The sequence below is a fragment of the Lutjanus erythropterus genome, chromosome 15, assembly GCF_056507025.1.
Source record: "Lutjanus erythropterus isolate fLutEry1 chromosome 15, fLutEry1.hap2, whole genome shotgun sequence".
NCBI lineage: Eukaryota > Metazoa > Chordata > Actinopteri > Lutjaniformes > Lutjanidae > Lutjanus > Lutjanus erythropterus.
The window spans coordinates 22019968-22163910 of NC_139331.1; the positions used below are offsets into that span (position 1 = coordinate 22019968).

The 143943-nt window shown below is 39.3% G+C and overlaps 6 protein-coding genes across 7 annotated transcripts; 3 read left to right on the forward strand and 3 right to left on the reverse strand.

Annotated features, from left to right (window-relative positions):
* Positions 1-5303: 5303 nt before the first annotated feature.
* LOC146314391 (cytosolic 5'-nucleotidase 1A-like) lies at positions 5304-15468 on the reverse strand. The gene is made up of 6 exons (XM_084737832.1): positions 15247-15468; positions 14946-15113; positions 11988-12117; positions 11701-11823; positions 9101-9285; positions 5304-7328 (listed from the first exon to the last, which is right to left on the reverse strand). The coding sequence occupies exons 1-6, from the start codon at positions 15352-15354 to the stop codon at positions 6963-6965; spliced, it is 1080 nt and encodes a 359-aa protein (XP_084593958.1). The 5' UTR covers positions 15355-15468; the 3' UTR covers positions 5304-6962.
* Positions 15469-29109: 13641 nt separating this feature from the next.
* Positions 29110-40932, forward strand: LOC146314392 (synaptotagmin-14-like). Of its 2 annotated transcripts, none has more exons than XM_084737390.1 (7): positions 29110-30257; positions 30496-30633; positions 33779-34041; positions 34839-35276; positions 36595-36775; positions 37214-37270; positions 39768-40932. In XM_084737390.1, the coding sequence occupies exons 1-7, from the start codon at positions 29372-29374 to the stop codon at positions 40082-40084; spliced, it is 2280 nt and encodes a 759-aa protein (XP_084593516.1). In that variant the 5' UTR covers positions 29110-29371; the 3' UTR covers positions 40085-40932. The 2 variants fall into 2 exon arrangements, with proteins under 2 accessions (XP_084593516.1, XP_084593517.1); XM_084737391.1 differs by having other exon boundaries at positions 33782-34041.
* A 7891-nt stretch (positions 40933-48823) lies between these two features.
* extl3 (exostosin-like glycosyltransferase 3) lies at positions 48824-94559 on the reverse strand. Its single transcript, XM_084737284.1, has 6 exons — positions 94332-94559; positions 60021-62641; positions 57341-57468; positions 53230-53374; positions 53003-53131; positions 48824-50318 (listed from the first exon to the last, which is right to left on the reverse strand). Exons 2-6 carry the CDS (start codon positions 62157-62159, stop codon positions 50109-50111), a joined length of 2751 nt encoding a protein of 916 aa, XP_084593410.1. The 5' UTR covers positions 62160-62641; positions 94332-94559; the 3' UTR covers positions 48824-50108.
* A 1312-nt stretch (positions 94560-95871) lies between these two features.
* Positions 95872-104557, forward strand: riox1 (ribosomal oxygenase 1). The gene is made up of 15 exons (XM_084737003.1): positions 95872-96004; positions 96198-96344; positions 97549-97700; positions 97929-98028; positions 98911-99024; positions 99813-99919; positions 100005-100112; positions 100361-100395; positions 100618-100796; positions 102052-102156; positions 102260-102401; positions 102547-102667; positions 102882-102981; positions 103069-103155; positions 104298-104557. The coding sequence occupies exons 1-15, from the start codon at positions 95918-95920 to the stop codon at positions 104355-104357; spliced, it is 1644 nt and encodes a 547-aa protein (XP_084593129.1). The 5' UTR covers positions 95872-95917; the 3' UTR covers positions 104358-104557.
* Positions 104558-104601: 44 nt separating this feature from the next.
* ndufb1 (NADH:ubiquinone oxidoreductase subunit B1) lies at positions 104602-106717 on the reverse strand. Its single transcript, XM_084737005.1, has 3 exons — positions 106649-106717; positions 105201-105345; positions 104602-104816 (listed from the first exon to the last, which is right to left on the reverse strand). The coding sequence occupies exons 2-3, from the start codon at positions 105338-105340 to the stop codon at positions 104780-104782; spliced, it is 177 nt and encodes a 58-aa protein (XP_084593131.1). The 5' UTR covers positions 105341-105345; positions 106649-106717; the 3' UTR covers positions 104602-104779.
* A 203-nt stretch (positions 106718-106920) lies between these two features.
* Positions 106921-119314, forward strand: cpsf2 (cleavage and polyadenylation specific factor 2). The gene is made up of 15 exons (XM_084737002.1): positions 106921-107078; positions 107481-107647; positions 107739-107898; positions 108467-108572; positions 108668-108797; positions 108888-109003; positions 109530-109717; positions 109903-110193; positions 110366-110466; positions 111291-111494; positions 111595-111747; positions 113201-113423; positions 113721-114035; positions 117067-117201; positions 118819-119314. Exons 2-15 carry the CDS (start codon positions 107499-107501, stop codon positions 118909-118911), a joined length of 2364 nt encoding a protein of 787 aa, XP_084593128.1. The 5' UTR covers positions 106921-107078; positions 107481-107498; the 3' UTR covers positions 118912-119314.
* The last annotated feature ends 24629 nt before the right edge of the window (positions 119315-143943 follow it).

Consider the following 143943-nt stretch of genomic DNA (forward strand, 5'->3'; position numbering starts at 1 on the left):
GTGTGCTCGACCAACTCAGTAACACAGCAAATGGTGACTGTAGCGTCGTGCAGCAAATTAACTGAGTTGTTATCTCGAGTGCTGACAGACTTCATGGTTGAACAGATGAAGAATTGAGTGCCACCTGCAGAGACTCCAACTTCCTCAACACAAACTCAACTGAAGAAGACATCATGGTACAGAAGAATCAAGAAGTGTAGTCAAAAAACAGCAAACAATATAACAAACAGGCAGAGTAACACTAGGGCTGCACGACATGGTAGTAAAGTCATATTGTGCTAATTTTGACGTGCAATACAATTAGAGGGAATGGTCATTTTTGCATCAGAATTTTCATTTTTACTGACAAAAAAACTAAATCCTGATGATGTTACTTTGTTACATCCGGAGAACATGATTTATAGGTCAGGACATCTCTGCAGCACTACAGTACATCATTATAATGCTGTTTCTTCTCACATTTTTTATTTATCAAATAATTGCGATTTGGCTCTGCAATTCAGATAACGCGCTTGGCCAAACTGAAAACGGCAAGTTAGCACCTGGTCATAAACAGCACAAACATAAACAAGCCAGCAACCATTACCTTTTCTTTTGAACGGATTTTAGCCATCTTAATGGCCGGGCTCACATCCCCATGTGCGACTGTTCCACCAAAGCATGTCCCCTCCCTCAACATTAATACTAACAAATGCTAACAACAGCATTTAGCTTACATTGCTTACATGTTGATGTTAGGTATGTTCATCATCTAAATTCAGGTTACCATGCTATCTAAACACAAGTACAGCCGAGGCTGATGGGCATGTCATTTGTTTTGGTTGTATTTCATAAACTCATAAAGTACAAAAATTACAGCTTTGGCCAGATGGAAAATTAAGGGATCACCGCAGTTGTTAAAATTCAGCCTGAGGGGAAATGTATGTCTGCAAAACATTTTGTGGAAATTCATCATAAAATTACCAACATATTTCACTCAAAGTCATGATATCACCCTCAGGACACCATGAGATTCAGCTGTTAAAACATTTCTCAAAAACAAAATTGCGAACTTAATGGTGGTGCTAGAGGAAAAGTCAGAGGATTATCAGAGTCATAATCCTCTGAGGACCACGAGTGTCTGTACAATATGTGTCCGTCCAGTTATTGAGATATAGTATTTCAGTCTGCATAAAAGTGGTGGACTGACAGATATATAGATCCTGTACAGTATTCCACGTTAAAAAAAAAGAAACAGACCAAGTTTCTGTACATCCATGTGTAAAGCTAGAGTTTATTAATGAGATATCAATTATATCATTATGTTTAATAAATGTTCCCAAGATAACCAGTATGTAGGCATCAAGGCACCCACTGAAGTAATGTTGGTCCAAATAAATTACTTTTGGAAAACATCTACCTACAAGTTTCTGGCGACCAACCAAGAAAACATATTTAGAGCAAATTGCTTGTCAAGAAGATAAATGCAGCAGCTGTGTATGAGAGTACTGTTTCCACGGTTATTTTTCAGTAACTTTTCTAGTGGCGTTCGTACACATGCACACACACACACACACACACACACACACACACACACACACACACACACACACACACGGAAAGGTTGCCAATTATAGTAACTGTGTGATGAGGTTTCTCATACTGAGCCCCATGCTACCTTTGCCTCTAATCCTTTGTTATTAATTATATCTTCAACAAGCCTACACAGTTCTTGTGGTGTCAGCACAGAGTATCCATGGCAACAGCCGGTTGGTCCCAGCTCTCAGGGATGCACACACACTCTGCTGCCTGACAAAACCGTGGCTCACCGCAAAGATGCTCCACTGACAAGATGAATAACTCAACTGTAGCAAAATATACTGTGAAATTAAAATAAACGCTGACCCCCAAGCTTTGAGTTTTGAGCCTCACATGCTTCTCCTCCTCATCGTCCCTAGGCAGGAAACAATACTCACTGCTATCTCCATAGTGACCAAATTGGTAAAGATGCCTGTTGCTACATGCAAACATTGCACCAAGTCAAACAGACTAAAAAAAAACAAGACTATCACTAAAAATCTCTCCCTTCCTGTTCAATATGCTGTGGGGATGTGAATATACTCGAGCACTGTATTTAATAAATCTGAGGTATTTAACATTACCATAATCAGAAATACTTAACTGATCCCCGGGGGTATACTGGTTGCATAATAGCTGCTCCCATTCAAGATTAGAAATCAAAACACATGTAAAAATATAAGACATACAACATATACAACAATATATACATCAGTGTAAACAATACTGTTGAAGATAATTTAATTTAATTAGGAATTTCAATTTTAGAAATTTATACTTCCACTCTACATGTCCGAATAATTTTATTTAATTTATTTTAATTTGATATCACTACAAGTAGAATTATGGATGCATGATAAACATCAAGTCAGATAAATTATCAATCTATCATTATCGGTCATTATTTTGTCAGATATGCACCACCCACCATTTGTTGGCATTACTGATTATTTTAGGAATCATTGTGTTTTGCATATTCTAGGGATGCATGATAAATATCATTGGAAAATTTATATAATTTATTTCTTATTCTGAAAATGAAATTATAGCAGATATATTATATCAGCAATAATAATATCTGATACATTATGTCACAGCATTTAATTTGAGTTACTCAGCAAAATGCTCTATGAAAGCTAAAGTATATTTGTGAAGAGTCTATTTCTTACAATAGTCATGTCAGATTTGTTTAGGTCAGAGCTGTGTAATATTATCATCCATCTTTGCTCGCAATATTTCATTACTTACTTTCTAACCCTTTTTAGCATTACTATTGGTATTAATACTTTTATAGCACACATCAACACATCAAATCTGTTTACAGGTGTTGGAGAGTGCTAGCTAACCTAGCTTATTGAAAATGACAAAGTTGAATACGATCATTTGGGAACAGGCTTGAAAAATTACGTTATCATTTGAGTCAGCGTTGGCCGGGGCTTAAGACTACAAGTTAAAAAAAATAATAAGAATAATAATAATTAAAACATGGACGTGTTGAGTTCCAAAGAAATTTGCTTACCAAACTTTTGTTGCCCACTCCGCATCTCGCAGGTAGCTTGAGGCTACATTAGCCGCTAACACACCTGCAAAGTGTCCAAGACGGCGTGTCTGGCGGGTGAGTTGCATTGTGGGAACCGTAGGCGCCAGATTTTGACGCTAAACAAGAATGCGTGGAGGAAAAAAAGGGCAAAGACAACTCAGTACTTGTCTTATGATGCTTGATTGTTGTCCGGAAAATAAGTGTTCAAAATTGCTCCATGTCATTTATGACAGTTTTGTACTTTTGACAAACTTCAATAAAGCTGCTATAAAGCTCTTTTATGGAGTCATAGGAGTGCCACGTTAAAGAATAAATCCGTAACAGAATATGAAAAGAAATATGGAAATATGAAGAGAAATACTAATAAATAGAAAAGAATAATTAGAACTACTGTCATTCATTTTCACATTTATTTTTTCATTTTTTCTGTATACATTTATCTATATTTTTTAAAATATTTATTTATTGCATATAAATTTCTTTTCTTTTCTTTCTTTTTTTTTTCTTAGCCTATTTTGAAGTTTTAGAATCCTCAGTCCTGGCAGGATTTATGTGTTTATAAAAGCATTTAAAAAATAGTGGGGAAATAAAGAAAAATAAAAGGATAGAAAGAAATGAATACTATTACTGTATATAAAGATTGATAATTAAAATAAAAATATGCTTATAATTATTATTTTATAATATATAATATATTTTGATGTGTGTGTATATTTCTGCATTTTATTTATTTATTCATTTGTTTATTGTTCCTCTTCATTTCCACATTTATTTTATTAATATTTAAAAAAAAAATTCATGGCACACATTGACTTTTACTGTAATGGAGTACAGTGTGGTATCCTTACTTAATAATAATAATAATAATAATAATAATAATAATAATAATAATAATAATAATAATAATAATAATATTAATAATAATAATTTTAAAGGATCTCAGTACTTCCTCCACCACTGCATGTTAAACTATAGAAATATCTGAAAACCTTTGAACTTTTCCTTTAAAAACAATGCTAACAGCTTCTCTCTACACCTTGTATATGGTGTTATTTCAGACCAAGAAGGATAAACCTCAGATCATTTTAATGCATGTGTAACCTGAGGATAGCTCATTAACTTCCAATTAGGCCTAATGTTAATTCACTGATAACAGAGTGATTTGCATTTTGTTGTCCGTGCTGTGCTTTGCAGTTATATTTTAGTACCTGGAAAAAATGGGCCAAATGAAAGCTCAGTTATAACATAAAAAAAAATCTTTGTACTTTATTTTGATTGCACTTTTAAGTCTAGATGATGTTGTCTCATTTCCCATTATTCTGTCTGCTGTATACAAATGAAAATGTAAACAGGAAAAGTGGGGTTTCTGCCTGTAAAATCCCAGTCTAGTTAAGCAGGAGCTCCCCCTTGTGTCTTCTTTCATCACGTACATGTAAGATGAGAGTGGACATCCATCAGGTGAGGCTGGACAGACAGACACTGCGGGACACTGAGCTCAATGACAGGACAGATCTGTCCAAAGATAGGCTGCTTGAAGTTTCACCTCAACTGGTTTAATTTATCAAGGAAGTGACTCCCTGGCAAACACAAGACTGTGGGGCAAACAAGCGGTGTTTTAATCGTCAAGGTGCTCAATTTCAGCTGAACAGCACCATCTACTGCTGAGAGGGACAGAGACCAGAGGTGGGAAAGTATTCTGATCATTTACTGAAGTAAAAACATCAAATCCACAATATAAATATTATTTATTTATTTAATTATTGATTAATCCGATGATCATTTTCTAGATTAATTGATTAAACATTCCAGAAATTGTTATTCTTCATATTTGAGAAGCTGAAAGCAGCATTTTCTGCCAAATTACCAAAAATTAAAAAATTCTTTAACAGCTGATTATCAAAATAGTTGCCAGTTACCTAAGTATTAATAATTAATTAATTAATTAATTAATTGATTAGTAAATTGCCAACTATTCTGATAATCTGTTTATCAATTCAAGCATTTTTCAAGCAAAAAATGTCAAATATTTGCTGGTTCCAGCTTCTTAAATGCAACAATTTGCTGCTTTTCTTTGTCATTTATGAAAGTAAGTGAAGTGATTCTCTTTGGATGGTTAGTTGGACAAGAGACACGATTTCAAAGATGTCACTTTTTTGTACATTGGACTAAAGGCAGAAAAGGTAGAAATCAGAGTAGAGAAAAGAGAAATGGTGCAAAAATAATTTTATTCTGTTACCAAACATGAGTTTGATCGATGTAAAACATCACTTGATCCGGCACATCAAGTTTTACCAGATATGATTTGGACATTCATAAATGTGTGTAACTGTGTAACACCTTAATGTTTAGTTATGCACACATTTACATTTTTTTGCAATTTCAATATTCATACACTGCAATCTGCAAACATATACAATATATGTAGTCAGTGCTATATAAAAAAACACAACAGAGAAGTGTAGTTACAGTGTGTTGCCTGATAACCAGGTTCGATGTAAAAACATTAACAGCTTACAGAACACAAAAAGTACAAAAGTTTGAGGAATGTAAGTTTTATATACTCGTGCACACCAACACAGAAAAACAGCACCAGTGTTCCCTGTAAGCCACAGACATTCTACCCTGTTTCTAATCTTGATGTCCCTTTAAAAGTGATAATATGTATTAATATCTCCCATTAAACGTGCAAAATTAACACCAGACACCAAAAATGATGGAAGGTTTTGGGTGGAATTTGCATTTTTTCCCAGCTGGTGACTTGAAAGATCGAATGCAGAAATAAAACTACGACTACAGCAGATACATTCTTGCGCCCCGGTCCGACTGAACATGAACCAATAACCAAAAACCAAGATAAATAGAATAAACATGGAATTGTTGTATAAAAGCGTTAATAAAATTGCATTAACTCCAAAAGGCACTGACAGGCAATGAATCTTGTGTTCCCCTGCCAAAACAATAATTGAAATAGTGTATGATACCGATTCTAACTATTGCTTTGAAAATACATTCCCCTACTTATCAAAGAAGAAAACAGTAGAAAATATTTTATAAAACACCCAAAATGAAGGAGGGTTTGTAGACTACATTACAAATTAATTACCTAAATTCTCTAAAAGTTTTTTTTTTAAATAGGTTTTTCCTACACAGCTTTGTTAAATACTCGGTTCTGACTGGTCAAATAAGGTATTCTACGTTTGGTGATTTCCGACTTGACCCGTCCTAAGTCCTGCCCCTTTTTGCCAGAACCCAATTTCTTGTTTCCCATTTCCTGTACTTAAATACGCCATGTGCTGGGCTCGTCTACGTTGAAAAGAAAACCAAATCTTGATGATTAAAAGATGCCGCTGAGGGACCTGTAAATAAGACATGTGGTCACATCTTAAGTTAGCAAATCGCTAGCTAACTAGCTAGCTATTGTACATAAATCCTTAGCTCGCTAGTTACATCTAATACTTTAATGATATAACATATTATCTAAGTACAGGAAACGGGAAAGGAGAAAGTTGACTGAGGTTCTGTCAGGTGCCAAGCCTGTTCAACTGTTATTGGAGTAGACAGCGAAAAGAGGTGGGACTTAAGAAAGGTAAGTAGTAGACAGCTGCTATGGAAGCAGTTCTGATCATAGACTCTGGTGAAGCAATAAAATCATTTTTAAATTAATATTTTGTGTCAAATTATCGATTTTTTGTAACCTCAGTAGCTGTGTAATAAGTGGAATGATGTAGAGTGAGTTGGTCATCATTGTAAAATGAACCCCTTCGAGGTGATCCTGCACCACCTTGTCAGGGTTTATTTTGTAATAAATACTCGCTCCTGGAGGAAATCACTGTAGTGCATATTTAACATTTTAACCATTTTTAGGTTATTTTTCTTTCGCAGGCTGCTCAATAAGTTTCCCCCTGTTGTACTTCTGTCCGATCCCATAGGGGACGTGTGCAGAAATGGTTCCCAGTTCCTTGGCCCCCTCGATGTGGAACATCTGGTCATCAAAGAAGATGTGGGGTTTTATCTTCTGGAGCAGGGGCCCTTTAGGAGCCCCAGCTAGGAAAAGAGCCTCGTCGATCTCCAGGCCCCAGCTGCGGAGAGTCTTCAGGACGCGAGCCCCTGAGCTGGCAGCGCTGCGGGCCGTGACCAGGAAGGTCCGAATGGGACAGTTCATACGCTCGTTCTTGGCGTAGAATTTTCTCTGGAGTTTCCCAAGAGCCTCCAGGAAACACTTTAAGGGCCCCTGAAAGAGCCAAAGAATCAAGTTAATTTGAAAAGTTTTCAAACACAGACTCTGATGTAATTTAAACTATTATTATTACAATTTCTTAGTTTTTTTTATGGTTTCTTTCCACCTGATGGTACATGCTGGGTGGGGCATCTTTAACACTGAAACACTACTCTATGATTATGCAACTGGTTTGCACTGTGGATATAGATCATGCAAATCAACCATATAAACACACACACACACACACACACACACACACACAGTGATGCCTCAGTTGACTTGAATAATATGCAGAGCTGGCAGAGCAGGTTCCTACAGTTAACCCTGCAGATATTCCCCAGAATCTTGTCCTTTCCATACAGGTGTTGATATTTTAGCTGACAGATTTGGTGAACTCTTCTGTTCAGCTTGTATCTTTCTAATAGTCGTTTTTTTCTTTTGTATTTTTCTTTTTTTATATAATTTATAAACACACAACATATTTAGATGTATGTTTATACAATGTGGTTTTTTTTACTAAGTTGACTGACAGATATGAACAATAATTCCAACCTACCCAAATTACTGTATTACCTGTACCTGTGCAAATAGCAATAAATCTTGATTTTTTTTTTTTTTTATTAAAAATAGCTTTGTATTCTTTTTCTTAAGTTGAAGAGAGATCCATCGTATAAGCCAGTCAGTCTGCTATCTGGTTATATGTTACTGTATACATGTGCAAATAAGCAAAATCCTAAACTAAAACCTAAACTAAACTAATACCTGTTAACAGAGAAGACTTCAAAAGGTACTCTACTGTAATACTGTTGCACTCAGGATGAACAGTTTAAATAAAGTATCAAACTCGATTCTGTAGAAACATAGATATTTAAAAAAAAAATTCCATGTCAAAACACACCACCTACATTACCCTCAACAAATTCTGTCAGAGATTTACTGAAATGAAGACCGATGAACTTGTTTAAGAGGGTGAATGATGAGTAAAACTCTCAGTCTACAATAAAACTCTCAGCACTCCAAAACAATCTATACAGTTTGATGAGGAAAGATCATTATTGAATAACACAACTGGCTTATAAGATCAATTTTGACTGGTTCACCCCTTGTATTGTTATCAAAATATATCTGGATGTACATACTACACACAGTGACTATGTCCACTATTAATCCATATATGAAAAAATCATGAATTTGATACAGGTCATGTTAACAGCATGTTCAGTCAGGATATTCCCAATTATTCCAAATGCAGCATCTTCTGATTAAGACGTGGGATATGCAGCTATGATTCAGGTTTTAGGAGCATTGCTTTGAGTGTCCTAGTTAGGTTTTTTACCCACAGTTTGAGACGCCCAGTCTCTTGTCTGTTTACAATCAGCTCTGTGTGTGTAAACAAACCAACTGGCCAACAGTTTACAAAGATGGGATAGAGATGCATGCACAAAAGAAAAGTCTACATTTCTACTTGGAATTGCAAACACACCTACTTTTAAATATCATGGAAAACTTGTATATCAACAGGTTTTAGAATACGTGCAAAGATCACAACCTTTTCTAGAAGGTGGGTGAACGAGAAGAAAGAGGAGCGCCGTGTTTGTTGCATGCACAACTGCATATAACTGGGAATATTCATTTTCATTAGCCCTGTTAACAGCTTAGAAAGAATACTGTCTTTTTCAGAATAAGGGCAAAAACCTGAATATTTGGTGCATGTAAACATAGTTAATGTCTCTCTCCATGATGTGCCAGTGATGTTTAAGTACATGGAAACAGCCATCAGTTACCTGAGCCAGAGGTTTGTTCTCAAACTGCTTCTCATGCTCAAAGAAGGTGTCCAGGCCATGTTGCTTCACGATGATCTCTGACTCGTCCGAGAAGAGCACGGCATCGCCATCAAACGCCACTCTCAGCTGCGTATCGCTCAGCTCACATTCTGTTTTCGGCATAAACATCGTGGCTGCAGCGATGCCTGAAAGAAAAGAGGGAAAGGTTGATTAAAGACATGCTTTGAGATGTTCCTCCATGATGTTTTCAGGACAGTTTGACACCTCACAGCTGCAGGCAACTTCAAATTCCTATTTTATTAATCATGTCTTTAGTGCCACTGCACATCAGGTTTGTGCAGTCACAACAGAAATGTCTTCTCTGATACCAGGAACAGATTAAAATATAGAGTGAACAGCTGTTACCTATATGTTCCTTTTTGTTTAAAGGAAGATTTTAGGACTGTAAATCTGTTGCCTGTTGTGTTCATCCACTTTCATATAAATAAATAAATCTAGAGCCTTTAGGGGCCGGTATATATATCAGAAAACTGGCTGTTTTTCATTTGTATTTCATATCTGTCCATATACAGGTTAGATGAGCCTGATTTGAAAACCTGGCATGACTGAGACATTTTTAGCATGCAGCACATCCATGGGTACAAGTCTGGACTTGGACATGGATATCTGTTATTTTCATAAGATTATGGAAGCAATGTAAAGACTTACCACTAAAATAAAATGAAGAGTGTGGAAAGCAAGAGAGTAACGGTTGGGCACTTTGCAAAAATACTGGTGTAATTTATTTCTCCTTTCCTACAAATACTGATTTACGTACAGGGTAAACAGGTACTTGCATGTTTGGGATAAATGGACAGGGTCAGCAGCAATTTGAGTGTACGCTATATTTGGAATATTTTCACCACTTTACCTTCCCATCAGACAGCCTTTTCCATCAGGAAACCTCCATTATTTAGGCTAAATATTGCTCTCTCTCCAAACCAGTCAAATTTCATTGCCAGAAAGTGTTATTTTACCTTGCAGAGCACAGGTCTACAGCTGCCTCAATCTGTTTGTTTGTTTGTTTGTGTTATTGTGTGACTTCTGTGTTTTAAAGGGTTAGTGTGGATTCAACAAACTCACACAACAACACAAACAAACTATCTGATCAAGACAGTAATAGACAACCAACTCCAGTATTCTGCAAGGTAAAATTTCTGATTTAGCCTATGGAGTCTGGTGGTTTTAGAGAGAACTATACTTGGCTTATATTACAGTGGTTTCCCATCAGAAAAGGCAACCTGACAGTAAGGTAAAGTGGTGAAAATACTCTAAATATAGTATACACCTAAACTAGTATTGATTTTTTTTTTAAAGATGGGCCTTTCTGTAGGTGGTTATTGATGCTGACCCTGTCCACAGCAGTACATTGCTCAGCTTCCTACACCGCCACTGCGGCAGCTTCCTCAAACTGGGCGTGTGCCAACTGCCATCTACTGTAGGTAATACACTGATTATGGATAGGTGTCTCATAAAATCCTTCTTCACATAGTCCAAACTATCCCTTTAACAACACTGACGTTCTGCAGAATCTCTTAAGCCTAAGTTTGCAAACTGTGGTTCAAGTATCACTGGTGGTACTTAATTTAATTAATTTAGCACGTCATCAAAATACTAAAAAATTCAAATGAAAATACTTTAAATATGAGATCACTGAAATGTAATTAAAATAAGAATACTATTAGAATATAACAGTAATTGGTCTTTCTTGCAGTGCAAACATCATTATGAGACTCAACACTGGTCATAATGGTGGTTCTTCGAAGCCTTATGTTCTCTGAGGTGGTACGTGGTGTGAAACGTTTGAGAAACACTGCACTAAGGTAACGGTTTTGTTCCCCAGTACTGTACCACAAAGGTACCCAGTATTTACAAAAACAAATTATAAACAGAGTAGGCTCTAATTTACTTCTCCTTTCCTGTAAAATGGCCAATTGTTACTCCCTTCTTCTCTAAAGTCTTGCTTTCCTCCTCTGTGCCTGCTATTTAAGTAGCAGTAGGAACCATCAAGTATCTTATTGACACTCAAATCATACAACACAATTACATTGTAAATTGTGGACTGGATTATGAAGTGCTACCCATCACAATAATGATTTCCCAGATCCCAAAGGGATGTCTTCACATGTCTGACCAACAGTCAAAAACCCGAGAGATATTCAATTTGCAGCGAGAGAAACACATCAAAGCAGCAAATCGTGAGAACCTGTTCAGCATTTTTGCTTGATAACTGACTTTAACCAATTATCAAAACTCCTAATTAATATTCTGCTAATATTAAACTAATCAGTTAATTCCCGCACTGCATTTGAATGTTTCATATCTGTTTGTTATGAGTGCATTTGGACGACAGGGAGCCACAAATCACATGCAGTCTTCAACCAGCTCCTTCTTGCTGCACAGCGTGGGGGTCGAGAATGAGTCATACACACAAAGTCGACATGAAAGTGTGTAAATATCAGTGTAGTACAAACACACCTCAAGGCTGCTGATGTACAGATCTGTTTATAATACAAAAACAGGCTGTGTGAGATAGAAGTCTGGATTATAATGCGACTCACCTTCCTCTATGGCCTCTGTGACTTTTTCTGAGTCCTTGGACAGATACAGGTTGGTCATGTAGGCCTTCAGGTAGCCTATAGGACTCTGCCCTCCGGTCATACAGAATCTCTCTATGGTCAAATCTGAAAGTATAAAGAAAAAAATCCCACTCTGATTACACTATAACAACTCTTCATCACTTCTAGTGTGTAATTACTAGACTCAGCTCTGTTCTTGATTATGCCTGTTGCTGCCGCTGCCACCATGCTAAGACAATCAACAATGTTTGGTTTATGATGCAGCGTACCATAGTGATTAATGCTGTTTATGAGCCGCACTCCAACTTGGGCATGGTTGTTAGTCATTAAGACGATGTCAAACAGCTCCTCGCTGTCTGGGTAGAGCTCCCTCAGTCGAGCGTTCACAGTCATCAGTGCCTGCATGAGAAAGACAGGATATTGTATCAAAGCGTTCAAAATGAGGTTACAACACAAACATTACAACATCACATGGGTCTTAAAAGAGGACACAGAGGCATTAAAACACCACTGATGCACAAAAAGTGCTTTATATACCACAAATGTCTTCATCAGAGTATCACAGACATGTTGTTATCAGTGTATACGTAACATTAAGGGGTGTAACGATACATCCATTTTGATCGATATATAGATTCAATGTTAAATGATTCAATATTATCCATGCAAAGTGAAAATACCAATCCTTATCATCATCTTTAAGGTTTGCCTTTATTTTGAAATTCCCATGGCATCTCTGTGTCACAAATATCTGCAAGAGTTCAGTCATCAAATTATTGAATCAGAATTTGGTTGCTTTTTGTGAGTTGACATGAATGTTGATGAATGTCTTAAACAGACATATGATATCATCTGATACTGACCGCAGGGCCCCTGAATTGAATCAAATAGAAATCATATCATTGCAGACTCTGTGACATCCGGAAATACTGCATTGTTGTCCAAAGACTTTATTTGAAATTGTACTGTGATGAAAGTTGCAACTGTCACTCCAAATAACATACAGTATGTCTCTTGCGTGTTACTTTAAATACACAATTTAAGCTTTAAATGATTACTCTAATTGCATAGTCCTGTGATAAAGAATTTAATTGCCAGTCATTATTTAATAGTTGTAAAGTGTACATGCTTGTGTTTGGTATGTGGAAACAGCAGTATCACAGAGTATACAGAATCTTTGATATATATCTCAGAGCTGCAGTACTTGTGAGCCACAGCTCAGTCAGTTTACTTGTAGGAGTGTACAACCATCACTACCCTTCCACAACAATTGTGCAATGAAAATACTTAACATGCAGCAGTGAGTCATTGATCTCTTCATATCCTTAATCCAGGCAAGTTTACGTTTGTAGAAAGACAACCAAACCGTCATCGAGTAGTTGCATAACAGCCAAGATCATTTAACAGTAACTGGGTGCAGCAGTCACTCCAGAGTGATAATACCCATGAATACGTTGCTGGATACACCGAGGAGTGGTTCATCACCAGCTCTGAACATCAACCAGTATTTAGTTGTACAGAAGATTTCCGCCTCCTTCATACAATGTGAAAATGTTGTATTTTCTTGCTGAAGACTGGTTTGGTTTCGTGACTTGTATATCTGCATTCCAGGAGAGGTGTGTAGTTTTTAAAGGGAAATTCTCTTATTTCGTCTTGTTACAGTATGTATTCAACGATAGAGGAAAGTCTGGGTTATTTTGTCATTAAATGAGGAATTTATAAGTCAACAGGGAACCTCCATCATATCGAAAGATGGATGATTAACTTCCTGATTTCTGACATTTAAAGAATGAATGGACAGACAGTTAAGAGAGAAATTGCGTCTGTGATAAACTGTAGTCACAGGTTGAGATTTCGGACGGGGCGGAGTGTATCAGTCCTAGGGCGCTCCAAACAAACAATACTTTGTTATGATAATTAAGTAGATTTTTCAGGTATCTGCACTTTAGAAGCAAAGGAAACACTTCGCATATCTATTAAAAAAGACAGGTGCGTTGGAGAGAGAAGACCAAAAAATACCTATACCTGATGAAGGTCTAGTTTTATCAATTTTTAGGTATCTGTACTTAAAATATTTATTTTAAATGACAGCTTTTTCCTTTTATTCCCTAAATGTTCACACAGTTATCTGAATTTTCAACTCCTTACATTTTCAAAGCAGGCTCGTTGTTTAGTTTTAACACATTTGAGGGTAATTATTGATTATGTTGATTTTGAATCTTTGCACACTGCCTTCCCAAGAACAAGGCAGATTTCAACCTTAATGGATAATAACGTAGAAAAGAGACTTCTTTGGTGTACCCATCAGTGGATGCATGACAGACGTAACCAGACGAAAACAACGTAAAAGACACAACAAGATGAAAACAATGTAGAGGATGTTACAAAACAAAAATGATGTAAAAGATGTAATGACAAAAATGACCTACAAAAACAGACAGAAAAAAACAAAAGATGTAACAGGGTGAAACAAGACAAAACTAGAGCAAAACTAAAACATGTAATCAGACGAAAATGACGTAAAAGACATAACAATACAAAAACGACGTAACAAAAAACAAACAACGAAAAATACAAAATGAAGAAGACGTAACAAGACAAAAACAGCTCAGTGAGGTAGAAATGTCCTTCAGAGGGCTACATTTTATTTTCACACTCTGAATACATTTCAAAGCCTGAACTTTTTCACTTTTACCCGAGTACAGAAGTTGAATCAGCACTTCTACTTTGACCAAGGTTTTCTGTACAAAAGTATCAGCACTTGACTAAAGAATGTGTGCATTCTTTTGCCATCTCTGGAACACATGCATAATATTTCATTTTACTTTGAAGTGTCACCTGAATTTTGTTGTTCTTTACATAGATAAGAAGACATCACCACTATATACTGAAGCAGAAAAGGCTCAAATTGGTGCATAAAAATCATCAGAAGTGTTTGATATAATATTTTCTGGAGGAGGACCACTGCTTCAAACCAAATACCTGCTTTATATGACTTGCTGAGGTGTGGCCCTAAGTGCTATATGGCTTAAAATCTCAGCATTAGACTGTAGATGTAGGGTCTGAAACAGGGAACATTTTGTAAAGCATGTATCCCTGGTTCTGACTGAGTCATCTACGTGCTTTCTGTAGGTTAATACAAATATTTCAGGGGCCACACCCTGCTAACACTCTGCAGACTTGCTATAGGTTGACAATCCCCTGTCTGAGGCTCAGGCCCACTGTACCTTGACGAAGGGGAAAGCAGCTCCAGGTTTCAGAGGCTCGTTTTCATTCTCTACCTGATGAGCCACATACTTCTCCACTCCTTCCTCCTCATAAATTTTCCTCTCTGCCACCATGTTGAAGAGGGTGCGGGAGGAGACGGCGATGGTGACGGCATAACGGGGTTTGGGCTGTGAGTTGATGCAGAAGTCGTAAAAAAACATTAAATACACAGCAGTAAAATAATACTCGGCCACAAAGTGCGTGCAAGAAAGTACGAGCAGCTAACGGACAAGCTCTTAAACTCCTCAGGAAAATACTCACAGGTCTCGGTCTGTTTGACTTGAGGTTGTCAAAAAAAGCTTTGGCCGCAGCCCAGTCTTTCTCCTCACCGTTATCTTGGGTTGGATCGTTTGGCTTGATTTCACTCATTTTATAAACTTGTTTTAGTCCTAAGACGTCCGCAAAACCCGAGAAAATGTGAGGTAGCGGCGGCGAGTAAACTTTCAGGAAATGTAGTAAAAGAAAGCCTGGTGGGCGTGGTCTCCAGCAGTGACGCAACCAATCAGATGCACTTGGTTGAACAGAATGATTTATGCTAAGCTACTGGTGACTAATGGTATTGATATTAGGAATGCCACAAGATTTTTTCTGGTCAGACTGGCAGAGGGCAAGTTTGTATTACTAATAAGATTAAAGTACACAACATCAAGATTTTGCTTTTGACACATTTATTTATTTATTTATTTAATTTCATAATTCAATCCACTTAACTTTTGGACTCAAGACTTATAATGCAGAAGCGTCATTACAAATTTTGGACATGATGACTGTAGAGTTGAGTTTATTGTAAACTCAATTGTAAACTGGCCTTGAAAGGCAAATTCCACATATACAAGTGCTGAATGGAAAATAATACCCCCAGCTTCACAAGATTCTCATTTGAATTTAAAGACTAAATTGGGACTTTACAAATCAAAGATAATTTGAAAAGCATCACAATTAATTATACAACTGTCTCTTCAATAAAAACTGATGTACCTTTCCCATGTGTTTTTTTTCTCATGGTATCAAGTATCAAAATCATTTTGCTTTTTCTTGTATTTGCAGCAAGGGGTTAATTATAATTTATTTAGATGAGTTTTATACGTTGAAGGGGGATTTATACATTATCATACATTATATCTGACATGTTTATATATAAATATACATATATCAACATTATATGCAGTATATATGTATGCAATTCATCAGTGTAGTAACAGTAATAGTGTAGTAATAGATAATATGATACATGATAAATAGCCTACAGCTGTGCTTATCTAAAGCTCATCTTGTCATGTTGCCAAAACGACCAGAATACACATTTGACACTGTGCTTTTATGGATAGTTTATTTAATTAAATTAATTCTTTAACGAATCCCTGGATGTTTGCTGCTACTAATCACACTGCTGTCGTTTTGCCTTTTTGTCTTTAACTGCTTATGTATAGTATCCATTTACACTTGTATTATTATTTTAGTTTCATATGCCATATCTCTATTCACCTGCTATTTGAGGTTCATCTTATTTTACATTTTTAAATATCGTGTCGTTAATATTAATATTTTACATTATTATTGTAATAGCAGATGCTTTCACAATCTCTCTGTCACACACACTGTCTCTCTCCCTCTCTCTCTCTCACACACACACACACACCGTCCACTGGCACATGAATGACCTCCCTCCTCCGTCACTCCCCCCTCCCCCCCCACCCTTCCTTAGAGTTGGTAGAGTCCGGGACGGAGCATCATGGCGATAGACGGTAAGTACTCGGTCTCAGGTGTACTGCGGGACTCGCGTGAAACTTTACTCGGGACAGAATGACAGCACTATTTAAAAATCATATTTTACATTTACCGGGTCTGTTATTTATTCTTTTTTTTTTTTTTTTTTTTGCTCAGTTTGGTTTTCATCTAAATCAGACTGTGAGTACCGCAGTGCTCCAGAGCTGGGACAGCTACTGTAGCAGACAGCGCGGGGATGTGATGCTGAAGTGCGGACGGACACCCGCACCGATGCAGGAGTGTTGTGGTCCCTTCACGGGATGCAGCGTGCTCTCAAGTGATGCTAAAGTGGATAGTCCCGGTGCTGCTTTGATTGACCATGTGGAGACGTTTGTCAACTGTTTGATTAACACGTCTGTGACAGTGTATCGAATTATTTAAATATATATATTTGGCTGTAAAAGAAAGATCTCAGCAGGCTGCTACTTTAGCATCACACAGCAACTACTTTGTTAAAGAACTAACAGCTACATGACTTGGCGGATGGATATGGCGTAATATTATCAATCAAAAAAGAACGTTTGAGTCCTAGAAGGACTCCGCCGGTTTCAACCGTTATTTTTTGTATACGCACGTGCGGTTGACGCTCTCCCTGGTCTTTATACCTAATGTGTATGACCAGTATAAAACCCTGCAGGACGACGGATAAGCGTCTCCTCAAGGTTTTAGTGAAAGTGACCGGACACATCGCCGAGCAGCGACACAAGGATGGAGTCAGCGAGGAGTACGCGCGTGCCTCGTCCGTTGTCCCGTCACGGGCGCAGTTCAGTGTCACGTGCAGCCAAGCGTGCAGCAGTGTTTGTTGACACCTGAGAGGAGAGGGTGAGGAGGGGTCGGTTTCATAAAGACATGATATCAGTAATGCCACACGATGGACACCAGTGATACGGAGCACGTAGATGAATATATCTGGAAGTCACTGCTGATACACTCAGACATATCTTAAATAAGATTAAAGGGTTCAGAATGTACTATTCGGAATATACTTGTAGATATCGTAGAATTTTGAAAATGTGTTGAGGGACGTCTTGAATTAAGATTGTATAGTTGTAACTGGTTTGTAGGCAGAGATGGGTAGAAATACATCAAAAAGTATTGTTATAAATTACAAATACCTGCTCATGAAATGTATGTATTGGTGCAGAAAATTATCATTATTATTTAAAATACAAGTAATTTTAAAATACAAAAGTACATTCGCTATAAACTGATATTGTCAGTTAAGTAGCCCCAATATGGGTCTGACCCTAACATTGAAAAGCGTCCCTGACTCTGATAACACTGAACTGTTAGTCTTTTTGCAACATTAAAGCAGTAAATTGATCAGTTGTGCTCTTCCCCCCTTTTGTTCCTTCAAGTTTGATGTCCTCAAGCTGAGAAGCACCTGATTTCAGCTACATTTTGCTAAAAGATGCTTGCAGAACCCTGTTTCTAATTGAGAAGATGAGCTCTGCTAACTTCTAACTCAGGAAGAAGTATGAAGGGTGGTCACTGGAGAGAGACAGATCAATTTTTTGATCCCGTTTGAAGTGTGTCACAATTTTAAAAGAAAGAAAGTCAAGAAAATCACTGTTTGTCGTAGGTTTAGTTTTGTATGGAACCGCTCAGCAAACTACATGTCTTGTCTCACACAGTATGCATCATCAACAACAACATCACTGCCCCTTGTGATGTTATCTTACTTGAAGTGTTTTATTCAGTGATTCCTGGTCCTTTATCAACCGGGAAGAGAAAGAGGTTATTAATCCAAGTAACTCTGAATTACTGAGTTACTGTACCTCTGTAGGCTCTTATGATGACATGTACATGCAGAGGGTCAGGGCAGGCCGCATCAGCTACCAGCCAAAAAACTAAACAAAGGATGGAGGATGAGGGAGAGGGAGAGAGGTGTACATTTCACAGGTGGTACTAGTGTCATTGTTTTGAGTTTGTTTGGCTCCTTTGTTTCCACCACAGCCGACATCTGGAGCTAACAGCAAAAGTTTTCTGGGTGTTACAGTTCACTGGATCAGCAGTTCAACTTTGGACCGTAATATGGCCAAAGTAAAGGAGTGATATAGTAATTAGAGCTGCAACTAACAATTGTTATTATAGTTGATTAATCAGTCAGTTATTTTCTCCATTAAGTAAATAATCATTGTTTGTTTTAAGATGTCAGAAAATGGTGAAAACTGTCGATCAGTGTTTCACAGGGCCCAAGATGATGTCCTAAAATGTCTTGTTTTACTCCCAACCTGATGATATTGAATTTACTGTCATAGAGGGGCAAGTTAACCACATTTAAGTTGAAAGTTGAAAATCAGAGAATTTTGACTTTATTTTTTCGAAAATTATTCAAACCGATTAATCGATCATCAAAATAGTTGGCTATTAATTTAATAATCAAGTAATTGTTGCAGCCCTGAAAGTAATAGAATGACTGATGTAACTGATTGTTTTTTATATCAGTTTATAAGTAATATTCTTACTTTTTAAAGGGTTAATAAGTAAAAAGTAACTTATTACACTTCCTGAGTAACTTTCCCAACACTGAAAATTACATATTCAGTAATGTAGTTGAAGTATTTCAAATACACAAATACAAGTTCTCAAACTATTTTGTTGCAAATCACATCTTATTTTTTTTCTGCCCAGCAAAATACAAATTACAAAACACACTCAAGTTAAGAACTAAATTCTTATCTACAGTAGTGGCCTGGCATAATGCAACATCTGTCTTCCCCTATTACAGTAAAAACACTCTTAAGTTCATAAAACGTGGTAGTTTATTACTGACTGCAACATTTTGGCAAGACTTTTGTCTCTGCAAGAAAGATGCCAACAAAGACTTTCTCTACCATTAAGTGAATTGGTCCAACGAGTGTCTGTCTGCTGCATGACAGAAGACGAGTCTGCCTCAGAGCTTTTTTTCTCTGTGCTCTGGCATCAAGTCATCACCTCAGACCACTTTCGGCATCCAATCCTTGATGTGAGGGAAATTCAACAATAAGTCCATGGATAGTTTTTTTTTCCCCTAACACTTTATTAAGTGGAGTTCAGGGAGTACAATATTGTTTCTCAGGATCAAGACAAGTTAACAAAAAAAGATGCGACCCAAATTCCTCCTCTTTGAACTGTGACAGAGCCGAGATCTGCTTCAGTCGCTCTCCAGATACCTGAATCATTAAATGCCAAGATGTCGAGCCAGGAGAGATAATCTGTGTGTCTGTGGGTGCATAAGCCTGTGGGAAGGTGTGTGAGAGAGATGTGTGTCAGTATCCTTCATTAAAATTAAGCCTCAGGGGGATTAAAGTAACTGATATGTATTAACTACCAGGTTAATGTAACAACAACCTGAGTAAAAATGTCCCACGACAGAGAAAACTAAATTTCCAGATGATGTAAAAAAAAAAAATCATATAATTTGTGATAATTAGATGGAACATACCTTTATTACATATTACCTGTATGTTATTCATTAATTCCTCATGTGTATTATATTCTTAGAGAGAGCACTTAGACCTTCATGTTAGAAAACACAGTTTTAAGAAACTTTAATGAATAAAGTTAATAAATAAAAACCAAATAATACAACAATTCAGGACTTTTAGTGACTGGACAGAATTTACCGTTACAGTTTATTTTGCAGGGATTTTGTATTAAACACTTAAGTATTTCAATAATCCTGGTTGCAACAAAGTGAATTATTACTTTAGATTGTATGAAAGATGCATTGAAGGAAGTGATAGGAAACAGGTAATGTGGCTAGTTAAAAAAAGCAACTCATGGCTTTTAAACTTTGGATTTTGTATGCTTGTAGGGTAACTGTTTCAGTTAAAGTAAGCTTAGATAAGATAAACTAAGCTAAGTTAAGATAAAATAGCTGTCTCCTAGCTCCAGGTTTACATTTATAAGACAAATATGCGAGTAGTTTGATTGATTTATTCAGAGGTGATTGATACAACTCTCATATCTGTCCCTTAAATACAGTATTTTGCCTAAATCTGGAGCCCTTTAGCTTAGCATAAAGACTTGAAGTAATTGGAAAAAGCAAGTGTGGCTCTGTCTACTTCGGGTTTTTGTATGCTTGTAGGCATGCTGTTTTTCACCTGTTTCCAGTTTTTGTGCTAAGCTAGGCTAAGCAAAGCTAAACTAAACTAACTAAGATAACTGTCATCTGCCTCGCGTTTTACATTTAATGGACAAACATCAATCTTCTCATCTAACTCTCAACAAGAAAGTGACATATTTGTTTAAGCCAGACCCCTTGAACTTGCCTTGAACTATTCCACACCCACTTCTTTCCCACATATCTTCTTCTCATGGCTCATTCATGTTAGCTTTGATTGTGAGTTTTCTCAGTTCGTTCCAGCTAATCAGTTTTATATTCGTTGGCATAACCATCTGCCAGCCATCCTAACCTGAGGCCTGAACATATGTTTCTTCAGTACATGAAATCATGTTTTGACCTCTGACTCCCAACTTGTCATGCCTTTTTCTACCAGGAGGGGGGAGGAACTGTGGTGTTCATGAGCTCATCTGTGCCAGAAGAGGTAAGGCTGCATTAAACCTGAGCATGAGCCTCCACTTGTGTGTCTGCATTAGCATAAAACTACATTTTTGTGTGTGTGTTTTTGTTTGTTTATTGATATGCATGCTTGGCTGTACTCCACTACATCACTTTAAAAGCACCAAAGATTGCTACGTCCAAATATTTAGCCCAAGCTCTAATTCTCCCTTATTCTTGTAAATTGTAAACTGAAGTTTGGTGTGTAGAAAGTGCCTCTATATAGACTTCAGAAAGCATAATGTGCGTGTGAATTATGCATGGCATATCGAGTTTTGGCTCACTTCAGCAAAAGAAGGCAGCTGTGCATTCATGATTTATTCAGCGTGGAGGTTTTGTTTCGTATCAGAGGTCCATGTGTAAGCAACATTTCCAGATTGCCTACCTACTTTTTAAACAAGCATGCCCTAGAAACTACAGCCAAGTTAAAGGGATAGTTCAGATTATTTAAAGTGGGGTTATATGAGGTAATCATTGATAGTCACTGTATTTCCTACAGTACATGGTGGCCAGCACGACCCCAGTTTAGAGAAGCAGCAGGAGTGCCAGCATGGAAGCTAATGTAGCCTACTGTGCACAGGGTCAGCCGCAAAACCTATTTTAGCCACTTAAAAAAAGGTCCACCTAAAAACATATCAATACCAGTTTGAATGTGCGCCATATTTAGAATATTTTCACCGCATTACCTTGCCATCAGACAGCCCTTTGTGCCAGGAAACTGCAATTATATGAACCAGATGTTGCTCTCTCCAAATAAACCAAATTCCACTGACAAAAACAGACATTTTATCTCACAGAACATGGGAGTTGCTGGTCTACCGCTGGCTCGGTTTGTCAGTTTGTTCGTGCCATTGTGTGACTGTGGTGAATCCGAACTAACTTTTTAAAACACAGAAGTCACGCAATAATGCAGATAAGTAACACAAAGTAATGTACAGCTTAAGCCAGTGGTAGACCAGCAACTTCCTTGTTCTGCAAGGTAAAATGACTGATTTTGTCTGCTGAGTCTGGTGGCTTTGGAGAGAGAGAGATATTTGGTTTATTTAATATGTTTGGCTTATAGTATACGTTTGACAGCAAGGTAAAGCAGTGAAAATATAGCGTGCACTCAAACTGATATAGATTTTTTTTAGGTGGATCTTTTTCAGGTGAAATACATTTTGCTGCTGACCCTGTCCACAGCAGTACATTGTTAAGCTTCTTACACTGTGACTCCTGCTGCTTCTCCAAACTCCTGAAGATCGCCATCTACTGTAGGTAGGGATGTTAATGATTAATCATCAATTGATTAATTGCTGTTAAGAATTTAAGTGATTAAAGCGATTAAGATATTAATTTAAAGTGAATCAATAGTCTAGAAATGGCAGGAATTGTGCCTCATTTGATATTGTTCTGTCTGGCACAGCCATTTTTTTAGCATAAAATGAGAAAAAATGAAAATGAGGAAAGACTGACTGACTGTTTTGTAGCTTACAGGCTTTTAGTGATTAATCAATTAATCAATTGTTAGCATTTTCTACTATCGGAAGTGAGGAAAATGCAGAAAATTTGCAACCCTAACTGTAGGTAATACACTGACTATTGATAAGTACCTCATACAAAACACTTTAAATAATCAGAACTCTCCTTTTAAGTCTGCACTGGTTTAATAGCTTAAAAGTGCGATAAGGAATTACTCGAATAATTAATGAAGGTTAATGTGACATAATTTGTTCCTGTCTTGCGTCTCAAAGATGTAGAAAGATGACAGAATAATTTGTTTGCCTTTGTTTTATTTGAAAACATTTCATCTAAATGAGCTCATGTTTCTCTGAGGTTGTTATTCATTTGCTATTTTCACATTGAATGCTTCAGTGGTTGTGTTTTCATGTTTGTTAGTCAGCTTGCTGGAGTCATTACCTGGGTAAAAAAAGCAGATTGAATCCTGAGGCTCAGTTCGGAGTTCAGCTTCAGTTCACACACTGGAAAAAAAAAAAGAGACAGATTTATTCGGTTATATTTTCTTGTTTATTCTGCTCAGACACAAATAGCACATGCACACACTCAGAGGGGATGAGACGAGGTGAATAGGGCAGTTAAAAGAAAGAGAAAGTGGTTGAGAAAAAAACACTTTAATCTGTTCTGCTGTTAAGAGAAATATCAGACTTTCCTGAGAATGGTATTATCTCAAAAATAACTGATAACAGGGTGATCTGTCACAAAGGCCAGCTTCCTACCGCCCCACTTTCCAGTGTACATCGACAAAGGGATCAGGTTACCTCAGGTGTTTAAATTATTCAGCTGTCGTTGACATTTACAGAGCAGGGCCATGTATGAAGTGTCATCACAGTCAGGGGGCACAGGGCCATAAGCTGTTCATTTCTGCTGCGCCCGTGTCTCCCAGAGGTCATCCCGGCTCGATCAACACAACTGTCAGCAGTGAGAGTTGATACGTAAGCCTGGCAAGTGCTGGACGGGACTAAGTGTAAGGGATTTATTACATGTCGGATTACTTCACAGCAGGACAACTTTGTTTTTTCCCCTCGTCTTAGATCATTTATTGCAGCAGAAGTACTGATAGTGCTTTTTGGGAACAGCTGGCTTTAAAGAGGATATTCATGTGGAGAAGGTAAGCCTCTGCTGCCCGTCACATCGCTCTCTTATCTCTCTCCTACTTCTCGTGCCGTTCTTGGGGAGTTTAGCATTCATCATTTTGGCAGTCTGCGGCAGGCAGCGCTAGTTGTCAGGCTGCAGTGGTCGCTGTCTGTTGCCATGGTGAGACGAGTCTGTCCATAAGTTCAGTGTGTAGTCAGGAGGTTTGAGAAACTCTGCCTCTATTTTTTCTCTCTCTTCCTCTCTCATTTGTGCTCTCAGGGAGACACCAGGTTTCACACTGCTGACTGGTGATGATGGTTGTTTCTGCTGCAAACCACATGCTACAACATTTGGGCTGTGTCCGCTTCACCGGACACGTTTATTGGCCTGAAATGCACCACTATTTTATGTATTTTAAAATATATTTTTGTGTTTTTTTTATAAGACTGCACATGACAAAACTGGTAAACACAGTTCTTAAAATGAATAAAACTGTGACAGGGCTCATCAGTTAGGATTGCCTGCTTGCCATTGGCAAGTAAAATGCCCATTTGGGCTCATAAGTTTAGCAACTCACTTGTCCGACTGACCAGGTGGTAAAAAAAAGAATGAAACTATTAAACCTATTTGGATAATCAATAAATGGTTAAAGTAATTTTTCAAGCAAAAATGGCTGCAAATGCTGATTTCAGCCTCTCAAATAAGGAAATTTCTGCTTGTCTACATTTATCATCATATTAAATTGAATATCTTGAATTTTGGGCTGATAAAGAGGACATTTGAATACATTACCTTGGACTTTGAGAAACTAGGATGGACATTTTCTGACTTTTTAGTCCTACATTAAGCACGACAATTAACTGAAGTCTTTGTCATTTAATAATTGCTTATAAATAGAACAATTTGTCCAGAGTCAAGTAAAAATTGACTTGGAGCATGTAGACTTCTGACCCACTTGCTTAATCACTACAACTACTGATTATTTTCATTGTCTATATAAAAAGGTGATCCTACAGAGATGAGGGAGAATCTAAATATTAGATAGAACTTCCTTAACCCATCCATCATGTGCAGTTGTGAAAGCCAGGGCTCACTGCATTGCACCAGGAGACTAACAAGTAGCGATAAAGAGTTTGGGGCAATTACTACATGGGGCAATTACAATTACTACATCATAATTCCAGTTTATGATGACAGACAGACAGAAGCCCAGCTTATGATGTGGTAACAGACATTTTTCAAACAGTACTGCGAGTATCAGTAGATTACCACTGCAGGTAGTGAGTTAGTTAACCAGACATGCTAACTTTTTCAACTCAGAGCATTCCTTAAAGTTTTGTTCTTAGGTCTTTGGTTTAAAAGACACCACCCTCCAAACTCTTTAAATACAGAGTACTTGATATGACTGGAAAACTGCAAGTGATAGGACTCAAATGTCCGACTCAGAGACAGGCCGTGATTCACAGTCTTTGTCTTTACTTGACAAAAAGAGAGTTTGGTACACAGGTAAGCAGTCAGCAAAGGCAAACAAATCTGGCGGGTGGCAAAGGCAGGGTCCGTAAACGGGTAAAAACACTCCCTCCCCCTCACTGCGTTCTGCAGAAAGAACGACACCAGTTATATCCGTTCTCAGTTGGACGTCGCTTTGGATAAAAGCGTCTGCTAAATTAAATGGAAGATTGTTTTAATTGTAAAATCGTGCATACAAAAACGCACAACACCAGGACTATGACAGGCTCGGAGGCTGAACTGGTACAGAGTGGATGAAAGACAAACTCCAGATCCTCGTGAGAGGGACGATAACGAGACGCAGGTGAAGCCAATCAGGGCAGTGCAGACAATAGACCCTTTTCATGGCAGCCATATTGATATGAAACAGAAGGGTAAACACAGGTGTTACGAATGGTACAAGTCTTGTTGTTGTTTTTTGTGTAGCAGAGCCTTTCTAGTGAGCCAAGATTCACAATAGCAGGACCTCAGCTCTGCTTGACCTGAATGGAAACAAAACCTTAATTAGTATCATTGTTAACACCTGTGTTTACTTTTCTATTTTATGTGAAAATGGCTGCTGCGAAAAAGGTCTATCAAAACTGGAGGGAAACACCCACGGGCAGCAAGTAAAGCAGTCTGAAACCAGAGGAGGTGTGAGCACCAAAGTAAAACTGGACACACGAACATGAGTAAATAATAAATAACAAAAAAAAAAACACGACCAAGGAAACATGACAAGATATGTCAGGATTGCTCTGTACCTTCACATTCACCACCTCAATGTGTAGAGAAATCCAAAGCTTGACAGACCTGCCTGTGGTTGCTAAGCTACGACTGGGTAACAGTATTATGTACCTCAGGTACTTAAACCTGAAATTCATACACCTCATATGACACAGCTTCGCCTGCAGCGAGCTTCATTCTACACGCCGCCCTTTCCACTGAGGCATTTGGTCTTTAGAAATGCCGTTCATGCTTCACCGTCCACCGACTTCCCTTTTTTCTGCAGTTATTATACTGCTGTGTGTCTGCGTTGTAGCCTTATTAAGTGCAGACCCAGCGCGGTTTGGCTGGTTTACTGAGTCTACGTTTCAGTAAGATACAGTCCCTTTGAGGCTCTCGTAAAAATAGCACATCAGCAGCAGCGCGGGGCTGCATGGTTACATGAAGTATGGTTGGCCTACATACGCTGCTGGAGATTGTATCTGGTATGCCTTTGAAGTGGAAAAACCACTGACTGTTTAAAAGTACAATAGCTAACGCTCCCCTGACAAGGCAAGTTTGATTCCAAAATAAGACGCCAGTCATCAAATAGAGCTATTTGTGGCATCAAAGTGGGGTTGTTTACAGCTTTAAAAGAGCTTTGTTCAAATAGTGTTTTTTTTTTTCAACTTGCAGCCATCTGTGTTTCTTTTTATTTGTAGCCACGAGGACGTTTTTTTTCCATAAAATTAAAAGACTTGGGCTTGGAAAGTTACCGCCATTAACATTATTACTTATGTTTGTCTAATTTTGGTTCTCTTTTTTCCTGTCTGTCTCTCCTTTTCCTCCCCCCCGTCTCCCCTCCTCTGTCCCTCTTGTGTTCCTGCTCTTCTTCTTCTCCTCAGTTTCTCCTGAGCTTCTGGGTGTCCTGTCTTCCATTGCGGCCTTCATGGCGTTGATGGCTCTGTTTTTTCTTTACCTCAGCAACAAGCTGTCAGTGGAGAGTCCCGACGATCTGTCACATCTCAGTGGCTATAAGAACAACCAGCCAGGTACTCAGCACACTTACAGTGTACATTTACCACACTGGCTCTACACTCACACACTAGTTAGGATGATCATTGGCTTTGTTCTGGCTTTTTCACTGTTTTGTTTTTCATCCTCTGACTTGTTTCCCATATGAAAACAGACCAAATCTGAGAAAAAGACAGCTTGCAGCACATATGCTGGGCTTGCAGGCTTTAATCGATACATTACTTGATACATCCAAACAAATCTTTGATAATACCCCACTGCTCCACTTCAAAGCATGTATTTATACAGTAACAAAAATCTACATCTTCATTTTTGCTCTACTATAATGACAACAGCTGATGAACTGGGAAGAAAGCACTCCAGAAACCAAACAATATCTCATGGTATGGCCTCAGTTATGGCCTCAATCACCATTTTATTTCTTGTTCTGATACATCTCTGCAATCGAGCCTTCATCAGAGCAACACAAGAGTCGAATCCCCCTCTGTTTATAGAGAATAAGCAATCATCCCCAGCTGTGTCCGGGTGCTACAGGCATTGGTTACCACTATAAGCAATATACAATAGACACTCTTTTGACTCTTTTGTGTTTGTGTAACCCTGAATGGGAGGATGTGAGAATTAGGGGAGGGGGTGATGATATAAGATGATATAATAGTACAAGGATACATATATATCCAAGGTGTATGTTTTACATATTGGAAAATACCAGTAAAAGAAGAAGAAAGAAAGAGGAAATAATGAATTTTAAAAAATACTCATTTTAAAAGCATACAAAAGATAACGTTGCATATGGAATCTTTTCTCTAAGTGGTTTTGAGTGGGTTCTGATGTTATGGTACAATGTATTTGTACCCTCAAATATTCAGCTGCATAGGGCTGTATAGCTGCTTCCTGAATAAACTATTTCATGTTTTCATGGTGCTGTTTAGGGCTGCAACAAACAATTTTTTTCAATAATTCATTAATCTATCAATTTTCTCAATTTTGTCAGTTTTGTTAGTTAGTGATTAGTTGATGTCCTCAAATATCTTGTTTCATCCACAACCCAAAGACATTTAGTTTGCTATTGTAGAGAACTATAGAAACCATAAAATATTTACATTTAAGAAGCTGGAATCAGAGAATTTTGATATTTCTTAGTTTAAAGAATGACTCAAGCAATTAATTGATTCTCAGAATAGTTTAATAGTGGACAACTAATTGATTGATCGACTTATTGTTGTAGCTCCAGTGTTGCTAGTCCTGTTTCCACTGGCAGTTTGCCTAACTTCAGTACAAATCATGCAAGAATGTTATTATTGTAAGTCATTTACACAAAAGGCTGTCACTTCTTTTACTGTCCCATCAGTTCAGCTGACCAATCAATAACCTGTCTGATCAAAGAGGTGTTGTCCAGTAAAAAAGCTTCTGCCCAGGATACACCTTTGGTTCCTCTCCTTGTTCCACCTTAAGAGATTGGAACATCCTTGATTATGGCAGACCTTGATCAGTTTCTGGGTCACAGGCTGGTGGACAGAGGAACGAGGAAGGGAGTAAGCAGAATCATCAGAATGGAAAGAAACCAGGGTCTGAAAAGTGTGGAAGCCTATTTCTGTCGATGTGATGGAAAAAAAAAAGGATCCTGTAAGGCCTTATAATGAGAAAATTAGTATTATTTTTAGAAAGTTTCTTATTATTTTGACATATTATTTATTTTGAGATACTATATTATTATTTTGAAATACAAACTCATTATGTTTAGTTAATAAGTCATTACTTTGAGATACAGACTCATTGTTTTAACAAAGTTTAGCTTTAATGATCTTTTTTCCATCACTTTGGCAGAAACGGGCTTTCACAGGAAATAAAACGAATTATCACTGGAGAAAAAAACATGTAGGATGAGAATGAAATGTGTAAAAACAATCAAAAGTTAAGTGGAGGCTGGAACAGTGACAAAACCGAGGTTTAGTTTGGAGATTTTCTTGTGTTTTGTTTTTTTTTGAGTGCTGCTATCCCAGTTAAGAAATTAATGTACATTTTACTGTGGTTGCTTTATAAAAATATCATAATGTCTGAGCACTGAGACTTTAGAGTGATAGAGCTCTTGTTACAAAACATTTATTTTAATCTTCACAGTCACCATATTGTGAGGTGTGTATACATGTGTTGATCTCAGCACACACTGTGATGCTGCCACCACACCCTGCTAACAACCACATGTCCATGTCAGCGCCACTGATGAGCTAATCTCATGGTCAGCGTGGTGACGAGATCCCCGGCTGAGAGATGGCCTTCTTCAAGAGCTTTCAGACTAACCTCCCATCTGTCAACATTTCCTCCATCTTGGACTCGGTCACCAGTCGGGTGGACGACCTGGCCAATGCCGTCAGTGACGTTACGTACGCCGTCAGTGACCAACTGACTGAGCAGGTCACCACTATCATAAATAAAGTGGACGATGGGGAAAACACTGGTGGCCAGGAGGCTGGACAGACTTCTAGTGCAGACAGTAAAAGCATGTGGCAAATGTCGAGAGACTCAGAAACAGGCAACGCAGCCTCCAACCAGGCCGGTGATACAACAGAGGCAGAGCACACGCAGAGCCAGCTGGAGTGGGAATGGAGGGACGGATGCTGGCGAGTGAAGAAGACAGAGGCCGAGTTAGCGGAGGAAGAGAAGAGGAAGAAAGAGGAGAAGGAGCTGCAGGAGAAGAGAGAGCAGAGGAGAAGAGAGAGGAGGGAGAGGCAGCTGGAAAGAGAGGCCAAGTCACAGAAAAACAAAGAGGAATCCCAAGATGGAGAGCGAAAAGAGGAGGAAATGGACAACACTAGCGAGAGAAAGACAAGTGACCAAAGAGTGGAAGACTGTGATGAGTATCCTCAGTCACCTGCTCCTGAGACTGAAAGCAGCTCATCGAAACAGAAAAAGCAGAAAGAAGAGGTAGAAGAAGAGGAAGCGATGGAGGACAGCCTCGAGAGAGAGGGAGATGATGAGGAGGAGGCTGAGCTTCCCAGATCTCCGTCCACAGTGAAAAAGAAAAAGTCGGACAAGAAGAAGAAAGGGAAGGGAGCAAAACGAGGTTCAAAGAAATCGCAGGAATCCTCAGATGGGGAGAAAAAGCAGGAGAAAGGGAAGAAAAGCAAAAAGAAGAAGAAGAAGAAAGGAAACCAAGGTTAGATGTTGTGCTGCTTCTGTTTCACCGCCTGGGTCTCTTCTTCCTCTTCTTCTTCTCTTGTTTTCAAACTCTTCAACTCATAACCTGAGACTGAACCTCTCCAGAGTGCTGTGTGCCAGTTTTGAAGCATCTGCATCTTTGCTGTTGCATTCTGTGTTTCTGTAAATGCTGCACATATTGCGTTTCATGAGATAATTGTAGTGTTTGAACTTGAGTCTCCGTGTGTTCTGTTCAGAGGGAGTTTTATCAGACAGCGAGGAGGACAAAGGCCCCGAGGCTGTGGCCCAGCTGAACACAACCTCTGTGTGGAGCGACAAACGCAAACAGTCCACTGAGCAGGGAGGCTACAGCAGCGAGGCCTCCAGTGAGCGGGGTGAGACTGTTTACGTGCATCATTTTGTTCATTTCATCAGTTATTTAAACAGAGACCTGCATACAAAATAAACATACACAGTTTAAAGATAGACAGATGCACAGATAATTTACAGACACACATTAAATATTTAAGAAAAGCATTTACAAGTGTGACTTCAAGTACATAAGCACAACCTTTTAAAATGTATTTTCAAATGAAATAAGAGCATATAACTTTTGAAGATTCCATTTGTGTGCAACATACTATTTTAACTCACTTTTGCCAAATCCATTATGAACAAGAGCTAATGTTAAAATGTCCTTTGACCTGAAGTACTGTGTTTAAGCGTAATCAGAGAGCAGAGGTTTCTAGGCAGTTTTTGCAGGACAGCTTGATAAATAATCAAGATGTAATGCTGTTCCATACTGGCCAAAGTCCCAAGTATTTATAACATTCAACAGTTTCGGTTTCAAATCCCTGAAGGGTTGGGATGTGAGCAGTAGGCTGGATACTCTTTGGTGACCAAGAGAATAAAATACATTTAGTTTTGCCAGAATTTAAAACACGCTTTTGCTTGATGAGAGAGATCTGAAATGTATTAAAAGCAGCTTGAAAATTTGCAGTGGAAGAGCCGGTGGAATATAAAATAGTGTCACCTGCATTAAATTGTACATTACATTCTGGGGTGCCACAGATAATATTGTTCACATAAATTATAATTAAGAGAGGACCAAGAATGGCACCTTGTTTTACACAGGTATTAATGCTGACTTAGAACCACTAGAGAATACCGCCCGAGTTCTACCGAGAGATGGTCATAGAACCACTTAATAGACTACAGTACAGTAATATTATAACATAACAGGGAATATAAAAAAATACATAAAATGTGCCTTTATTGAGCTATGTTGCATTGTATGTACGTTTTTTATGAAGCATTAGCTATCATTTGATAATAATAATTAGTACATACTAGTCTGTAAAAAGTACCAGTGTTAGTTAGTGACACATACTTCATACAGAAGTTAGATTGTGTTGCACCAAAAAAGATTAATTTAATCTAAAATTCATTCTAATTAGAGTTGAGCAAATGAGTAAAACATTTAAAAAAAAGAGAACTTCCAGATTTAAAATGCAGCAGAGCTCTGTTGTAAAATTAAAAACTAATCTCTGTTTAGTAAATCCAAAGTTAATGATGCAAACTGAAATTGAATAGTTTAATTAGAATGGAGCTTGCTTAGCCAAATAAAAAATAAATAAATGAAATTACATTTGAAGGGGGCAAAACAGTTCACTTTCAGCTTCTCTGTATGCCTTAAGAAACCATTACATTGTTTGCTAGCTGGCTAAACAGTTATCAGAATTTTAAATTGTTTGCTAGGCTAGCTAAAATGCTGGATAGCCTAGTTAGCCTACTCATGATGTCTTGGCAGTAAAGCTCTAGTTTCTCCTCATTTGATAAAAGTTAATTTACTGTGGCTCAACCCAAATGCAGACATGGAACAGGCAGGTTAGTGAAAATGCATGTGTTTTATTTTAAATACTTGTGAGGCGGGTGAGATGGTGGCTGGCAGGAGTTATGGCTGAGGCGAGGGGATGGTGCCCGAGGCTGAAGGTTTGGCAGAGGGTAGTCTGGGGAAAAAGTGCTGGCTGGTGGGCTTGACAAGCTGGCAAGCAGCGCTGACAGACCGATGATCCTGAAGGCAGGGAGACAGGTGTAAGTTTTGCAGGCAAACAAACTGGCAAACGAGATTCAAGCTGAGCTGGATGCATGGCAAAAACACAAACTGTGTATGACACAGTGATCTGGTGGGGACTGGCTGTTGGTGCAGAGTGTTTGTAGTGAGGAGCTGATGAGCTGTGAGCAGGCAGGTGTGTTCGATTGGAGATGACAGTCAGGTGTGCAGCGACAGTGAGAGAACGAGGAGGAGGGGGAGGGGCAAGAGCACACACACAAAATACACCTCAGTCATAAAAAAGGCTTATAATAACAAAAACAGACTCACACACAGCAAGTAGGAGTCACACTTAGAGAAGAGACCGTCACAGTTAGCTATTTTTACATCATTTCCTGTTACTGTATGTCCATGCCTATAATGTTTATCTGTTTATCTGTTTCTATTGAGTTATTTATCTTTTTTTTTTTTTTAACTTACATGAAGCGTCTTTGAGTGTCTTAAAATTGCTCTATAAATAAAATGTATTATTACTTATTTATTGTTTTTTCTTATGTGGGGCAGTTCAGGGTAGTTTGCTCATATCTCAGCTTCTATAATGAGTTATTTGCCCCCTGCTTTTGCCTCCATGGAGACCTGAGTACATCATTTTCTTCTGTCATATTTAACATGTTCTGGAATGGCAATAAAGCATCCTTGTCTTTATCATTCATCCCAATCTTCAAGACATTACTTGTTTTAATTACATTATGTATTTTAGTAACACCATTCCACACAAAAGCAGTTTGAAGTGCTTTGCATTAAAACAAAAGGAAAGTGTTTGGTTTAGAAAAACCGCAGTGTTGGAGCAAGACTGAGATAAACAGGCAAACTGTTTCATTCCTCAGGTGTATAAATGCTGAATGCCATCTCACCAGACTTTGATTTTCTTTATGGTAAATACCCTTATTTGATTTCTTGCAGAGAGTTAGATGACAGGAACGATACCTCTCTCATGCCCGAAAATAAACATGAATTAAATATGAAGCTACAGCCGGCAGACATTACGTTTGGCTTAGCTTTGCATTAAGAATGGAAGCAGGAGGAAACAGTCTGTGGCTCTTTATAAGGTGACGAGCACCTCTAAAGCTCACTGTGAAACACGTTTAAATCTTGTTTGTTTAATCTGTACAAAGCAAAAGTGTAAAAGCAACAGTTTGTGGTTTTAAAGCGGGTTCTGCTCGATACTGTTTCTTGGCTGTGTTATTACATTAGACAGTTGACCAGAATTTAAAATATAATTTAGTGAGTTTGAACAATTGGAGGCTGTTTTATTTTGAAAGGTGGGCTCGCCTGTGGGTGCAGAACAGTTTAACTCAGTTGCCTCTGTGGTAGACTGTACAGTATGTTTCATACATAATGAGTATCCCTGCAGAGCACAGTATGTCTCCAGTAACACGTCTCACATTACTCCCTCTGTGTCCCTCTCTGTCACTGTCGTGAAAAAGCAGCCAACAGCATCCAGAGAATAAAGAAGGACTCCTCCCTCAGCGAGCACCAGCCTCCTCCGTACCAGGACGAGGGCTCGGCGGCGCGCAGGTCCTCTCGTTCCCGCCCGGAGCGAGGGGTCAGGAGGGGGTCGTCCCCTCAGCGCTGCGACAGCGCCCGCTGCTCCAGTGAGGCCAGCGTGGACCAGGACACTGAGAGCTACCTCAACAAAGGCTGCGAGGAGGACATACCCAGTGACAGCACAGCTGTGCTGGGACAAGAGGTGAGAACAACGTTACTGTGTGTTCTCATCAAGCAGCACATAAAGAATATTTATGTTATATTTAGATCATACCTGCCCTGTAGGTCAACAGTATAAAAAAATAGATTTTTTACCAGTTAATTAGATATTTACTGTATGTTAGATCACTTCTGTCATTAGATGGTTACTGTGTTACTTCAGTTACAGTATCAGTTACAGTTACAGGTCATCTTAACATACAGAGGCAGGGGGTGACTGGGTGTTTGTACTTGTTCACAGTAAGAGGAAAACAAATTTACCAGCACTGTTGTAATTTCCTATAAAATATCCTAATCCAATTCATAATGATCATGATATTTGTTTATTTTTCAACAGTATATCAGGGAATTTATTGGAGATTATTGTAAACCCTTTTGGCCCTTTGATTATTGGTTCAATTTAAGTTTGGTTTGAATTTTGACTTTCTAGTCCTGGAAATATTTTCTGAACTCTTCTCATCATAACAAGTGGTAAGCAAAATATTTTCACGACAGGAAACACAGATTTTAAATGTGCAAGGACATAAAATGTGGGTGAGAATTATTTTAAACTTTTATTTTCCGGGAAAATTCAATAAAAACATACAAACTCTAAACGATCGTTGCCAGAAAGAATTTACAAACAGTCATTTTTATTCCTTTATATGACTTATCACCTCATTCTTGACCCCAGTCTGTTTGGAAATCAGAAACAGGAGGAATTTGATGAAACAACAGCTCAGTTCACTCAGCCTCTCTCTTCCTGCATTATTCATCCGTTTCTCTCTTTGTTCTGTTCAGGATGGCTCTGGTCCTCAGCTCCCCACAGCCTATGAGCCAGAGCCACTCGCCAAATACGGCACTCTGGACGTCGCCTTCGAGTATGACTCCAGTGAGCAGTATTTGGCCGTCACGGTCACCGCAGCGACAGACATCCCTGCTCTCAAACAGACGGGCAACATCGCGTGGCAGGTCCACCTGGTCCTGCTGCCCACCAAGAAGCAACGGGCCAAGACCGGCGTGCAGAAGGGCCCGTGTCCTGTCTTCACGGAAACATTCAAGTTCTCCAGGGTGGAACAGGAGGCCCTGGGGGACTACGCTGTTCGCTTCCGCCTGTACAGCATCAGGCGGATGAAAAAAGAGAAGGTCCTGGGAGAGAAGGTGTTCTACCTGACTAAGCTCAACCTGCAGGGCAAGATCGCTCTACCTGTCACCCTGGAGCCGGGCTCTGAACTCACAGTGAGAACTCTTTGTGAATTTCTATTTTTCACTGTGCAGTTTTCTCTGAGGCAGCGGGGCACTGCTTTGACAATGAATATAGCAGCTATAGAGATGTTTCATTCAAATGCAAATAAGTCCAGGGCTTCATTTTTCTTGATCTGTTAAGCTTTTTCTCATTTTCTCAATTAATCTATTCATTTCTGGTATATAAAACACTGAAATATACCCACATGCTCAAGGTGGTATCTTCTTATTTGTTAAACCAAATCCCAAAAATATTCAGTTTACTAGAATGTAAGATAAAGTAATGCAGAAAATCTTCACATTTGACAAGCTGGAACAATATTTTTTGCATTAAAACTGACGATTAATTGATTTTCACTGCATCATTCAATGCACCACTTCAAGTCCCTCGGCTAAAAAGTCTAGACATCAATCAGGAGATGAAGAACTGATTAGACTATGAAACCACTCTAACCACTGATGGACTCCTCACAAATTACCCCAATATTAATAAAAACACAGCAGCAGTGTGTTCTTGGATGCCCCAGGGGTAGATGAAACAGTATTCACCATATGAGGAACGTCTTCAATGTACAATAGCATTTTTTTCAATGTTGGGGTGAAAATATGACTTAAGAAAGATAAACAGATATTAAAGTGTGCATATTAGCTTGTTTCCTCTGGAAGTTGCCACAGCTGTTTGGCATGTGTTTGCAACACATTGTCTCCCCTGAATATAAAGCAGAATAGAAGCACTTTGGTTTGGTTGAAATAATCCCTTAATTCACAGCGTCAGATGTGAAATTATTCAGGGTCTGCACTCTGTTTCTCCCCCCTGCCTCTCTGATGTCTGACCTCCATCATGCTCCTTTCCCGGTCATATTTTTACATTTACTTCAGCGAATTAAGGATTTATTTCGACCAAATCCAAAAGTCAAGACCTGTTTCTGTCCAGTTTACATTAAGATGACGATGCTAGCCAGATTAAGTTGTCAACAGTTATCTAAGACACTGAGTTGATTATCAAATGCTCAAAAACACTATACACAAATAATTACTATTAACATTAACTACCAAGCTAACTATCAAAAGTGAAGTAACTGAGAGAGTTGAGATATTTCTGTCTCAATAAAAATGGTGTACTCAACCTCCATCCCTAGAGCCATACCTCTAACATGGATAAAAAGTAATTTGGCTCCCTGATTCTCCAAGTTGAAGGCCGAACTACCTTAGAAAGCCTTCTTTTTTTTCTCTTTGTACAAATTGTAAAACTCCCACCAAAGCTTTCCTTCTTCTTTGACAGACTCTCTGTGTGTGCGTTTGATCTCTCCAGGGTTGCGGCTCTCTGGTGAGCGTGTCTCGCAGTGCAGGAGCTCTGTCCTATCGCTCCACTGAAGACTCCTCCTTGCCAGAGATCCTCTTGGGTCTCATTTACAATTCTGCCACGGGTCAGTTATCCGCTGAGGTCATCCAGGGAAGCCACTTCAAAACCACAGCGTCGGATAAACCCGTCAGTACGTACCAAAGCTTCCATGTTCGCTCGTTTTTAATTCTCGGGTTTTGTGCCAGCTTGAATTGAAGTGTTGAGAGACGATGTAAATTTTCCTCTCAGTGACATTCTCCCTTGTAATGTGCTTTCTCCAAAGTCTGCTGATACTCTGGGCAATTGTTTTGGCAAAACAGATGGGCAAGACTCCAGCAGCGTGCAACAAAAACAAATTGTGCACCATTACATTAAATGTTTCCTGGCAACAGCAGCAGCTTTTTAATAACCGAAGTGATTAAAGCCATAATGCTCAGGCAATTGCTGTTTATCAGGGTTCCCCCGAAAGCCGACCTTCTGGTGTGTATCACAATCTTTACCCAGTGAATTCTGATTGTTTCCTCTTTTTCTTCTTTCCAACCTTGTGTGCCGTGGTGTGTGTGTGTGTGTGTGTGTGTGTGTGCCACAGACGGTCTGTTCTGTTGTATAAAACACTTTGTAGGAGGGCAGCTTTATATCATGAGAGGTAAGTCAGCACTGAATTTCTTCTGCTCATTTGGCAGTCAGTCTTGGAAACATTTGATTTATGTATACAGTATATTTTAAAGGGATAATTTAGATTTTTGGAAGTGGGGTTGCATGAGGGACTTACCAGTGGTCAGTGTATTGCCTTCAGTAGATGGTGGTGTATGAAGCTCAAAGAAAGAAATATACTGCTGTTGACGAGGTTGGCAGTAAAATGTATTTTGGCCACGTTAAAGAAGGCCCACCTATAAAAATCGATATCAGTTTAAGCATACATTATATTTAAAATATGTTCCCTGCTTTACCTTGCTGTCAGACAATCTTTTCCAGCTGGAAAACACTGTTAAATAAAAAATATCTCCAATCTCTCTCCAAACCAACCAAACTCCATTGGCAAAATCAGTAATTTTACCTCACAGAACACAGGAGTTGCTGGTCTACTGCTGCTTCAATCAATTACTTTGTTTATGCTCTTGTGTTTTCAATGATAGCTTTTAGCTAGGATTCACCAAGTCACACAATAATACAAACAAACTAACCGCTCGAGGCAGCAGTAGATTAACAACTCTTATGTTCAGTGAGGTAAAATTACTGATTTTGAAAATGGAGTCTGGTGGCTTTGGAGAGAACGATACTTATATTTTTTATATATATAACCTGTTCAATCGATTCTCAGCACACTGCCCATAAAACCTTAGTTTGACATCTTTACATACACTTTTAGGGCTTTTAGGAAATATTAAATAAATTTACTTTTAGTTCTCAGGAATGAAGAAAGAATAATTTGTCTCTCTGGTGTGAACTGAATCTTTGGCATAAACTATTATTCATCAGTTTTCTTTCATTCATGTATTGTTTTGCCCTGCCTCTAAAAGAAAAGCGGCATTGTAGATTTTATAAAATGCATGCAGCTTTCCTTAAGAAATGGAAATTCTTCTTAAGAAGTCTGGCTTGGTGTAGCTGTATGGTTGTCAAACAGCAGACCTTTGGAGTTGTAGGGCTGATACACTCTGTGCAGTGTCAGAAACAGGAGAATTATGATCCTGGGAGGAAACAGGGAGAGGGCAGTGAAAAACAGGAGTCTCCTGGGAAAATCGGGCTGGGTTGGCAAGTATGGCTGGGACTCCCAAGGTGGTCTTGAGAGAATTTCCGGGGGGTGCCAGATGGTTGTGGAGTATAAAGTATCATGGCAAGCAGGACGGAACTAGGAAGCAGCAACCAGCAACGCCAGCCCCTTAATGACATTCAACATCAGGGATAAGCACTCAGAACGCAGCTGGCCTCAATACACAGCCGCCTCACTAATGGTCAAAGCTAAACAAGCACAAAAATGACAAATACCAACACAAACCACCACGTCCTGAACAGACACAATTAACAACAAAAAAGTTATGTATTTTGTGACATAAAAGAACAAACTTAAATTACTTGGTCCAGCAAACATGATCGGACATGAGGGCTGTATTTTAGACTGGGAAATTGGTTTTAACTTTACATCGCCTTTACCAGTGATATAATTTGCCTGAGAAAGTATTTTATTGAGTGTGTTTGTGAGAGTCAGAACAATAGCGGGGGTTGCAGCATGAAAAGGTCAAGAGCCACTGAAAACTGTCCACAGTGATGTCTGTGGATTAGCACACAACTCTGAAAGACAAGTTGCTCTTGAAGGAGTTTTTAAAATGCCTTTTTAAAAGATAAATCTGTAATATATTTACTGTAATAAATCATAAAATGACCATGATATGTCATCACAGATGAAGGAAATATCCTAAATTGAAATACTCTGGAATAACTGTTTTAGTTTTCCAGTTTCACATTAATTAGAGTTCAAATTAATGCTGTGTGTACGTAAGTGTCTGTTTATGAGTTGTAAAAAATCATTAATAATCTTTAAGAGCGAGTAGATGTTTATAACAACTAAATTGAGCAATATGTCAGTGGGGTCTGGAGAGGAGGGGGCAAGGAGAAACAACTTGCTTCAACCGTAGCTTGTATATCAAATTGGATTTCAACCTATTTAATATACCGTCTATGACTCCAACCCGCAATTTGGACTGCAGGACTCAATTTTGCACATGCAGTTATTACATATTGCTCTTTCAGTGCTGTATGCAGCAGGAATGAAACAGAAAAACTCAGATATATCTCACAAAAACCAGGGCAAATAAAACATAAACTCAATTAATTGATAGAGGTAATTGAGAAAATATAGAGAAAATATATAACTGAATATTTTACAGCGAACTGACCCTTTAAAACCACCTTCTAATGTACAGCACCAGTCTTCACTCCTGGTCTTCATCACTGAGACCCAGAGTTCTGGTTTACTCCCATACACTGACTCTGCTTCCAAGGTTTAAATTGTTCTTTGGAGCACAAGAGGAGAGAAATGTGAATCTGTATAAAACCTCTGCTGCACAGTGTGTGATGTGTGTTGCAGCACTGATAACTCACCACTTGATGGCACTCTCTCACCGCTCTCCCACACCTCCCTCCAGACACCTACGTGAAGCTGACCATGCTGGACTCCAAGGGGAAAGAGATGTCCAAGTGTAAGACGGCCGTGTGCCGCGGCCAGCCCAACCCCACCTACAAGGAGACGTTCGTGTTCCAGGTGGCGCTCTTCCAGCTGTCCGAGGTGTCGCTGGTGCTGACCGTGTTCTGTCGCCGGAGCAGCATGAGGCCCAGGGAGAGGCTGGGCTGGGTCTCCCTGGGCCTCAACAGCTCCAGTGAAGAGCAACAGGCCCACTGGACAGAGATGAAGGAGGCGGAGGGTCAGCAGGTCTGCCACTGGCACACACTCACCGACACATAGGAGGAGGAAGACTGATGAGGACTGATCTCACATTAACAGCATTCCCAGGACAGTCAGAGTGTGACGCGTGTGTGTGTGTGTGTGGTGTGTGTGTGCTGCATACAGGTGTGTGAGGACAGGCATGGGTTCCCAGTCTTCACTGCCAGGGACTGCATGACTACCCTTTAATCTGCCTTTTTTCTCTGAGGCAGGCGGACAGCTCCAGCTTTTTTACTGACTGAAAAAGGCAACAGAAGACTGAAACAATCCCTGAACGGTAACACTTTATATTAAGGTACTAGTAATAAGTATTAGTTAATAGGTAATAAGGCCCTTATGAGACACTCATTAATATTAAAATGTGTTATTAAGACCATAATAAACATGTTTGTTGTTAGATCATAAGATAAGCAGTCTTATAAGAAATTTGTGAAGAGCTTATACACTGCTTGAGAATGTTAATAAAATCATTATAAGTATCTTATAGTTGTTTATAATAGATTAAGAACACTAATAACTAAACACAAATAATAAAAAAAAATGATGGTTAACAGCTATAAGAAAGGATTCATTAACATTAATAAACACTAAATGTTACCCCCCAAAATGTATAGTTAACTGTTAAGAAGTGCATAATAAAGGATTAATTAACCTTAATAAGTGTTGATCACACTTCTGATCCGTTGCCCCCAAAAAGAGTAGTTAACTGTTAGTAAGTGCATCGTTAACTGTTAATAAATGTATAATGAAGTATGTAGAAATTGTAGTAAAGCAACAGCAGAAGTTTAGTAAAGGTTTAACATGATAAAATAGATAAGTTAGTTGAACTTAAGAAATGTGTTTGCAGTGCTGTTATAAACAATGAAATCAAGAAATATGGCATATGGCTTTAACAACATTCTTAAGCAGTCTATAAACTGTTAACAAGTGCTTATAATTGCTTATAAACTCAAAATAAACTGTTTATTATCCTATTATTAACACTTCTATAGTCTTATTAACACATATTAATGTTAATAATTATAGTAAATTATGTAAATATAATAGAGGCCTTAATACTTATTAACTAATGCTGATTATAAGCACGTTAATATAAAGTGTTCGCCACTGAACTAACCAACAACAGAAGGAAACAGCCCGTTTTCTGCCTACAGCGAGATCTGCATGTACACTAACTGTTTACAGGACAATTTGAGGACACTTCCAAACGTTTTTCTGTCTCTGAATCTTGGACCAAAGAGCTCGGTCCGGGACTAGCAGACTCCTCCCTGTTTCTTCTGGGCTTCTCTGGACTTCGGCTGCCACCAGCATACCAGACATTTCTCTCTCAGTCATAGCCATTGACACAAGAGAAGGCAAACGAGAAGACTGTTACAAAGGGCCTACAACATGCTGCAACTACGCTTACAAGCTATGCTTTGTACAGTTTGTTTACATGCACATGACATTATGCAAAATTCATTCATCGGTTTCCCCTTCTATGTTTTTGGATTATCAGTGAAATGAAAACCAGTTTTACGTGTGTCTCTCTGGCTCGGTTGCACCAACAAGGATTTATTTTTAAACCTGATTAAATCATGGTTTAACTTTTAATTGCGTTGCACCTAACAGTTCTCCTATCTTAAAATTAAGAGATTAAATTGAAATCTCTCTTTAAACATCAGTTTAAATTTTAATCTAAACCTATATTTAATTTAATTCTATTGCACCAAAACCTTAAACTTTAAAATAATCAAGTTCCTCTAAGAAATTTAAGGGACAGACAAAAACCAGTTCAGTTTTATGACATGTCTTTTCTTTCTTTCACTGTATCTGATCCATCAAAACAGTCTTCCAGTTGCTGTCAGGCAGTCTCTTCTTTCCTTTTTGTGCTGTCGTCCTTTTTAAATCTTCTATCATTGGGTCGTACCGGTCCTTTAATTTGGCCAACAAGGAGAAATTAGAGCTTCTCTGCTGAGCTGCGATGAGTAGGCTCACTAACTTAATAGCTAGCTGGCAAACAATTTAACATTTTGTTACCTTTTTAATTAGCTAACCAACAATGTAATGTCTTCATTTTTAGCAAACTAGAAAACAGTGTTACAGTGTTAGTGGGTTTTCTTCTGTCTTTTATACCTACTGGGTCCTGAGAACACACAAATTTATTATTTATTTATTTTAATTTGGGGAAACAAGATTCTCCATATTGATTAAAATATTTAATTTCTGTTTACATCAATAATCTCGGATGTTCTAAACTGAGATTAATTTTAATTGTGCAACAGAGCTCTGCTTTATTTTCAAACTACTCATTTTAAACCTAGTTTTGCTAAACTTAGAACTGATTAATCTTTTTTGGTGCAACCCAGTCTATGTGTTACATAGACAGATTCTCTTTTTGTATTATTGTGGTCTTACATAACTCGATACACTATGCATCTGACGCCACTTTAAACGTGAGGAATGAAATTCTGTCTTGTGCTTGCTGAGTCTCTTGCAGAATTGGACACAGCTCTGCATGCCTCTGGTATCAAAGAGCGGCTTCCTCTCCTGTGTAATACAGATTGAGCCTCTTTCACCATTCAGCCTTCTGACAACTCAGCCATGTTCATTCATGTAGAAACACGGTGCTTCCTGCTGAGGAGGAATATGCAAAAGCCTGCGCAGTCCAATAAACCTGGCTGCTTTCTGTGAGCCAGTGCCGATGACAGCCTCGGCTGTGTTGGCTGTGAAGTGAGTTGGAGTGGCGAGAAGAAAAAAAAAAAAAAAAAGAAATTACATTAGAAAGGTTAAATCATATTTTCTCATTACAAGTGAATGGAAGATGTATTATTATTAAATAAAGATGCAATAAATGAAAACTGAAAATTTGCTCTGTCCTCATCTGGAACAACGCCAATCTCTAACCTTCATCAGAGGAGAAAATCTGTGAGTCAGAAAATCCCCTAAAACGACAACTAAAGACTACACAGCCACACCCACGTTTCAGTAGAAAGTACGAAACCCTCTCTCCTCTCTCTGCTGGCTGAAGCTGAGGGTGTGGGACACATTTTTGTCTCCCCGCTGATGTCAGAGCTGAACTGAAGCCGTCCTCTGGGTTTGGGTGCTTCAACCACACCTCGTCCCTTCAGCGCTTCTGCGTGGACAAATTCCTACAAAGTCAAATTTTTTATTCATTATAAGATGAATGGAGACCAGATGTGTGGCATTCCTACCAGATAAACAATTGGGTTTGGTTGTGGAAAGGGGAAAAACAGCCACCGGATGTATTTTTCTTTTTTTCTTTTTTTTAATCACAAGTTTGGCTTGTATTTTATTCTTGGCGCAATTTGTGCATAATCAGCATTTATAGTTACAACAGTTGAAGCAACAGGAAATAGGAATAGGCTTAGTCACTGTCTTGCAGAGTTGAAGGTCCAGTGTGTAAGATCTACAGAATATGGCAGAAATGGAATATAATATTCATAAGATTGTTTTCTTTACTGTATAATCACCTGCAAATAAGAATTGTTGTGTTTTTGTTAATGACCCGTTTATATTTGCAGAGGGAGCGGGTCCTTCTGTGTGTTTTTCACAAGTTTCCTACACACTTGGAAGGGGAGGGTGAACAACATGTTTGCAATCTGAAAACTCACCACTAGGTGCCACTAAATGCTACACACTGGTCCTTAAAATAAAAACCCAGATACCTGTCTCATGTATGCATAATAAATACCAAGCTACAGATAGAAACAGGTAGCACGAAGCACTTAGCATGAAGACTAAAAACTATTAATTAATACAAATATGTCTCATCTGTGGTTTTTATATTTCAGTTGTTGTACGGGGGTTACAGGCGTTGCAATGCGGATGGATGTTCAATGCATCATCATTTTCTGTTTTATCTGGGCTCAACATGGCCCAGATGTAACTAGCTAGCTAATGACTGATGCAGATTAGCTAATTAATTAGCTAGTGCTTTGCTACAGAACAAAACAGTCTTTATGCTAAGCTATCTAGTTAGCTGCAGCTTCCTTTTCTGTCATAGAGACATGATAGTGGTATGTATTATTTAGTTAAACAAGTTAACTCAACAAGAAACCTATTTGACCTATTTGAGTTCCATTGTGTATGATTTATCGCCAGAATATGGCAGAAATTGAATATAATAATCATAAGATTGTTTAAGAATTGTTAAAAATCATGTTTTTGTTACCTTAGAATGAGCCGTTTTAATCTACAGAGGGTTTGGGTCCTCTTCCACAGAGGCCATCATGTTGAACAGCCATGTTTCTACAGTAACCCTTAATGGACAAAACAAATAGATATGGCTTTTTCGCAGGAAAAATGTTGGGAGCACATGGACTGAGGCAAAAAGTTTTTTTATTCTCCCTTAATCAGGCACTGATTCAGCACAGGCTGGAGGTGTAGAGAGGGGCCGTCAGCACCAATTACCTGAGAAAAGTAGTCCACAGCACATAACAGATAAAAAATAACTCCTATCAAGACTACTTATATCACAGAACAAGTGAAAAACCTGTAGAAACATATATCACTAATAGATAAAAGGAGGACACTTATAGACAAATCAAACAGCTGGACCGTCCCTATACTTCCAGCCTGTGCTGAATCAGTGTCTGATTAGTGGAGGTGATTAAAGAGGATGTGAGTCTCCAGCACGTTGAAACAGTCCTTGATGTATTAAAAAACTTTATCGCCTCAGTCTGTTTGCTCTAATGTTTTTGGACAAGTCCTAGTTTTCCTGTTAAAGAGCACTGGACAGGCCTTGTGAGTCAGTCTAAGCATGTTTAACCTCCTACTTCAAATAGATTCGGCCTTTTGTAGTTTTTGTTGCCATCATAGGTTCTCCTACACGGTAGGATGCCTGAAAACTCGCCACTAGATGCCAGTAAATCCTACATACTGGTCCTTTAAAATAATGGGTGGCATGTTGAGCCATTTTCAACCAGTGAAATGCCATTTTTTTTTAATAAATTTGTTAAGAAATGCCAATATTTACACCAGTAACAATGTGTTTCACTACAGTAGTCATATTTAATTGACAGCTAAAAAAAACATGGTAATGTGTTTTGTAAGGAAGGAAAGAATGAGGCCACAAGTCAGATAATGTTGTAACAATGTTGAGAGTTTTTATTTCCATGTATCTGGCCTTCAATGGTTTGTTTAACGCTGTCATCAGTCATCAGTCTGGTACAGCTCGAGCAGCGTTGCAGGTGGCTGGAGCCTCGCCCACAGTTATGGATCAGACCCAGAAGCACATAGTTTCACTGCTCCTTACATCTCGCAGAGCGACTGCTTGCCTTCCAGGGACATTCATCCTGCTCTGGGCCGTGGAAAACCAGCTGTGCCACAGATCCTAGAGGGGGAAAACCAGGGACCGGAGGAGTGGGAGGTTCTAAAAATCCCAGTCGACCCCGCGTACGCCCCGAGGACAGGCTGAGAGTCAGCCAGGTAATTATTATGAGGCTCCTGGAGCTGCAGTAAGTGTTCAGATGTGAGGAAACGGTTTAGAGCCAGGCTGGTCTCTCAAGTCTGGTGCAGAAGAAGTGTAAAATTTGATTATTTTTTTTAAAGCTGTATTACCATTTTACACCAGTATAATAAGGAATCTGGCTCTTAATTTATCCCTTTTGGCTAAACCTGCCCAATCAAATATTTATTTCACTCATTCTTGAGAATTAGGACAAGACCGTATTTTGAGGGGATTTTGATTTTTATGCTTCAGTTACGCTGGAAAACATTTTAAAAGATCAAAATCTTGGCTGTTAAACCCTGTAACAGGCCAGCCACACAGTGATTTATGTTTTTTTTTAATTAAACGTAGATCTAGCAGATGGAAAATCTGACATTTATTTTTTTTAAGTTGCTGAGAGTTCTCTTAATGCTAATCAAAATACAGATTTTTAAACCAGAACTCTTATTTAGCTTTGATTTAGAAAGGCTACAGAGTTACATGTTATGGCTGAGACGCATCTGACAGCAATATTATGTAATGAATTAGTCAAAAAATATAGTTTACCAGTGCTTCAGCAGTATTCTCACATTTTTTTAAACCAGGAAGTGAGACAGGGGTCCTTAGTTTAAAGCTTAAAAAAAGCTTTAAAAAAAGTTTACAGAAAGCAGAAACTTTAAAAGGGCCAACATTTTCATAAAAAATATTCTAAAATAAAGATAATTATGATAGCACATTTTTATACTTATGTTATCAGCAGGCATTGTTAGTTCCAGATGTTAAAGGCTAAATTTTCTGAAGTTGTGAATTCTTGTGTGGGACGAGAGTGTTTTCTGGCACAGAGCAGGTTTAAAATGAAGCAAACCAAAACAGCTGACATATATTTCATATATATAAATCCTAAAAGATTAATTTTTCAACAAAAAAAAACTGCAGTTAGAGAGTTGGTCTTAATAAAGTTTGTTCCAGTTCTCAAGAATGGGTGATAAATATTCACTGGAGGGTCAGAGAGCAGCAGCAGCCACCTGGAGCAGGTGGGGAATTTGGCTTCAAAGACGCTTTAACTGCGTGTCCAGTGACTGCTGCAGGAGCTCAGTTTATGACCTTCTGTTACAGGTCGACCTCTCCAACAACCAGGTCATTAAGCCGTCTATAAAACACATTTACCTGTCTGAACGCTGCTCTCAGGTGAGTTCAGTTCCCCTTTAAGCGTTCGGTGGCACAGGCTCGTTCTCCTTGGCAATGAAAGAAGCTGACAACTCAATCAAGCTGGCACCTCTTTGCATTTAAGGAATAATAAACTACAATGTCTCGTCATTTTATTGAATGTGTCATTATCAGCTTAAAAAATCTTTTTTTTTAATAATATATTCAATAAATATACAGGAACCATGGACTGATGAGAGTTTTTGTTTCATAAAAGCATCCTCAGTTAGAATCTACTCTGGGGGAAAAAACTTAACTCTACATCTTTTTTTAAAGGGATGTTTTTAGGTTAATCTTTTGCTCAGATTACAGGAATTAAGTCTGTCTGACAAGGTCAAATAAAGGACTTTGGATTTATAATACATGATGGGAAGGGCTCCAATGGACTAACTCCTGGTAAAGTACCACACAGAGTGGATATGGGTGTACCAGACTGCTTCCCTTGAGCAATCATTCACACAGTGCACCCTGAAAATTATACCGTAAAGCAGCAGACGTCGTACCTATTTGGCAAAGAAAACATTCATCAAGCAATGGTAAAAAAACAAACAAAGTGAAACCGTTACGGCGACACTGTAAAGTGACGTTTCTGTCTGATCGGGTAAGTACAGGAGGGGGACGTGAACATGACAGGACAAATCTAATGCTTCTGTTGTGATATATTAAAGAGAATAGCTCAAAAGGTTTGGGGAAACGGTCAGTTCTCTCCACCAAACAGCAAACTGGCACCTTCCTAAGTCCCGCCTCTTCTTGCTCTGTGGTCCAATAACAGCTGAGCAAGCCTGGCACCTGGCCAGTTTTAGGTCAATTTTCTTCCTTCTCATTTCCTGTCAAGGGAACTAAAAGAGAAGTAATTGACAGAACCTCACTATGGAACATATGTTCTGCTTTGTGCCAGACTTTGGTGCCAGCTCTACTGAAGCCTATTGGAGAAGCAGACTAAACCAAACATATCTATTTTGTGTGAGCTTTGATAAAGAATTTACTCTAAACAATGACACTGCATCTCCAATAAGCTTCAAAAGCACTGACACTAAGTTGGCAGTGTAGCATATTCTATAGTGACGTAATAAACACTTTCTTCTCCTTTAGTTTCCTTGTTTCCTATACTTAGATATGCTATGCTAGGCTCATCTATGAAAAGAAAACCAAAGGTTGAAGATGGTTAAATGACGTTGCTGTTGTTAGCAAAACGCTAGCTAGCTAGCCAGCAGATCTAGAACTTGGCTAGTGTTTTGCTAACATCAGCTATAAGCTATAACTAGCTAGCTAACATGTGATGAAGATCAGCTGATAGGTTAGCTAGGGTTTTGTTAACATTAGCTCTCAGATGTAACTAGTATGTTAACAGCTGATGTGCATTAACTAGATAATTAACCAGGGTTTAGCTAATATCAGCTATCAGATGGAACTAGCTAGCTAAAGACTGCTGTCAATTAGCTAGCTAGTTCGCTAATGTTTTGCTCACAATAGCTATCAGATGTCACTAGTTTGCCTATGTTTGATGTAGAATACCTAACCACTTAGCTAGGGTTTTGCCAGCATCAGCTATCAGCTATATATCGGGACGTTCTAAATCTTTTTCTGGCATGCTATATGCATGGTATAGAAGTATATATGCTCCTTTCACAGCTCCCCCAGCAACATCTTTTAACAGCCTTCAAAATTTGGTTTTCTCTTCAACATTCACAAGGTTAGCACACTGCATATTTAAGTACAGAAAGCACTAGGTTTTTTTCCCCCCCAGGATGGCAAAGGCATGTGCTGCCCTTCCCCATCTCTGACTGGCTTATCTTGGTATTCTCACCCTAACCCTACCCAGTCTCAATCCTCATGCCTAAACCTACGCAACCCCAAAAGCCCAAACAACCAAAGGCAACAAGTACAAGCCATTCAGAATCAGAATCGGGCGGGTCAGGACTTCGCTGTCCTGGGGAAAAAAATGCATACAATAATAAACTCTGGAAATGGGAAACAGCTTGTTGTTTTCATGGTGTTTTTTCTACAGAGCCAGAGTAGCTGTCTCTCCTCATTTCCAGTCTTCTTCTTCATGCAATGCTAAGCTAACCGTCCGCTGGCTGTAGCTTCATATTTATGGGACAGATCTGAGAGAGGCGTCAATGTTCTAACCCATCTCTCCACCAGAAGGCAAAAAACCTTTATTTCCTCAAAAATGTCAAATTATCCCCTTTAAATATCTATAATTTTTTTCACATAATCCTAATAGTACATTTAACTTCACTGAGGACTTTCTTTATTTTTACAATCTTAATTAGACATCCAAACCTATTTTTTGTTCATTTTGGCAGCTGTGATTCGTGACTTTGTTGCACTTGAGTAAGGGACATGGTAACCGATGATTTTTACATTTAAACATGACTACTTCAACCTCGGACCAGTTTTACAAACATTAGTAAACACCCTATAGCATAAAAAACAGGCCATTTTAAAGACTCGTCAAAGAGTGCAGATCCTGTAAGCGTAACAAAATGACAAAATGGTGGCTGGTTTTTCATGACAAATTCGAGGCATTATGGTGACCGCTGAAGTGAATTCCTTCTTGAACACATAACACGACTACACATGATTGGGCCAACCTGTTTTTAACTCTTCGGTCGAGGTCCTGTCTCGTTCTCAGACTGTTAAGTCTGTGTCTGATCTCCCACAGGCAGAGGTTCTGGAAAATGTTCGTTCGACATAGATTTTTACACATTTAAACGACATTATTTTTTAAAAAAGAAAGACTGTTCAATAAAATACTTCTGACCATCATCAGTGCTTCTCTCACGTACATGTACAAGAAGTACAGTTTGTAACTGTAAAATGGAAATCAAACAAACAAACAAACAAAAAAAAAAAAAAGCGCAGTGGCGGCCATGTGCCACTTTTTCGCTCTCCCAGCTGAAACTGTCAACAGGCTGCCGGGCCTGAACGCAGCCTGACACCAGTCTGTCAGTGATTCAGTAACTGATAGCTCCATTGTCAGGTAATGTTTATCGTGGGAGAGTTTCTGTACACTGTGTACAACCACCCTCTTTCCTCAGCAGGCCGTTAAGAGGTGCAAATGACATCTGTAGTGGTTGATGATTGAACATGATTGAAGAACATGAAACGGGAGGAGTGACATCCACTGAAAAGGCTTATTTTGTTGGCAGTGGTCCCTTTCAGCTTCCACTCTTTCGAATTTTCACGAGAGTTGTGGATTCAACCACGAGCCAACAGCTTTTAAGGTTAACTTGTCTATCCCCCTGGGCAAAATCCTAACCTCAAACTTCCCCTCTGTGCTTTTATCTGGCAGTCCCATTCATCCATTTCCATCACCGCTCGCAGTGCTGTTCTGTTAAATAACTTCCAGTCCTTTTACTCCACGCTGCTTTTGGCTCTTTGCTGGGGCTGCTCAGCCTGGTGCTAGATGAACTTGAAGCACTTGGTCTTGTCGTGGGGTAAACGAGTCTTAAACAGCACAGAGTCCACGCGGAACTGCGTGTACAGCAGCGGCATGTAGCCGTACACCTTGACGAAGAAGTTGATGCACTTGTGGCGTTCGTGGAAATGAGAGTCGTCGTGTGAGAGGGCCTGAGGGCAGCCGGGGCAGCGGAAAGTCCAGCGAGATGTCACCTAGCACAGAGAGAAAAGAGAGAGTCAGCCTGTAAATGTGTGATATTTACTTTGAAACATATTTGTATGTAATTTGAACATACGTGCGTGAAAATAGTGTGTTTTAGGATTCACTCAACCCTGAGCACTGAATCAATCTTATCTTAGCAACCGTAACTATGCACAGCAGTCCAGTCGAGCTTCGAATTTGTCCACACACTGAAGTGATGTGTCTCTGGTTATGGAAAGACCAATGCTCAGAGTTTGGTCGGTGACTGGTCTTTATTTTAGTCTTCCCAAGATCAAAAGCACAACAGCAAACATGTAAAAAAATTAATTAAACAGCACACATTTGCTAACAAGCATACTACCTACAGTAGTAACCAACTGTTACCTCCAGTATAAACTCCAGTCATTTGTGGGGATTTATAGATTAGATTAAACAAAAGCTATTGTCACAAGTTGCACATCCTCTGTGTAGTATTTCCTCACTGAGAGGAAGCTGATCACTATCACTATCAGAGTTTAGGTTAATGTTAGCAGCTCTTTATTTGATCTGAGGAAGTTAAGACTCTTAATACGGAAGCCAAGAACAGCTGTGCTTGCACTTGTTTCTCTTAATGCCATTATCTTGAGATCACAAGTTAATTATTATGTTATCTTGAGACAACAAAGCTCATTTTCTTGTGACGATGAGTTAATACATCTCATTACAACTCCCATGTCTCTGCCTCAGCCAGCAACTGCTTAAATAAACAGAATAACACGAAAGTCATTTTCTTGAGTTTGTTTTCTCGAGATAAAAAGATAAAGTAGCCTGTTTTAATGAGAAAACAAGTTTTGTTATTTTGAGATAATGAATTTACTTATTATCTCAAGACACTGACAAAATATCTGTGAGAACGATGGTTCTTGGCTTCCGTACTGCGCTCCTTCGACCCTCACAAAACTTATTATCCCAAACAGTGTCAGGTTTGCCATCATATCAGCTAGTCCTCATCCTAAAACCCTGTTCTTTTGTAATATAAAAAGTGAGAAATACACAAAAATATGACAAATGCTGGAACTATACTGAATGGCTATCAGCTTGGGTTAATCTAAGGGGAGGAATATCTGTTTGTGGACTTAAGTCTGTTACTCTCCCTTTGCTTTGACATGATATTGTCTGTTGCAGTTCACTTAAAAAAAAAAAAAAAAGGGGGAGAGTGAACATGTCTTTAATTTATGCTGCATCATAACATCTGTTATGTCTTGTTGTCCTGTCAAAATATCAATGAAAGGAAGAGGAAAAAGATAATATATGACAAGTATGTGAGCTAAGCTGCAAAAAAGGCTTTTTATATTAAAATTACAGTCTCACTTTTTACTTATAATAGCCAGCTAGGAATAATTAGTTCTACACTGCAATGCAATGGATCATTAACTGGTATTAACTGATGCTAACTTTTTTATTACTGGTATCAACTACTAAAATTCTGGTATTGTGACATCCTTCCTTTAGACCTACAAAGAAAATTAAAATGGTAAAAAAAACAACCATTAGTCATTTCCATGCAATTTAATTTGTAAAAAAGCCACAGGGAGCCTCTTGATAGGTGCAAAAGAGCTGCAGTTTCCAACCCCTTGTCTGTTCTATCCCCGCCTCCAAAGTCTTAATAAGTGAACGTGTTACACGGTCGCGAGCACGTAGAGAAAGTCGAGCATGTGCTCATCAAAGCTCCCTGCTCGTGGGACTGCATCTCTGCATGCAGAACAGAAACGCTCCCTCGCGAGGACGGCAAGCAGATCCTGCTCTGTGCACTGCTTTTTATGTGTGGGGTGATCAGCTCCATTTCCAGCTCTTCATCACTCTTCTGCTTCTTTTTCAGCGCAACTGACACAACATCTCCTAGCCAACTTTTCAAGAAAACAAAAAAGCGTATGAATACTGATACGGATGTCATTTATCATGGCAACGGCAGACGGTTTGAAGCATTCAGGTCAGCCCTAAGAATCAACGGTCACAAACTAGAGATGAGCAGCTTTTGTCTAAAACCAAAGATCCATCATTTAAAAAATGTTGTTACGTTTTACACATTTCAAGCGGTAAATCTGCCACCGTGATTAAAAAAAAAGGAAAAACATCCCCAAAACTCACTTTGACCGTTGTTAATTGAGCACCACTGACGCAGAAGAAGTGATTTATTTTCCGTTTCATTTGTCTTACTTGGACTAAAAGAGAAATATAGCCCCTCACCATTTAGGACTCCAGTCAAACTTGCCCCAGATTCATTATTCAAGGCTTATTCCTCGCAGTGAATTGCTGTCATGCAACACACTCCATCAAAGCCGTCCTTAATTCCCCCCTGAAACACCCAGAATATTAACACCCCACTAAATCAAAAAGAACTTAAACTGAGGGCCGCAGTGACATTTCTGTTCCAACAGCCACCCCGCCTTGATTGCTATAATTATTTGTCTCGCCATAAATATGCACTCCAGTAATAAATGTCCTTCCAATAAAAATCCAGGGGAAAAATCAGACATAATGCAGCAATTCGATCTTGTGTTTTTGATTTAGCATTTGTGTGGAGTATTGGATATGTCACTTTGAGTAATGGCAAGTCTAAGTGGGCAAAAATATAAATACACCGGGGGCCTGAGGGAGATACAAAGTTTGTCGATGCAGAGCTGAGCACAGCCAGACCGCGTGCCCCGCCACTGACCTTGATGGGCGGTTTGCGGGTGATGTGAGAGACCAGGAAGTTCATGGCGATGTCCTCGCAGTTTATGTACTCGTCCACCATGTCCCTGATGGCCTGGGGCATCACGTAGGAGTACAGATAGGCGTAATACTACAAAGACACAAACACACAGGGGGGACACGTGAACGATACGGATATAAAATAGTAGCGAAAAAGATCAACTTGGCTGATTGAGCAGAAGATCTGACCTTATGGAAGAAGGCAGCTCCTGTCAGGACCATGGAGAGCTCACAGGAGTAGTTTGAGTTGTAGAGCCACGACTGATGGTTGACATCCCACGCGTGATATCTCCCGGGGAAACCCACGATGCGATCTCTGGCTTCCCGCCACACTCTGTGAGACACCGCCAAACGCAAAATCAGCAGAATTCCTCATTTGCAATCAATTAATTAAGACCGACTGGGCAGAATTTAAGGTTAGCTTCGATATTTTTCAACCTGGATTCTTATTTTCCCATATCTTTGTGTCTATGTGACTAATGGGGACAACAACCTCTTAAACTGGTCCAGTATTGAGGGAGAGAGCTGCAGCCGGCAGAAGGAAAACTGAGTAATCCTTATTACTATTACATTTTGCAACAAACAGTTTGTAATAAATATGTGTCCCTGATATTTGTATTAAATTATTACATATTGCGATTGTTATTAAGCTTAGAAATACAGTGGCTCGTGTAGTTTTAGCCAGTCAGATCTACAGCAGTGGACAAATTGTACTTTTAAAAATGAATTTTGAGTCAGTTTGATTCATGCTAAAATACATAAAATAAACACTGTTGTTATAGTATAATGATAATGTGATAATGATTTTTATGAATAAAGACGCTTCAGTCAATTTTGTCTGGTTGGTTATTACATCATATCAAATTATTACATTTTCATTAAAAAAAAGAGCAAATCACCACCACAAAATGTAATTATTTATTACAAAATGCAGGGATTTTATTACACGTTGCATTCAGGCTGTTTATCAAATGTGGCTGATTATTACAAAATGCAGGTGTTATGACATAATGAAGTGAAAGTTGAGTGAGAATTTATTATATGTTGTCAAGTTATTACATAATGCATTGTTTAACTGGTTTAACAAAATCTATCTCACTCTTTATAAAGAGGTCCAGCTTTGTAGTGATGCTTTCCAAAATGTTGTCAGTTTGAATGAAGATGATGATCTTAAAATTACAGTTTTACAAATGGAGCCTGGCGAGAGCAATAACACAGCTGTTTCTGGTAAAACAATATCTATACACTCTTTAAAAACAGGTCTCTCTCTCTCTCTCTCTGTGGCGATCCCTTCAATAATGTTATCAGACAACTACAAAAAACAATCTGAGCCTGTCAGTGGAAAAAACAAATGCTTTTAGTGGATGTACTTTGATGGTGAGCAGTTGCCCATCAGGATTACGTAGCTTAGTTTTCGCTGCAGCGCTGTCACTCAATACTGGACCAAATTCAAAGGTTGATGTCCCCATTAATCACTTAGACACAAAAACATGGGAAACTAGGGCCCAGGTTGAAAAATACTTCAGTTACCTTTTAATAAATGTTTCATAGTTATGTTTCTTTATGTTCATCAGTTTGGTTTTGAAGTGAATGACAGTGTGCATATGCCACGCTATAACATCCATCTGTTTCAGCTTGTCATCTAATACAAGCAATGAGTAATTAAGTAACCATCCTGTTATCTTCTATTAGCGCCTGACTGTTTTTTTAAGATATCTAAAACAAAAATGTCACTCCCAGCTCATTACTCACTGTTTGCCAGTCACTGCTAGAAAGTCTTCTACAAAAATATATTTAATTTGATCTTATTAGACTCCGCATTGATTTTTCTTGGCCAGTTCCAATTTAGGTTTTTAAAATAAGTGTGATCTACAGACTCTGACTTTGGATGATTCTGATGTTTTTTCTGAACTAATTTACAAATTTTCTTTAACGGAAAAATAAATGTATGTTCATAATAAAAACTGACTATATTATAGAATTTTTCCCCCAAATTTCCCCTCCACCTCTTCCTTTTTCCAACCTTTCACATCCCCTCTAGTCATGTATTCTCTATTTCTGCCTCTCTTATTTCCCCGCCTCTTCTCTTTACCTTTTTCATGGAGTCTATCACTCCTCTCAATGTGCATGTATGACTATGACATTATTGTCATGGTGTTGGAGCGTATTTAAAAGACGCTCTGCTGGCCACAGTTTGTGCAATCCATTTTTTTAGTGCTTGAAGATCCAACCATCACTAAAGAAAATGGTGATGCAGACTCGTAGTCGCAGTAGAAAAAGAGCTGAGAAAGAGGGCAGAAAGTGATCAGGCTGAAAACTGGCCAATTCGGGTCACTGGCTGACTGATCTGAACATCTTTAGCAAATATTCAAAAACTAAAAGTATAAGTAAGAAAAATACAAGAATCTATGAAACAGAAATTTCAAAGGAGGACACCGCAGCTGTAGCGTTGTTGTCAGAGAACCGAGTATTTTAACTTTGCATGTTTCTTTAATCTGATGACATATCATGGTCATATTATGACTTATTACAGCAAATATATTACAGATTTCTCCTTTAAAAATGAATATTCCAGCTCTTTGCCCTGGTTTTCACCGTTTACTCAAATCAACCAAATGAAACAAAAGTAAAACATTCAAAACACAGCAAAAGCACAGACACAGATGATACAAGAAATCTCAAAAGAGTCAACTAATGTCTCACATGAGCTCATGTGAGACCACTCAAACGTGACAGTCAGCTGCTGTGTAATTTTTGCTCTTTGGCGAGAGTGGAGGTGAGGAAACATTCCTGGGTAATTCTGGGGGAGTTGAGATAATTCATGACAAATGACCCCAATTTCTGCCTGCCTGGACAAGCTGCTGCAGCACCGAGGCAAGTCTGAGGGAGGGAGGGAGGGAGGGGCTGCGTACAAAAATAACATAACGGCTCGTACTTGATCATTTAATTGGTTTAAACATGGCCTTCATGTTCAGATTATCTGTGTACAGTATTAGCAAATGAATCACAAATACAAGGCACTGACAGCATGTTTCCCCTTTATTTCCTCTTCTGTCTCTCGTTGTTGGTTCAGTGACTAATTCTTTGTTTTCAGGAATGTGGTGCGTCTGCATTTTTTTTTTGGCAATTTTTACTTCTCCCAGGAGACAAAGCTTTCTCTCTATTTTACTGCATTTTTGTGTCTAACTCTTTTCACAACACTGCTGCTAATATGAACAATTCTATCTAGAGTTTCAACTTATTGTTATTAAACTTTTCAATTAATTACAAAGTGCCTAGCCAATATCGTAGTCTTAAAAATATGAGTAATTATGCAAACCAGTATTCTGTATTTGTAATTAACCTAGTAGAGCTCTGCTTTCACTTTAAGACAAGAATTGTTTTTAATGTTGATCAGCAATAACAAAATGAAAACGAGGATGCTTTCTGTCCACAGTGAATCTGTTAAACATGCACTTTTGTCATGTAATTAAAAACATACCTATTAGCTATGTGCTCGAGAACAGAGCAGAGACAATACCGCGCAAGTAAAAAGTGGATGCTTGCTATTTGCCAAGATTTATACACACAAGGTTTATATTTAGTGTGATATTTAGACATTTCTTTACTGGAGATTACATACAAATGTGTCACCAGGTTGTTATTAGCAATGATCAACTAAATTCATGAGTCTTCTCCCAGGTATCTTATAGATAACTCCTCATTCATGAGTTAGCCGTTGTGCAGCGATTTCAACAGGAGGGATGAGAATAAGTAGGAACAGGGCATGTGACAAAATTTCAGCTCAAAATGGCGCGCTGTGCTGCAATGCTCACGGCTAGTTAGGACATTCACGCCGAAAACAATGTGATCAAACAGATTTTGTTGCGCAAGTTACATTCAGTCAGGACAGGGCTTAAAATTTAAATCTTCATCAGTGTCTCTCAGGGGTCTCAAATTCTACTTTCAGCTGCAACAACTACTTCCCCAAATTTAAGTTCTTTTTTTCATTCTACATAATAAACACAGTTTAATAACTCTGTTTCAGTACCTCGCATCACTTCATTGACTCACTCTTCTCAGCCATCCATGTTCAGCTAACTGTTCCTGCCCTTATATCAGAATTTATTTTAGATTTTCTTTATTTTTCTTGATTTATTTTAGAGTTACTATTTCTTGTTTCTGTTTGATCAATAAATACATCACTATGAAGATGACTTCCATGGTAGGTGAATCATTAAAGAGGCACTGTAAAAGGTCAAAAGCAATCACAAATGCACAAACTTTTTCTATAAGGTGTTTCTCTTGTACCACCACTAACCTGAATCCAAACATGATCTCATCATGGCGGAGATGAGCGTCATCGTCAATCGACAGGATGGCCTCTGTTTCCACGGCGTCCCAGGGAAGGAAACGGTTGTTCAGGCTGTTCTTTTCTGTTCGGACAACCTGCGGGCATTTAGACAGGATTCTGCTTAGCAACAACATTTCTGTCGAGACATTTCAGGCCCTTCCCATGTAACCACTCACAGCGGCTCAAGTTAGGACCCAAATATGTTGTTGGAAAACCCAGAATTAAATTGTAATTTGCAGTTTGTACATTTGGTGTCACTGTGCTAGTACCCAGGCTCAGGTATGAAGGTGGGCAGTTACTGCTGCTGTCAGGGTTTGATCACAGAGGGACAAAAGGGATTTTGACCGCTGTGGCGCTAATGATTTGTTTTTTTTTTCATGCTGTGGCTGGGTGTTTTAGAGATTTTCTGAGTGTTTTTGGATGGAGACGTGAGACTGGACTTTGTTCACATTTATGCCAGTGGAACAAATAAAGAGACTGTTATTCTGCAACCAAAGAACAACCTGTGAAGTGTGTGCTGAAGGCAACACACAGCGTACATCAGTGGATCCCTGACTTTTACTAGAATGCCCCCCCTCACCCTCACCTCACAATCATTATCAGTAATTAACAATAATTGGGGAAGCAAATGATAAAAAAAGGATTTAAGTTGAATTTTATCTTTCGTTTGTTTAGTTCTCCTAAATAAATCATTTCATTAGACTATGTTTCACTCTATATATCTCTCCTGATCATCCATGCCCCAAGATAAAGCTAAGTGCATCAACCAATTCACTCCTTGGTTAGACCTCTCAGTAGTTGAATTAACAGGCTCCTCTAATAATAGTTGAGTAAACTTTCATGCTACATAAACATTTTGTACTTCTACCTGACCTAAACCTGCATTAATTTATATTTTGGCCACTTGGGGGCACTCGAAACTATCTGTAAACACAACATTTACATATTATCTATTACCATTTAAGTCAATATGGTGAACTTGTTAGCAAAAAGTTAATTATTTACATATCCATGAGATAAAAAGTCCAATATTTACTGTACTCTCCAGCAGCTCCTGAGGGAAATATCTGTCTCTTTAGCTGCTTGATGCTCCATTATATTCAGCAGTTAGACCTAGCTACCTTTTTCATGCTGGGCAAGTCGTGCTGTTATTGAGATCATGAGTTCATTATTCTGTCATCTCAGGATAATCAATCTGTTATCCTGAGAAAACAAAAGGCTGTTTCCTCGTTTTGCTTAAAATGTTTATCAGAGATCAGAGAGAGCCAGACCAGCTCATCTTGTCAGCAACTGTAGCAACTTAGGATGAAAACGTGAGATTGAAGAGTATCCATTATTGATCAATGCATAAGACTGTACTTCAATCAAGGTCTAACACAGGTAGAAATTTCATTGTGTCTTTCTGTTCGAGATAACATTCAGATCAGTCATCAAATGTATCACACTCAGTTTCGTGTTCTCCGTAATTATCCCTTGATCCTGAGAAAACAAATATAAAAAGTAATTTTCACGTGATAAATAGTCATTATCTCAAGAAGCCTCCCTTTTTTTCTCTTCAGATCCCAAGATAAATTAACCCGTTATGAGAAAACGAGCTTTGTTAACTCAAGATGATGAAGTAATTAACTTGTGATCTTGAGACAACGGCATTAAAATCCATTATTACAAGCACCACTGCTCCCTGCTGCTGTAGTACAGAGAGTTTTTGGCTGAATCCAGCTGCCTTCAGTGGCTCAAAACGACCCTCGCGAGGACAGTGAGAGTGAATCAAAATAGTTTGTTACAACACTCTGTAGGTGAGTGATAAATCTCTGTGGGTTCATCGCCGCAGGCAACTCCATTTACATGCACAGTCACTGATTAATGATTATAAACAATACTGACAACAGCAAATTTCAAAGGCATCTCTATTCCTAAAATAGTTTTAGTTAAGCATATTCCATACATGTGCAAAATGCTTTTTAGCTTCTCAGCTGACCTAGGTATACATGTGCCACATATAAACATAACATACAATATAAACATATATAAATACATGAGCTTTTCTTAAACCACAACTCTACATTTTTTTCCTTTTTTCTATTTTATTTTTAAACTTATCTATATGTATATACAGACCTATATATTGCTATTTTTTTTACACCTACTTTGGCAATGTAGACATGTTTCTCAAGCCAGTTAAACCCCTTTGAAATTGAATTTGTCTAATCTTCATGCCAGGCAGCACCAAAGACTCTTCTAGCACTTACGAATACAAAGTCCAATTCCTTAGTTTCTCTCTCCCAGCTTACCACTTGTCGGAAAAGAAGTCTCTGTAACAAACTAATGGTTTGAGTGTGAACTACATTAATATTTTATTTTTGAGGCTTAATTCAAAAGCACAAATTTTATTATTCATGGACGTCAGACTTCCTCAGATGGCTTTAGTAAAGCTGCTGGTAATTTGTGTGGACTCCTGCGGAGTTTCAAAGAGGTACTGATCCAAACAGCTCAGTGTAATGTACTTAAGCAAACTTTGCGCCACCTCTGACACATGGGAAATATTACAGGTTACTTTTTTAAAACACAGGAGGAGTACTTCTTTCTAAAGAGCCCAACACCACTTAGATAAATGTGTGTACATTTAATGGACTAGATGATCACTCACCACAATGGGCAGGCCGATGTCTGGCCACAGGAGGTCATCTGACGGAGGCTTGGGCGAGTTCCACACCACCACCACTTTGTTGAGGTACGGCAGTCCGTTCAACCTCTCCAGAGAGTTCATCAGCACCTCCTCCCTCTCGTAAGTCAGCATGACCACGGTGAACTGTTCCCGGGGAACATTCCCTCCTAAGGCTGCCTGAAACTCCTTCCCCGAGCCGCCCGTACCTCCACCGATGGGCCTAAAACCTGTACCTGAACCGAGGAATTTGGCTTCAGAGGGCAGCACAGGGTCCAGAGGAGTGTGAGGAAACAGATGGAAAGGCCCTGGGGCTCGGTTCCACGTTCTATAGGTGTCTGCAGCTGTGTATGTGAAGTTACGGAGAAAGCGTGGAGAGGCGTAGGGGGGTTCTGTCTCGACAGGACCTAAATCCAGGTCGCCGTTGTCAGCCAGGTTGGCGTCAGTGCCTGCAAGCTTCCCTGCTTTGTGAGGAATCTCGTGGGCAGGCTCTTCTTTGATAGGTGCAGCAGGGACTTGGATGCTGGTTCTGATACTGGCCAGGAGGGTGTTAAGGACACTCTCTGAGGTGGAGAAGTACGTCTCCCACAGGAAGCGGCCCTGCCGCCTCATCGCCAGCATGTCATTGTCTGATAGGCTGCGCAGCAGGAAGTGGAGCTCTGTAACACGGGGTTTGGGGACTATAATGGCAGCTTCACTCCATCGAATAAACTGGTGATATGGTAATCTGGAGTGGTCCCCCAACACGACTGGGATGGTCCCGACCTCGAGGGCCTCAAAGAGTCTCATCCCACAGCCTGCTGACGCCACCAGCTGTCCGTCTCCTGGAGCGATCACCAAGGCAAATGTTGACGCCTTGAGAACCTCCAGCCTGTCCTCCCGCTCACCACAAAGAGCCCACTCTGTTGGTAAACTGGGCCGTGGGTTTTTGCAGGTGAACTCTACCAGCACCTGATCCAAGTGGCTGTCCTGCACTGCCTTTAAGGTACCAATGATGCGATCATCATAGTCAGCCGGTGGATCTCCTTCCATTTCCTCCTCGAAAGACTGAGGGGGCGCCTCCTGTAAGCTGCTCCTCAGTGACTCCACCCTTTCACCCTGGAAGGTGAAGAGATATTTCCTCTTAACAGGGACTTGAGGGGGCACTTCCAGAAAGTTTGGTTCTGAGAGAGCATGAACCAGAGGGGAGACAACCAAGTCAAAGCCCTCGCGGTACTGCTGCTCCAGGAAGGTGGACTGAGCGACCGCTGCCCGTCCTGTGCTCACATTATACAGGAAGTTCTGTGTCATGGACTTTCTGGAGAGATGCACCAGTACATGATTGTGTCCATCAGATCTCCAGTAAGGAAGAGCTTTTAATTGCTTCTCCAGCTCTGAGGGAGGTGGGAGTGGGGAGGACGGGGACTCCTGCAGCTCCCCGACCAGCACCAAATACAGACAGGCGATGCTAGGGTTATCAGTTATATAAATGTTGCTCTTAACTGATGCTGCAAATGCCTGCTTCACCAGGGGGTCAATATAGTCCGCCCATGGATAAGAGCCTGTGTCGTAGACATACACAGGAAACCCAGATGTTAGAGGGCAGCGCGCATAGTCGAAGCAAGAGCGCAGGCGGCAGGAGCGCGCAGACTTTGGCGGCGGCAGTCCTGGGTCCTCCTTGTCTGGCAGCAGCCTGACTGGCAGCGACAGCTTGGGCTGGTTCTGAGCCATCAGTTCTTTATACGAATGCTCCGTCTGGCTGATGACATTCTTCAGCTGTAGCAGGTCCTGCTTGGCGCTGTCGATGCTGCGCTTGCAGGCCTCGATGCGCAGGTTGAGCCGGGCAATCTCCCCATTGAGCTCCTGCCTCTTGGCCTCCAGCTGCAACAACTCCTCACTGACCGACTCGCGGATTCGGCACAGATCCTGCACATGTTTGGCCTCACACAGTTCACCACCAGGCCGCGGCCCAAAGATGCGCTTATCAGGACCCCCAGCTTCATCTATGGTAGTGAGGTAGTAGTGGGCGATGAGTGGGAAGAAGACCAGGATGAAGAAGAGCATGAAACTGAGCCATGTGAGACGCACACGCCGCAACACCCATGGCTGGCCACCAGCACCCACCCCACCACCGTTACGCTGCATTGTTGACTCTCTCAGTCTCCTCCTCGCCCCACCAGGGAACCGTTGCTATGGGGATCAGCAGCAGCCATGGTACGACCTTGTCAGCAAGGCAGTGGGATGGATACTAAATCATCAAAGCCGGGCTGTAGCTGCGTCCTTCTGTAAAGGTCATCTGAGGCTGTTTGCCGCCGCTCAAGAGTCCTGTTAAGCCTCACCTGTACTCTAATATGTACTCTGATGAGTTATAGCCCACACAAACTAATGCCATTTCTACTGTGAGGTTGAGCCACTCTTACAGATCTATGTCAGAAAACAATCCCGTGTCAGGAGAGGGGTTTCCCTCGATGTGTGATGCAGGGAGGACATCGCTGCTCACAGAGCGGTGATATAGCTCGGCGGGCCAGTTGCTTCTGCCTGTGATGTGCTCATTTTCTGGCCCCTTGTTAGGAATTCCTCCAAAGATGAGCCTTCTGAATTATTCTCTTCCTCCTTAAAACAGAAACCTGGAAAAGAGAAAAAAACAACAACAAAAAAAACACAATGAGTCACAATCATCCAATATTTATCTGTAACAACATCAAAGTGACTCTTTAACTATAAGAACAATTGAGCTGCATTTAATTTGACTTTTTGAGGTGGAACTGACAAAAAGTATCTTATTTTTTAGAAATAAAATGGTATGAAAATTTCATATCAGGATTATAGTGATCATGGTTAAAAGTATTTTCAAGGTAATGTAAAAAGGTGCTGAGAAAAACACTGATACACACAAATATCAGTTATTGAAAACCTCTTAATGATTTCAAATGTCAGTGTTTTCATTGACGCAAAACAAAAACCCTGCTGCTGGTGTGCCTACATCTGAAAGACTGTTGCTAACTTTGGTTGATGCTGAACAGTACTTACTGTCAGTTTTTCAGAGCACAGGAATCGAACAACTTAATTTTATGTAGTAAAATATCTTGCATATGTCAAAGCGCATGACTGACAGCTAGTGCTGAATGATTTTGCTAAAAATCCCTAATTACAATTATTTTGACCGATATTGCAATTGCGATTTAATTTATGATATTGGACAGAATGATAATTCTTACCTTATTATTCTCTCTTTTTTTTTTTTTTGAGCAGCAGCATGCAGTATGACCGAAAACAATGAGTCAGAGTACCAATTTTTAGCTTGCATTTATGGCACATGGAATATGTACAGTATTTATGGTCCGGCTTTCCATAAACAGCCACTGTAAACATGTCTTTAAAAGCGAGGCTCCGCAGCTCATCCTGTTTTTCACTGCATGATTGCCTGGTCCAGGAAAAAAATCATCAGTGTGCTGCAGCATACCAGGGGGTATTTGTTTCTTTCAATTTCCTTTAAGCCACACAGAAAGAGCACAAAACAGGGGAGAGCCATCACTAGTAAACTACGCACAGTGGGCGAGCCAACACCAATAGCACCTCCAGCAAATCTCATTAAAGGCCTCCTCCTGCATCCCAACCTCATCACTGACTCAAATTACTGAGCGTCCCTGATAACAGTCCATCTTCAGAGAGTGATGGGGAATTATCTTCACTAGCTAAGAAGAGAAAAAGGCCCTCACGGGGCTCTCACAAAGAAAAACAGCTGCACCTTCTGATGCACAGTACTGTACTCTTGCCAGTTTTATTTCAAAGTTTTCAAGATGCTTCTGAAGCCACTGGAGGTGAGCACTCAGGATGTAACAGCTTCTGTTTTATCTTCAGATCACTGCAACAATAACCTCAAATATATCTTCCTTTTCAGCATATTTTCACCAGGAACTGGTTGCAAAGAATTTAAGAATTAGGGATGTGAAAATCTGATACGCCATATGGGAATCAGTCTGGTACTGGTCAAAGTTTCTAGATTGCATAGTGGTGAAAAAAGTATAATCTGATGTGATCCTAGCCTCAACTATCACGTAAATGCTCAACTAAACTTTGAGTGCCATGCTGTAAAAAGAGATTTGTCAGAGTAACGCAGACGAGCAGCATGTGTCACCTGAACAGTACTGAACATGAGTGAGACCTGTCATCATGTCAGCTGTGTGGATTATTTCAAGCTCAAAGAAGAAAAAAAGCAAAAACAGCCTGGTGACATTCATGCATTTATTTTAATTTCATTTTAAATTTCTGGTAGAGCTGCAACTATTAAATGCCAACTGCTGTGATTATTGTTTTATCAGATTTAGAGCCGCAAAGATTAGTTGATCAAAAGACAATTAATTGCCGGTCATTTTAATAACTGTTTAATTGTTTTAGTCAGTTTCATCAGGGAAATAGGCAAAACATTTTCTGGTTCCAGCCTCTTAAAAAAAGTTGATATTCTCTGATTTTAACTTCTTAAAATGTGAGTACCTTCTGGTTTCTTTAGTCCTCTATCTGATTAAACTAAATATCTTTGGGTTGTGGACCAGGAATCTTAATGATTATTAATTTATCGATGAATCACCATTAAGAATTTAACTGATCAAAACCGTATTAAGAGTCTAAAAGTGACAGTATTTGCGCCATTTGACAATGTTTTATCTGGCAGAGGCAATTGTGGAATAAGAAAAAATGCGAAAAAAAAGAGAGAAAATAAAATAGAAAAAAAAATAATTGCATTGATAAATTGTTAGCATTTTCAACTATTAGTTAAGGAAAACACACAATATTTGCAACCCTATTGTAGACAAACAGACTGAAAAACGCCATCTTGGGCTTTGAGAAGGCCATTTTTCACCATTTTCTCCAGCAGCTATTCGATTAATCGAGAAAACAGTTGCAGCCCTAGTGCTGCCAATAAAAAATGGTGCTAAAAGTTGTGTATGTGAAAAAGTTTAAATACAAAAAAGCAGCAGCATTGCATAACTGAATTATTTCTTACTCTAAGGCAATAAAAGATTTGTTTCACAGTTTGAGTTGTTTATTTAGGTGGCTTGGTTAAACCAAGGGTGTCCATGCAAATGTATTATTAACAGCTTTGTTGTTTAAGAGAAGGAAAAACACAGAGTCAGATTGGTACCAGTATCAGCAGATACTCGAGGTTGCAGTATAAGACATGAAACAGAGGTATCAAGCAATCTGTAGCAAGAATAATTCAAGATCTTCAATGCGCATATGTGTGCAAAGAAAGCTCTTGGCTAAAATCCACAGCAGAACTAGAAGTTCGAGCTGCTCCCCTTAAACAGGCATGAACATCTCTGAAAGATTCTTACATCATGAGCATAGTTTCAGCGCATGTCGTTTCTTTCCAGCAGCAGTCAGTCTGCTTTCTGAGCTTAAGCTGTATCACACTACAGCACAAGCCCAGAGGATGTCAGTGATAGGCCAAGTGCCAAACAGTCCTCATCAAATACATTACAAAACACACAAAAGCGAGAGTGAGCCCTGATTGAACCGTGCAGATCAGAGTGACACAGTCACACCAGAAACTAAAAGGAATACAGGTGCTGTTTACCTTTTGCCGACATAGCAGCTCCTCTTGATAAAGATATTATTCCCTGGGCCACCGGTGAATTCAAACCTCTGTGGTTATAATGCTTTCATTACAGCCGGTTAGATCACCACGCAGACAGATAGCGTCTTAAAAACAAACATAGGAGAAAGCCTTTCATTCTGTCTGAGTCGAGTAATCACTTCTCCCTGCTGCCTCCATGTGACTGGCATCTCTGATGTTTGGAGATTACAGCTCCCCTGACTCTCCTGAAAAACAGCATCTTGCTGTACAGCTGGCGCGAGTGTGTGTGCCTGTCAAGGAGAGGAATGAGGGAAGGTGCTGGCCAATCGTATGACAGCCACGTGATTTCATCTTGCCTAAAATGACTGACTTCCTGCTGCTACTTGTCTCCTTGTAGCTGCATGAATGCACCTTAAACATCACATACAGTACTGTCTCTCAGGCTGCACGATAGCAAACCTGACAAATAAAAAGTCTATTGTAACAGACCCAAAGAACTAATCTTTTTTTATCACATAAAAATGAGCTCAGAGTAGGACAGCAACTCCTTTATTTTCATTATAAATGAAATGTCGGATTATTTTCTTCATTAAAAGATCACGTCAGAAAAAAAAAAAGTAAACTGCCAGTTATAATTTATCTAGAGTAGAGAAGACTAGAGTAGAGCCTTCTCATTATTGCTTCATTTGTCTGACCAATAATCCAAATCCCAACGGTATTACATTTACTATGATATAGAACAGAAGGTAGCATATCGTTGCATATGAGAAGCTGAAATCAGAGAAAGTTTATCAAAACACTGAAATGAATAGTTGGAATGCATTAGTTTTCTGTTGATCGACTAATTGTTAATTACTATTATTAACCCTTTATTTAAACAGGTAGTCTCATTGAGATTGTAATCTTTTTTTTTCAAGAGAGACCTGTGTACAAATTAACATATGTAGTTTAAACACAGACAGACAGATGCATAACTTTACAGACACTCAATAGATATTTAGGAAAAAAGCAATCACAAGTGTGATTAAAAGACGCCCAGCTGAAATGACTCATCATTTTCGCTGAGGGTCCAACTGACTCTTTTCAATGATAGATTAATGTGTCAGTTATTTTTGCAATTAACTGGTTAATCATTTAGTGTTAAATCCCCATTATGTAACAAAATCATCTTGATGATATATTGACATGTAACAGGGTGAATGATGCCTCTGTCATCCCTATTCTGCATGCCGTACGACTGTTCTCACACTTAATTGCACGGCTTTGTTAAATACTTGATTCTGATTGGTCAATTACGGCATTCTAAGGTCTGTTATTTCTGAATAGCAGTTGTATGTGTATCACATCACTTCCTCAGAGCAGGTCATAATTATGAAATAAACCCCTTTAGGTCAGTCCTGCATCACCCTGTTGAGGTTTATTTCGCAATTAAGACAGGCTTTTTGGTGAAACTGGACCAAGTGGCTGGCAGAGTGTACAGGAACATCTGCGCTGAGTATGGGCTGGAGGTCCCGCGGTCAGAATGGAAGACACCTCCTAAGGTGGTTGAGAATGACCGATCCAAGAGCCTGCGGGACTTCCACATCCAGACTGACAAACTGGTGATGGCTAACCAACCAGACATCGTGTTGATCGACAAACAACAGAAGAAGGCAGGTGTGATAGATGTCGCAATCCCGAGCAACAGCAACATCAGGAAGAAGGAACGCGAGAAGCTCGAAAAATACCAAAGGCTAAAAGAGGAGCTGGAGAAGGTGTGGGGAGGATGCAGACGGCCTGCATCAGTAAAAAGCTGAACATGAATCGGAAACAAATCGAAGCAGCACTAGTGTATCAATACATCTCATTAGGATGCCCATGTGTTTCATTTTTGGCATCAGGAAGCTGCCACTATAGGTTTCCTCTGTTTTCTCTTTCTCGTCCTGCCTGCACTGCTCTCACTGGACACCTGCTGCCACGATCACACAAAACAAGAGCTCCCTCCTCCAACTCCCGTGTTTCCTCTTCATTTACTCAAAACAGACGGCGCTGAAAACAGTGACAGAAGTGACATTGTCCCACCTAGCACCACCAAACTTTCATAACGCACAAGTGGAGAATAAGTTTGGGTTTTATAAGAAAGATGAGAAACGCTGCTGCAGATCATTTATATAAAATGTGTCAGACAGCAGAGTACAGAGCCACAAGTCTGACCCACAGAGACGTCATGTCACTGAGAAAGCAGGTAACATGGAGCATCACTGCTCCTCCACACTAATCAAAACATTTCTGTGAAACATTGTTTCATATGGAACAGAGCAGCAGATCATTTTACTGCAAAGACATTAATATTTTAAACAGCTTTAAAGTTTGTTCACAGTTTCTCATTTAGGCTACAGGATCTCATTTACACATGAGACTCATAATTAGATTAATTGAATTAAATTAATGTAAAGATTCACACATTGCATTTTCTTTTATTGCATTGTATTGTAACAGTGCTGAATCGTATCAAACTGAATCATTGGCTATTTAAAAATTCATCTATATCTCATATACGATATATACATATATATACAAACACATATATAAATGCTTTATAAAAACAGCGATTTGTCACATTGAAAATTGAAAGAAACATTATCAAGCTAGTCACCAGTGGCTGATTTGTATATGTATTTTTCCAATTTCCAGTTTATGTAGCAATTACACAGCACCAGTATACGTTAGACACAGAATGTAAAGTGTATTATTATCTGCAAAGGTGCAGCAGCAGTCTAGTGAGGAAACAGAGCATCCAGGTTAGCATTAGACAAGAGGCTCTGGTCCTACACAGTAACTACAGGCCAGTGGTTTTTGGCATAGTTAGGAAGAAGCATGTACAGTAAAAAAGCCCCCAGGACATGTGACCCTCTGAACACTGACCCTCATCCTGCTGCTTAGTGATGTGCCTGAGGTGCGGAGTGACCGAGAGGCAACTATCACAACAGTCTGATTAATTGCTGCATGACTGCCAGTGTCACAGGGGTAATGGCAGACAGATGTTGGCAAACGCTGTTGCTAAGCCTAATCTGGAGCCAAAAAACATGCTGGTTTAAAGCCCTGCCTGTGGCTGCTTCTGGGGGGAAAAACAGAGCAACACACACACACACACACACACACACACACACACACAGATAGAAACTAAATCTCAATCTCTTCAGTTGTAGCTTTCTAATCTGCAGAATGTCTTCTCTCCACTACAGTCGGCTTAATCTGACTACTGTCTGCATGGAAAAAACAGAGGAAGGCATTGATCGGCCTGGACTCAGTTTGTGGGGATCAATGATAACGCCATCATTACCTACCGCTGAGCCGTGAGGCAGTTTGGTGTTAAGCACCTACAGGGCTGCCGTTCTATCCATTTTTTCCACTTGTAGGCTGAAGGCACACACAGCAGCACAGGTCTAAGAGTGAATTATAAAAATATTTGCCCCCACAAAGAGATACTGAAGTGCCCGTCCTTGCCTTCACCTTACACAACACAGTCTGGAGATACAATACTGGATCAAGGCACTGGGCAAAAGTCACCGAATGGCTGCAGTAACCAAGTAACAACTCATAATTAATTTGTTAGATTTTGCTGTGGCTGCCCCCTAATAGTCAACTACACTGCTGGCGAGAGGAGTGTCAGTTCACCAAAATCAAGCTCAAACTCCTTTCAGGAGCTGCACCTTGCCATTAGGCCTGGGATGAAAGTGTCCGCGGCTGAAACGATTCCTCAAGAAATTCAATTACTAAAAGTCATCAATGCAAATTCTTTGTATCAAAGCCTTGTTTAATCTATATAAAGTGCAGCAGTGGTGCAACTTTGGCACTGCAGACTGCATTTAATCATTGTAGTGTGAAATACACTCTTGCAGTTTTACTGCTGTTGTTACTTTCTAAAGTATCAAATCCCCAAATTTCAATGCAGAGTCGCAGTGAAAAGACAGGACAGGTGTGTGTTTTGTTTTACTCTGAAGCACAACACAGTGTGACACAGAGTCTGAACACACAACAGTTTGAACAAAGATGTGTGAGGTCATACTGTGACAATATAATTTTTTCTCGCTGGTTGTTCTAATCCACTCAGAGTCATCACTGCTTTTGCTGTTAGCATTTAGCAGGCGTCTCACTCCTTAAATGATAATAAACATGTGATGACTAGTTGACTGATGGTTTGAACTAAAAACTACTAGTTAACTAAGAAAATCTTTAGTCTGGGCCAGCCCCAGATTCTGCCATGTCGAAATACTTCCTCACAGAGTAGAAGAAATATTTTATTACTCATACTTGCTTGCTTGCAAATTTGAGCATTTTCCTAAACCGACAGTTAAAAACCTTAACAACTGATTGATCCTTTATAATCAATATGAAACAAAATGCAGGTGTTTTTCTTATTTTAAGTTTCATTCAAACAATCCTAGTGGCATATATTTTACGTGAAGCACTACTTCATGCAGCATGAACAATTTCGGCAAACAGAATTATAAAATAATTATGCTTTTGTTTTAAACAGCTGTCAAATGGGGCACAATTACTGCCATTTTTAGACTAACAAGACAGACCAAACCTGCGAGCTCTAGAGAAATGACACACAAAACATACGGTATTGTTTAATGAATTTTTGATCGGTTAAATTTCTAATGGCGAATTGGTGATTAATCATTAACGCCCCTATTTGTTATACAATCCAGCCCCTTTTCAGAGGGCAAAAATCCAGCAACACTTTCAAATCAAGCTGTGTGTAGCTTTCTCAGGGGAAAAGAGAAGCTGAAGCACAGCCGCCTCGCTGATGACCCAGATAGAAAACCTTTTGCTCCACATGGTGAGCACTGAGCAAGCAATGACTTAGTCAGCAAATTACCGGTCGGGCCTATGAATAACGCAGACTGCATTAGTCTGGCATCCTGTTAATTTGATTTGGACGTATAAAAACTGTCCAAATGCATTTAACACAGGCTTTAACATCAATCGAGATCATGTTGTAAGCTCGTGCCAAGCCAACGAGTGTGAAAGAATGTAATGTTAGCAGACACTCAGTGATGCATCATGTTGCGATTAATACAGAGCAGGTCTGGGCAAAATATCTTCATCTGAAGTCAAAAGAATAACAGCAGCAGGTGCTGAGCACAGAGCCTGAACGAAGAACTGGGACATTGCTTCCAAGTTCCCAGACATTTGAGGGCAAGCGCTTGTATAAATGTTTGAACAGTCTCTCTGCACACTGGCTGTGCTTTCTGAGACAGTCCTGAAATTCCTCTATGAAGCAGCAGGAAACACAGACAGATTTGACAATGAAATGTAACAGTTTTTTTCTTCATGAAGATATTTTTGGAGAATTTTCACCTTTATTGGACAGTATGACAGTGAAGAAGCAGTTATTTGGCATGTGCTGTACCCGTTCAGCTACCAGGGTGCTCCGAACAGGTTTGTGGGGAAGATGGTGAGAGGCAGCCCGAGCAGCTCGTGAATGAGTGAAAGCTGAAGTTTCCAGCATATCCCGCAACAAAGTTGAGAGTGAGGTTGTTTGGCATTTCTTCCGCTTTCCTACGAGGCATCAGACCAAGTTTTTGACGGATAGGGAGACGAATTGAAGGATTTGAGGGCCGACAGAGAGATCACACAGCTTGTATTTTTAATAAGGCCCCAGGCAGCAGGGCTGAAAGAGGTAGCTCCTGCAACGACTGAAATATTAAGATGATGGATCTTTGATTTTTCTTTTAATGTCTCAAGAAAAAAATAGCTAACTTCTAATGACAAGACTGACAGAGATTTTCCACATAAACCACTTCAAACACTCTCTTCCACTGCTTTACTATGACTCACTGCTAAATCAATCTGAAAATAAATAATAAAAAACTATGACAAAGAAATCTGTAATTTGTCAGACAGCCTCCTTTGCAAACAATTTGGTTATAACCCCTGGTTATGAGGCTGTACTTAGGTGCAGCAGTGCTTTTAGCTAAATGTTTACATGCTCACAATGACAATGCTAACATGTTAATGTTTAGCACATATAATTAGAGATGGGACGGATCCAGTATCGGTATTGGACATGATATTGCCATGTGTCATTCACTGGGTATTAGCGTTATGATACTGATACATGTTCTGATCTAAACTCCACAGCACCATGTGTATTCTGTGAACTGTGAAATTGTGGTGTAGATGTACAGCTCTAGTGAACAAATGTACCAGACGCCTAATTTATTATGTTACAATAAACCAGCTCAAAAATGACAACTGCCGACACAAACAACCATGTACTGAACAAATACATCACAAACACCAAGAAAATCTGCATTTTGGAACATTAAATAGCAGACTCAGCAATGCATGATGGGAAATTATGCGTCAAGGCCGTCTCTCAGAGTGTCAGTTGCATATGTGAATGTCACAAGCCAGAATCTTACAGTGACCCACAATGGTTGAAGGATGCTGTCACACAAGTTACACTACACAAACTAAACAAAATTTCCAGACTGGATGTGCATCATCAAACTAAAGTTGAGAAGTTCAATCAACACTGGTATTGGTATAGAATTGGTATTGGCAAATATCCAATATCAATATCGCAATCAGATCTCAGCTGAAAAAAGTGGACTGTTGTCTACACATACTGTTCAAGGACAGAGGAAGGACTCTTTCTGCAGTGTTACACACAGTAATACCTGAATATTTATTTCTACAGTCGGCCACTTAACACCTCCACTGCGGCACTAGTAAGGTTATACTGTAAAGCTGGGACCACTTACCGTAAACACAGTGAAATCAATAAGATAAATAACATACTGTTCCTTTCTTCATAAATAAATATTCTGCACACGTATTACCTTACAACAGTTGCAGAGGACACAAAGTGTTTTTCTTTTTTATAGGTTTTCTTAGCTGTCCAGGGTGTGAATCAGCATTTGTACAGCTAGTCTTAATTTGTCCTTTTAATCGCTCCATTTTGGCCTCCACTAGCGCTAAAACAATTCATTGATTAGCTGACTGAAAGGAAATTAATCAGTAACTATTTTGTCAATCAAGTCATTTTCTTTCAGCAAAAATGCCAGACGCTTTGTGCCTCCAGCTTCTCTAGTGTGTGGGTTTGCTGCTCCTCTCTGTGTTCTATAATTTCAAATCAAATATCGTTTTTTTTTGTTTTTTGGACAAAGAAGACATTCAAAGGATTTCTCCATTTGGCAATTATGACACTATTCAGACGTTTTATAGTGGGTGCGAAGCGAGGGTCATTATTTGAACAACTGCATGGACAAATGGTACAGCAGTTTAAGAACAATGTTTCTCAATACACCATTTCAAGGAACTGAGGGATTTTACCATCTTCAATCTTTAATATCATAAAAAGATTCACAGAATCTGGAGAAAACTCAGCACATATGGGGTAAGCCCGAAAACCAACATCGAATGCCTGTGATCTTAGATCCCTCCAGCAGCATGTATTAAAAACCAACACCATTCTATAGATGATATTACTACATGGGCTCGGGAACTCTTAGGAAACCCTTTAGTTAAGACTCTACCATGCCAAGCAAAAGCCATAAGATCCAGAAACATTGCACACTTCTCCGGGGCCCGAGCTCATCTGAGATGGACTGATGGAAAGTGGAAAAGCGTGCTGTGGTCTGACGAGTCCACATTTCAAACTGCTTTTGGAAATCATGGACGTCATAACCTCTGGGGCAACAGAAGAGAAGGGCCATCCAGATTGTTACGCACGACTTACAACTTCAAAGGCCAGCATCTGTGATGGTATGGGGGTGTGTTAGTGCCCATGGCATCATGGGTAACTGTCACATCTGAGAAGGTGCCATTGATGCTGAAAGGTGCATGCAGGCTTTGGAGCAAATACAGTATTACCGAGCTTATAAAAAGTATTCACCCCCCTTGGCTGTTTCCCCCATTTACTGCTTTTGTAAATTGAATCATGGTCAATAAAATTTTCAACAAAGTAATGTCAATTAAATAAAAATATGTAACGTAAAATAAGTGATTGCATAAATATTCATCCTCTTCAAGTCAGATAACCATTTCTGTATAGCTTTTGTTGCATGCTTTGGGTCATTGTCTTGTTGGAAAATAAATCTTCTCCTAAGTCATAGTTCTCTTGCAGACTGAATAAGATTATTGTGTACGATATTCAATTGAATACAAGTCGAAAAAGATTTGCAAATACAGATAGATAAAGAAAATGTTTAGTCGTTGCAGCCCGAAGCTCTATTTTCGAAAAAAAAAAAAAAAAAAAAAGGATACTAGTGAAGACTGAAGCATCTGAGTGTTGTAAATGAAATTCAGCAGCAGTGAGCACAGGCCTCTGGAGGTGATGCTGCTGCACTTCAGAAAATCATCCTGTCTGCTGGGACTCCAGGTTGCCCTGATGCATTTCTCCCTTTTAAAAGGGGCTCTGGCTCATTGTGCTTACAGACAACCCTTCCCATAATTAATTGTGATTTCATGGAGAGGATAGAGGTAGGGCATTCCCTGTGGAGGTGATGGAAAAAACGAGAGATGGAGGCAGCTGCAGGGGTAAAGCACAGTCATAGGGCTGTGTGAGGGGAGCAGCTGTTGCAGCCATGGATCACAGCTCATCTGAAGACGGCTGACTGAGCCATCTCAAGGACCCTTTCTCACTGGGAAATTACAGAGGTGACTGTAGGGCTGTGGAGTGCTACTTAGCAAGGTAGTTGAAGTCAGAGAAAAAAGTAAGGCTTTTTTTTAAATCAAAGAAGTCAGATTTTCCACTTCAGCTGAAGTGTTCTGATTTAATCTTGAAACAATTTAGGTCATCAACTGAAGGTCAAGGTGCTATATTGAATTGTAACCTGTGATATGTGTTGTATTGCCAGATTCTTGCAAACACACAACTCTAGTAAATACCTTATTACTTCCATATTCCTGATGACTGCCTGCAATGTGTGCACATGCGTCATCAACACTATTATGTAGCAGTCATGGAGGAAAATAAAACAAAACAAAGGTAAATGATGTAATGATGAAAAACACTCTTCAGTCAAAGTGAAATCTGCTCTTGTTTTTATGCTGGTGTTCAGATGGAAAAATGAAATGCAGCAGGGCATTAAATCCAGTGAGACAAGCTAAACTAGGTTCATCCTCAACTGCTGAGGTAACTCAGTCGGTTCAGAAGTGACAAAAAGAGGCTACATGTGGAGAGGCAAGACGAGTTCTTAGTTGCTGCCTTAATTTCATGATACATGATTTATATGTGGTTAACATGGAGCAACAGTACAAGTAACAGTATAACATGGATAAACCTTCTGGAAATTCTAGTGTTGTCAAAAATATGGATATATCGCTAAATATCGATACTGAATATTTGAAATGCTCCCACTACTCATTTTCCTCAGTACTGACTCGATTTCTCTTCTCTTTGACAGCGAGCTGACACACACCACATTGTCCTTCCTTAGATTGCTGCAAAAATCAAATTCTGCAGTACATTATTGTCAAATTATTAGCAACACTGTCAACAATGGCCTATTAGCTCCTTTGCTATAAACAGTATAGAAAAATCTCTGACGGTAGATAAAAAATATATACTTTCTCATATTACACCATTATATAGTCCAACCCTAATGTGGTTTATTAAAAAAATAAGTTCTTTGCCATACAGTCCTAATTAAATATAATTCTCAAACTTTAAGTACCAAACTCTGCATCAGCACTGAAAACTTTCCAGAGATGCTGGTGGGTGCTGCTTTCTTCTTCCATTCCTTTTATTATCTAATAACGCTGAAGAGATGACAATGAGGCCAATATGATCATCAGGAGTATCGCTGTGGTGATGACCCTGCACAGGAGCAATTAAAATCGCCCTCCATGTGGACCACCTCCCACTCAGTACAAAATATGAGTGCGTTGACCTTTATCGCTCAGTGTGGGCATTAAAAAGCGAGACAGACAAAGACAAAACGGAGGCAGACAGAAAACCCACCCTTCACTGCGCTGTAATTTGGAGACAAACATCACAGACGACTTGTCTGCTGATGCGTATTCATAACTTTGCTGAGCACCAGAGAGAGACAGAGGAAGATGTAGATAAACAGAAAGAGACAGAGAGAGATAACCAGAGAACGAGAGGGGGAGAAGGAATGAGTTCATAATGACAGATGGGCCTGGGCGCCTTCCAACCTCCAAAGCTCCCGCAGTATGACAAAGATTACACAGGAGAACAATTAAAAAAAAAAAAAGGCGCCCATGTCCTTGTGGGGTAAGCACACGTTCCGTCTTTTATAATCTAAGGTAGAACAAATATGAAACGTATGCAAGGAAAGATTACGCACAGTATCAAAAGATACTGTTCTGGCAAAATAGATGGCCAATCATTCTACGGCAACAGTGGCGCATGTAGATGGAGCAGCTGGTAGCTCCGTCAAACTTTACTACTTTTCTCTTTAAATGTGTTATTTTTTGGCTTTATTCCTGAAATTGCCTGCATTACTTATGACAGAAATACACTTGTAGGCATCGAAAAGGGAAGCATGCAGTTTGGATTAAAGAGCAGCCGATCCTGAGACGATGAACAAATGCAGCCAGCATCTTATGACCACGTGGTCAGAACAGCTGAATGCAACACTGCGGGTGACCGCACCAGGAGAAGAGGAGGAGAGCGGATAAGAGCCATGCTGCAGCTGCGACTTAAGGCCGCTCCTGGATAATATCCATCCAGAAGAATGAAACTGACAAAAATAGGACTCAATCTGGCCAAGCGACGGGAAACCAGGTGCATATTGCGATTATTCTGACTGAAATTCATTTTGCTAGGAAAAAAAACTATTAAAATTGTGATGATGTGGTATTTGTTGGGGTTTGTTTTTCTTTTAGCAAATAATGTGATTTGCTTCTGGTTCTACAATTTGGATATTGCACTTGACCATACTGCAGTTTCAATAATAGTGTGATTAATTGTGCAGCCCTATTACATATATGTTGTATTTTTTTGTGTGTACGATGAAGGAATTGCAGCTTTAATTTCATTGTACAACACTGTGTTGTATAATGATAATAAATGTCCTTGAATTCAATCTGAGCATCTTTGGTGACGAAGCTCTGTGTTTTCAGGGGCTCAGAGAGTGCTAAACAATACGCATCACACTGGCTTTGCAGCTCATTGCTAATCTGTCACTGAAGCCTCTGCTGTAAAACTGCTGTGGCACGAGTCTCTCCCGCAGGGGTGAGCGAGGAGAGACTCTCACTGTGTTGGTGAGAATTGAGAATGTGACAGCCAATTAGAGTCAGAGCAGAGACACAGACTCACAGGACTCCCCCATTTTTCCGCACACAACAACAGCTCTCACATTTTTCTAATGAGCTCCGACTCCTAAAAACCTCTGAAGGGACACTCTGACATTTTTAATTTTTTAACTTGCATTTTCTTTGCCAGAAACTCGCACAGTAGGCAAAAATTTAATTGTGTATCCTTCAGTTTCCCAAAACTAGTCATTTAGCATCGTTACTTTGCTCCTCCCTAAAAACAAAAGGACAGAGTTAGCAATCTACAGCTGGTCTTCCCTCCTTCCTTTAATTATGGTTCCACCGGTATTGCTTTTTGAAGCCCAAACTCTATGATGAGACAGAATCTTTTTAAACCAAATTACAGTCAAAATGTGTCTATTTTAATGTAAAACAAAAACAAGGGACAGCAGGAAAGAGAAGCAAGTGTGTTTCAGTTACAGACTGAGTCTGCACCCATAAACATGAGATGAGTCCAGGCAAGAAGCAAAGCTAATTGTTCTTGATGTGATGTGAAAAGCAGCGTTTGACCATTTTCTTGGCTTTCCCACTGGCTTTCCCTATTGCTGTGTGGCCTGTGCAAACATTTAGCCAGTCTTTTGAAATTGTATTTACTTGTGAGCTGGATTTCTTATGGGTTTATCTACAGCATCTCTGAGTTCACATAAGCCATGTCCAGATATGAACTCTCAACAATGCCCTGAAACTCAGGTCAGGACATTGTCCAAATTTGCTCTCTCACACATATCAATACAAACCTCAAAGTCTCAAAATCAACTCATTGTGAAGGAAGCAGAGAAGGCTGACAGACATGGAGGGTGACGCAACTGGGAATTAATCACTCGGCCTAGGTATTGCAAATCTTATGCATTTTCCTTAACTGATAGTTGAACACATCAACAATCGATTGCTTAATCATTAATAATTAATAAGATACAAAACATATTTTTTCTCAGTTTAAGAAGAATTCTAGCACCACATTAGATGAAACATTAGTTAATGATGCACAGACAATTAAAATGAACAGAATAAGAAAACAATAACAGCTGTTTTTGTCTGCTTGAAAACCTGTGAGCTCCAGAGAAATGGTACACAAAACATACATTAGTGGTTAATACATTTTTAATCGGTTAAATTCTCCACAATAATTAATCAATTAATGATTAGCCATTAGCATCTCTTCTGGTCACACCCTCTTTACTTCCTCTGAAATCTGATGTTTTCACATTACAGCTGACGAAAAAGGCAAAGCGTTTGCTAAAAACATCTCATGTAGGCTGATATTGATTTGCAGATAAAATGGAAGAGTGGAAAGTGATACTGAGGCAGGCAGGAAAGAGACAATGCAGGTACATACCAGGCATCGTCACCAACACACCCATTTTGACATCCACTTTTATTTTCTTAACTTGAAATATTTTGTGATTATTTGGTTAAAGAGTTCCTTATCCATCTTGTATATGGTTTAAGGTGATCCTTCCCTCGCTGCAACTGACGCAACCACTCACTGCAGTAAATCGCCCTTTATTCTCTCGGCCTTCAGAAAGTATTCAGTTAATGCAACCTCTAATTTACACATACTTGGACAAGGGAGCTAGCAGGGTTAAGTGATGCAACTGATGTGGACATTTGTGTTCACACAAATTCATACTCCTCCGGGTAACGTCTGGATAAGTGCAGAATTTGCAGTACATGTGTAAAAGGGGATATAATAGTGCGTGCCTGAAGAGTTAAATGTCTTTCTAAAGTGCCTGTGTGGAGAGTTTTTCCTAAATTTTCTGTAATGTCTTCTGCCCCTTTACAGAGAAAAGCTGTGGCACTAAAGCTCGAACTGACTGTGCAGAGTAAATACATGCCAGTGGCCACTATTGACTTGGTTTTGCAATCATTTTCACTTTATCCATCGGTGCAGAAAGTGTCTGACAGGGTGACAGAGAGAGGGGGAAGATGAAGAAAATCACTGCTGCAGAAATGAAAGATAAACTATAATTTGTGCCTAATGTGTGGTCACAAACAGTAAACTTCAGTAATATTTGTGTGTGCACATGTTGTTTATGTGTGACAGTTTGCTTCCTCATCTCATAAATAAATTAGCTGACCCAGCTTTCTTGATTAGTCTACAAAGTTAGTGCTGATGAGCTTCCTGCACTAATCAGAGCTGTTGGAGCTGATACTGTTGACTGATCAGGCGAAGAAAATACACGAACATGTAGTTACAGACACAGTCACAGCCGTTATGAAAATATTAATCAACATTTAACTTTGGGTAGGAAGGAATTCTACAAAAGAAAAAATGTTTCTGTGCCATTTTATGGACACATACTGCATATTCCAATGTTTCAGTCTGTTCCCCAAAGGTCTAAACTGCTAAACGAGGCTTGTCAAGTCTTGTTTTCTTTGAAATAACACTTGGTTCAGCAGTTCATTTGCACAAGGTGGAGATTAATTTACAGCGTTTCCAAACTGACATTTAAAAGGTGGTCATGTAAAATCTGATCTTCACCTCTGAGCAGCACTAACTGGCCAATATTTGCTTAATTAAAAGGTTCAATTTCCAGGAATCTCATATACCTGCAATTGTTCAAAACTTTGGAATGACCTTGTATATTGTAGAGCAAAACTTAATCGATCATTAATTGATTATTAAATTAATCGCCGACTATTTCAGTAATTGATTTATTAATTTAAGTGACATTTTAATTTTAAAAAAGTTAATCAAGCAAATAAGCAACAGATTAATCAATAACAAACTGGCAGTATTTCCTCCAAATACGCTTTGATTTTGAATTTGTCTTCCAGTCCAGAAAAGTGTGCAGTGACCTGAGATCATTATTGAACCACAATGGTGTAACTGGTGTCTAATTATTTTGGGGACTCTTTTTTTCTTTGGGCCCTCTGCAGTCTACAGTGGTTAGACTGAAGCAGTTTAAACTGTGATTTTGTCTTTTTGATTTTTTTGTCTTAAGTATGTTCAGATGATCGTGATCCAACCCCGAACCCTTCTGAAGTTTTAAGGATAGATCTGCTACGGCAAAACGCCTATTAATTCCCGCTTGTTATAAGAATTATTGTCTACTTGCAAAGACACGTGAACCTGTTCCTATTTAAATCTGCACTGACGCTAATTTCATTTACCAATGATTGGTGACTTCTTAAGTTCTTATTTTACTGGTGCTCAGAGTTTTTTTTTTGCCTCTATCTGCCATTTCAGTTGTCAGTCTGGTTGAACAATTGTACGGCATTTTGTTCTCCACGTGCAAAACGCTATCATTTCTTTTTACAGACCTTTCATACACAATAACATCTCATGTTTTAGCCTGCCTCCTACATTAATGTCTTTCTTTGTCATCTATGATGTGAAAACATCAGATTTACACGCAGTCAGAGAAAATAAAAATGTAAATGTTTGGCTATGAATCTCTGCGCACTGTGGACCGTCTCTCCTGCCGGGCTGCTGCAGAGCTGTCAGCCAAACAGTCAAACACAGTGGACGGCATCAGAGGAGGTTATACCATCATCTGGTTCAAAGGTGGTTAAGCCAACTTCACTGACAGTCATCACCAGAGCAGCCGCTGGTCTGTCTGGCTGTCCGGCATCATGCTGCCCTCTGTTTCTGCACCTCTCTCTGCTTCCATCAGTTAGTTTTGTGGTTAGCGGTCATTTTCAGACTCTGTAAAGTTTACAACTGGTGATACTATTCCTCCTGCACTGCTCTGTGTGCAGTGTAAGGTTGTCAAAAGTATAAACATTTACCATACCACCTTTAAGGAAATACAATACTACTATTCAATAGTAACAAAAGTAATGAAGCCATTTAAAAAGTGATCATTCAAGACCTGAATTCAGTTCTAGATTATTAACTTTAAGCACTTTAAGTTTTTTTTTTTTTTTTAAAAGAAACGATAAAAAGTGTCCTATTTTGTGTGTCTGGGCCTGCACAAAGGTGCAGAGATCTGACTGACAAAATTGGAGTCAACGTGTGGTCTTCTCGACTGACGATTCAGACTGGGTTTTCATGGGCATCCCGTGGATACAGCCATCTGACTGAACCGAATCATTTGTGGTAGGTATCAGTGACTCCAAACTCTTAGACTATAGTGTAGGTCTTTTAAATGTGGAATGCCAACAAGAATGTTTTGGCAAACCGAAGTCCAAACAAGCCCCCCATCCCTGTCCTGTGACAGGATGTCAGCATGTCCTTGTCCCCTTGTGACGCACGAACTACATTGTCAGGCCTCGTCTTCAAAGGGGATTTCTGTTCCTGAATGCTTGCAACTGGTATTTGACCCATTCATTACCAAAAATCTAATTACAGGCTCCCACATGGCACTCATTTAACCATTTGCGTCTACATAATTACTTCAGGCAGAGATGAAAAGGGAAAGAAGAGTCTGAGGCTACAAACAGGGCTGTTACACACTGTTCACCCTGGCAGAAACAAGTGAAGTGTCGCCTAAAACAGAAAGGAAGAACAGTTTCAGGATGAACATGGCTGTATTTACCAGCATTGTGCCTCTCATGTATGTTATTGCCTGCATTTAGGTATCCAAGCATTAATAGGATACAGTATTTTATTTTTTGTGCCTAGGACCTTTTTCTTTCTTTTTGCAGTAGTATCAAGAAGTATCGAGTATAGTTTTTATATACTAGTATTGTATCATAATCAAATTCTGGTATTGTGACAACTCGATTTCACATTTTAGTATTTTAGAAATAAGTTCTTATAACCTGCAGTTTATAAGATGCAGTGAAAAACATTTAGATGAAACGCTCTGACAATCTGTCAAATCAGATAATATTATAGCTCATATAAGCTCAATACAGACCAGTATAGCTGAATATGCTGATATTGGCTTACAATTTATCGGCCCTGATATTTATCATGCATCCCTAATATGTAGCAATCACAATACCTAACTAAATCCAATTTTTTTTCCTCCCACCACTCATAAATATTCGGCCATTTCCCTCATGGATCAAAAGTCTTTTCCTCCTTCAGCAGGATATCTTTACTATGGATTTCAGGTTAGCATGTATTGCTTCATAGTTATGCTCCGATTTTAGCCAACATAAGACAGGTTGTCCGATTTTTTCTCACCAGGTGCATATCAAACAGGTCTTACTGCAGTTAAATAAAAGTAAATCCCTTTCATTAATCAAAAGCTTTGGACATTTCATGAGAGGAAGTGTCACAGTTTTGAAGGGCAGGGCCAACCTTAATTAGTCGCCTAGACTGTAATCAAGCTATATCTGGAGCAAAGTGACTCCAGCCGTCACAACTACCATAAATTCAACAGCTTAGTGTTACAACATTTTGTCTGAGACAGGAAGAAGAATGAGGGCAGAGACAAAATGAAGCGTCTTTTTGTATTCCAGAGTGGAAGCTGCTTCTGTGATTGAATACATGTCAAGTTCACTGCAACGGAGGCTCTCGTGAGTCAAAAGAAATTCTTCTTTTCGCTCACTGAGGCAACATCTGAGGAAAAGTTGAATCATGTGAAAGCACAGATCCTGTCTGTCTATATGCAAGTAAGACACATGTGAGGTAGAAAAACATAGATGCACCAACTGAACCTTCTGACCTCCTGATTCTGAGCTGATTAAGCTGATTATTATATCATAAAGATCAGTGCAAAACTGGCAATAACATTGTTGGTTGGACATTAAAAGTAAAGCCTTATTGATGGTTTTTGTGCACATTTATTTAGTCATTTATTTACTGTAAAGTAAGTCAGTGTGGCATGGTACTGACTACGACATCACGACTGCAGCCTTACTCTGGACTTCTGGTTTGAGGGACCAGATTTTTCCCATCAATGGCCAGGTTTTTCCCTGAACGTTTTTGAGACCAAGGTGGCAAAGTCTGGAGAACATATGGGTATGCATGCCATGCACAGTTGCTTTGCGTTGCTTAAAAAATTGAGGGCTGACAAAGAAATTGGCAGAAAAAGGCCAGAAGAACGCAGAGCCTGATACTGAAATAAAATCATAAATTTTCCATAAATATGTGTATAACATATAATCTGCTGTGGCCAGCACAAGCAGAGTAGAGAAAATTGATCATTAAATGACATGGAGAAATCTAAAATTTAAATCATCAAAGTGCAGATATCTTAAAATTGCCCTGAATTGTCTGAATCAAATAACCATTCAGCCGACAATGGTGTATATAATACAATCCAAACAAGCCAAAAGAAGACAGACCTTGAAGGAGGAGAAGAAAGAGAACAGGAAAGTGTTAAACAAAAACAAAAATCAGGATCAAATGCAAGGGGCGGAGGTTGCTCTAGTGCTTCTTGACAGGTGAGTGCTAACAGTAGCGCTACAACAAGTTTTGATGTTCCGCTTCAAGCGCAGCAAAGTGCATATGCAGGTTTGAGAGGCAGAAGGTTGTTTATGTTCAAATAGCCTCCTGCAGCTTTAAAGGAAGTGAGAGCGATGAGAGGGAAAGAACCAGCCAGAAGTTGACTGACACAATCCTTAAAAGATGAACACACCAGTACATGAAGTGGTTTAAACCAGAGCTTCACAAACGCTTTTCTGTCATGTACCCCCCCCCCCCCCCCCCAAACTGTGAACACACTGGGCCATCGGGGACAGTTATAACCAACTTTATCCTCAGGGATCTCTTTGTGGTGGTGAGCAACTGTCTACATACGAGGGAGACACCGACACCTTTGATGACAACAGCTGTTGTCACACACTATCTGCGCCCGCTATCTCGAATAAAATCATGCCACACTGAACAAATGTTTGAAGGTCGTTTTCCACAGCAGACACTTGTCAAACACAGGTGTAAAAAAAAAAAAAACATAAATGTGTGGTAATGTGTATAATCGCTCATTTATAAGGCTTGATGGAACAAACCCATAATTAATGTTAATAAAGTACACCTGCAGGTTTGTAGAAAGCAACTCCCTCATTAGTTTTCATCATTCTCTCAGTGTAGATGGCATTACAACTATAAATGTCAGAGAAAATAAGTTACGGTGCCCTTCTCCTACTGTCTGCCCACCCCCCGAAAAAAGTTGTGAACAGCTGTGCACTCTGAACAGTCTGCAAATGGAAGTATGACTCCAAATATTTGCTTAGACGACTGAATCTAATTGTGAGGTCTCTGCCAATTCCATCTCCAAGCATCAACAACCCCTCTGCCAGCCCTGCAATATAAGCAATTTGGCTAAATCCATAAACAAACTAGTTTGTAAGCAATGATAATCACATAGAAAAATAGCCTATGTCTGGCTAACACTTAAAAGCGATTTGAATCCATAGAGTACTGTCCTCCTTCCCTAAATAAGGCCAATTTAAACATGTATCACTTTGATGCCGTTTGCATAAATATCATCACAGTCACACTGGCATTTCCTCTGTAGATGTGAAGCTGTTTAGCTGATGAAAACACTGACTATGGCTTTGAATTGAAAACTAGAAATTACTGGCACAATATAAAACATGCAGCTGACACTTTCAGACAGACAGACAAACTCATATCAGCAGATTAGCGTGTGCATTATGAGATGGGGATAAGAAAAGTCTGTGCACTGGAGGCATTATTGGTTCCAGTTTTTTACTGAGTACTTTGCTAATTAATCTTTTAGGCTATAATTCAGAATTCAGATATGATAGTATATATATCACAGAGTCTGCCACGATATGACTTTAATTTGACTCTATTCAGGGGTCCAAAATCGATATGAGACAATATCATATGTCCATTTAACACGAGCATTTTCCAGAAGAAGCTGCTATCCCTTTCTTTTCTGCTTTTGTCCACTAAAGGCCAAAAACAACACAAAAACAACTGCAACCTGTTAAGTGCAGTAAAGTTTAGGCTACTTTAAATTGGCTTTTTTTTCAGTCAAACATGATTTAAACAGAACAGTTAATATTGCTGTAGCAAGAGCAACAATTTAGTGAACTGGATGCCCAGCAAGGGTTTGTTGTGTTTCCATAGTATTTTATTATTCATTTATTTTTTTCATTTTCCAGAGGATTTTATAACCTTTATGGCATTGTTTGCATATATATCCACACTGCTGAGGAAATATTGCCTTTTTTCTCACCATTATCTGCCTGGTGCCAACACTGGGCAGATAATGTTTTGGAAGGAGGTGCACTTGGACAGAAAAGGTCACACAGATAGGGCCATAGGAATTTCAAAATAAAAGCTTATCTTAAAGATGATGATATGAATGGATGGTTCTACTCTGCATTGATGCTACTGGATCACTGGATCGATCCAGATTAATCGACTGTCATACCCTTTGTAAAAAATAACTAAATAAATAAATAAATGTGAGAACAGTCAAAAATACAAAGATATTCAATTTAAGATATAAAGCAGAGAAAAGCAGCTAATCTTCACATTATTTGTTTATTTTTTTTCTTGATAAATGGCTTAAACAATTTTCAACTATTGAGAAAATTGTTGGGGATTAATTTTCTGTTCATCAATTGTTTTTGCTCCACTATCATTAGTTATATAATAATCTTGTATTTATAAAATTCTTCCTCTTTCAACCTGGCCTTCCCCATGTAAATATGTTACAGAGAAAACAGTTAGTGGGTAACGCAGCAAAATTAACACACAAGCCCTGAAATCCTGCCCTCCTAACAAATAAATCCTCTTGTTATCTTGCCATGGCAGTGGCAGCAGCCCTGCTTGCTGTGTCCTCCTGAGAGCTCTTCCTCTCCCCCTCCTGCGCAGGCTGGCGTAGACCATAACAGATTGACTCAGCCCGACAACAGCTGCCAGAACCCCGCAAGCCTCGTCCTCCAGACACTGATGGATTGTGGGAGGGGAGCCAGGGTGATTAGCCCCTGACATGGGAGAATTATTGCAGTGTACCACCCCAAAAGAGATTGCACCTGAGTGTCAACATAGGGCATTCAACACTACTTTAAGTCATGTTGTTAATGCCCATTCAGCCTTACAAATGCACTGGGCTTGAACTCAGCACGTCAGTAACAACAAGTGGCAGGATTGTGTAGAGGCATCGATCCAACTTGTCACTGTCTTGAGTAAAAAATTAAATCATGGGCACAAAAATGTGATTGCCTCATTGTGACAGAGATCACACTCTTTTCACAGGGAAAAATAAAGGACTGACTATCAAATATTCACTTTTGCCCTGCAACAAAGTGTTTATTTTTAACCGCTTTAAGCACTTGCCTTGAGCTTGACAGTGACATACACTAACCAAGGTCCACTGCAGGTAGGCAAAAGGTGCTACTATTTCAGGAACTGCTGCTTGGAAAATGAATTAGCCGAGAAATCCTGCTGCTTGACGAGCACACTCGGCATCGAGAGCTGCTGTTAACTTTCTCTGCCAAAAATAAAACAAATTCTGCCATCTCTTCCCAGCATTTTTCTCCTCTCACAGCAACGAGCTGCTTCATCTGTTCTTGTCAGGGCTTTTTATTCATGCCAGTCATTTCTCTCTTGCCTACTAGTGCAATGAAAGAAAATCCTGTTGTTATTCAACAAACATACAGAACAGGCTGTCCTAGGTTAATGTAGCCTAACTCTCCCTGCGTCTTAAAGCAGATGTTCATTAGGGTAGAAGGGCTCACTCCCACCACACCGGGTACACTCAGCTATTCAAGTAGAGCTAAAGCTCTGCACTTTTCTCTGACGAGAGTAGGACAGTTTGACAGAATGCAAGTCAAGAGGCAGCGGCGCTCCATTTGGTGATTCATTCAGACCCTCATTACAAGGACATGGCAATTAATGTACAACACCACAGTCACATTTTCTCACTCTGGCCTGTGAATTTGTATCAGACTAGAATCACAAATCAGAGCTGGAGTAAAGGAGCAGGCTCCATCCCTGATATCTGTGCTGTATATTGACGTGCTGCAACATCAAACCACATCCCACCCACACCACATGCCAAGCAAAAGGCTCAAAATAAAGGCCTTTGAACTTTCTTTAATTCTACCTCAGGAGCAGGGACCTCCATGGCAAAATGAGTTGTGGGAGGGCTGAGCAGCACACTGATACCATTATACGACACTAGATATCTTAGATTGTTATATTGTGATATGACTTAAGTGTTGTCTTTTCACAACTTTAAAGGCTGCATTTGTTCTAGCTATTCTGCTTGTCATTATAGTCACAATGACTATTTATCAAAAATCTCATTGTATTTTTATATTTTTATATTTTCTAAAGGCAACAATGTCCATATCACCTAGCTAGTTTAATCTACAGAAATGCCCCATCTTCTATAAGGTTATCACTATTTATTTATTTTCGAGAAAATGTGTATATTGAGAAATATACTGTATATTGCCTAAAAATATCAAGATATTAATGTAAGCCATATTGTGAGTGGACCTGAAAGCCTGCTTCAGTTATCATTTTTTTAATGCAGAAGTAGCACTTTCCTGGTGGATGTGAAATCTGGTGTTCATGTTGTTCCTGTTACTTTGGTTGGAGACCATTAAGGCTGTTATTGATTTTTTTTTCTTACCGCAGTGACAAAACAACATATTCCTGTTCACGCCACTGCCTTAATAATTACGTCGTATTGGACTTGGTTGAAGGATAAGCGTAGCGTAAGTCCTTTGTGGAATAGGGCAGTACGTAGCAGTAATTTCTCAGTCCGGCGTTAAGTACAGGTTACAGTGTGTCGGTTAATAAACGCTGCAGCTTTTCTGAAAAGTCTCATCTGTTATTCCCCAACTGCTGGAAAAGTGAATGGGTTTAGCCCTGAGGTAGGCTGAGCAGGAAAGGCTAAAATTAAGCTAATGCTAAGGTTCACATTGTACCTTGACAATGTCAGCTCTGGTATGATTGTGTCCCTTTCAGAAGTTTCAGACTGTATCCATCTGCTCATGCTCAGTCATCCAAAGCAGCCTAGTTCAGAAAGTAATCACGATGCACACGTTTATGTCCTTTATGTTTCCCCATCCAGTTGGTTCAGCTGCAAGTAACATAAATCCTAGTCTTAGAAAATTGTTACAAGCTATTATAAAAACTGAGCTTAAAATCCCTTACTATTGATTTTTCAACAAATCGTTCAATATCCTGTCTGTCAAATCCCCCATCAAAGTTCAAGTTTTAACTTTTAAAACAGCCTAGTAATAGAGCTGTAATTCAGACAGATATTTACACTTGAACAACAAAAACATTTTAGTTCTACTTTACTTTTTACAAGCAGCAATGAAAGTCAGGTCAACCGGTAATCACGTCTAATTAGCACCTTCTATCAGTTTCTTCTGACAACAGATGGAAGAGGACTTTGCATCATATTTAGCTCATGCTCCCTTGACTATTTACACAATAAACCTTTGTCCCTACAGACACTTTGACATGTCATGATGGAAAAAAGATGTCACGGTCCCAGGGCACATGTGTGCATGCTGGTACACTAGCATGTGTTACTGGGACAATGCAATGGGGAAGGGCATTAATAATGTCAGTTACATCTGTGCTTGTTCTGCAATGAAAAGTGAAAATGTCTTCTGTGTACTAAGATTACACTCTTGATGAGTCTTAGGTCAAGTACATGCCTTTGTGGCATTTTATCAGATGATGATTTAGATCTCATGCACATACTAGACTGAAAACAGGTGTAACTAGTAACATTAGCAATGGCTGCACTTTATTTTCACATGCACTAACTCATTTTCTGGGCACTTTAGGGCAGCTTAAACAACTTGAGAATGCACAAAACACTACAATGTCTTTCATGTGGCAAAACTTGTTAGCAAATAGTTGCAACATTATCATTTATATGGAACAGTGCTTTTGTCTACTTGTCAAATTTATGTTCAGTATTCACTCTCTTTTACCTCTAGTTCTGGTCTCCACCAACTTCTGAGGGAAATATCTGACACTTTATCTGCTAAATACTACACACTATGGTTGAAAATCAAAGTCATGTTTTTATTTTCCCCTGTACAAATTGTCTTCATTACTGGGCATCAAATGACAATAAAGGCTAAAGTTAATTGTCATGTTTAATCTAGGTCTGCAATGTCCATAGAATGGTAGAAAATAGTGAAAAATATCCATGAGGACATGTCGTTAAATGCCTTGTTTTGTCAGTTATAACCAAAGATATTTAGTTTAATATGATATAACACAGAAAAGTGGGAACTTGACATATTTATTTAATGATTAATCAATGATTAATATAGTTCTTTTTTTTACCACTTGCCTGGTCAGGCAAGTCAGTTGCTAAATTTAGTAGTCCAATATGGCATTTTACTTGCCCCAGGCAAGTGGGCAATCCTGATTATTGAGCCATAATGTTCATTAGCTAGTCACTAACTGTGTCCGACTGCTGTCTGGTGCTGAACAGGTAGTATACAGAGCTTTTTTAGAGCGTTTTTAGGAGAAAACAGCTGCCCACTGTGGCTGAAAATGACCTCATGAAAAGCGGTGTGAGTGAACCAAAGCAATAAATTTCATATTATACAGCTAAACTATGGACCGAAACTTTTTAAAAAGCTCTGTAAAGCCGAGGAGAGCAGCAGATTCAGGTGATAATTCTTTGCAAGTTCATGACTAACGATAACTCCTTTTACAATGTCTCATTATTTTCACATTGTCATTTGATAGTTTGTCACAACTGAGATAAATGTAGTCAAATTAATTATAAATCAGCGCTCGTATTTCATCATTGGCATCCACATTTGCAAGAAAAAATTTGCAAATGCAATCTAGAAGCTCACTGGGATTTATTTTTTCTAAATTTCCAATTATCAGCGTGCGTGCAGTCCAAACTATCCTGCAGTGATCAGACACTACTCATTATGCCGACAGAATGGCCCGTACACACATGAATATTGCGGCATCAGGCAGGTGTCCAAGTGTTTAATGAGGGCAGCACATGTACAAGCACCCTGTCACATAATGAAATGCTGATTTTTGCCATTATTCTGCATTGTGGCATTTGATCATTATTATGTGACCACAGGAGGAGAAAAATCATTCAAAGACAGCGTGGCAATCACAGCTCTATGAGAAAAATCAATATCCTTGTACACAGTGGGATACAAAGTGCCCGGTACAGTCCATATTAATGCATGCTGTGGTCCAATCTAACTGTACCAACTGGATCCTTCATGATTTATATATATTAACTAGACGGTCAAAGATAAAATCCCTGAGTCTATCTTAGTTTTGTTCAATCATAACTAAAAAGCAAGCCTCTTTTGTTTGGTTCGGCATTTACAAACACTGGAATAACATACCGCTGTTGTTTATATCTCAGCGTGCAAAATAAATAGCAGAGAGAAGAATGGCTCCAAATAAAAACACCAATCTGTAACCAACATGAGCATCTGCTGTGATACACTGACAGACTGCAGCACTGACTGGGTGAGAAGCAACTGACCTACAAAAACTATCATCTACGCCTCTATCTGGTAGGGCTGTCCTGAATGTCTGCTTTTTTATATATATATTTAAAGCTTCTACTGAAGTTTTCAAATAAAGTTTCAAATGTCTGTTGTCCTATTTTATGCGGTCATCAAACAAATCATGAAATGAAATCCTCACTTTGAATAAAATGATTCATTGAATTAAAAGAGTTAGTCTTTTATTAGTCAGTCAAAATAGCCATCTGTCAAAATAGATGTATTTTATGGAGCTGTTCGATTGCCGCTAGAATACAGGTATGTGCCACATTTTGTGCACGGTGATGCAAGACTCCTCTCTAACAATAAACTGAGTGTCTTTGGGTTGTGAGCAAAACAAGACATTTAAAGGCATCATTTTAGGCTGTGGGAAACACTGATTGACATATCTCACCACAAACAACTATTAATTGATTATCATGAAAATAATCAACCAATAATCGACTATGAAAATAGTCATTAGTTGCAGCCGTAACACCCTGGTAATATGTCACACAGGTTTGAAAAAACAGATACCATCCTAGCCTTGTATTCAGTATATAAAAAGTGATGTTGGTTTGAAAGTGAGAAAAGCACATTCAGCCCAGACAGCGGTGTGAACTGTGCTGCAAACAACTTTTGCACTTTTGCTGTCTCTATGTATCAGGTGAATATTTTGTGTTTCACAAAGTCATTTCCCTGCAATCCCTTTTTAGCTTTCCCTACATCATCAGATTCAGGATGCTGCACATGTTTATGCTCAGCAACTTTTTTTTCCCCACCACGTCTCAGACTCACAGAGGCATAATTAACAACATATAATGAAACAATGAAATGTGACTCATATGCTCAGCCCGTTAGCTTGTGATGTATTAAGTGATTTGACAAAAAGCATCCTCTTCCTGTCATGTAAAAATGCACAGAGGCATGCGCTGATGATGCACGCAATCCCGTACAGCCACAAATAAAACTGACCACAAAGCTCTGGGCCAACGACTCTCTGGTAAGGCCGCTATTAAGTGCTCAACTTTGTGTCGAGAAATCTGAGTGAAAATGGATTTACTGGTTACTGAGACATGTTATAAAAGCATTGCCCCTGGCAGTAAGTTCACTGTTCCCAGAAACATGCCAAGCCTTGCCTTAATAGCAGCTACTGGGGTACATTTCCCAAACTACAAGAAACTTCCTCCCCTCATTCATTCTCTGGGTCGGAAAGACTGCTTACAGACGGTTGTGCTGAGCTTCTCTGTCCCATCAGTCGTTACTTGATTACCCCGTACAAATTACACAACATCTGTACTCAGTTTCCTGTTTATTAGGTACACCTAGCTGAAACTAATGCAGTCTAATGCAACAGCCCTGTGATAAATACTCCCTTCATGCAGATCGTAATGGTCAGATTCTTGTTGAAGTGTTTTAGAGAGGTATTGATTCAATCTTCTTGTCATTTAGGAGTGTAGTTTGTAGTGGTTTTAAGCAGCATTGCATTATGATGAGAGGTGATTCTAATATTTAGTCATTTATATCGATAGGATGGCAACTGAGTGCAATCAATGGTGAGTTTAGTCAAAGAAGGACATTAAATATTTGGCAGCACCTTATTATCTTCTTAGATTTCAGAGTATATCATAGGAAATCAATACTGTATGATAGGGCAAAACATTACAGCAGTAAAACCTGATGATCTCCTCAACAGCAAGCAGGTCACCCAAATTAGTTATTGCAGTTAATACTATATATAGTATTAATCATAGTTAAAACTTAGATTTGCTCATTTTTGGTTTTATAACTGGACAGTCAATAATAATAGCAGAAATAACAGTTTTTGTGCATGAGCATACACCATGGTGGCCTGGATGTTGCAGAAACAGTTGTCAGTATATTAAGGCATGTTGACTCAACCATAAGCTCACTATAGCTTTCATAAGCAGCATAAATCATCATGCCAGTATGTGCGTCTGCCAGTATGCAGTTTGACAGGAAACTGACATGTTACTCATACTAAAAGAACGGCTCTTTTTGCTTTTGTGGTTTTGACAGTCAAAAAGTGGGCCTAAAGGGCATGAAACATTTTACAGCAACTTATTATTATCTACTTACAGTTTAAACTATATCATAGGGACTGAATACTGTAATACAGTTGAGCAATTCATTATAACAGCAATACCCGATAAACTCCTGTACATCTAGCAGGTCACTATGAACAGCAATCATCACAGGTAATGCTACCTTGCTCAATGGCAAAGGTCAAACACTATTGACAGAGCAAGATATCAAACTTGTTATCCACGACAGTCGGTGTAGAACAGCATGTTGACTTAAGCAGAAGCTCATTATGGCTTTCAAAAGGAGCATAACTGATCGTGCTAGTGTGCAGGCTATGCTGTACCAAAGTCTGGCCAAGGTTTTATCAAGTGACAACATAGTAGAGCCTAGATTACAGACAGAGCACAAATCAATCCTCCATTATAATTCCACATTCAATATATGTGCATTTTAATTTCACCAACTGAAAGGCCTTTTCAGATATCCCCTACAGAAATTACTCCATAAAAGATTTTATAAAACTAAAGTTAAAGCTTCAATATGTCAGAATCATTGCCAGTGAGTGTGGACAATAAATTGGAGTTTTTTGAATAGAGTTTGGTGTGACATTTTACTGAAACTAAAAGAGCTGCACGTTTTGCGGTTATGGGATTGACATTCAAAGAGGGGGAATAAATATTAAAATGTGTGTAACAGAAGAGCTTTTGTAAAATTTGGCAACTCATTCATGAAGACTAAGAGCAGTGGTCTGGCATTAATAGATTCACATCTGTGTGTTAAAATGTTCAATTGCTGTTTTTTTTTTTTTTTTTAAAGCTACATTATAACTTCAACTTTCATATTATAACATTCAATATGATAATATTCTGACTGGGAGATTTTAAGTCCTTTTCATATCTCCAGCTCCCAGAATGATTTAGTAAAATTACATGCAAAGACCAGTATCAATGTCAGAATCACTACCAACAACTGAATGGATTTTGGCATTACATTGTACTCAAACTAAAAAGGCTGCACGTTTTTGCAGTCGTAGGTTTCATAATCAAAAGGAGGAGCTAAATATTACAATGTGTGAAGTTAAGGAGCTTTATTCAAATTTGGTAACTCATTCATGAAGACTAAGGACAGGGATCTGGCAATAATCAATCTGTGGATAAATTTGTTGTTTTCCTTTTTTATGCTGCATTACAACTCCAACTTTCATATTATAATATAAAGAATAACAACATTCTGTTTTGGGTGATTGCCAATATTTCCAATTCAGAATAAAATGTAGTAAAATTGCATGCAATTAATACATTTCTACAGCTTTAACATCAGAATCACTGCCAGTATGTGTGCTTGCCAGTGAGTATAGAGATTAAATTGGCATTTTTTAAAAAAAGGAGTTTGGTATGATATTTAACTCACACTAAAAGAGGAAGATAATAACATTGGAATTTGGGCGATTGAAAGTCTTTATCCACTTCCTAAAAAGATTTATTCACATACTGCCGGTATGTATGCTTTCCAGTGAAGCTGGACAGTAAATTGCCAGTTTTTTTACATGGAGTTTGGCGTGACATTTTACTCTCTCTAAAACAGCGACATGTTTTGGGGTTTGTGGGTTTGACAATCCAAACTGGGGCCCAGTTATTCAAATGTGAGCAGCAGGACAACATCTTTGGTCCAGCCCTGGCAGTCATATATATGTACAGGCTAGTTAAATCACGGCAGAGCACCGACTACACCGGCTTGGTTGACGTGTGCCTCAGCCGAGATCAAAGCAAAACACACTCACGACTTGCAGCGACTACAGAGGACGAGACCAACTGGCTCAAAGTCTTTGTGAAACACACCAACCTTGCACATTTACACCAGTTAGGAAAAAAAAAACTTGAGACAAAATGAGACCGAGAGGACTTGAGTCTCTTATATTTGGGGTGGACAGAAAGGGGGGGGTTGCAGGGGAAAGACACAAGGGGCCATATGTCTCATCTGGCCAATTAGCTAGCCTGCTAGCCAGTAATGGTCACAACAAAATGCATTTGCTCCCTCTCTACTACACTGGCAGACCAATGTTAGCTTCAGTAGCTACTCACCCCGGTGGAAGAGTCCAGGATGTCCCAAAAAAAAACTGAGTCCCAGCCGCCCGGCGCGTTTGTCAAACCGTTAAAATCTCGGTGTGTTGAATTTGAACGGCTACGGTCTCCGGACGAGGCTGCGGTGCTGCTGCGTTTCCAGTTCGCACCGCTCACAGCACCATTAAAAGCTGCATTGTTGAAGCGACGGCTGGACAAACAGCACCGACAGCACGCCGCAAAGCATGGTGGGAAACGGTGTTGATTAAGCGCACCATTCAAACTAGAAATATTGGAGAAACGCTCCACCCAGTGGCCAGTGTGGGCGCTGTGGGCGACACATGTGAGGAGAAACAGCCTTTGATGTGATAATGTATTTTTATGGTTGACACTTATATTTAATGAGGGAAATTTAATTTTCATAAAACTAAATGACTCAATTCAGCCTGATGATTTAGGTTATTTCTAAATGAGACTGAATGGTATTTTGGGTGTCTTCTTTTTTTTCTTTTTTCTTCATTTTTATTGATAATTTTTAATGACCATTTCTTTTCATGTCCATTCATTCATTAATTTTTCAAAGAAATGTGCATTATTTCCGATGACCAGTTACAGTGTTGTTGTGTAACAGTGTAGTGCTGCTGAACATAATAAAATTAAAATTAAAATGAAAACAATAACACCAAGAAATAATTATGCAGATAAAATCAGACTGTATCAGGGAAAAAGATTTCATAACCTCCATGTTCGTTGTTATCTTAGGATCTTGGAGTCAAAGAGTTACTGCAGTTTGTCACAGAATAGATGAACATTAGGAGTTGTTTGAAGTATTCTAAACTCATCACCTTAAATAAAAAATACGTCAGTAGCTAAAATTTATGCAGAGATGTTTGTCTGAGTATGAAATCATACTGATATGACTGACTGTTAGTATACATGTTTTGACAATAAAATAATAATAAGTGATAATATGTGTTTTAGATTTATCATAAAATATATCATATATAAGAATAAATGTATATGAAACAATATTTTAAAAACAACACTTGACAAAAATATATTATTTAACTTGAAACTAGCCTTTAAATAGCCTTTAAATAGCCTTGGAAGAGCTTGCTTAAATGTACAGCAGTCTACAAAATATAATATTGGACTAAATCACTCAGACTGTGCATAAGATGTGCAATATGAAAGTAATTCAACATTTTTTAAAGGTAGCCAGATGTGTAATTCTGAAGGCAAAGGAAAGAACAGGATCTGCTAATAAGTGCTTATTTAAATTTAAAGGTGTACTGAAACAAAACGTCTGTATTCAGGTTGTTAACATTAAGCAAAACACACCATCTGTTAATGAAAATCTTTTATCAGCAACTCTGCCTTGATGTACCGTTGCACTGGACAAGACACTGAACTGTCTCGCTCTTGAAAAACCTACATTTAAGATTAAAGAAGCAAAAATACTCCCTTTAGGTCAGTTCAACTTGGTTGTAAGTTATAATATAAGTCTATGGGTGGCAGTAGAGAGCGCATTAGAGAGCAAACCTACACAAATAGCCGTAGAAGAAGAGGCTCCAGCAGTCGCAGGGTGATGACGTACGCGCTGGAAAATGGAGAGAAAACACATGTCGGCTTTTGCTTTGTATCAAACGTTGTCAACAGACGTGCCTCCTCCCGCTAAGAAGGCGTCTATGCAGGTAAACATGATTAAAATCGCACGGTAGAGTCTGGTTTAAAGTCTCTGTGGACGAAAGTGCTTTTCTGTCACAGCTGCTCTAACCAGCACACTGCACCTGATACCTGCCATGTTACCTGTTATTTTAATTTCTTCACACTAACTATATAGTTCACTTTTGTTGAGCCTTGTGTTTGACTTTTATGGCGTTCCAGGTGTCAGAAAAGAAGAAAAAGAAAAAGGAGAATGGGGTCAACAAGGTCAGCCCAGTTAAAGCTCAACTGAAGTCTGAAAGGAAGAAAAAGCAAAAGAAGCTCCTGAGGTCTGCACAAAGAGAGGAGAGCCTGAAGGGAGCTACAGAAGTAAGTGTCTACCTGCTGCAAAGATAGATGCTGCTGGGTGCTAAAATATTGCTCATATCTAGGAATGTAATAATATTTTGAATATCACAGTATTATTAATATACCAGGCTGTGATGACATCTATGGTGATATGACAAGGTTAATTATTTTATTTTATTATTTAGATTTTATTAAAGTGCTGGATTGGTACCAACTGCATTATTATTATTATTATTATTATTATTATTATTATTATTATTATTATTATTATTGTTATTATTTTTTGCAATTGTTTATACATAATTCAATCATTCATTGCCAAAGCAATTATATTATGTAACAGATTTTGCAAACAGGGACAATTCAGTGTGCTTCAACACAGATAAAAAAAGGGGAACCTCCATAAATATAAAAATAGTAAAAAAAAAATAAAACAGGAAAGTAAAAGAGATGAGAACAATTAAAACAAGAAAAACACCTGCTTGAACCAACAATCTATTAACAGACTTCAGAATGTTCAAAACTCAGCTGCCAGACTTTTAACCAGAACTAGGAAACACAATCGTATCACTTCTGTTTTAGCATCTCTACATTGGCTCCTTGTACGTTTTAGAATTTTAAGATTTTACTGATGACTTTTAAAGCTCTCAATGGCCTCACTCCCTCATATATCTCTGACCTGTTAGTACCTTATATACGAAGACCTTCCTTGAGATCCTCGGGTGGAGGTCTCTTGTCCGTTCCACATGCCCGGATGAAAACTAAAGGGGACAGGGCCTTTTCAGTCAGGGCCCCGAGGCTCTGGAACAATCTGCCAGAGGAAATTGGGTCAGCCAAGTCAGTGATGTCCTTTAAATCTCTTCTTAAGACATACTTTTATCGGAGAGCCTTTCCTGATTTTATCTAAGTTTGAACTGTTGTGCAGCACTGTGTGAAGCACTTTGTAATGTGGATTTTGAAAAGTGCTCTATAAATAAAGATTATTATTATTATTATTGTTATTATTATTATTATTATTATGTTAATATAAATAAATAGAAATAAAGGGAAAAGAATAAAGAGACAACATCACATAATGTCATCTTGTCACCATAAATAAAGAGGAAAAAAAGACAACGTCATGTAATGTCAAAATAAATAAATGCATATCAGTAAATAATATTAGTATTTTTTTTATCCTAAATCATACTATTCAGTTATGGTTCATTGAGTCTTTTTGCTTCAGATACAGGAGGAGGAGGAGCAGTGTGTAAATGGAGACGGTGAGGATCTAGGTGCTTTGCTGGCCAACCTGGCAAAAGTCAACAACAGCAGGGAGAGAGCGAGCCAGCTGTTCCAGTGGCTCATCAACCCCATTCCTGCCAAGTCCTTCTTCAGGTACAGATGTTGGCTGTGTGTCTGCCTGTATATAAACGTGCATTGAACTTCATATCAACCCCAAACAAATGTAAACATTCAAAACAAGTTAATTAATCTGTAGCAACAGCAAGCAAAGGGGTTATACAATAGATCATTGCAAATGATCTTTGCAAAATGATACACCCTTAACAAGGCGTATGTCTTTCTTGGAGCATTTACCAGCTACTATTTATCCTCTTTCCACAGGGAAACGTGGGAAAAGAAGCCCATTCTTGTTCAACGGAATAATCCTGACTACTACAAGGGACTGTTCTCTACAGCAGAGTTTGATCGTATATTAAGACAGGTAAGCATCTGAGACGGACACCCCTAATTCTTCCATAATTTCCCCACCTGTGTTGCAGTTTGTGAGGATGTTATCATCAAGAGAGATCTGTCAAACTTAGAAACTGTTAAAAAAGGTCTCTGCACACCTGAAAGTATGACAGGTGCGTAGGAGGAAGATTCAACTTGAAGAAAAACAAAAAAAAGCTCCCGCACACTGTCTCGCTTTCTGTTCATTTATTACTGATGAAGGTCGTCCAGACTGAAACGTTGTTCTTGGATATCTAATAAATGAACAGAAAGCGAGACAGTGTGCGGGAGCTTTTTCTGTTTTTTTTTTCAAGTTGAAACTTACAAACTGTAAAATTTAACATAATATGATGAAGGTAGGATTTGATTTGAAGATTTGCTGCTTTTTTTGTAATTTATGACAGTAAATGAAGAGTCTTTGGGTTCTGGGCTATTAGTTGGACAAAACAATTTAAAGATGTCACTTTGGACTCTGGGAAATCATGATGAGCATTTGTCATTAATTGTGGAAATAACTTGCAGGTAAATTGATAATTAAAATAATGTATCGTAGTTGCAGCCCTGAACAAAAATGTGGCTTTTGTTGCCCCTTTGAGGATTGTTCTCCCAAACCGAAGGAGTCCAACAAGACCTGATTTTGCTGAGTGGTTCACATTAATTACAGACCTTTTACAGATTTTTGAACCTCTAAATTACACATATGAACAATTGTCAAGGGAAGTTCTTTGCAGTTTAAGATAAAGATTTTTTATTTAGCTATATGCCCTTATTTGTTCCATTTGAGTAACTGTAAGATTTTTTTGTGTGTTGCATTATGTTCTTTGATAGCTAATTAAAAACTGAAGGTAAAGCTCTGTTGTACATGACTTTTAAGGAGGACGTCCATTATGGAGTGAATCTTGACGTCACAAGCTACACTGATGGCAAGAGGGAGACGCACAATCCTCCAGGCAGAGCTCTGCCGTTGACTGTGTGGGACTTCTATGAGGTAAGACCACGCTGACGCAGGCAGCACTTTTGTAGAGAGCAGGCGTTCCTAAACTTTTTCAGCTCGAGACCCAAAAGAGAAATGTGGCGTCTCCCCAGGACCTAAACTTACAAAAATACATCCTGAAATGCCAAAACGTCTACATTTATTAAGTGCTGATAAGGCACACATTAAACCATGAATTGAAACGTTATATGTAATGGATTATTTATCATAAAAGTACATCACAGTAAAAATCAAATTTGCTGAGTGTGATGTTAAGTTTCTCACCTCCTCATAACAATCTTGTCGATATGCCACTTTGTTTTAAAGTTCTTGTCTACTGCAGTGAATTTCCTTAAAGGGTTGGCGTTGCTGAGAGTTATGGTCTGTCCTCTTTTTCCGCACTGTTTGTCACTATGTGAGGAAATGTGGTATGCATTGTACTCTGCCAATTGGCGACCCAACAAAAACGGGCTCCAATCCTAAATTTGGGAAACGCTGGATGCAGTGTTATTATTTCTAATGCAGCATTGCTGTGATTCTGCATCTTTATCCTGATTACATTCCTTCTAATTGGGCCCTTTGCAGCGAGTTAGCTTCCTCTGTGGGGGTCATTAAACTTTCCTACCTTCACATTTTCTAGAATCACCTTCATTAAAAAGCAGTTAGCTGTATGTTTACTTATTAAGCAATATGTTAATTTTAATAATTTCTGTGCTGCGAGCTTAAAGTCATTTTGTGTAAAGTGCATAAACCATATCAAGGCACCGTCTGCACACATTTCTTACTGTATCTCTGTTTCCTAGAGTGGCTGCTCCCTCCGCATGCTGAATCCCCAGGCTTTTTCCTCCACTGTGTGGAATGTGCTGTCCATCCTCCAAGAGCAGTTTGGCAGCATGGCGGGAGCCAACATGTAAGTATTTGGGACAGCTATTGTCCTCAGAACATTTGCGGATACTATCAGTTACTGTTAAATGTGCATTTTCCTTTTTAACCAGATACCTGACACCACCTGGGACGCAAGGCTTTGCTCCACATTATGACGACATCGAGGCGTTTGTGGTCCAGCTGGAGGGGAAGAAACACTGGAGAGTGTACAACCCGAGGTGAGACACAGTGAGGAACCTTTGAAAAGAGCAGCCAAATCGCACCAGCTTCATTTTGCTACTTTGAAGGGATAGATCAGGTTTTTTTTGAAGTGGGGTTGTATGATGTACCTATTCATAGTCAGTGTATTATCTACAGTAGATGGCAGTTGGCATGCAGAAAAATAACATGTTACATATGCACCGTTTTGCTTTTTTATGCACTACAGACACCATGTGTGACACATGTTTTTGTGTCTTTTTCTCAGGACAGAAGATGAGGTCTTGCCTGTGCTTTCAAGTCGTGAGTAAAAGAAATTCTTTATTTCATTCCTAGTTTGTGTTTTTCTTGTGAAATACAGCCAATTCTGTCTTAATTTGGTTCGGAACAGAATTTGAACATAACTTTTAAGAGACAAAGAGAGCTGTATCTTAATAAACGAAGATGAAGGAATTCCTGATACTCAGGTGTGCCCTGCTATTATCTCTCTGGAGTTGATAAACTTTATTTGCGTTTCCTCTCCAGCAAACTTCGATCAGGCAGAAATTGGGAAGCCGATCCTGGAGGTGGTGCTAGAAGCCGGGGATCTCCTCTACTTCCCCCGAGGATTCATCCACCAGGGCGACTGTCTCCCAGATGCTCACTCCCTCCACATCACCATCTCCTCTTACCAGAAGAACAGCTGGGGGGATCTGCTGCAGAAGGTGATACGCTCTGATTAAGGCTCTAATCAGAAACCTACATGCTTAAGAAAAGGCAGCATCAGGGCATGTGTATGCATTAGCAGATGCTACTTATATTAAGCATTGCAGGTATAGTGTAATAACAGTAACATTATCCTTATGATACCTATGTGATTTAACCGACAGCCACTTTATGAAAGTTTTTCCATTTGCTGACCTAAACACATTCAGTTCTTCCTGGAAAAAGTATGTGGGCGCACAGAAAATTATGCATTTCTTGTTTCTGGCTGCAGCAACAGCAGTTTTTTAGGAATACAGCAGAAGAAGAACTAAGTTCATGTCGAGCTGTGGTAATGTATGTGGTTTCACAAACTGTGTTACTGTTTGGTAATCTGTGGATTGTGCACTGCAAAGCACCACAGCAATGACTGCTAGAGCACTTTGGATAATCATTTAAGTTTCAGTTTAAAAATAGTAAGATTTTTTTTTTAATTGCAATTGGTGACAAAGGCTCTGGGCAGAAACTCAAGTGCTTAACAAAAAGAACTAAATTGATTTTTGATTTTTACATAGGACAACAGTGAGCTGTATTTATCTAAAGCCAAATTATGAAAGTTCATTTGCACAGGAAATTATGCATATTATGTTTGCAGCTGCTAAGCAGTAGACTAACTGAGGACTTCGTCTGAGGAGGGATGGCCTACATGTCTTAGACGGGACACCCAAATTTTAATCCAGAGATAATCTGAGGGGGAAAAGAGTTCCATGCGACTGTTTGATGGCAAAAATACCAAAGCACTCTGCACCAAAGAAAAAGACACATTGCCAGAAGCCTTTGGGTTGTCATTAGTTTACAATGACTGGTTTTAATATGCTGGATATTCATCAAGTTAACCACGTGTGGTTGTGGTTGGTGTGCAATATTTAAGTGATGATTCTGGATAAAACAAAACAAAAACATTTATTTATTGGAAATTGATATTATATTAAAATCCAAAATTGTTTTGCCCTTTTTGTCATGTGTTAAAACAGAAATGAAACATCCCACTTTTTCACTGTAACAGAATACATCTATCATCTTGTAACTAAAGTCAAAGGAATGACATCAGTCTTTCCTGGTGAGACTGGTTGGTTTTAAGCGAAACCCAAAGATGACTATCAGAGCGCAGGCTTTTAGTTTAATTTTGAGAGCTGTGGTTAACATATTGAAGACCAGAGCTCAACTTATTTTGGACGAGAGAAAACTGAACTGAAATGGCCTTTTTTTTTTTTTCAGGTGGTCCCAGCAGCGTTGGAAATAGCCATGGAGGAGGACGTGGAGTTCAGACAGGGTCTACCTCTGGACTACCTGACCTACATGGGAGTACAGAACTCTGACAAGGTCATTAATCAGCGATTTTGTTTTTACTTCTCATTTCATATCATTATCACCACTACTTGCCTTTTCACCAGTTACTCACTAAATGACCTCCTTGTGTGTGTAGGACGACCCACGCAGGACAAAATTCTTCTCACGAATCGAGAGTCTGATGAAGAAGCTGAGTAATTACGCCCCAGTCGATGCCGCCGTGGATCAGAAAGCCAGAGATTTCCTCCACGACTGCCTTCCTCCCATGCTCACTCCAGGTACATGATGGATATGTCAGTTTAATTCTCTCACTTCAGAAGAAAACTGTTCTGCTGCGTGAAAGTGTGATTTTCAAATTCTGCACAGGACAGCCTGAGATACATAATGCTTCTGACTCTAACCATTCCACTCCGTCTCCCACAGAGGAAGTGGCCACCAGTGTGGTAGGAGCACCTGTTAGGTGGGAGCGTGGGCGAGTTATGGATGCAGATGCACGCATCACTACCCAGACCAGAGTCAGACTTCTGCGTACTGGATGTGCTCGGTAATGCAGCTTTTTTATTGCGTTTCACAGGATGTGCACAGCAGGCAGGTTTCAAATAGACTACTCAGTATCTATAATGTGTTGTCTTCGACTTTATGTTGCACAGCACACCTGCTTCAATCATGCATTAAAGAAGAAATGTGAAAAACAAAGGCAATGCAAAAAATATAAGTTTGCTAGGGGGATTTAGCTCACAAGCTTTCTGTCTTCCCAGGTTATGCAGCGATGGAGAGGCTGTTCATCTTTACTACACGACAGACAACTCCAGAGTTTACCACAAAGAGGAGCCCAAGAGTTTTGAAATAAAAGCAGAGGTAGATAATAACACTGGTGTGAATCAAAGATCTTTTACATAGTGTTCTAATGAGGCTGTCACCTGCTAATAATCATTTTTCTTTCAGCACACAGATGCCATTGAGTTTCTGATCCACTCATATCCCAAATTTGTGACAGTAGGAAGTTTGCCATGTGATTCTGAAGAGGACAGGGTATGCTGTTTACAATATATGCAAGTCTTTTGGTAATGGCAGGGTTCCTATACATTTTTCATTTCAAAATCTCATGCTTTTTCAGAATTCTCTGTAGATTTTTCAGACCATATTTGAAATCTAGCTAGCTATCTTTTCCTTTTCCTTGGTCAACCAGGTGTAACGTGGGATTTTGAAGGCAGCCCTCAGAAAACTTGTATTTACTCACTGTGGCTGAAAATTTTATGACATTCCACCATCAAACATCTTTTCCCAAAGACAAAGATAACTAATCGGTGCAACCTATACTCTTAATATTTCCCTTAACACATCAAATTAATATTATATCATTATTCCTTTCAACAGAGGACATTTCAAGAACTTTTAAAAATTATTAAAAATGCAATTTAAGACCCGTTTCACATCCATACTGGCAAAAACATTTAACATTTAGTTACCATGTCTTAAGTCCAAAACACATCCACTTTTAATAATGGAGTTAATTGGTTCCATGTTGGTTTCAAGAAAATTTTTTTCCTCAACTCATATTTAAAAGTGAGACGTATTAAAGACATTTTAAGGCCTAAAATTCAGATTATTGGATTTTAGACTGAAGAACCCACAGACACCCTCTTTTATGAAACTTAAAAGAGTGGAAAAATGTTAATTTAAGTTTCATCTGTGCAGCCATAAAAGTTAGTCTTCCTGACTCAGAAAATATGGTCTGTTTACATTTCTAATTATTACATCTCTGCAGAACTCATAAATGTTCAGACAAGCGTAATATTTGGTTATTTGTGATGCACTTTAAAAATATTGCTGCACATTAATGCTACCACTCTCACACATTGTTAAACATTTTGGCTGCCTGCTCTCAACACTGAAAAACATTCTGCTTGTTTGATCAATTTTTCTTAGAAATTCTAAATTTTAAATTTTAGGAAACTGAATATGGGTAATAGGAAACAAATACTTTTCCAGATCTGGAAATTACTGAAATCAAATTTCATACTATTTCACACTTAGGAACCCTGCCTATTACTGTAAAATACATCCCATTTTACAAAGATATATATTCTGAATGATAAATATTTGAGTCTGTGTTTTTGTGAAATTAGTGGTTTGAGTTGTTCTTCATGTTGTTTTCTCATTTCCTCCCTCAGATCTCTTTGGTGGAGCAGCTTTTTGAGAAGCAGATTATCCACACTGCAGAACCTCTGTAGTGGCCACAGACTCTTCAGTCATGCCGACTGCATGAAAAGATTCAAATCGTCTTTGTACAAAATAAGACCGAAAATGCAAAAACACTTCTTTGTCCCAAGTAGTTTTCATTAACTTTGCAGGAATGGTCATGCTGAACAACCCATTTATGACTTTGCTCTCTGTTCAGCATCAAATAAACCAGTTTTTACAAAAAATGAAATTATGTTGTCAATTATTCAACCAAAATCACCAATAAGTACCAAATCATTTTGATGATAAAGGACATGTTTATTATGGGTTGATACAACTCAAAATATTACAGATCATTGGTTGTTCGAATTCAAAAACAAGATATAGAAGTCTTCTTAAATATTCTGATTTGAGGGCCACCCAGCAGTCATTCACACCACAGATGACGGGACACATTCCAGGTAGGGACGGTCTACTTCCAGGTCACCTCCTCACCAGGCTTCAGCTCCCTGAAGAGAGAAGAAGTTACAAAGTTGTATAAACTTCCACCCAAAGCAACACTGGCACTTAATGTTTATATGAGACAAGGTTTTAAAATGCTTACAATCAAATACAAAACTACCTAATTGTACCTCCTTGCATTTTATGTTTAATGTGACTTGAGCTCTGTTCAGGCTTAAACACCACAAATAAACAAGACAAATCACATAACATTTAGGGCTGTAATCAGCTTTTGAGCACCACACTGAAATAGTGTCCATCTAATAAATGTTTGGTTCGGGTTCCCACATGTTTTCCCTTTATCAGTGAGCATTCTGCTGACTTATATGTATAGTCAATGTGTCTATGAGCATGTTGTGGTACATAGGCAGAAAATGGCTTTTTATTCTTACCTGCTGTACAAAACACTTTTGTTCCTGAAAGCTGTCAGCTTTTGGTCCTGTTGTCTGTCAAGGTACCATCCAATCACAAAGCCCATGGGCACCAAGATGTTTACCCAATGCTCACGGGCAAGTGCTACAAAGTTAACCATGGTTCCTACAGAAATAAATAGAATACACTTTGTAACATAAAATCATTGAAACTGATTAAAACTTACAGAATCATTAGTTAATAAGAAAATGTCACGCTGCTATTCAAGTTCATGGTATTGCTGTAGCTTCTCCGCAGTGGAGATCTAGTAGTCACAGCATGTCAGCCGCAACAAAGCAGAGCAACATTTGCATAGTAAGGAATTAAGGTTGTCAAAAGTATTGATACTTTCTTGATACTGTATGTTTAAAATGATACAATATCCTTTCATTATAGTATGGAAAGTGCTGATTCAAGACCTCAGGTCAGTCTTTATTGTCTTGCTGCATAACAAATCAGACAATGTTTAGTGACTTTTTCTGCACCAGTACTTTGTGCAGGTTGTTCATTTAAACATGAACCAAGGATAAGATAATTTACAACTACAAGTCGTATCTGTTTTTTTTGTTTGCCAGCCACTAAATAAAGATGAATGCATTTTAGTCCAGAGACACTGAAATCAGTAAGAAGCTATGTCAATTCTTAGATGGTATCGCACTCAATCTACATTAAACGATTAATTGGAAACTCCATAATAAACTGACATTTTTCCCATCATAGGGCCAACACAGGAGACAGGGCAACCACTATTTTAGGACAGTCCATCTTTCTATACGGAAACTCCACAAAGCTAGTGTGACACAAAAACTACTGCACAAGTAAAGGTGATTGAACGTCTTTCTAATTTAAAATTGATAGTCTTGAACAACTAAAGCTATACCTTACATGACTGACGACAGACTTTACACCCTCGGGTTTCACCTTTGGGCAAGCGTATTTGTGTGGAAACCATATTGACTATGTGCTAACAGAAATATTATATACGGTAAGCAGTAAGCAACGTTAGGCAGGCAGAGCTCTGAGTTTATTATTGTTGATATTTTCAAAACCTCCTTATTCTATATTTAGCTATCTTATGTGAAACTACTATAAATGTAACAATGATTACCTTAAACTATACATGCGGTAGCTATAATTCCCCGATTGCACGGTGCACTGCATTATAAATACCCACAAAATGAAGTTAAAATGCAGAAAATATAAACGCCTTACATATTTTAAACCCCTACTAATGTAGTTAACCTAATTGCAACACAATCAGTAGCTAGTGGCTAGCTAGCATTAGCAATAGGTGACAGATTTTCGTTGAAAATAGTTTCTCATTTAGTTATTAATTAGATTTCTAGGTGCGTTTTACACAGTTAACGTCTTAGAGTTATAATGACTCGAACAATAAAAAGACACGACGTTGGAATATCTAAAATACTACCTTCTGTTTACACCAAGCCGTGGCCTTCAGCTCTTCATTCACCGAGCAGAGGACATTGGACTCTACCAACTGTGAAAACACGAAAGTGTTACAATAACTATAAAAACACTATTATTACCATTGTGACCCCGGTGATGAGTTATTAAATGACCTTCAACATATTAATTCAGAATAATTAAGCACGTTTTAAAGAATACAGCACGATAAAATTAGTTGTCTCTGTTTTGTCATAAAATTAATTTGTAAAAACACCACCATACATGGTATGTTCCTATGCCCTTTCACCCATGACGCAGTGGCTAACATGTTTGCTAGTCAAGTGTGTCTTCATAACCGCTAGCCAAAATGTCTTAAAGTTGGAATTATAGAAAATCCACGTGTTATGTTTCTATTCCAACGGGAGAAAAAATATATTATCTAATATTTAATGGTATGTGGCACGTTAATTTATCGATGCACGACTGTCAATTACATCCACAAGCCAAAATGTAGCTAGCATGCTAAATTGACAGACTTTGCCGGGTAATTTGTAAACGTTATTGCTAATAGGAATTAGCTGTGGCTAGCAAAGAAATAGTTTCTACTTTTAATTTACTCGCTGCCCAACTAGCAAGCCACATATTCCGCATTTATCACCCTCAAACTGATGCTAATTACATTATATTTTATACCGTGCAATTTCAGTTTACAAGCGAACCATGTTTTGCGTTTTCTTTGTTGACTAAATTGAGTGATTGAAACTGAATTACACCCTGCAGGTGATACTGCTTTGTTATTAGGATAGTTGCATTACGCTCAGCAAAATCTAAAGTTAATTTAATTGTAATTTCAGCGTTACAACTGAAGAAAAATGACGTCCATCATCAAGCTGACCGCCGTGTCAGGAGTCCAGGAGGAGTCGGCCCTTTGTTACCTGCTGCAGGTGGATGAATTCCGCTTCCTCCTGGACTGTGGCTGGGATGAGAACTTCTCGATGGACATCATTGATGCTATGAAACGGTAAACATGATATTCATATTCTGACTGCAGCAATTTACCCACCCGTCCTCTGAATTAAAACAAGTATACTATGTGCCTTTCCCCCCCCTAGATATGTTCATCAGGTCGATGCTGTGCTCCTCTCCCACCCTGACCCTATACACCTGGGAGCCCTGCCTTATGCTGTGGGGAAACTGGGTCTAAACTGCACTATCTATGCTACAATTCCTGTCTACAAGATGGGTCAGATGTTCATGTATGATCTATATCAGGTAAGAGTAAGGCGAGAAAAGTGTTGTGGTTCTGAATGTTGATATTTTTAAAAGCAAACTCAAGAAATAGTTTTTCATAGTCTGGCTTATGATTGAACTTTATTGTCTAAATATTTATACGGTTTAGCCTGTTTAGTTCATGGTATATCCTTTTATTTTTTCTATTTATTGGTATTAACTTATTTATTTTTCTAATATGTTCACAATTGTTTCCCTTTTAACACCCTATCTTTTTTTGTTGGTTTCACTCATTTCAATTCCTATTCTCTCATTTAGTATTTATTTATTTTATCTTGTGCTTTTAACCTGTCATTTTTCTTTTAAATTACTTTTTGGAGTTTTTATTTACTTTAATATTCTGTTTTGAGTTTTCATCCTGCTTCTGGTGTTTCTTCACTTTCTTCACTTATGATGGCGTTTTCTCAGTTCCTATTCATAATGAGTGCTGATATTATAAGAGTGCTTAGTTATTCACAAAGTAATTGCTTTGTGGGTGGGTGAGGTTATTATTTCATTGTGTGAGGCACTTTTTGCTTGCTTTCTCAATAATTTCTTTCTTTCCACTTAGTCTCGAAACAATAGCGAAGATTTCACGCTGTTCACCCTAGATGATGTGGACTGTGCTTTTGATAAAATCCAGCAGCTGAAATACTCTCAGATTGTCAATCTGAAAGGTGAGTTAGTTGCAGACCCCTTTCTAGTTCAGGAGTCACCCTGTTTATGTATCAGAGATACCAAAGTGTGTCATATCTTTCTTTTCACCTGACAGGGAAAGGGCACGGTCTCTCCATCACTCCTCTTCCGGCTGGTCACATGATTGGAGGCACTATTTGGAAAATTGTGAAGGACGGGGAGGAGGAGATTGTTTATGCTGTGGACTTTAACCACAAGAGAGAGATGTGAGCACGGACAAAACCATTCACGTGAAATGGAATTTACTTTTTAGTTTGTCTGTGAGTTTCATGTCCTTTTTCAACCCTCTATTCCAGACACCTCAACGGGTGCACATTGGAGAGCATCAGTCGTCCTTCCTTACTTATCACAGACTCATTCAATGCTACGTATGTACAGCCACGCCGCAAACAGAGAGACGAGATGCTCCTGAGTAAGTAATCTTCACAAGACTCTATAGAAGTAATGGCTAAAGGCTGCATCAAATGATAATTTTCATTACTGATGAATCTGTATATCACTTTCTCGATTAAATGATTAGATGGTTGTTCCTTAAAATGTCAGAAAATGAAGAAAAATGTTAATAATGACATCCTCAAATGTTTTGTTTTGGTCACAACCCAAAAATATTCAGTTAACTTTCATAGAGGAGAAAAGGGGCCAGAAAATAATCATATTTAAGAAGCTGAAACCATAGAATATTGGATATTAAAAAAAAAAAAGACTCAAAATCAAGCGATTACAAAAAACAAGTTGGTGATTATTTTAATAGTTTACAACTAATAGATTCATTGACTAATCTTTGCAGCTCTGGTATTTATTTAATGACATTAAGATTAGGTTCCTTTACGCTGCCATGTGTTAGGTTTCTTTTGTGTACCAAAGAGGAATGTACCATACATTAACCTGCAATAAAAATCTGCTTAAAATGTTTTCATTGCCATTCTTTTTACTTGCAGCCAACGTCATGGAGACCCTTCGTGGTGACGGTAATGTCCTGATTGCTGTGGATACAGCTGGACGTGTGTTGGAGCTGGCTCAGCTCCTGGACCAGATTTGGAGGACAAAGGATGCTGGGCTGGGAGTTTACCCACTAGCTCTGCTCAACAACGTCAGCTATAATGTGGTGGAGTTCTCCAAGTCCCAGGTATAGATCACGGATTTTCACACTGTGTCTTAGCTGTTAATTTATTTGCCAAATCTGATAGAAGTGTACACAATAACATTTATTTATCTTTGTAACACTGGTTCAAAGATGTAGCAACACATTATAATATAACTGTATATATAAAATTACTTTTCACTGGTCATTATTCTACCGTGTCTCTGTAGGTGGAGTGGATGAGTGATAAGCTCATGAGATGTTTTGAGGACAAAAGAAACAACCCTTTCCAGTTCCGGCACTTGACCCTGTGCCACAGTCTGGCAGATCTGGCGCGGGTGCCCAGCCCCAAAGTGGTGCTTTGCAGCCAGCCAGACCTCGAGTCTGGCTTTTCCAGAGAACTCTTCATCCAGTGGTGCCAAGACACCAAAAACTCCATCATCCTGACCTACCGCACTACACCTGGAACCCTGGCCCGCTACCTCATCGACAACCCCGGAGAGAAGATGCTGGATCTGGAGGTGAGACCAGCTGTCACAATCCTGATTTAGGGTTTCGATTTATCTCCTCATGCAGCACTTTGCCCCACGGGGAGCTCCTGTCTCTCACATTCAGACCCAGCTGAGGAAACAACAAAATGTGTCATTCTATCATTTGCACCATATCCATCTTTCGCTGTTCTCGTTATGACAGGTGAGGAAAAGAGTGAAGCTGGAAGGCAAGGAGCTGGAAGAATACCTGGAAAAGGATAAAATAAAGAAAGAAGCAGCTAAAAAGCTTGAACAAGCAAAAGAGTAAGTCTCAGTTGAAATAGCTGAAATACACACAGAACAAACAAGTGTGAAAGTGAAAGGATAGTTATGATTATTTGAAGTGTTGTTGTATGAGGTATAGTCACTGTATTAACTGCAGTAGATGGCGGTCGACAGGCCCCCAGTTTGGAGAAGCAGAGAGGGGAACCAGCAAGGAAGCTGAGCAATGCACTGCTGTGAACAAAGTCAGCAAAATGTATTAAAAAACTTTTAAATTAATATCAGTTTAAGTGTATGCTTTGGTTAGAATATTTTCACCACTTTACTTGCTCTCAGACAGGCTTTTTCAATGGGAAACAGCTGTTGTATAAGCCGTTGTGTTGCTCTCTCTAAACCAACCAAACTTGCATAGCGTACATGTGAACTGATAGTGATTTACTCCTCTATGCTTCTCTAAATGGGGGCCCTGTGCACCACCATCTACTGTAGGTAATACACCGACTATGGATACATAACTTATACAACCCCATTGCAAGTAATCCGTACTATCCCTTTAAGCGTTGGATGACTCTTGCAGACGATGCTTTGTCTGTTTGTGTTACAAAACATTTGATTCATATAATTTTACAGTCTGTTGACAGCTAAAATAGAAAATTATATAAAAGCCAACAGAAATGCAAATATTGGTCTAGATTGCAAATCTAAAATGGGCTATTTAAATGGAAATCTGTAAATTGGAGATTAGTCATGACACTTAAAGACAAAAACATTTATACTCAGCAGCTGAACAAAAATCTGTTGTCTGTCCTTGGAGAAAATTCAATGCATATATGAATATGGTTGATGTTTATTTCATGCACTTGCAGGGTGGATGTAGACTCCAGTGACGAGAGTGATATGGACGATGATCTGGATCAGCCAGCTGCAGTAAAAACAAAACACCATGACCTGATGATGAAGGCTGAGGGGAGCCGCAAAGGCAGCTTCTTCAAACATGCCAAAAAGTCTTATCCAATGTTCCCGACACATGAGGAGAGAATCAAATGGGACGAGTACGGGGAAATCATCAGGTGCTACATCACTGATACATGTCGATGTCAGAAACAAACTACACTGATCTGTATTTGCTGCCATCACCATCACCACCAACATATATTTGTTCTTTCACAGGCTAGAAGATTTTCTTGTTCCTGAACTGCAGGCCACAGAGGAGGAGAAGAGTAAATTGGAATCTGGGATGACGAATGGTGACGAGCCCATGGACCAGGATCTCTCTGTTGTTCCCACCAAATGTGTCTCCAGTATAGAAAATCTTGAAATTAGGTCAGTGATCCTCTAAGTCTGTCTGCAACAAACTCTGCAGATTTAAGGTGATAGTTTTGGATTATTTGAAGCGACGTTGTGTGAGGTACCTACAGTTGATAGTGGTCAGCATACCCCCAGTTTGGAGACGCAGCAGAGAGTCCCAGTGTAGGAAGTGAAACAACGTACTGCTGTGAACAGGGTCGGCAGCAAAACTTTTAGTCACACAAAAATCATTTTAAGTGAAAGTTATATTTGGAATATTTTCACAGATTTAATTTGCTGTCAGATTGCCTTTTCCGATGGCAAAAAGGCTGTTATGTAAGCCAAATATTGCGCTCTCTTGCTGTACCAGTGTCGAGTCAATGGAGTTGCTTTGAAGAGAGTGATACTGATTGGTAAAGGCTGTCTGATGGTGAGATAAAGTGCTGAAAATATTCCAAATATAGCTTACACTTAAAATGAATCCTACACAGTGTGTAGGATTTAGTGGCGTCTAGTGAGAACACAGAAGGCCACGTTTAGAGCCAGTGTTTGGTTCGGGTTTGGGTTAGGCAAAACAACGGCCTCAGAGGAAAAGGACATGCATCCTTCGTAAAATAATGTTTATTAGAGATCAGCAGGAAAATGGGAAGATATTACTGCAGATATTTCACTTCTCTGTTTTTTCCACATTTGATAGAATTTCCACCAACAACCCAAGCTGCATGTACAAAGTTAAAGTGAATATGTGCATCATAACCTGACAGTAAGGTTACAAAAGAATTGGGAGATAAAAATAAATACACTCGATTCACAATTTTGACTGGGGTATACAGGGGGAGAAAACAAAGCCCACAGACAAAAACAAAAAATCAAATTACAATAAAAAGACCAGATTCTGGATTGTATACTGCTTCATTGCATTTAGAGCATCGATTTCCACTCATTAATCTGTCAGTCATTCTCTCTAGCAATGGATTAGTTGTTTAGTCTGTAAACAAATTATAAAAGGCTTATTCTAAGGTAACAAAAACACAGCAATTCTTATTTACAGATGATTCTGTACATTGTTATGAATATTAGATTTAATTTCTGGCATGTTTTGCATATAAATCTCCATAAATCTTACACACTGAAGCATTAAGGAAGGCCCAGAATATGTTTTTCTGCTGACCATGTCCACAGCAGTACATTGCTTAGATTCTTTCACTGGGACTCCTGCTGCTTCTCCAAACCAGCAGCATGCTGACCGCCATCTACTGTAGATAATACACTGACTATTGTTAAGTATCTCATACATCCCCACTTAAAAAAAAAAAAAAATGTCCCTTTTAGGTTCCCCCATAAACTGCCACTAGCACTGATCGCAGTGGGTTATCTCTCCTGCATGAATTACAAATCCCATCAGGAAATCGCGTCTGCACTGGTATTAAACAATGTTTGACAAATCAGCAGCATTAAAAAGCTTCATCCTGTCCTGCTCCTCCTACAGGGCGAGGGTAACGTACATAGATTACGAAGGTCGCTCCGACGGCGACTCCATCAAGAAGATTATTAATCAGATGAAGCCCAGACAGCTGGTGATCGTTCACGGGCCCCCAGAAGCCAGTCTCGACCTGGCCGAGTCCTGCAAGGCTTTCAGCAAGGACATCAAGGTCTACACACCCAAACTACAGGAGACTGTAGATGCCACCAGTGAAACACACATCTACCAGGTCAGTAAAGGCCTGTTTGGTTTATATTTTGTTAGAGGAAGTTGTTGTATGCAAGTTTGTCAGTTTATACCTTTAATGTGTTTTGTAGATTGATAAATTTAAAGTATTTGGCTGTGAAATAGTAAAACCTGATAAATCTGTTGTTGTCAGGTCATTTTTCCACTTTTTAAAGCCTCTTAGCAATTGAGCCAAGAAATTGTCTGCCGCAAGGTTGATTTCTTTAGCAGTGATTATAGCTGAAGCATAAAAACAGCCTTCCGTGACGGGCCAATGTCTTCATCTTGTCTTGTGGTTAAGGTGCGGTTGAAAGACTCCTTGGTGAGCTCTCTGCAGTTCTGCAAGGCCAAAGACACAGAGCTGGCATGGATCGACGGCGTGCTGGACATGCGCGTGGTGAAGGTGGACACGGGCGTGATGCTGGAGGAGGGTGTGAAAGACGAGGTGGAGGACGGCGACATGGCGATGGACACCGCCCCTGATCTTGGCATTGACCACAGTGCCACGGCGGTGGCAGCACAGCGAGCCATGAAGAACCTGTTTGGGGAGGATGAGAAGGAGCTGTCTGAAGAGAGTGACGTCATTCCCACGCTGGAGCCGCTGCCTCCACACGAGGTGAGGCAGAGAACGCTTTATAGCAAAGTCGTTGCACTGATAAATCATTATTTCAGATTGTATTTGTTGCTGGTAAGCTTGCAGTTTCTCTCAACCCTTCTTGAAGCAATATTTTTTCATTTCCCCTGAAAAATGGAATTACTTTGTTGAAAATTTACATCTACTCCTTTCTCCCTAATTGAACAACCTCGAATCTATGAATATGCAAAGATTTTCATTTCAGGAGTTTAAGTGCTTGTCACAAGATGTCTCCCACTTCACTGGGAAGCACATGCTGCAGTGTGTGCATGATAATGGCTTCAAGTTGTCAAATCACACTTTTTTGAGTTGTATTGGACCGTGATCAGGGATGCATTAAGATTTTATTGATACCGCTTATCAATCCGGTACTTTTGAGGAGCAATCTGTAATAGCTGTGCTCCACAAGATGAGTACTGCAGTCCATATAGCAAGTTGTAGCCATAAACTGTATATCAAATAGGTTGAAATCCTATTTAATGTAGAATCTATGGTCCTACACTGTAAGTTTATCAGCTGTTTGTAACTGTCAACTGTCCGTCCGTTATAAACATCAACTACATTTAAAGTTTGTCAATGATTTCTCATGACTTATAGACAGACACTTACTTATTCTGTGAACATACAGCATCACTTTGAACTTTAATTAATCTCAAACAGTCAAACAGCAACACAAGTTACAGACCAGAATAGAAATTTAAGCAGGACACTGCGGCTGTGGTGTTGTTGTCAGAGAGCGAGTTAGTCAACCGGGCATGTTTCCTTAATCTCTGATGACATATCATGGTCACTTTATGATTTATTACAGTAGGTATACTACAGATATCTCCTTAAACAGTACTCTTTTCTGTTTTTATTTCTTTACTAAATAATAGCTTTTCAAAAAATACATTATTTTAAAAAATAATAATTTCAGAACAGGATTAGAATTTAATATTTTACATAAGTTTCTAGCGCATCAATCATTTTCCTGACCTCACAATACTGAGTGAAGTCTAGAGAGAATGAAAAACACAAACACCAGTCGCTAGCTGTCATTCATCCTGTCCTCTGTCCTCCTCCTGCTGCTGATGTGATTCACTGCCTGCAGGTACAGCTGGTCGAGGGAGGAAAGATTTATCTCAGCCAGCAGCAGCTGAGTTTACAACAAAGCCAAATTTTAAGAAGACTGGCAAACACAGCTGAAAGGCATAATATGCAGCATTTTCTGCAAAAATAATATAATATAGACATAATCCCTCTCATACATCACCTATGACCCACTAGAAGTGTGTGGTGGTGGCTGCCTGCTGCATGCATTTCCTTATTTTCTCATTATTTTGCTGTGCTTGGGATGCTCAGGACCAACCTAAAACATCTGTATTTGACGTCTTGGCATCTTTCTGGTGCGTTTATGAACAACTTGGATAAATTATGCTGATCCTAACTTTAACAGCTTGTGTAAAACAAAAGTGTACAGATGAGAGACTGTACAGAACAGATTGAAATATCACTTTCTACATCCTTGTGGAAGAGGTGTTTTGATAAAGTATTGGCTTTTTACTGGTAAAGGTTTTATCACATGCACTTACAGTAACTAGTGTAGCTGCTGTTTCCACCTTTGTTTTGCTGTTTGCCAACTTTGCTCTGTATGTAAGTGCAGAGGAGAGGCTGCAGTGTGATAATTACACCAAACCTTTAAAAAGTACTGATAAAAGAAGTGATAATGTCAGAAGTCATCAATAAATATGGTCTTTAATAATTAAGTGCCTGGGCCCTTTTAATACTGGATATTAGAGCCATCTCAAGCAATGTAAATATAGCTTTTGCAGCACCTAGTCGTGATTTTTGGTGCTGAACCAAGAGCATCACCAACAGCAACACCTGACATCACAGTCACAGGAACCACTAAATTACTGTCTGGAAGACGCCACAGGGATACAGTCATCAACTGCCTGCATTTTTGGTTATTTTTTGTTTGATGAATTAATTTATCCTCCACTTTCAAAGGTCTGTTTATGTTGGGGAGATGTTTGTTTGACGTTTTACAATGTGACAGTCAGCCAAAGAGGTTCACAGCCTGCAGCAACTCTCAATACTCCATTCAACAAGCAATGGACCACACAGTCCATTGTGGATCATCAACATGTAGTACCAACAAAAAGACGGCACATTGATCATTTGTGGTGTCTGTGAGAAGCTATTCCGAACATGTGCTTATTTAAGATTAGGAAGCTGCAATACCGGGTTTGGTACAAATCCCTAACCACGATTGGTTTCCAAACTAGTTGTAATGTCACAAATCATGTTTGTGCAAACATTCTTTGAACTCATATTTAAGGTGAGCACAGAGAAACTTTTCCCATCCGCTACATGAATATGAAAATTGAATTTTAATGGCAAACTCTGCACATGCATCATTTTGTACAGTGAAGGTCAAACATTCAAATGAAGCAACAGTAAACAACACATTTGTGAGTGGAGGAGGACTTTAAAAATACTGGTTTTACACTGTTATTTAGTAGTTTGATACCTCTCATGAGTGCTAAAAAACTGTGACAAAGGTCAGTAATGTCATATCAGGGACGCGTCCCATTGCTGACTGATCAGGTCACATAAAGTGGTTAGAAGCCTAAATAGGGTGCTGTACTTTAATTCATTGTAGAGAGATTTTGTGTTTGGCTGGAAGGCTTGTCCTATCTGCTTCCCATTTTGGCAGGTAACCTCATTTCACAGTCTTTATGGTCATGCAAATTACTAATGATTAATGAACTAGTACAAGCAACAGATGACTTTCAGGTCCCAGCAGCTGCTGCAGCCAGTGTACAAAAACTCTTTATTTTCAACTCTTGAGGCTCCAGAAAAGAGGCTTGGAAACAGCTTGTCCAAAGAGAAGAGTTCATCCCTTAACAGATAGCCATGGGACTCTGACTGAGACAGGACTGAGATGTGTTTTTTTTTTGTGAGTATGTCTCCACAAGGGCATTTAAGCAATTCAGAGTCTGACCGGCGCTGTCTTCTGTCCTCCCTCCAGATTCCAGGCCATCAGTCGGTGTTCATCAACGAGCCTCGCCTGTCTGACTTCAAGCAGGTCCTGCTGAGAGAGGGCATCCAGGCCGAGTTTGTGGGAGGAGTGCTCGTATGCAACAACATGGTGGCCGTCCGCAGGGTGAGTGTCCTTCCCACTGGCTCGGCAAGTGCGCTATCCATCAGCTCCCCGCGACGCTGTTCACCACCAGCCCTCGACAGGGAAAGCAGTCAGCCCAGCAGACATATGGAACAGGCCTGTTTTTTGCCAAAGCCACGGAATCAAAATGTTGAGCTTCTGGTTTTATTCCATATTCATATTGAAATCTATGAGCAAAGGAGTTGATATATAGCAAGTTAATTAAAAGAATGCAGAATTAAAAGACCTGTACAAAACACTTCAAAGAATGAAATGTCCAGACAAGACGCCTCCAAGAAATGTAACTTTAAAGGCCTTTGGCTCATCACAAAAAAATGCATCCTTTCACATCGCCTGTCTGCAGCTTTCAGAAACTTCTATTGTGCACTTTAAAGCCAACTCGCAGAGTATAATTTATCACTGCAACAAAGAGACACCGAATGAATACATTTCCAATGACATTAGTTTTTATTGCCTTAGATTCTGTTGACTGAGTCATCAGAAGCAGCGACGCACAGCTGAAAACTGTAAAGCAGTGTGACACATTTCAGCTTCTTCCTTTGTTTGATGACGGATTGTGCAATGAGCAATCAGCGCTGTTCAGTGCAGCTGGCAGCTTGTTTTAGATGCCATTAGAAATACAGCAGCTTAGTCTGGAGTCCATAGAAAGACATGCATAGGCAAAAGGCTGCAGATATCTTATGTGAACATATTTCTGTGTGTTAACTGGTATTAGGCAGTTAAATAAGCTCAAATTGTTAGCCTTGCAATTAAGTGGGATTGTTTACATTGGAATATACTGTAGTTACTGTAGTTTGCTGGCTGTTAGGATTAACAGTAAGAAGTATTTGCCAGTGAAGTCAGAGCCTGAGTTAGCTACACAGACCAACTGTTAATGATGGCTGACCGCCATCTACTGTAGGTAATACATTCATTATGGTTTAGTACTTTACAGCACCTTAAAATATCCAAACTATCCCTTTTAATAGGGTCTTGTTTCTATAATTTAGCTCAAAATGACAAAAAAACAAGTGTGGTTCTTGATGATTTAGAGGTTATGGTTTATTTACTCACACCCTATAAAATAAAATACCAGTACCTCACACAAATTGGAACATTAAACACAAAGAGAAACAAATGCAGTTTCCATAAGTAGGATAAAAAACCCCAGCGGCATATGAAAACTTCTCACCTCAGAAGAAACACACAGAGAAAAAGAATCACAGGCAGAACTTAAGAACTAAAGTAAAGGGAAAAGTGCGAGTGTGAGCCAGGATACCAACAACAAAATGCATAATTGACAAGAACTTAAAATAGACGCAACCCAGAAAATGAAATCAAAGAGAACTGAGACTTTTAAAGGAGTGCGTGCTTCTCTGTGTGTGTGTGTGTGTGTGTGCTATTTAAATGGGAAAACTTGAAGCGTATTGCTTCATTAGACATTTAAATCCCAAGTCTGTGAACGTCTGTGGGAGCGACTTGGAAACACATTTATTTTTAGAGGTCAGCAGCGCCGAGCTTCTACATCGATGTTTAAAGGTGAGCCCATGCTGTACAAACTGTTAATGAATGTTACGTGAGGACGTACATGACCTATGCATCTTTGTGTTCTTTGCCCAGACGGAGGCTGGACGCATTGGCTTGGAAGGCTGCCTGTGTGACGACTACTATAAGATCCGGGAGCTGCTGTATCAGCAGTATGCAGTGGTATAGCAGCAGCAGCAGCAGCAGCAGGAGGAGGAGGAGGAGGACGACACCACGCTGCAGAGGAGCATACCAGGGCAATACAGAGACAATCCTTTACGAGGACTTTACCCAGAGGACAAGAGTGTTCCACACTTGGGCTACCTCGGCCTCAGGGGCGGCTCCAGCTGTTTCATTGCAAACCTTGTTGTACATTTTGTAGGGTTTTTTTTTCCAGATAACCTTTTTTTATTAGTAGTTTATCTCCACACAGTGAGAGACAGATGTGTTCCCCTGGACTGACCTTCTCTGTGTCAACAGACTCATATTCCTAAAACTGTTCTCACTGTACAGTAACATCCTGATGCACTCGGTGGACTAAAGGATGTGTTTCCCCTCCAGTTCTGTCATTAAAAACAGTATTTTTTCCAAATATGCAGCACTGTTGAAAGTTTGTCTCAGATGTCCACAGTTAGAGTTGGGTATTGAAATTCAATATGTTTTTGACCCAAATGTGACGAAAGCATCAAGTATCAAAAGTTGGCTTTACATTCTTGTCTCAGTTCTTAAAGGGATAGTAAGGATTATTTGATGTGGGGTTGTATGAGCTAGTTATTGAGAGTATTAGCTACAGTAGTACCTGTGGACAGGGTCAGCCACAAAATGTATTTTAGTAACTTGCAAAAGGTCTGCCATTGTCCATAACTGCTTATCCTGACAGGTTGCGGTGGGCTGGAGCCTATCCCAGCTGATATTGGGTGAGGGGTGGGGTATAAGTCGCCAGTTCCCACATACCTATGCACTGCATACTCAATATGACTACTATTGTTCAGCATACTTGTTTGTAATTAAACAGTGATAGGTATTTTTTCGGATTCCATGCTCAGCCATGTGCTTGAATAATATGATATTTCCCCACAAATAGTGTAAACGTCTCACAATATTGGTTTCATTATAAGGTTTCAAACATACTAAAAAAATCTCATACTGTTTTACCATACTAAATAGCATGTTGGTGTGGAATTTTAGATATATTATTCACATATTCTTTGATATTGTATTTCCAAGTTAATTGGACTATTTGATCATTTTAGACTGTAGGGGCTTGCAAGAGTTGGATTTTGAAAAATGCTCAAAATCAAAGCTGCAAAAATGACGATATCCTGACTTTAAACTCCTAATAGAGACCAAGCTCTAAAAAAAAAGCAGAATGTAGTATGAAAGCATCTTTTCATAGAGACCTGCAGGAATGACATGTCTTTGAAGGTCAGCCTAGATGTTAATATCACTCTGGTGCCCTTTGCAAAAAGCCAATGGGATTTTTCCGTTGTATTTTGGATTACTGCAGAAAATGAGCTTTGTGGCGAACAAAAGTTTATATTTACACATTTGGTTGAACAAGATAATCTTCAAATGAACAGCACTTTTAAGACTTTCGAAGTGTAAATGCAATCAGAGGTAAAAAGCTATCAGTAGGTTTTAAGTAAACTACACTTAATGAACACACAACTTCTGTAGTCTAATTTATCCACTTGTTAGAAAACCACCTTTGTGTAAGATACGTCAGTGTTTAAAAATTCATGAGTGGTGTATAAACTGATGGTTTTTATGTTAGAACAAAATGTGAAAATCCCTTCAGCTTGTGTTGACCACAAGCTTTATTTCATACAAATTACCAAAAACATATAAAAAATACAATATGCTAAACAGAGCCCAAACTGAAATAACCCTGATGACATCATCTGCATAGTCCATTGTAAAATGGAAAAAAGAGTTAATATTCCTTAAACTGAGGTATTGAAAAAATCTTATTTTGCCACTGAAACCTGACACCCAGCCCTATCCATATCGAATGTGACATTTTTATTTTGTTTGTTTGTTTGTTTATCACCACACAAGGTTTACTGCCTACTAGGTCAACTAGTTACTGCAGTAACACCAGATGGAGACATTTTTCAGCTGTATCTAACCGGCCTCTGAATACCCATATCAAATCTGTCCATGCAGCAGGACCATCTGTAATACAGCAGTGAGATGACATTGTCCCTGAAGTGATAACTGGGACTCAATATAATTCAGCCTTTCTATGTAGTGAGCCGGGATTAACATTCTTCACTTCATATTTTAGGCAACTGTCTCCCGCAGCAAAAAATAAATAAAATAACTGTTTACCTCCCTGGCTGTTTTTGACAGGCTAAAACATAATGAAACGGTTCAGCAGTTTGTTTTCTTATCTTTTTCAGGCACACATGGATATACAGCCTCACCTCTGCTGTGCTCCACTGAGGTCTAACCGGTGTATTAGAAAGTTGGGTGATAAGGGGGGGATGTTGCTGGCGTTGAGGATGGAAGAAGGGGGGGCGGGGGGGGGGCAGGGGTGTCATTGCTGGAGAGATGTGTCCGCTGCAGCCGTGGTGGCACATTGACGCGGTTGATTACGTCTGCAGCGTTGTGTGAATCCCCGGGGTAGATCCTTTACACGGGCAGCTGCGGAATGCCACTTTTATGGACGTACCAAAACATCCCCCACACCTCCCTCTGCCGCCCTACAACTTCTCTTCATCACCCCCAACTCTTCATCGTCACATGTGCACAGGCTTGGAGAGTAAAGAATTACATGCAACAAGAGTGCCAAAAAAAAATAAAAAATCACCTGTTACATTACAGTTACAGATTTTAAAAAAAGATGTTTCAGATTACAGATACATTTAGTAAAAATGTGCATTATTTCCAGGATTATACATTTAAAAGTGTGCACACGTTACAACCCTCCACAAGTGTCACTGGATCTCAGTGAAACCTGCTTATCTTCAGTCTCCTCAGCTGTAAAAACGCTGTCGTCATCCAAGAACTCAACAACTAATACAAAGAAGCATTTACAGCAGAAACCAACCCCTATGTTAGCTTCACATAACAGCTGCTAACATTAGCTACACAGACCAACCGCTATGTTAATTACACAGCTAACAGCTCCAGCTAACCTGTCAACACAACTTGTACTACTGCCACGATTACACAGACCATGGATGTACCATAGAGAAGTGGATACAGGGTTGGAGGTGGGCCTCCACTCATCCTTATGAGAGCTGCTCACTGGAACATGAAGCCAGCTTCGGTATCACAGCTTCCGCATGTGCTTCCACTGTGTGCGGCCCATGGAGCAAATACAGTAAAGGCTTCCTTCAGCCGAGTGGCTAACTTCACATTTAGTCTTCGCTAGCTTGAACGGGATAAAATGCCTTAATCGCCTGACTCCTCTAGACTTTTCAAATGTTGCTGGACCGGATGGGTCAAAGTCTGTTAGTGAAACGAGTCATTTTGCAGGGATTGTAACGTTCGAAAGAAGATTGTCCGCCATATTACAGCAGCTTTTTTTTTTCCCACAATGTACGTCTATGGTGGGAAAGTATTTTTGGGCCACAGAGCGTCATGTGAGGTTATGATTGAACAGTCAAACTGGCTTCACAGTCCAGCGTTCTTCCCCGGGGCTCAACACAGACCAACAACTAATGTTAACCACCAACTGCTAATATTAGCTCACAGAACTCCAGTTAGCTAGCTAACCTGTTAATATTGCTGGGTTCAAGTGGATTTTCTGAACTTGCAATTAATAAAAATAAATAAAATATTTTGGGACTGTAGGTGGTGATGCTGGTGGCCAGTATAATGTCTGGATAGAAACTCAAGCTTATGATGTTTTACTTGAAGTTTGACTGTGAAGTGTGAATATTACACTTGACAAAGTACATTTAAATGTTTAGAATTACTGCTATTAACTTAACTATTAACTAACAGACTTAAGGAAGAAATAGCTGGACAAACCACTAATAAACTTACGACAAATAAAAGCTCAGCAAATTTGCCTTATTTGCTATTGAGGCAATTCAAAAGTACTAGAAAGTGACATTATTTTTGTATTGTGACACTTGAATTAGATTACAGACATTTTAAATATGTATTTAGTAACTGTAACAGAATACATTGGGAGGGTTACTTTAAAATAACCCTCCCAACTCTGCATGTGCATCATAGTGGTGGAGACTCCTCCTACACTGGATAGCCTGTCAAGCAATCATAGGGGGGTTCACACACACACACACACACACACACACACGCACAAGTAGGAGAGTGAAAGCAAGCAGTGTTAGAGAGTGTGTGTTGATCATGCACTTGGCTGGAGGAGTTAGACTTGAGCACGGATGGCTGGCTGACGTGCAGGCCTGTTTTTATACAGTTGCATAACATACAGTTTTGCACTTTAGAAACATTAAAATTTAAATGCTCTTTTTTAATCCGTCTCTCTCTCTCTCTCTCTCGCTCTCACACACTCTCACACACACAAACTTTCATGTCCAGAAACACATCAGTGATGATTTTATTATTTTTTTTTCCCCCTCCCTGAACCTCAGTAACCTGTGACAGACAGAAGCTGAGTGAGAGATAGAGAGCTAGAGTGGAGATGAGGAGGAGGAGGAGGAGGAGGAGGAGGAGGAGGAGGAGGAGGAGAGAGCAGTGCCACAGAGCATGCCAGCTCTGCCCAGTCACTGCTTTTCATTTTGATAATTGACCGGGAACGCCAGAAATGTCCATCAGCTAATCCTCTTAGCTTTCATAATGCTGACTCTGTCACAGAAGCCCCTGTTTTAATGTAACGAGCAGCTAAGCCCGCAGAGCACAGGGCAGAGTCGCCCTGGGGCACTGAGGCCGCTCTGCCCCCTGGAGGCCAAGCGAGAGATCTGCTCTCGACTCAACAAGTGCCCCCCGCCAATCTGTCCCACCACAAATCAAATCATAAATCCATAACCTGGCTTCAGGGTGACCATCGCCCCTCTCCGCCTTTTCACACTGTACTCGTTGGCAGGAGGCTGCACTCAGAACGGAGCATCTTGGTTGTGTGTAGCCATTCATCTGCGTGGATTGGAGGATGAATGAGCTTAATCCCTTTTGAATTCCCGGTCTACTCACTAAGCAGACCACTTAATGCCAATGACATCAATGTAATAATGTGGAAAGGGGACGGATTTCTATGAAACCTCACAATATTCAAACATAACATAAGGCACAAAAATCCCATGATATCCAGCTCTAAAAATGGAACTCGGTCTTGTCACTCTGCCCAAATGGACATCACGTTGAAATTTCTGGAGCTTTATTACTGTTGTTTTACAAGCTTAAGCACAGGTTGTTGATGACTACAAAGTGGTCCTTTGACATAGTGACAGTTGCTGGATATTTAATTTAATTTGAAAACATGTAGCACCAGCCCTCCATATTTTTGTTATATAAATATTTTTGTCATTTAAGTTTTTATTAGTCAGTCATTCTACAAACCCTGATTCCAAAAAACTTGGGATGTTGTGTAAAACAGAAATACAAACAGAATGCAATGATTTGCAAACACTTTTCAACCTATACTTAATTGAATAGAGTACAAAGACAAGCTGTTCATATACATATACACTCATTCTGCCTGGAACATGTTTCAAAAAAATTGGGGCAGGGGCATGTTTACCACTGTGAAACATCAGCTTTCCTTTTAACAACACCTCACAACATTTGGGAACAGAAGTTTCTTTAACTATAAAGCCACAACGCTGTATCATGTGCAGAATGTGTCTTAGCATTGTTTCACTGAAATAAGCAGGGACCTTTCTGAAAAAGACACTGTCTGGATGGCAGCATATGTTGCTCCAAAACCTGTATGTACCTTTCAGCATTAATGGGGCCCTCACAGATGTGACTCTTACCCATGATGCCACGGGCTCTAACACACCCGTCACAGACGCTGGCTTTTGAAGTTAGTGCTGATAATAATCTGGACGGTCCTTTTCCTCTTTAGCCCCGAGGACACGACTCATGACATCAAAGATTTTCCGAAAACAATCTGAAACATGGACTGGTCATCTGGTCCATCTCAGATGAGCTCAGGCCTCAGAGCTCGTGAACGACTGAGTCTTTCGAGGATGCCCTTTCAATACGCAATCATAACACTGTCACCTGTTACCAATTAACCTGTTTACCTGATAAATGTTCCAAACAGGTGTTTTTTGAGCATTCAACAAATTTCACAGACTTTTGTTGCCCCTGTCCCAACTTTTTTGGAAGGTGTTACAGGCTTCAAATTCAAAATGAGTGTATATTTACAAAAAAAAAAAAAATAACATTTATCATTTTAGACATTAAACATCTTATCTTTGTACTGTATTCAGTTGCATACAAGTTGAAGGTTATTTGCAAGTCATTGCATTCCATTGGGTCAGATTCTTCCTGAAATCAGTTGAAACGAGTCTGTGTTTACATTTTCACAGGCAAAGTTACGTAAGCAGATGGTTTGTCCTAAGATAATTTTATTATTTGCATTCTATTTTTTGATTATTGCCATGGAAACATTTGCTTTTGTCTTCCAAAATCAACTAAATATTAAAGTCTTTTGTTGTAGCTTTAAATGTACTGAGGACTTACCATTCTGTCAAATTTACTTTTATTATTTTTCATTCAAGCTAATAAGTATTCAAAAGAGGCAGATGCCGTCATGAGTTTAACCCATTCAGTGGATTCTGGGCTTTTTCTGTTTTTCCAGTTAAGTAAAATAAGTCTTGCTGCAATAATGAAACCAGTTAATATTAAAACAAACTGTGTTTTAGTGACACCTTGTGGTAAAAAATGTTTTACCCCCTCAAAATGCTATCATTATGTTTTTTATCTCAATTTCTGACAAAATGCAAAATAATGAAATGATGAGACTAAATTAACTGAGATCTTGCGATGTTTTGACACTCAAAAAAGAGATAGTTAGGAAACCACTGTTGCAGAGAACTTTAAGAACACTGTTTCTAAAAATATGCATGTTTGCTTTCTTGCTAAGAGAAGTTAAGAAGACACCACTATTCAGTTAAGTCTCTTTTCATAGTTGCTGCTGAGGCTGTTGTTGTAGTGTCAACATGTTCTCTCATGTAATTATTAATTTTTTTTTTATAGTACAGTGGTATTGTTTGTTTCCTTCCCAAGGACTATGGATACAAATAAGCTTATAGCTAACTCTGGAACAGCTAAGGAGCTGTGCATTGTCTCTGTCAAATAAACAAAGACAATAAATAAATGAATAAACAAATAAATAAGTCTGTGCCATTCATGTGTTATAGTTCGCACCATGATCATGAGTTGGAAAAACCATTTGTGGCAGCCTCTTAGCTGTAATATTGAGTCTAAGATATCTCCCAACACTGATACAAAAGGCATTTTTCATGGCAGCCATTTTGCCATGAAATAGTAGTGTAAACACAGGTGTTACCAATGGTACTAATTAGGGCCCGAGCACCGAAGGCGGTGCGAGGCCCTATTGAAACTGAAGGAATTATTCTTCTTCTTATTATTTATCTTTTTCCCCTAAGATCGCATTTTTGAGGGCCTAAACAGGCTCAAAAAGTCCCAGATTTTTGCACACTCATCAGGTCTTGCGAAAAATTTGATATTTTATGGTCGTTACAAAGGGGCGTGGCAAAATGGCTCAATGGCGCCCCCTAACAGTTTTCAAAATTGAAGCCCCCTGCTTTAACTTTGACCTAGGCGTACGAAATTTGGTACACATATGTATCATGCCGGGACAGACAAAAAAGCCTCTTGGAGCAACCCCCTAAACCCAACAGGAAGTCGGCCATTTTGAATTGTATTTTCAAAATAAGGTCATTTTTGGCCATTTTCACACGTCATACTTTAACGAACTCCTCCTACAGATTTCATCGAAATGACTTCAAAATCGGTTTGTGTGAGCTCCACAACTGTGTGATCAAAAGTTATTAAAAGATCTTCGTATCGTTGAAGGGCGCGGTCGCTGCGGAAGGGCGAATTTTGATATCTCGCAACACCCACATCAAAAACCACGAAATTGCTATAACTTTAGCATAAATGGTTCGATCTGCACCAAACTTGCTGTGATGGATAATAGTCCCGCCCTGAACACATCTATGTCACAATATTCTGTAATTGTCATAGCGCCCCCTGGTGGCGACAGGAAATGACATGTTTTACTCTTTGAGGTCCTGCTCCAAGCACGTTGACCATATGCAACTCAAATCTGGTCAAACCGTCTTTAACATGTTGATAATCGTGTATTATGAAAATCGTGCCATGATGTCACACTGTCTTTCCGTGACGGAGCGGCGAAGTTGATGTTTCGCCAAAAATGAAAAATTAGCATTAACTTCACTATACTTAGTCGAATCTGCCTGAAACTTGACATGTGCGTTAACGGTCCAGGCCTGAACATGTGATATGAGTTTCGTTAATGGGCGTGGCCAAATAGTTTGGCCACGCCCCTTAAACATCAGCCCCTGCGGCATGTTTCACCGACATGCACGAAACTTGGTACACATATGTATCACACCCAGACGCACAAAAAAGCCTCTTGGACCCATTGCCCAAACCCAACAGGAAGTCAGCCATTTTGAATTTTGCGTCCATTTTTGGCGTTTCTCACGTGTCGTATTTTAACGAACTCCTACTACAGGATTGATCAGAACGGGTTCAAAATCACTGTGTACCATCTAGACAACATTATGATCAAAAGGTATTAAAGATTTACGCCCCCTTTGAAGGGTGTGGCCGTCAGGTGGCGGCGAAGTTTGATGTCTCGCCATGAAACACGAAATTGCCATAACTTGGGCGGACATGGTCCGATCCCCACCAAACTTCACAAGTGTCATAGAAGTCCTGGTCTGAACACATCCACGTGACAAGCAGGAGACATACTCACAGCGCCACCTAGCGGCGTCAGGAAGCGACGTCGAATTCCTTAAGGGGACGTCAAAAGGCCGTGACAATCACAGAGCCTCTTCGCCCGGGGCGAATCCTGCCACGAGGCCGCGGCCGCCGGCCCCCCCGAGTGGCGCGGGGGTGCGAGGGCCCGTAAAACGCTGCTTGCAGCTTTAATTAGACTCTGTTTCTCTATTTTTAAAACAATGGCTAGAATAAATGAATTTACACCTTAAAACATTTAAATGAGTGATAAAAGTAGCTTGACAGCATCAAACTGTGTATTCCACTAATTGTTCTGACAATTACTGCTACTTGGCTAAGCTAATGTTAGGCTAGTTAGCTTTTAAGCAGGCCTATTTTAACAGTTTTTATTCAAGATGTTAGTTGACTGAAATGGATATATTTATCAATTAATTTACCAGTTAGGGGGCTTCAGTTGAACCTAGTTGTGGATATCTCTAGCTAGCTTTAGCAGGATTTTGCTGCCTTGCTAGCTGTGTAGTTGACCCTGGTTGGTTTTTTAGCTCTGTTTTGTTGTAACTGCTCATTTAACATGTTTTCTTTGGAATTATGCCTTACTATGGCATAGAAAATGTTATATAGCTGAACAAATATCAACAAGTCAGAATTTGTTTTTAACCAAGCGTTGACTAAATATGTAGTTACTGCATTGTGGCTTCGTGGGGCAGAGAACAGGGGGGGATTTTGGAGGTAGCGCGATACAATTTCAGTTCAGTGGAGGAGTGCAAAGACAAATTGGCACCAGTTGGGACGAGAAGAGAGAGAGATTGGAGAGGAGCTGGAGTTTCTGGTGAGCTCTGAGATCAGTCATAGTTGAGCTGTCACACAAATACACACATAGCCACCCTCCCACACACAGACCGTTTGTGCATCTGTTGCTAGCTAGTTTACAGCTAACGTCTTTTACTGTCACTTTATTGACTGTTTGTCATAGAATGAAACTCTCCACACAACTGCAATTCATCACTTTTTCTGAAGACTGTACAGATTAAAGAAAACATGACACAATGTGCATTGAGCTTTGGAGGTGCTGATTGGCATATTTTTAAATTTTGGATTGAACCACGCTAGCTGTTTCCCCCTGCTTCCAGTCTTTATGCTAAGCTAAGCTTCTGGCTCGAGCTTCATGGTTAACGTGAGTGTACAGATGTGATGAAAGCAACTTTGTACATTTACTCAGTTTACTGTACTTAAGTGCAGTTGTGAGGTCCTTTGCATTTTCTGTCACTTTACACTGTATATTGTACTTTTTACCCCACTATATTTTTTGATAACCTTAGCGAGTTTGTTCAGATTAATAATACAAAATATAATCAACAAATAAATTCAGATTTATTATTATAGGTTAGGATAAGATAAACCTTTATTGATCCCTACCCAGCATTATATACAGAACAGGGATTAAAATGAGCTTTCTTTACCAGCTGCAACATTAAAGTGATGAGCACATTAATGAATCAAGAATTATAATCCAATTAAGTAAGATATCACTCTGAAATCGATCATTCTGCACAAGGAGTACTTTTACTTTTTGGACTTGTATATTTGGATGCTAATACTTACCTACTTTTACTTTCAGTTATACATTTTTAATGCAGGACTTTTACTTGTAAAGGAGTATTTCTACACTGTGCTATTGATACTTTTACTACATCTGAAAAGTGAGTACCACTGCAGAGAAAACTGATATTGATCTTTTAATCTAAATCTCAGACATAAATAAGCTCATTTTCTGAAAAAATATCAGCTACAGAAAAATATGTTTGATTGGAATTGCCTTTTAAAACGATGTTATTATTTATTTATTTATTCATAAGGACAACACACTATTCAAAATGTTTCAAAACATTATTCAATATTTCTGTAAGTGTTCCAGTGTTTGCCAGGTGACTAATTTTCAAATGCAGCCTTTTGGCGAGGTTTTTGAAACCGATAATGTGATGAACCACAGAACAAAGATAACAGATTTAGAATCTGACGATGGGTTACACCAACAAGGATTAAATTTAAACCTGATTTAAATCATACTGTCCCAATAACTTGAACTATCTTAGATTTTACTCTACACCTACGGATTATTTTGTTTTCCTTTTTGTGCTTTTTTTCTGTTTCTAAAATGTTCTATTATTTGGCCATATTGCTTCATTAATTTCACCAAAAAGTTTTTCCTAACCTCCTAAGACCCGAGGAGGAAATAATTTAATGTTTTTTGCTAACTTTTTTGCTAGCAACCAACTTATAACTCATGTTAAACCTATTTGCTAAACTCTGATTAGAACTAATCTTAGATTCAATTCATCTTTGTTGGTGCAACCTGGTCTAAAAGTTGTTTTTAGAAAAGTATTTCGATACTAAAATTAGATGAAATACGTTGAAACTGTTCCTTCTCCTTCCTGTTTTCAGTCCTTTCATTTTTCCTCATGCTTTCCCTTTCTAGACGTCTTAATTCTCCTCTAGGTCCTGGCTTGCTTTTTCCTGTATCTCGCCCCTAATTCCTGCTTCTGTGGGTAATCCCTATGTGCCAGCATCTTCCTGCGCTAATGGTACTTCAGTAAAGGAACCACTTTTGCTTTGCCACTTTCTTTAAGATACACGTTGAAAGGCCATGTTGAGCAGGAATCCTGAATTACAACATTACGGAGGTGATCCTCTTATGCAAGCTGCTCTTCACACCCGTCCACAAAGCGGGAATTCTCACGAGCACAAATCCACGAAGGCGCTCGCTGCCAGATTATCCACAGTCCACAATACTGCAGCTGCCATTTTTCCTTTTTGATGAAACAATGCGTTTTGTTGGGCACATTCATGGCTGTGACTGATCCTGGCTGGCTCCCCAGCACAGACGTGAGGATGACTTAGCGATCATGAGTATGTGACTGGATATTTAGGACAGATCACATGAGATTGTTTTGCTTGGCCTGTGTACAAACAGCACATTCTTCTCCTCCTGGAGCAAAACAAACCTGACCAGTTAGTTGTCCGTAACTTGAGGCGATGCAGGGAATAGGATCAGGGAACACGCTCTTGGATGAGGGCAGTATCAGCCTCTTAGCAAACTGCATTCTGGCTGACATGTGGTTCCAGCCAGTCAGCAGAATGCAACCTGGCTGGCCTGCTCTTTCTGCTCAGCACATCAGAGGTAACCGGCCTCATCTGATGTGACACGGCTGACACCGCCTTGAGAGCTGTGAGGAGACCCTGCCGATGATTAATTCAAGCTCGGAAAACATGATGAGGATTAGCTCTCTGTGTTTACCCCTGCAGACGTCTCTCCTAAACTCAGGATGCCTCTCTGGCATGACACAGGGCCGTGTAATAAGGCTGAATCATCTGCAGTGAATGATGGTGATGTGAAAACAAGTGGAGGCCAGACCGAGGAGTGTGAATCCGGTGAAGTGACTCAGCACTACAACTGTTTATCTTTGTGCACTTCAGTTCAGATGCCAGCACTCTGAGCGGTGGCCTCCAACGTCCAAATCTTTCTGCTTGCTTTAACTTGTAGCACAAAGTAAGTCCGGTTTTGTTGCGTCAGGGGTCTTCAGACCGTGTCGGGGACAACGCAAAATTTTCTTTTTAAGTACCGTAATGATTTCTGATATTCACATTCTCTTTTGAGACAATTTCTAGTCATCTCATGTTGAATGACAAGTTTGATTTCAGAGCTGTACACTTCAGACTTTATATCACAAAAACCGTGAATTGAAACTCGACTTGTGTGACAACTGACTGGTGTGAGGCCTGACTTACTTAAGACTTTAAGGGATAGTATGATTTTTTGGAGGTGGGGTTATATGACGTACTTATCCATTGCAAGTATGTTGCCGTCAGTAGATGCTGGTCGGCATGCAACCAGTTCTGAGGAGCAGCAGGATGCTAAGCAATGTGCTGCTATTGATAGAGTCAGCAGCAAAACGTATTTCAGCCATTACTGTTTTACTTTGCTATCAGACAGCCTTTTCTGATGGGAAACTGCTGACACATGAGCCAGAACCGCTCTCTCAAAATTCACTAATCTCTTTTGACAAAAAACATTACTTTGAACCTTGTATAGTGTGGGAGCTGCTGGTAACGTAACAGGATGAAGACGACTTAACAAGATGAGAATGAGAGAAATATGTAACAAGACTAAAATGATGTAACAAGTAACGGATAATGTACAGTGAGCAGGCCATTATTGTGAAATAAACCCCGACAGGATGATGCAGGACCCGAGCGCAAAGTGGATTTACCTATTACCCAGAAATTTAGAAAAAACAAACAAACTTTAAAATGATTTTATGGCTTTATTTCGCAACAGTGACCTACTTCCTGTATATTATCCTGGTTGTTACATGGCCATGTGTAAAAATAATAATAATTTGACACAAAATGTTTTATTATAAATAATTTTAAAGTTAATTTAGTGGTTTAACAGTGATTTTACTGTTCCTTCAGAGTCTATGATCAGAACTGTGTCAATAGCAACTTTCTGTTCTTCATAACCTCTGTTGAAATAACAGACCTCAGAATATTGTTACTGACCAATCAGAATTGATTATTTAACAAAGCCATGTAATAAGACAAAATATGTAGCAAGACATGACAAGATGAAAATAACGTAAAATATGTAACAAGAAAAAAGACATGACAAGGCGAAACAGTAAAAGAGAGTTGTATCCATCGGTGCATATCACACATGGCAGATGTAACATGACAAGAAAGACATAACAACATGAAAACAGCATGAAAGATGTAACAACACGAGCGAGTGAGATTTGACAGTGGAGAAAAGATGGACAAGTAGAAATGTCCTTCAGAGGGCTACTTTTTACTTTAACAATTTCAGATCCTGAACATTTTCATGTTTACCTGAATAAAGAAGTTGAATCAGTTTTTTTTTACTCAAGTAAGTGTACTTGGGTATCTCTGCCCAATTATTAGCTTTCTTTGGAATAACATCCCACAGTCGTTCTCAGCAAATGGAGAATAAAGACAGTTGCTGTGACCTTCATCTGACATGTAATCATGTGACTGAGGCTCCACCCACAGCTGTATTAACCCTCGAAAATGAGCTGCTGATCCCTTGTTTTTTTCTCTCTCATACATATAATTAATGAATATGTATCATATGAGCCCAAGATAATCTGAATTAATAAAGGCATTAAAACTAGATTTTAATTTAACATCCTCTCCACAACACCATCCTGTAGATTATGTAATAATGCAGATGTCACCTTAAAACCCCTGTCACCACAGTTTGTTTTGTGCTTTTAGCGGTACATACAGTACCACACAAATGTGCAGTTAGGCAAACATCACAAACAGCACATGGTGATCCTGGTTCCTTCAGACCTCCTGAGTTTGTGGAGTGCGAGGGCAGTTGTCCACCCGGAATGCTGGGTAATTTAGCTTTAGTTCTACCCTGAAGAAACTTGATGAAACCTGAGCCAGTTCCATTCGGATTAGATTAAATTCTTGAGGAAAAAGCGAGTAAGTGGACCTTTGAGGTGGGATTACCTTGCCACACACGCTAAAAACAAATAATGAGTCTAACAGTGAAGAATTGTGACTTGCCTTAAGGCTTGTTACTTAAAGGGATAGTTCAGATTATCTGAAATGGTGTTGTATGAGAATGACAATATGGAGAAGTGGAAATAGGTGCCAGCATGGAAATAAGCAATGTACTACTGTGGACAGGGAGAGCTGCAAAATATATTTTACTTACAATTTAAAACATATGCACTTAAAAAATTAGTATCAGTTTGATTGTGTTATTGTGCAGCTTCAGTGTTGTAAAGGTTACTTTTCTTTTACCAAAGTCACACTGACACAAACCAACTAACAGGTCGAGGCAGCGGTAGACCAGCATCTGTGAGGTAAACTGACTGATTTCGCCAGTGGAGTTTGGTTGAGCAAGAGAGACTGATATTTCGCTTGTATGATGGCAGTTTCCCGTAGGCTAAAAAGGTTACCCAACAGCAAGGTAAAGCAGTGAAAATGTTCTACATATTACATACACTCGAAGCAATATCGATTTTTTTTTAGAAGGGCCTTTTTTTTAGGTGGCTAAAATACATTTTGCTGCTGACCCCGTCCACAGAAGTACATTGCTTAGCTATCATGCTGGTACTCCTCCTCTACACACTACTGTAGGTAAAAAACAGCGCTGATAAATCTCACACAACCCCGCCTCAAACAATCCAAGCTATTCCTTTAAAGGGGCACCCCAGTGATAAGCATTACGCTTTGATTAAGTTAGGGGACTTACAAGAGACAGATTAAAAATTAATCATCAAAATCGACGCGACTGTGTTCAAAAACACCGGATCCTACTAATCCCACATTTCAAAAATATCTTTGTTTAGACCCTCCCTGCCAACATCTTCCAAATTCTACCCCCACGGCTTTCTGTTAAAAAATGTATGTCTCAAGCATCAGACTTTAAAAAGCTCCCTTCAGAGCCACAGAAGAAACTATACGACTGTTTTCACAAGCTGAGCAGTACTCCTCGTGACAAGTTAACTCATCTCTGTGTATAAAATTGGTGGAGTGCTACTTTAAAAAAACATTTCTGATAACTTCTCCATCAAAAAGCACATTGCAGTCCTCGTGCCTGCCTGCTTATGAATAATAACACTATGACATTAACAACTCCTACTCATCCTCCTCCTACACAGCGCCTATAACTTTTGTGTCCAGTATGGAGGTGTGCAGGGTGATGAAATCACACAGCAGGGAGATCTACTGGCTCATTGACTTTATTGCACACCCCTCCACCCCCAAAGCTCCACCTGAATGAAGTGAAAGAACTCACCCTCACTTGCCCTCTGTTTCAGAGTACTGCTGCCTGTATTAATACAGACTTTGTAGCTGGTCTCTGCAACTGCGATGCTATCTTCCCAGAATGAATGGACCGCATGTTTCTGCTGCTATAACCTCTGTGGTCAGTCTGAATGGGACTCTCCACTGTTCTTTGCAAGCGGAAAAAGGTTGCTCTTTGCCCGCCTACCCTTCCTTTTCTTCTCTGCAGACAAAAGAATAATGAAGTTATTTATGTGCGGCTCATGACAAAAGTCTCTCTCAGTCTTTTTCCTCTAGCCGCTGTCCCAAACGGTAAAACCTTCATCCAATTTCACACCATCCTGATGCTCAAATGAATAAAACTATTCCCAAAAGCCAAATTGATGTCTTAGGCCCAGGGGATGAGAGCGATGTTTTTAGAGGTGAGCTACAGTTTGTAGGAGGGAAGTGATAAAAGTGACAAATAAGGAGATGTGGTAGAACTGTTGATAGAGTCAATCACCAGAATAATGAAAAAGAGGTAACAGCTTGATGAACAATTAGCATCAAAGTAAAATTGTTACTGGATGGTAATAGCTGCATCAACCACATAAGTAGCGTGACATCATATCTAACACAAGATAATAAATATCTAAGGGTTCATTTATACTAAACATTAGATATGGATACAGACAGAGCCTTCCATCCATACTCTGCAATCATTTTGTCCGTATTTGTGCATGATTACTGAAATATTATGGATACAGAACAAATCAGAAGTCGTGTAGGAGTACAACCAGTAGTTCAAATGAGACACGACCACAGTGCATGACAAAGAAGCAAAGAAGTGTTGGAAATGATGCTCAATTACTGAAAATAATTCTCCATTGACATGTCGTGATGCATTTGTTAGCTACACAACTCTGCCTCAGCTTTTGTCTCTTTCTCAAGAGATACATTTTTACAACCTCCTCCAGTGTCGCCATGTTTGTTTTGACTCTTCTTCTTCCTTGGGGCCACTTTTGACTCCGAGTGGTGCCCTCTGATGGATGAATTGCTAAACATCCATGCTAATGTAAAGGATGCATGGAAGTATGTGAGCAGTGATTGTTAGATTGTTTGAAATGGACATATCTATTTTTGTATGTAAAGGGACCATATATTAGTCTCAATATGACACAGTAAGTGAAAAGAGGACACTTAATGTGTTAAGAGTCTCTGTTCAAAATTTTGAATTTTCCAAAGTTCACAGTCCCACATATGAACTAGTTCATGTTCATTTCTTCCTTCCTTCCTTTGTCATATTAAATGGTGCACAATAATCATGTTGCAACATTTTGAGATTGTTTTCCACTTCAGCAGACATTAAAATTAACCCCCAGTATACTGTTGAGGTTTCCACCTGGGAGCGTAGAAAGTCTGACTTTCCATTTCAAACTGAACGCACCACAGTGCATGAGAACTGCACTGAGATTATGAGGGAGACAAGGTAGATAAGAAGAGCAATTAAAACACGGATCTGTCTGTTTTATTTTTGGACTGTAACAGAGACTCCAGTCTGCAGTGTAGTTCATACGCTTCCTGCTGCATCATCAAGGAAAGCTTTTATATCACATCAATATTTCTGTCCATATCCACATGCTCCCTCTCTCTCTCTCTCTCTCTCTGAAATGATCATGATTTTTTTGGTAACAGCTGTAAGCGCCATTATCTCTCAAGAATGAATGACGCTCACGTTCATTAATTACAAACTGATACGTTCAGTTCACCATTCGCTAAAAACATGAGCACATTTAATGAACGCCACTCTTTTAGTGTGTGCATATGGTTCTATATGGGGTTACAGGATTACAGCGGGTTATAGTGTCCATCACATTTTGTCCACCCCGTGTAGCTACTGAATTAATACACCAAACATTTAAGCAAAGGCAGTCAGAGGCCGCCTACTGTACACCCATCTGGCACTTATCATGTGTTATGAAACTGAGTCTTTTGACAAAGAAATAAATCAGAGTCAGCAGGAGCGAAACATAAAAGAATCGGTTTACTGTTTTCTGGTGCACATACACCTACAGTATATTTCATGATGTTACAGTACACACAGCACTGCATGAATGCTAATGTCTGGTACTGATGTTGGCTGCGGGGGGCTGCCTGAGTTGCCTTATGTTGTCGACAGCTGTACGGGTGAGTCTTCATGTCCTGGAAGATGAAGAGAGCAGTGCAGGAGATGACTTCTGCCTCCAGAATACACAGATTAGACTCTCTGTTGCTCCGCTCTGCCCTATTTACTCTTCACACCTGAGCAGGCATACAAATAAACCTGCAGTGCTGCCACAGAATGCTCAACACTCATGATTAATATTTTATTTTTCCTGCTCCTCACAGCGAAGCTTATGCAAGGAGTAAAATCAGCAGGTCTCCGGAGACATTTCCTGTGCGTGCGTGTGTCGACCCAGCTCGTACTGCACTGTCAGTACCAGCCTTTGGCGAAAGTGGGCTCGGCAATAGTTGGCAGGGTGAGAAAAATAAAAGAGTGCCGAGCTGGAGATGTTCCTCCCTCCATCTGTTTATTTGCTTCAGATAATTAGTAAAATATTAGTTACAATGCCAGCAGTGCATTAATGGATGGTGTCACATGTTCCTCTTTGGCTCAGTGTCACCTTGTTATCTCATCACAAACACACCTCAGCAGAATCAGCCCCACTTATACATGGGATACCCCAGCACTGTGAAGCTATTGTGCAAACACTCCGAAAGGACGGACTGTATTCCCACTGTCCTTTTCTCTCTTTGTATCATCTAAACACAGAGAATTTAAAGCCATACTCAGAGTGATATCAGACTTTTTAAAATGTCATTTTGAGTACAAAGTTCTCAAGGACTTTAACTTGGAGATAGAATATACTTTCTGGTCTGAACTTACAAGAGACAAGACAAAAACAGAAAAATCTTGAGTTCCATTTAGTAAACAATACACTAAGTTATGTTTTTAAAACATAAAAACATTATTTATAATTATTGAGCCATTCCTGATGAGCACTACTTAGTTTGACAGTTTGATCTAAGTTGCAGGAGTCTCTGTTGGAATGGGTTGTGTTTAGAAGGGACCACTAGAATTGTTAAAATCAAGTGAGATTTGTGCATTTTATTGTGCACATTGCACAAACTAATTCTGTTTTATAATTTGACAACGCTTTGTTTAAGATCTAGGTAGGTTTAGAACAGAAAACACCTGGTTATGGTTAGGGAAAAATTAAAATTAGGATGACATGATCACTCTTGTGAGATTTGGGGTTCCTTTTGAGCTGCGAAAGCAAGATTCTTGATCCGTAATTGATCAGCACTGCCTAGTTAGACAGTTTGATCAGAGTTCAGATGACACTTTATTCCTCCAACTTTATTGAGAAAACAAATTGTACATTTGTTTTGGTTTGACATGCTGGAGCTGTGCACTGACCTCTAGGGTAAATGCCGTACATAGCACCTTTAAATTAAGTATTCTGTTAAGGTTGGGGAACAGATGTGGTTCTCGTTTAAAGAAACCGACGTTGACGGTCAGGCGGAAATGGGACCCAACAATGACTGAAGGGTTTTGTCACTTGAATGTAAACGTGTTGTTTTAGGGTCTTTTCTGCTGTGACTGATGATGTAGTTTTTCTTGGGACGACAGTCTCAGTAGCTGGTCTGGAGCTTTTTCATCACATCAAAAGGAGTTTGCTCAGTTGTTTGGGAACTGTAGATGTTTAATTCTCCTTAAAGATTCAGTGAGTAAGATTTATGGGAGTCTAATGATAGAAATCAAATATACTATTCATAAATATGTTTTTAATTTGTGTACAATTACCTGAAATTTAAATTTGCTATGTTTTTGTAAACTTAGAATGAGCCGTTTATATCTACAGAAGATGCCGGTTCTCTTCACTGGAGTCCACCATGTTAGACCGCCATGTTTCTACAGGAGCCCAAAATGGACAAACCAAACACTGGCTATAGATAGCACCTTTAATTTTTCAGAAGTTCCATTTCCACTGTAGGTAATCCTATATATTTGGATGGGGAGTAGAAGACAAGTGAGTATTAATTTAGATACAGTTTGCCACCTCAGATAACTAGATGTCAATAAATCCAACACACTGGTCCTCTAAAGCAAGAGTTTTTAACGTTTGGTGGACAGCACCCGTTGTGGCCACAGTTGGCAGGATACAGTACATTGGCAAATCAAATTTCCCTTTATTTCCCAAGATACTTGTGAGTCAGTTACCTTGAGGATATCATGATTAGGCAACCTAAATAAGAATAAGTGGTAGGGGACCACAACATCCTGTTTTCTTTTGTAATGAAACCATCTGACCTGTGCTAAAATGTTGCGTAACAGTTACACAAATAGAGAAGAATCATAAAAACATCAATTTTGACTCAGTATTTTCAGTTGTACAGCAATATTCATCGAAAGTTTGATGCTATTAATTAACATTAGTGACCAAAGGCTTATACCAGACCAAATAAGGCTGTAGCAACAAAACATTTCAGTGTACTGACATGAGCAAACGTATTGCATAAAAAATTAATTTTGTATATTAAGATTGTGCTATCAAAAGTCCACAGCAGTACATTGGTTAGCTTCTTCCGGTACTCCTGTCTGCTTCTCCAAGCCTGGGGCATGTTGACAGACATCTAACGTAGGTAATACACCAACAATCCCACTTAAGTACATTCAAAAGCCTACATGTTTGCATTGGAAAAATATCTCCACAGTTACAAAAATTTATGTAAACTTGCACAGCCTGTAAAGACTGGATCTTAATCACTGTATTAAACCAGTGAATAATGAATCACTGCAGCGATAATGGAGTTTGAAGCTGAAATGAGCAGTGCTGAGTCAAACGGCAATTGTTGTGCAACACTCACACAGTTCATTGTTAACACCCTTGACATCAACTCATAAGTGATCTGCAGTGCAAGGACATGACACATGCTTGGCATTTATATCAAACAACACATTTACATTACACTGACTGCTCCTTTTGACATCTGCCCACATTAAAACACTCCTACAAAGCCAATCTCTCACTGCCTCCCTGCAGCTAAAACCACAGTTCACACACATTATTATCTCTGCTGCAGATCAGCGGCCATTCACTGCCATCCTGCAGACGGCAAAGGAGGCCATGTGTGTATGTTTGACCAAGCCACGGAGTGTAAAGCAGTGGCTAAATCTCTGTAAGCAGGCCCTGGCATTGCTCCCCAATTGCCTGCCTGCTGTGTGGGCAGGGGCCTGGAGGGGACTAATCCCTTGGCATGGGCACGGGTCACACATGTTGATGTGTACGTGTATGTTTGTGTGTGTGCATGCAGAAGACCCGAGCTGCGGGATAAAGACAAGACCTGGCGACAGATTCAGAAAAGCCCTGACTAATAACCTGCAACGCCTTTCATGCTTAACTAGCAGCCTTCACACAAAATCTTGGCGGCTCCTTGGAGATGACGGGTAATGATTTTGGAGGTCTGCCTTGTACTGTACTGTACGACAGGGACAGTTCTGCTCTTACATAACCTTGGTCTGCAGGAGATTGCGTCGGAGTGGGAGGCCTTTGACCTTTACATGCTGCTCGGTTTTTGCTTAAGTGGGCAGCAGCGGCGGTGGCTGTAAAAGTTGACGTGCTGTTTCAGCCTTGTCAACCTGTATGTGTAGATGGCTACAGGGGCACGGCAGCCCTCCTGTCTGTTATCTTGGCAGTTAAGGTGACCTGCAGCAGGCCTGGAGGCAGCAAGAGCGGCCTCTGCTCTGCAGCCTCATACATTTGTGCTGCTTGTAATTTCAAGACAAGATTACACTCAAGTGTCACTCAAAGGAATAATTTGACATTTTGGGAAACATACTTATTGTCTTCCTGCTGAGAATTAGATGAAAAGATTGATAACACTCTCATGTCTGTCCATTAAATATGGTGCTACAGCCAGGACTTGATTAGCTTAGGGCAAAGATTGGAAATGGGGAGCAAGCCTCACTCTGTTTAAATGTAATAAATCTTTCCAGCACCTCTGAAGCTCACTAATTATCTCAAGAGCCTAGAATTTGGTAGAATTTGGACCACTGAATTGTCCCTCTAACCACTGCTGTGTGGAAGTGTTTAGTCAAATTATATAGTACACAGATGATTTGAACAGGTCTTGTTCTCTATAAGTCCCGCCTCCTTAACCTAATGGGATTGGCTTTGCCAATTTCTTGTTAACTCATGAGAGGCTACAGCTATATATGGTTGTAAGAAGTGCCAAAGGTCCATCAGCTACATTAGCTATACTATACATATAGTATAGGACACTACACATAAACAGTTCATGTGTTCTGCCATTACAGTTTGTTTATTTAGTAGGCTGCAACATCTGCATCTGCAACAGTCAAATGTCACAGTTTGGGCAGCTAGATGTATTTTGATATCAGACTTTCACTTTGTTCTTTACTCATATGATGCAGCATTTGCTGCTGAGTTCAGTGTTTAACCTGGTTGAACATTGGGCGCAAGCTCACCGAGCTGCGGTGCTGTGGTCATGTTGTGTCTGAAGCCCATTAGTATGTGTATTTGGTAATTAGGCTAATTTAATGATATGCTAAGTTAGGATAGGAGCCAAAAAATAGTAGCGGTGGACATTAGGAGTTATACTTTACAACAAGTCAAAGCAACTGCTTTTTGTCCCCACCAATGTCATAATCACCACTGCCCTTGAACACATTTTCTCATGTTTGTTGCGGATAAGATGTGACCGTACCTGGCCAAGTTTTTACAATTGGGTTTTTGTACAGTGTAAACAAATAAGCTTTAGAGGTGCTGTTAGTGGTGAATTTTGTTACCGTCAGCCAGGGCCAGACTACCTGATTTCCTCTGTTTTCACTCTTTAAGGCTAAGCTAAGTCACACCAGACTTTAGCCTTATATTTGACGTGACAGACAATCACAATCCACCCAAACTTAGAACTTATTAAATACTTATATAACATAAAGGGAAAAAATACACATAAAAAAATTGCTAAACAGTTTTTGGCACAGATGGCATCTCATTTAGTTTGGTCCTTACTGATGTACTAAATTCATGTTGACTCATCCTAAAGTATGAAAAAAAACTTATTCAGAGGATGACAGCTCTTCTAACAGTGTGTTGTCCTCTTGTTTTTGAAGGATTTTGTGAACCTACAATATCCTGATTTTCTTTTTATTTATCTGCACATCACACAGCAGTAACAGATCATCACTATCTTTTTTTCCCAAGCTGACAAAATAGCTGATATGCAAAGTGCATGCTTTGTCCCACTCTTTAGAGAATATTATCGTTCATCAGTGTTACTGCCACTGTTATTGTTATAGTTACTGTTATTGTTATAATTAACATTCTTGATGTGGGCGATCTTTAACTCTCAGTCACTCTCTAAGAAAGCTAATAAGTGTATTTCTCAAAATGCTAAACAGTTTCCTATAAAGCATTTGTAAGTCATCTGCTTTTAACTGAATGGGCCAAACTACTGTATTAAAAGTTCTTCAATGGGAAGTGACTTAGCTTTTCTAGGAGCAGTCTATAAATACAGCTGGCTAATAGCAGAGAAGATCTGCATTACAGAAAACAGCAGGGCTCTTCTTACCAACAACTCTGCTGTAAAGTTTAATCTATTAGCGAGAGCTTCAAACAAACAGCTTTGAATCACATGCCTCTATCTGTTGTGGGAGGAAACACTTCAAAAAAAATTAATAAAAGAGAGAATATCTTGGGAATATCCAGCCTGTTTCCTAACCACGACATTAAATTACACTTGAGTCGGCTACCATAATAACTGGCCTCTTACATCAAAGTATAGCGTCCATTCACATATTGATCTCTCTATACTCTTGGGAGTCCAGGAAATAAATCTACCCAATTATTCCTGTAACACAGGACACAAGTGTGAGCTCTAGGTGACAACAGTTAACACCAAATAATAGGTGAGCAATGGCACCTGACCTCCACCAATCACGTGCCACTGATCCTCCAGGACTCTGTCCTCAGATGGCCTGCATGGATGACGAATTGGCAAGGCTGCCGACTGTCAAACAACAATACTACTGATGACATTTGGACACTTTTAATGTTTTGTTGTTCTCACTCCATCTGTGCACTTGTCTTTCCACTCAAGTCCTAACACAAGTCCCATGTCAAAACTGACAAGTGTCAAGTCCTAAAATTTGAATTTTGAGTCCTAAACAAGTAAATAATATGCTCTTCACCAAAAGTAACACTATTTTAAAGACTGGATTTGTCAGTTGCTGTTTGTATACACAACAGAAAGATAGTTGATTGTTGCATCTCAGTCCCAGGATGTCAAGTACTGATAAGTATTATGAGTATAATGAGAAAATAATAAGTTACAAGTGAAGGGTGGGGTCTCTACAGAGGCATCTATGTTTTGCATACTCAACTTTTTTTTATTAATTAATTAATTAATTACATTGGCATTCAACCAAAACCACACTGGAGGAGATGGTAAAAAATGTAAAAATGTCTTGAGAAAGAGGCAAAAGCAGAGGCAGCTTTGTAGATGGTTTATGTGGACACTGAAAACCTCACGACATGGGTGCTGAGAATATTTCATGAACAAATTGTTGATGATGATTGTCACTTCCATATTTCTGGACTTTTTAAACTTCTTTGTTGTGCCCCGTGGTCAACGTCACCGTGATCGCTTCAACCATTGGCTACACTGCTACACCGTCCTCACGACTTCCAGTGGTACTGCTCTGTTTCATTCGTGTCCATAACCTTTCAGAAAACATAGAAATATGTACGAAATGAGTGCAGTACAGACAGAAGGCTCTAATATCTAATATCAAATGTTCAGGATAAACAAGCCATAAGGCATGTCTTTTCCATTCTCATTGCCATCCAAGCAACTGTTTTGCATTTAAAAATCTCCAGATGATTAGCTAATAGGACCACTTTCCCACCTAGTGTTACATACATGTACCGCCATAGCTGCACGGTGGCAGGATGTAACCCACATTATTGGCTACAGTATCTGCAAGAAGTCCCTCTTTCGGTGCCTGTTTTGCAGGAAACACATAAGCAATAAGCATACTGCAATCTTTTTTTTATGTAAACTTTAAAACCCAAGGTTTTGGATTTTGTCAAGTTGACTCTAAAGTCATTGAACTTGTAACTGGAGTCTGAATCAAGTCCAAGTCATGTGACTTTCTTGATTGATGTGACTCTGCTTCTGAAGTCCTTAGTTGGCCTGTGTGGGTGACACAGTTGCAGGGCTGCCAACTATCAAACACTAATTAGGGGCATAGTGGAGGCTAAATCCAGTTCGACTCAGCATTTTAAGGCTGACGTTTGTGGAAAATTCATAACACGCATAATAGTGAAGTGCGGCTGTTTCATATTAATACTTTTCAGAACATACGGCACAATTGATTTTTCCCCTTATAATGGTAATTGTTTGGCTTGTAATGACCAGTCACTGCAGGACATATTTCATCCACACTTAATTCACTCCTGCCAC

Bases quoted from the DNA above. Each gene is read 5' to 3' on its own strand.
- LOC146314391 (XM_084737832.1), bottom strand. From the start codon at position 15,354: ATGAGTGAAATCAAGCCAAACGATCCAACCCAAGATAACGGTGAGGAG. The intron at 9,286-11,700 runs GTGAGTCGCATT...CTTTTCTTTCAG, and splicing joins CACAGAGGCCATAGAGGAAG to GCATCGCTGCAGCCACGATG. The intron at 7,329-9,100 runs GTAACTGATGGC...TGGCTCTTTCAG, and splicing joins AGAACAAACCTCTGGCTCAG to GGGCCCTTAAAGTGTTTCCT.
- LOC146314392 (XM_084737390.1), top strand. From the start codon at position 29,372: ATGGCCTTCTTCAAGAGCTTTCAGACTAACCTCCCATCTGTCAACATT. The intron at 30,258-30,495 runs GTTAGATGTTGT...TGTTCTGTTCAG, and splicing joins GAAGAAGAAAGGAAACCAAG to AGGGAGTTTTATCAGACAGC. The intron at 30,634-33,778 runs GTGAGACTGTTT...GTCGTGAAAAAG, and splicing joins CGAGGCCTCCAGTGAGCGGG to CAGCCAACAGCATCCAGAGA.
- extl3 (XM_084737284.1), bottom strand. From the start codon at position 62,159: ATGCAGCGTAACGGTGGTGGGGTGGGTGCTGGTGGCCAGCCATGGGTG. The intron at 57,469-60,020 runs GTGAGTGATCAT...AAATGCCCGCAG, and splicing joins ACATCGGCCTGCCCATTGTG to GTTGTCCGAACAGAAAAGAA. The intron at 53,132-53,229 runs GTCAGATCTTCT...GTGTCTTTGTAG, and splicing joins GAGCTGCCTTCTTCCATAAG to TATTACGCCTATCTGTACTC.
- riox1 (XM_084737003.1), top strand. From the start codon at position 95,918: ATGGAGAGAAAACACATGTCGGCTTTTGCTTTGTATCAAACGTTGTCA. The intron at 98,029-98,910 runs GTAAGCATCTGA...ATGACTTTTAAG, and splicing joins TTGATCGTATATTAAGACAG to GAGGACGTCCATTATGGAGT. The intron at 100,113-100,360 runs GTGAGACACAGT...TCTTTTTCTCAG, and splicing joins TGGAGAGTGTACAACCCGAG to GACAGAAGATGAGGTCTTGC.
- ndufb1 (XM_084737005.1), bottom strand. From the start codon at position 105,340: ATGGTTAACTTTGTAGCACTTGCCCGTGAGCATTGGGTAAACATCTTG. The intron at 104,817-105,200 runs GTAAGAATAAAA...TTCTCTCTTCAG, and splicing joins AAAAGTGTTTTGTACAGCAG to GGAGCTGAAGCCTGGTGAGG.
- cpsf2 (XM_084737002.1), top strand. From the start codon at position 107,499: ATGACGTCCATCATCAAGCTGACCGCCGTGTCAGGAGTCCAGGAGGAG. The intron at 108,573-108,667 runs GTGAGTTAGTTG...TTCACCTGACAG, and splicing joins TCAGATTGTCAATCTGAAAG to GGAAAGGGCACGGTCTCTCC. The intron at 113,424-113,720 runs GTCAGTAAAGGC...CTTGTGGTTAAG, and splicing joins GTGAAACACACATCTACCAG to GTGCGGTTGAAAGACTCCTT.